The sequence below is a fragment of the Pongo abelii genome, chromosome 1, assembly GCF_028885655.2.
Source record: "Pongo abelii isolate AG06213 chromosome 1, NHGRI_mPonAbe1-v2.0_pri, whole genome shotgun sequence".
Taxonomy (NCBI): Eukaryota; Metazoa; Chordata; class Mammalia; order Primates; family Hominidae; genus Pongo; species Pongo abelii.
The window spans coordinates 164,644,745-164,788,923 of record NC_071985.2 but is presented as its reverse complement, the minus strand read 5'-3'; the positions used below and the strand labels follow the sequence as shown (position 1 = coordinate 164,788,923).

The following is a 144,179-nucleotide window of genomic DNA, read 5'->3' as shown; positions in this document are numbered from 1 at the left end:
TTTGACTTATAAATAGCTTTCTCCTCATGTCTTCATATCATCTTCCTTCTAGGCATGTCTGCCTCTGTGTCCAAATCTCTCCTTTTTATAAGGACACCAGTCATATTGGATTAGGGCCCTCTTTATGACATTTTAAGAAAATGGCTTACCTCTGCAAATACCTTATTTGCAAATAAAGTCACATTCTGAGGTACTGGGGGTTAGCCATCCAATATATCTATTTTTGGGGGGATACAAGTCAACTCATGGCAGATGAGTATTACTGAAGAGAGAGCTTTGCTTTTGGTTCAGTTTAGATTTGTCTTCTTCTGAGTTCTGTGGAATTTCCTCTGATGTCCTACATTCCTCCCAAGTGATGCTGTGCATATTTGTTAGGGTGCTGCTATCAGCAGAATGTTTATTTCCTCCCCCAAATTCATATGTTGAAATCCTAACCCCCAAGGTGATGGTATTAGGAAGTGGGGGCCTTAGGGAGGCAATTAGGTCATGAGGGACAGAGCTCTCATGAGTCAGATTAGTGTCCTGATAAAAGAAGACCCCAAAGAGCTAGCTCACCCCTTCCACCACATGAGAAGAGCAAGTGGGTGCTATGTATAAGGAAGCAGACAATCACCAGATACAGAATCTGCTGGCACCTTGGTATGGTTTGGCTGTGTCCCCACCCAAATCTCACCTTGAATTGTAATCCCCATAATCTCTATGTGTCAATGGTAGGACCAGGTGGAGGTAATTGGATCATGGGGCGTTTTCCCCCATGCTGTTCTCATGATAGTGAGTGAGTCTTACAAGATCTGATGGTTTTATAAGCGTCTGGCATTTCCCCTGCTTGTACTCACTCCCTCCTGCTGCCCTGTGAAGAAGGTGCCTGCTTCTCCTTTGCCTTCTGCCATGATTGTAAGTTTCCTGAGGCCTCCCCAGCAATGTGGAACTGTGAGTCAATTAAACCTCTTTCCTTTATAAATTACCCAGTCTCTGGTATTTCTCCATAACAGTGTGAGAACAGACTAATACATAGCTTGATCTTGGACTTCCTAGTCTCATTTCTGTTGTTTAAAAGCCACACAGATTATGGTATTTTGTTATAGTATCTCAAACAGGCTTCGAGAGGTACTTACTAGTAATTTCTTACGTTATTTCTCAGAATTCACATTAAGTATTCAAATTGTATCAATATTGCTGAGGAGACTGGATCCCCCCCACCAAACTCCTTGCAAAATGCCAACCACTTGCTTTGCTTTTTACTATCGGAACGGCTGCAGGGTGTTTCATCTTTGATTCCCTCATTTCCTCTCAACACTCTGGATGCTGATACTGTATTTGGCCTCCTCTACTCACCCCTCTTCCCCACAATACTTGCTTTCTTTTTTTCTCTGCCAGCTGCATTGAAAAAAAAATCCTTTTAGTAAAAATATTTATTTTCTGAATGGAATCTAATCTCTGCCTCCCACTAAGCTGTGGCATCTTCTGTGTAACACCATTAAACATGCCCTCTGAGAGCTCAGGGGCAGTTTCCCTTTATCAATACAATGTTCTTATCTGCTCTTATCCTATTTTTGAATAGTTAGTGATGTTTGCTGACATTTACAACATCCCTCTGCCACCTACAACCCCCTGATCAAGAGAATTGTGCTGATGGGGCCACGGTGGGCAGAGGATAGTCCATCCTTGGCTTGTCTGGATGTATCTTGTGCAGAGGATGGTTTCATGGAGGACATGATGTCTTTATCATTCAGGGTGATTCACTTCAGGATTCTGTCTAAATTATTCAGTGAGTACTAAGCAGACAGGTGGAGAGAAACAGAAATGCAATGAGAAAGAGTTCAACAGATCTGTCTAGTCTTCAGGGGGGACTTGGGCTCTGATAGCTTCTTGTTCCTGCTTCAGTCTAAATCCTGAGAATCAACTTTCCTCTCCCCAACACTTTTTAACTGGTTCTCGCAACCAAAAACACCCTAACTTATTTCTAACTCTTTCTTTCTTTCTTTCTTTCTTTCTTTCTTTCTTTCTTTCTTTCTTTCTTTCTTTCTTTCTTTTTCTTTCTTTCTTTCTTTCTTCCTTCCTTCCTTCCTTTCTTCTTTCTTTCCTTTTCTTTCTTTCTTTCTTTCTTTCTTTCTTTCTTTCTTTCTTTCTTTCTGTCTGTCTGTCTCTCTCTCTCTCTCTCTTTCTTTCTTAATTTGCTCATCCCAACAATCTCTTGAGGCTCAGAGACCTTTAAAAGATATTCCACATTTGATATTCCACATTACATTGTGGAGCTGAGACTGAAACGTGATTCTTCTGATAACAAATGTCATATGCTTGACTTTAATGTGTTATAAGGCTATTAGTGAAAATATGCTCAGAAACAAAGCACAAGGATGGTATTATCTGCTAAAGAGCTGTAGTGGTGCTGGGCAAGGAATATTTCACAGAGGTTTCCTTCATCTTTCTAATTTCATTGGATCTTCAAAGCAAACCTGTGGGATAGAGACATGAGAAACACCTTTATCTTCAGTTTTATTTGTTATTTATTTAGGAGACAGGGTCTCACTTCATTCATCCAGGCCTGGAGTGCAGTGATGTGATCTCAGCTCACTGCAGCCTCAACATCCCAGGCTCAAGTGATCCTCCTACCTCAGATCCCTGAATAGCTAGGAATATATCTGCAGTTTTAAATGCAGAAACTGTACTTCTAGGCTTGGTCAAGGCCACAGAACCAGGAAATGCTTATGACAGTGATTAGATTATATATTTTTAAAGACCCTGACCCATGGGCGACATATATTTTACTTCAATAAACGTTTTTAGGCAGGAAGACAGGAGAGAGTGAATGAAAGATGGAAAGGAGGAAGGAAGAGAAAGGAAGAAGGAAGAATGTCTTTTCACAACCTCAAGCCATGGCCAACACTCAGTGATCAATGATTCAGTGCTGGTCACTACCCCTTCAACCAAGGGTTCCACCCACTCCGTGCTCAGCAGTCCCCAAGCTTATTTCTTAGAAGTTTTGTGTTTGGGATACCTAGGGCTTGATTATTCTGGTACTCAGTGAGTCATCCTCTCCTCCATCTGTTTATATAACAAGTCTAACCACAGCCATTGTTGCTGATTATATGGTGGAAATGACCTAACAATGTTTTATTTAATGATCTCCAACCATTTCCATCTGGTCTGTGGGTGGCTGCACAGTCATTATTCACCAGTGGAACTTTGCAAACACAAACACATATGTATGTATGTAATAAAACCTCAATAATTTACACTAATTGGAGGGAAGGCCTATTTGAGTTAACAAAAAGTAAGAAACACTGTTTTATTACTTTCAAGCCCATGATGTAATTAACCACTTAATGAGCATGTGGCTTGGTGGAAAGCACTGGAATAGGAGTCTTCTGAGCTGGACCTTGATAAGGAGAGAAATGAGATAAATGTGGATATGCAGCCTGGGTCACACAAGATGCAACACCGGAGCCTGGTGACCACATCTCAGGGTCTGACTTATAGGTCCAGAAATGTAAAATTCTTGATATTGCAAGAAGTAATCTACTCTGTGAGGTTAAAAGGCATGTCCAAGTGCATGCAACAAATAAACGAATCATGTGAAACAAAATTATATGTGACTGAAACAAAATTTAATGCTAATTTGTTAGTTTTATCTGAAGTCATTTTTCATGTGGACAAATATATATGTTAGCTAACTAGTACATTATCATCTTTCATTTAGGAAAGTTCTCAGCATAAATCGATTTTGATCAATTAGGTTGCATTCTGTCACAAGTTACAGCAACTACAATTCAAAATAGGTGACACAAATGGGGGTTTCTAGAAAAGGAAATTCGGAGTGAGACCTGGAGTTGGATTGATCAGGCATTTAACATTATCAAAGTCTGATTTTGTTTGTATGTTTGTTGTATTTGTGCTGTGTGTGCATGTGTGCACACAGAAGTGCCTTGTCTCTGCCTTCCGCAGTGTCTTGTTTCCTTTAAGGCTGGTTTCCCTTATGGTGGCAAAATGGCTGCATTGCTTTACATCTGTGTACCACATGGCCCAGAATGGAGTGAGACTCAGAGAGAGGGAGGGAGAAAGGGCAAGAAGGGGAGGAAAGGAGAGGAGAGTGGGGGAAAAAGGAACTGGGGATGGTCCTAACATACATTATTCTTAGAAAAGTGCATGGGAAGCAGCATACAATCAGAGAGGAAAAAAATTCCTGGATGAAGATAGTCACTGTTATCCAGCTCATGGCATCACCTCTCTTGGACAGGGATGGAGGCAACATGGCCAATTCATGTTCTCTCATTGCCTATTTCTAGTCCCAATGCAAGCTAAGCCTCCTTTTCCATTACCATCTCGGGAAGATTACAGGGAAATTCATTAGACCACGGCTCTTCACTTCACCATAAATTGTATTCTAGTTACACTTTCCTGAAAATGTATCTCAATTACTTTTACTAGACTTGGAAAGATCCATGTTTATTGGCTCTTAGGTGATAGATCTTTTCCCATTTTGTATAGATCCCTACTGGTTTCCTTCTCAGAGAGAGATTCCTAGTCAACAAGTTCTGGGGGACATTACGTTAACTTAGTAAGTCTTTTCTGTATGGAAGCCACTGAAATAAACTTAAGGTAACACACATACATTATTTCATCAAATCTACAGAAGGCATTATTCTCATTTATAAAGGTTTAAGGATCCAGCCCAAATTCCCACAGCCTCTGAAAGGTAGATCTATGGCTTCCCACATGTATTACAGTCTTCTGAGAAGTAAAGTATAGACATTAGTTCCAGCTCTGCCATTATCCATGTGTGTGGTCCTGCTTTCTTCATCTGTAAAATGATGCGGGTGGATTAGATGATTTTTGAGATTGTGTCTGATTCTAAGATGCTATGCATTTATGTTTGCATGCATGGATGCTTTGCATTTATGTAACATCTTACTTAGTTTGCTTTTCCTGAGTAGATAAACTCAGGTATAGTTAGTAATGTGTAATAGGCAAATAAATGTGGCAGAGACTGGAAAACTCTTTATTTCTTTTAGCTGTTTAAATATTGCTCTTGAGAATATCTTGAAAAGCCCAAAAGAGAGACTCCAACTCCACCGTGGTGAAATGTGGGAGCCACAAATCAGAGACTGACTTACCTTGGGGATATCCAGGATCTTTTCCCATTAAAAATAGTGTCCTCGTCTTCTCTGACGCCTCTTATGGCTTTGATGGATCAAGAAAGAGCTTCTTCATGAATCTCAATAGTGACTGAGCTGAACTTTTATCACATGGGTTTATCTTTTTAAAAATGAGATGTGAATATTCTCAACAGGGAAGAAAATTAAATAAATTCACCCAGGCATGGTTAAAGTTAACACTTGTGTAGTAATGGCTGTTCTTTTTTTTCCTTGTACCCTCTACTTTGATTGTCAGAGACAATGCAGGGCAGTGGCTACTGAGCCTCGATCCCTACTGTGTGGTGTAAGAAGGAGAAAGTTTAAACATATCCAGGCAATTTAAAAAAATAATATGGACTTTTTTATGTTTTATTTTTTCGAGACAGGGCCTCGCTCTGTTGCCCAGGCTGGAGTGCAGTGGCATAATCTCAGCTCACTGCAGCCTCAACCTCCTGGGCTCAAGTGATCCTCCTGCCTCAGCCTCCAGAGTAGCTGGGACTACACGGGCACACCACCAGGCCTCACCAATTTCTTTTCTTTTCTGCATATTTTGTAGAGATGGGGTTTTGCCATGTTTTCCAGGCTGATCTCAACCTCCTGGGCTCAAGAAATCTATCCACCTTGGCCTCCAAAAAGGCTGGGATTTTAGGCCTGAGCCACTGTACCCAGCCTAGGACTTTATTTTTTTAGAGCAGTTTTAGGTTCACAGCAAAATTGAGAGAAAGGAAGATTTCTCATATATGCCTGCCCCCGTGTGTGCATATCTTCCCCCATCATCAACATCCCCCACCAGAGAAGTACATTCGTTACCGTTGAGGAACCTGGTTTAGCACATCATTGTTACCAAAAGTCCATGTCACCCAGGTAGTGAGCGTAGTACCCATAGGTAGTTTTTCAGCCCCTGCCCCCAACTTTTTCTTTCCTATCTAGTAGTCCCCAATGTCTCTTGTTCCCATCTTTATGTTCATGTGTACCCAATGTTTGGCCCCCACTTACAAGTGAGAACATGTGGTATTTGGTTTTCCGTTTGTGTGTTAATTTGCTTAGGATAATGCCTTCCAGCTGCATCTATATTGCTGCAAAGGACATGATTTTTTTAATGGCTGTGTAGTATTCCATGGTGCATATGTATAACATTTTCTTTCTTTTCCTTTTCCCTTTTTTTTTTTTTGACAGGGTCTCACTCTGTCACTCAGGTTGGAGTTCAGTGGCATGATCAGAGATCACTGCAACCTCAAACTCCTGGGCTCAAGCAATCCTCCTGCCTGAACCTCCCAAATAGCTGGGACTACAGGCATGCACCACCACACCCAGCTAATTTTTAAATTTTTTGTAAGGATGGGGTTCTCACTGTGTTGCCCAGTTGGAGCCCAGGTCTTGAATTCTGGGCTCAAGCAATCCTCTCACCTCAGCTTCCCAAAGTGCTGGGATTACAGGTGTGAGCCACCATGTCAGGCTGACCACATTTTCTTTATCCAATCCACTGTTGATGGGCATCTAGGTTGATTCCATGTCTTTGCTATTGTGGATAGTGCTGCAATGAACGTACAAATACATGTGTCTTTTTTTCTAGAATAATTTATCTTTCTTTGGGTACGTACCCAGTAATGGGATTGCTGGGTCAAATGGTAATTCTGTTTTAAGTTATTTGAGAAATCTCTAGACTGCTATCTACAGTGGCTGAACTAATTTACATTCCCACTAACAATGTGTAAGTGTTCTCTTTTCTCCACAGCCTTACCAGCATCTGTTATTTTTGGTCTTTTTAATAGCCATTCTGACTGGTGTAAGTTAATATCTCATAGCGGTTTCGATTTGCATTTCTCTGATGATTAGTGATGTTGAGCATTTTTTCATATGTTTGTTGGCTGCTTTTATGTCTTCTTTTGAGAAGTGTCTCTTCATGTCCTTTGCCCACTCTTTAATGTGCTTATTCATTTTTTGCTTATTGAGTTGTTTATGTTTCTTATAGATTCTGGATATTAAAACTGTGTCAGATGCATGGGTTATGAATATTTTCTCCCATTCTATATATTGTCTAATTACCCTGTTGATAGCTTTTCTTGATATGCAGAAGCTCTTTAGTTTAATTAGGTCCTACTTGTCAATTTTTGTTTTTGTCGTAATTGCTTTTAAGGACTTAGCCATAGATTTTTTTGCCAAAGCTGATGTCGAGAAGTGTATTTCATATTCTTTCTTCTAGGGTTATTATAGTTTGAGGTCTTGCATTTAAATCTTTAATCCATCTTGAGTTAATTTTTGCATATGGTAAAAGATAGGGGTCCGGTTTCCTCCTTCTGCATATGGCTAGTGAGCTAACCCAGCACCATTTATTGAATAGGGAATCCTTTTTTCTTTTTCTTTTCTTTTTTTTTTTTTTTGAGATGGAGTCTTGCTCTTTTGCCCAGGCTGGAGTGCAGTGGCACGATCTTGGCTCACTGCAACCTCCACCTCCTGGGTTCAAGCAATTCTCCTGCCTCAGCCTCCCAAGTAGCTGGGATTAAAAGCACACACCACCATGCCTGGCAAAATTTTGTATTTTTTTTTAGTAGAGATGGGGTTTCACCATGTTGGCCAGGGTGGTCTGGAACTCCTGACCTTGTGATCCACCTGCTTCAGAATCCCAAAGTGCTGAGATTACAGGAGTGAGCCACTGTACCCGGCCGGGAGTCCTTTTCTCATTGTTGGTTTTTGTCAGCTTTGTTGATGGTCAGATGGCTGTAGATGTGAAGCTTAACTTTGGGCTCTCTATTCTGTTGCATTGGTCTCTATATCTGCTCTTGTACCAGTACCATGCTATTTTGGTTACTGTAACCTTATAGTAGTTTGAAGTCAGGTAATGTGATACCTCTGGCTTTGTTCTTTTTGCTTCGAAGTTATTTGGCTATTTGTGCTCTTTTTTGATTCCACATCAATTTAAATTTTTTTTCTAAATCTGAGAAAAAAGATGTTGGTAGTTTTGTAAGGATAGCATTGAATCTGTAGATTGCTTTAAGCAGTATGGCTATTTTAACAATATTGATCCTTTCAGTCCATGGGTGTGGACTGTTTTTCCATTTATTTGTCATCTGTAATTTCTTTCAGCAATGTTTTGTAGCTCTCCTTATAGAGATCTTTTATCTCCTTGGTTAGATGTATTCCTAAATATTTTATTTTTGTGTGTGGCTATTGTAAATGGAATTGTGTTCTTCATTTGGCTCTCAGCTTGAATACTACTGGTGTATAGAAATGTTACTGATTTGTGCTCATTGATTTTGTATCCTGAAACTTTACTGAAGTTATTTATCAGTTCTAGGAGCCTTTTGACAGAGTTTCTTGGGTGTTGTAGGTATAGAATCATATTAACAGAAAAGAGAGATAATTTGACTTCTTCATTTTTTATTTGGATGCCTTTTACTTTTTTTCTCTTGCCTGATTGCTCTTGTTCAGACTTCCAGTACCATGTTGAATAGGAGTGGTGAAAGTGGGCACCCTTGTCTTTTTCCTGTTCTTATGGGAAATGCTTCCAGCTTTTGCTTATTGGGGAAATTTTTAAAATGCTACTAACATTTGTGGGCCAATTGGCTTAATTAAGAAAATGTGAGTTTCAAGTCCAGGCTAAGTGAAAAAAAAAAAAAAAAGAAAAAGAAAATAGTGCTTAATTTGCCTTCTCTCTCACTCTCTCAGTCTCTTCTGCCTGCCATAAAACTAGTTTAGTAGTGCAATGAGCACCAAACCTGGAGTTAGTCCAGAGTTAAAACCTCAAGTTCTGCCACTTCCTAGTCATGTGACCTTTCAGCTCAGACATTATACTGTTGTTGCTTGTTTTCCATCACCGTAAGTTTGATATGGGTCTTTTTCCTGCTTCTTTTCTTTCTTTTTTTTTTTTGAGACGGAGGCTTCCTCTGTTGCCAGGCTGGAGTTCAGTGGTGCAATCTCCACTCACTGCAATCTCTGCCTCTTGGGTTCCAGCAATTCTCCTGCCTCAGCCTCCTGAGTAGCTGGGATTACAGAAGCCTGCCACCATGCCTGGCTAATTTTTGTATTTTTAGTAGAGACGGAGTTTCACCAAGTTGGCCAGGATGGTCTCGATCTCTTGACCTCGTGATCCACCTGCCTCGGCCTCCCAAAGTGCTGGGATTACAGGCGTGAGCCACCACGCCCGGCCCTGCTTTTCATGCCTACAAATTTTTGATTGAATAGCAGACATTGTTAATGTTATGTTTTGGGGTGTAGATTTTTTCCAATCCTTCAAATACTTATTAGGCTTTATTTTGGGATGTAACTAAGTTACTTGGAAACAAATTGATCCTTTTGACTTGCTTTTAATCTTTGTTAGGAAAGACCAGATCAGTTTTTAGCATAGGATTAATTTAGCCTGATTGCTAAGGTGATAACTTTTGAGTACTCTATTTTGTACCCCATATCTTAGGAGGTCTTTTACTCTTGCTAGTAGAAACAGAATATTCCCTGACCCTCAGTGAATTCTGGAGATTGCTTTTTTCTGATGGTTCTCTCCCGGTTCGGTAGTTTCTCTACACGTGTGCTGATTAGTGTATACTAAAGATGCAAGGGGTCCCTCTGCATCTCTTTGTAGCTTTCATTCTGTGTAGCTGTCTCCTTTACAGTACTCTGCCCAGAAATTTTAGCTGCCTGGCCTCCCAGTGCTCCAAACATTGTGTCCTTAAATTGCTAGGCTCTGTTTGTTTCCTTCCTCCTTTGATAGAGCCTGGAAACATCCCCAGACAATGAGCTAGGGCATCGTAGGACTCATCTTTTTGTTTCCCTTCTCTTAAGGATCACTGTCCTTCTTTGCCTGTTTCTCAATGTCTGAAAACCAATGTTTCGTATGTTTTATTTAGAGTTTTAGTTTTTTAAGGTGGGAGGGTAAATCCAGTCCCTGTTAGTCTATTGTGGCAAGAAGCAGAAGTTCACATCCCTATTTTAGGAACCACAGCCCCACTTCTCACCAGCTGTGTGGGCCTAGGCAAGTTACATAACCTCCTGACACTCAGTTCCTTCAGCGGTAAAGTGTAAAATTATAGTAATATCTATTTATAGTAGGGTCATTAGAATTGAGTAAAATAATCTATATGATGTACTTAGTCTGTTGCTTGGCACACAGCAAGAAGTTATAAAATTCTAGCAATTATGATGATATTGATGCTTAGAAAATATCTGTTTATGGTGAACTCAAAGCCACAAGTTTCTCAATGCTGTAAGTTTCATGTCTATAAAATATCCAGGGCTGGCTGGGCATGGTGGCTCACGCCTGTAATCCCAGCACTTTGGGAGGCTGAGGCAGGCAGATCACCTGAGGTTGCGAGTTTGAGACCAGCCTGCCCAACATGGAGAAACCCTGTCTCTACTAAAAATACAAAAATTAGCCGGGCATGGTGGCACATGCCTGTAATCCCAGCTACTCGGGAGGCTGAGGCAGGAGAATCACTAGAACCCAGGAGGCGGAGGTTGTGGTGAGCCGGGATTGCACCATTGCACTCCAGCCTGGGCAACAAGAGTGAAACTCCGTCTCAAAAAAAAAAAAAAAAAAAAAATGTCCAGGGCTGGATGTGGAGCTGTGCTCCTATTATCCTAGTGCTTTGGGAGGCTGAAGCAGGAGGATTACTTGAGCCCAGGAGGTTGAGGCTACAGTGAGCCATGATCACACCACTACACTCCAGCCTGGGTGACAGACTGAGACCCTGTCTTAAAAAAAAAAAAAAAAAAAAAAAAGGAAGCTGGGCACAGTGGGTCATGCCTCTAATCCCAGCACTCTGGGAGGCCAAGGCAGGCAGATCACCATGGGTCAGGAGTTCAAGATTAGCGTGGCTAACATGGTGAAACCCCATCTCTACTAAATATATAAAATTACCTGGGTGTGGTGGCAGGCTCCTGTAACCCCAATTACTCAGGAGGCTGAGGCAGGAGAATCACTTGAACCTGGGAGGCGGAGGTTGCCGTGAGCCGGGATCGCGCCATTGCACTCCAGCCTGAGCAACAGAGAGCGACTCAGTCTCAAAAAAAAAAAAAAGGAATATTTTTCATTTTATAAAAGGAGAATTTAATTCCCAGTGATAGTTCCAACATGGAGTAAATTTAACCTGGTGAAAATCTCATGAGACTGTCCTTATTTTCCCCTTTCTCTGCCGATTAGTTACCACTTGGCACACAGACTGATGTTTAGGAATCACCACTCCATGTGCTCCTTTTAGCTGCTTGCCCATCTCCTCCTGGAGTTCCTGCCACTCTAGTGTCTGGCTCAGGGTTTGCCATACTCCTTAGTTTGAATCCTCCTGTTATACCCTCCCAGGGGCCTCTACTGCTATGCTGGCAATACTCATTGCAACAGTAACAATTGCTCAATGCCTGTTTTACTCAATACTGGGTGAGGAGTAACTTGATCACTGTCACATGCAGAGTAGCTTCCAGGTACCTTTAAGTATTTATCAAACCAAATGGGCTGACTTTCCTTTGGAAGTGTTCTCTTATTAAATGCTAGCTGGGTCAGGTGACTGTGTCCTTCTTAGCCTATCACATCCTTTCTCCCTCCTCTGAATTCAGAGACCAGAAGGCTTTTCAAATTGTTTCCTGATGCATTCCCATGGCAAAGGAAAACGACAGAGGACTCCTGGAGGTCCAGGAATATAGATCTACTCTGTCCACCTCATACAGGAAATTTATTTGAAGTCTCATGATTTAGCTGAAAATTGGTATGATTGTTTTATTCTGCTCCACAAATTATCCTCTGAGAAAAACCTCTCTTTTAGTTACTCACCATAGAGTAAAATGAAGGGTCTAAATGTCCTGCTTGCATATGTTGACTTCTAATTCTCCTTGACACCAGTGCTCTATGCCACACAGACTTAAGTTTGAGAAAATCTATGTTCTGCTTCTTTGGCCTTATGACCCTTGAGACAGAAGATAAACCAGGCCTGGAAAGTTTTGTTGCAAAGATAAAGATGGGTGGCCAGGTGCAAATAAATATGATATTCAAGCCTGGCTGGGTCCCTCTTCCAGCCTAGAGGCTTGCTAATCAAAGTGTGACCTGAAGATCACTTGGGAGACTGTTAGGCATGCAGAATCTAATGCCCATCCCAATTTGCTGAATCAGAATCTGCATTTTAATAAGACCCGGAGGATATTAAGAAGCACATTAAAGTTTGAGAAGCACTGTCTCAGAGAAATAGATCTTTACAAAATAGAAGCTTTTAAAAAAGTAACAACAATATGAAAGGATGCTCAACGTCACTAATCATTAGGGAAATGCAAGTCAACACATCAGGGAAATGCAGCAACTGCAATGATCAGTTATACTTCACACCCATTAGGATGGCTATTAGAAACAAAACAATGAAAAATAACAAGTGTTGACAAGGATGTGAGGAAATCAGAAGCTTTGCGAGCATGGCTTGTAGGAACGTAAAATGGCAGAGCCACTGTGGAAAACAGTACAGTTCCTCAAAAAATTAAACACAGAATTATGATATAATCAAGCAATTCCACTTCTGGGTATCGACCCAAAAGAATTGAAAGCAGAGATTCAAATAGATGTTTGCATTCCTATGTCACAATAGATAAAAAATGGAAACAATCAAAATATTCACAGATGGATGAATGGTTAAACAAAATGTGGTATATACACACGGACCATTATTCAGCCTTAGAAAGGAATGAACTGATACATGCCACGACATGGATGAACATTAAAGACATTATGCTAAGTGAAGTGAGAAATAATCCAGACAGAAAAGGCCAAGCGTTTTATGATTCTGTGTGTGTGAGGTACCCAAAATAGCCAAATTCACAGAGACAGAAAGTAAAATAGTAGTTACTAGGGGCAGCGGGGAGGGGAGAATAGAGATTTATGATTTAATGCATACAGAGTAACTGTTTGTGATAAGAAGGTTCCAGACATGAATGGTGATGATGGTTGCACAAGGGGATGAATGTACTTAATGCCACTGAGATGTACACTTAAAAATGTTTTAAATGGCCAGCTTTATGTTATGTGTAATTTACCACAAGAAAAAGTGGTAACAGTCATAAAGGTTTATTTTAGAAAATTTGGAAACTACAGGGGGGCATAATGAAGAAAATGTTAATCACTTCAATGTTAATCTCTAGAAATTAAAACTTTAACAGTTTAATATATATTTATCTTGTCCTTTTTATGTGTGTGTACAAGTTTCTAATGACTATGGAATACGTAGTTTTGTATTTTTGTAATCAAGGATGGGAATTAGCATCTTCACTGAGCACTCTATGTGCCTCTTTCACTAACTCGATTTCTTTTCACCCTCAGAAAACATTGTGAAATAAATTTCATAGCTCCATTTTCCTGAAGAAAAATCTTAGAAAACATGATCAGGTTTGTAGGGGAGAAGAAATCTTTTCTTGCCCCTCCAGAGTTTATAGCTGAGGTATCTATAATAAAAGGTTAATCAGTGAAAAGTGTACAAATTTATGTAATACAAGTTTTATGTGACACAGGAACTTTCAGAAATGAAAACCCAAAGACACAAGGAAACAGATTTTTATACTAAAGTTTGATGAAGAAATGGACAGTTGTGGTGAAGTATCGGACAAAGGGGGTATGATGTAATGGTAACAAACTGGGGAAACTTAACAAGGTCTGTTTGTTCAGATTATTCTCCATCTCTTCAGAGATAGAGTAGTTCCTTTTCTCTGGACATTAGGAGGATACCTCTGGAATGAGGATCTTATCACCTGCTTTGGAGAAAGGTGAGAGGAAAATGAGAGACTTTCCTGCTTCTGCTGTTTTCGCAAATACCAAGCTGCTATACTTTTGGGTACTGTGTCCTGAACCCATCAGAATCATATAAATGGCAAGAATAGGATTTAAAGCGCACCGGCAGGGTGCGGTGGTTCACGCCTGTAATCCCAGCACTTTGGGAGGCCGAGGCGGACAGATCACGAGGTCGGGAGATCGAGACCATCCTGGCCAACATGGTGAAACCCCGTCTCTACTAAAAATACAAAAATTAACTGGGCGTGGTGGTGCATACCTGTAATCCCAGCTACTCAGGAAGCTGAGGCAGGAGAATCGCTTGAACTAGGGAGTCGGGGGTTGCAGTGAGCAGAGATCATGCCACTGCACTCCAGCCTGGTGACAGAGCGAGACTTTGTCAAAAAAAAAAAAAAAAAAAAAAGGAAAAAAGCACATCTGTGTTCAAAAACACCATATTCTTCCCAGGATCCTACACTGCCTGTGGCATTGGGAGACAGAGTTCAGAAACCCAGCTCACACTCATTTTACAAAGCAATAAATTTTGAAGATCAGAGAAATTACTGTGACTTGCCACATATTACAAGCCTGTATCCCACATTTCCATTAGTATCTGATGAGGTATGAGGTGTGGTTTCTGAGGCAGCATCAGATCCTCCAGAGGGTGGCTTGGTGTTGACCTGGGTCACCTGAAGGTCTCTACTGGAGCATGGTAGATGGGCTGGAGTCAGCTGTCCCCTGGAATCCTAGTTTATTCTCTGGCCTTGAGGCAAATCAAAGAGTCTCCTTGGCACAATAGTGCTGGGGACTTGGCTGCTGCCAGGTGGAATGTTCTGTTTGTTTTGGTCCAGAATCAGCCCGAAGGCGAATCCTTCTTGGAGAAGATGAAGGTGCAGAAGGGGAGTGGCCAAGCACACCATGTGGCAATCCTGCCAGCTAGTGGCCACATACGGAATGGGCCTAAACCCACCCAAGATGCGACAGGCCGGGGACTTAAAATACTCAGGTTGGCTTGGAGTCAGAGGGCACGAGCTTCCTCACCTAGCTCTATGCAGGAACGGGGCGGGGAGACCTGGAGAGATGAAATGATGTGTTCAGGGTATTGACAAAATCAGGATTAGAATCTGGTCTGTTACATCGCAACTCTTTTTGGTCATTTATTAAGAATGTTAAGGAACAATCACAAACAGGCTATCATGAGCAAAGTTATTTCTACTTCTCACAGTAATTCTCCAGTGAAGATACTTTTTTTTTTTTTTTTGAGACGGAGTCTTGCTCTGTCACCCAGGCTGGAGTGCAGTGGCGCGATCTCGGCTCACTGCAAGCTCCGCCTCCCGGGTTCACGCCATTCTCCTGCCTCAGCCTCCTGAGTAGCTGGGACTACAGGCGCCCGCCAACATGCCTGGCTAATTTTGTTGTATTTTTTTTTAGTGGAGACGGGGTTTCACCGCGTTAGCCAGGATGGTCTTGATCTCCTGACCTCGTGATCCGCCCACCTCGACTTCCCAAAGTGCTGGGATTACAGGTGTGAGCCGCCGCGCCCGGCCAAAGATACTTTCTTATGACTACTTTAGATTACTTTTTCCAGGTGACATGCCTCTTTGGTAATGATACTGGGATCCGCCAACAATAAGTAGGGTTCCCTGAAGCCGAAGTATCAAGTTCTCAGAATATACTGGTAGATATAAAGGATTTTAGTCCCTGTCAAACGTTTTCCAAACACTAAATAGACAATATATGTTTTTTGATAAATACACAATGAAAGACAAGATCGTTTCGACCATAGCTAAAATTAGCTTAAGTTAAAAAATTAAGACCAGGTTCAGTGACTCACACTTGTAATTCCAGCACTTCGAGAGGCTGAGGTGGGCAGATCACCTGAGGTCAGGAGTTCGAGACCAGCCTGGCCAAAATTGTGATACCCTGTCTCTACTAAAAATACGAAAATTAGCCGGGCGTGATGGCAGGCACCTGTAATCCCAGCTATAAGGGAGGCTGAGACAGAAGAATCGCTTGAACCCGGGAAGCGGAGGTTGCAGTGAGCTGAGATCATGCTGCTGCACTCCAGCCTGACTGACAGAGCGAGATTCCATCTAAAAAAAAAAAAAAGTTAAAAGCCAACATGGAAGAAGTGGCATTGACAGACAATGAAGGACTGTTAGGATTTCAAAAGGTGAGTGATCTTATAATAAAAGGCACCCAGGAAGAGTAAACTGCATGAGGAAAAGTGTGAGAGTGATTGGGGAAACGGAATAATCCATTTTGGCCAGATATTGTAATACTGGGAGCAAGGCAAAGAGAGTAAGACCTCTAGAAAGCCTACTGCATTTAGCAATAAGGAATGACTGGTAGTCTAAAAAGACCTGATTCAAATGAGTGACGAGTAATGTTCCCAGGAGTACTTCCTCATTCCATGGGATGTTAACAGGCATTTGGCAGAAAAATGATTCCATGATTAAATATGCTGGGGAAATATTTAATTAAATTAACACAGTCTATTATTGTACTTCTCTGGACTTTTAGTTTGCAGACATGCATTGCGTTGTGGAAAAAAATTTTGAACCGCTGTTGATGTTTTAGGGAACCAGTGTTTTATAAAATGGAATTTTGAAAATATTCCACTAAATATTTTGCCCTTACTTGATTTTTAGGTTTTCCTGATGAAAGAGATCTGAATATACTTAAAGGTAGAAAAGAAGGATTCAGAAAAAAGAGTGTGACGATTCAGAAGAAAGGAAATACAGTAATTCTTATAAGGATCAAATCTCATTATGTAAAGGGTTGTTTTTCTAAAAGATAAAATATATAGGAATATGCTTATTAGGAATTTTCTAAAAGCTGCATTTAGAGTATGTTACTTTCCACGTAAGGCAGAAGGGAAAATGAAATATACATATATTTGCCTATATTTACAAGAAGAAACAGAATGTATAAATCATAAAACAATAAACCTGGTTATCTACAAGGGATTATTGGGGGTGGAGATGAATGAGGTAGAGAGAATATAGAAGGATGTGACACTTTTGTGTCTACTTTTTTTGTATTGTTTTGACTTTTGAAAGCACTTAATTTAATTAATTTATTTTAAAATATTTATTTATTTGTTCATTTATTTTTGAGACAGAGTCTCACTCTGTTGCCCAGGCTGGAGTTCAGTGGCGTCATCTTGGCTCACTGCAACTTCTGCCTCCTGGGTTTAAGCAATTCTCCTGACTCAGCCTCCTGAGTAGCTGGGATTACAGGCACCCACAACCAAACCTGGCTAATTTTTTTATTTTTAGTAGAGACGGGGTTTCACCATGTTGGCCAGGTTGGTCTTGAACTTCCTGACCTCAAGTGATCCACCCGCCTTGGCCTCCCAAAGTGCTGAGATTACAGGCGTGAATCACCACATCTGGCCCTGTTTCTAATATTACAGGAAAAGTTATAAGTATTTCAAAATGAATCAGCTTGAAAAACAAAAATCCTAATTCTTTAAAACGAACAACACTGTTTATTCAGCCAATTATGTCGTTGATTTGGCAAAAGTAAACAAGATTAATTTAGAAATAAAGAAGAAATCTAATTTCTAAGATGACTAGCAAGTCTGAAGGAATCTATTTTCAACTAAGAAATACATAAGAAACCTACAACTAGTTGTCTTGTTAAATGAAAAGTGATAATTAATGTTTAGAGTCAAAGCACAAACATCCTCCAACTGCTGTTTCCATGGCATGATATCTTTGGCAAGGCTTTTGTTTCCCTCTTAATTGTGCATTATATATTTGGAGCATTTCTTATTGTATTAAACACCTTTTGGGTGCTTCTCACCTATCTTTGAGGTCTTTGGCCTCTTGTTCCAGCCCCAGCTGTGGAGCAACCTGCTGTGCATGAAGTGGGATCAGTTCCGCCGGAGAACAACCTGACATCTCTTTGCCTTATGTCCTCTCTGCATACATTTCACCTTCTGTTCTGTAGAGACCGAGGTGTGAGACCTCAAGGACATGCTTAGTGTCAACATATGTGCAACTTAATCATATGAGAGGAATTTATATCTTCCTGGGTGAAGACTGAGCCAGTCTGGATGGACTGTTCTATGAAGCAGTTTTTTACATGGCCACTTGGTGAAAGGCACTATAAGATCAAGGAATCAGTAGTTTTTAATACCAAGAGATGACCAGCTCAGTAATATGTATTCTTGTATCAGCTCTTACATTTTCCCTGCCTCACTCTCCTTTTCCCTCACTCTTGCTTCCTGGGATTGCATCCTATAAAAAAGTAGCAGCACGTAAACTTTGTCTCAGGCACTGCTTTCTGGAGAATCCAGATTAAGACAGTTGTTCAATGATTGTTGAAAGGTATGGGAAAATCAAAGATATTGGTTTTGTATTTTTATTTTGAGGCTTAGCACCCCCTAGTGGAATTTATTTTTCACTTTCATTCTTACCGAGAGCCCCCAAAAGGTTTCTTATGTACCATTAAGTCTTCTCAGGCAGAAATAGGTCTGGCTAAAACACCAGGAAATAAAGAAGGCTGCACATAGATGCCAGAGTCATTACATATCTCTATTAATACCTGGAGGAGTCCGTAACACAATGAAAAAACTAAGACTAACTCAATCCACATCACGTAATGTGAACGAAATGTAAGTTAAATAAAAAAATCAACTCTGATTGTTTTACAGCAATTCATCTGTTGGATTTTCCAGAGAACCTTCATGAGAAAACAGATTTTCTTGAATGTGTCTGATGTTACTTTTGCCCCATGCAGTCTGTGTTTTTGTATCAAGCAAGTTGTTACTGGTAGCCCATAGTCTTGACCTCTGTCAGTGCTCGGAGCTGATTTCAAGTACCCCATCTTTATCAATGAGGATTTCATTTTCTTAAATGTCCACCACATTGAGCCTGTTGTTAATCTCAGAAATCGTGTTCAGCTGTAAGAGATAATTATATTTTGTTTTGCTGCCCAATATCCATTTATCCTTTTTGTGGCAATGGTATCTGATTCTTTGCTGGGATATGTAATCCTCCTCCACTTTCATCCATAAACTAATTTTTTCTTTTTTTTTGAGGCAGGGTCTCACTCTGTCACCCAGGCTGGAGTGCAATGGTGTGGTCTCGGCTCACTGCAACCTCCTCCTCTCGGGCTCAAGCACTTCTCCTGCCTCAGCCTCTCGAGTAACTGGGATTACAGGTGCCTGCCACCGCGCCCAGCTAATTTTTGTATATATATATATTTTTAGTAGAGACAGGATTTCACCATGTTGGCCAGGCTGGTCTCGAACTCCTGACCTCGTGATCTGCCTGCCTCGACCTCCTAAAGTGCCGGGATTACAGGTGTGAGCCACTGCGCCTGGCCCTCATCCATAAACTTCTTTTTGAAAATGCCTTAAGTTCAGGGTCCGGGGTGTAATTAGCATATTTCATCACCACAGCAAATAGTTTGGGATTAAGCATATACCCAAACTGAGACCATAAATGCTGAGGAGATTTGGTTTTGCATTTTTTTGTTTGACATTTTGAGAAGAGACTTTCCTCTTTCACTGAACTAGTTCTTGTGATGATATGAGCCTGGTGCCACCAGGAGCCACCTTGCAAAGTCTGAGAATGCAACCAACACAGAGGAAGTAGAACTGAGAGGTGAAGCCAGCTGGACTTCCTGGGCCGAATAGGGACTTGGAGAACTTTAAAAAAAATTATTATTATTATTATTATACTTTAAGTTCTAGAGTACATGTGCACAACGTGCAGGTTTGTTACATATGTATACATGTGCCATGTTGGTGTGCTGCACCTATTAAGTCGTCATTTACATTAGGTATATCCCCTAATGCTATCCCTTCCCCCTGCCCCCACCCCACAACAGGCCCCAGTGTGTGATGTTCCCCACCCTGTGTCCAAGCGTTCTCATTGTTCAATTCCCACCTATGAGTGAGAACATGCGGTGTTTAGTTTTCTGTCCTTGTGATAGTTTGCTCAGAATGATGATTTCCAGCTTCATCCATGTCCCTACAAAGGACATGAACTCATCCTTTTTTATGTCTGCATAGTATTCCATGGTGTATATGTGCTACATTTTGTTAATCCGGCTTATCATTGATGGACATTTGGGTTGGTAACTTGGAGAACTTTCCTGTCTTACAAGAGGGTTGTAAAACGCACCAATCAGCACTCTGTAGCTAGAATTGTAAAATGCACCAATCAGCACTCTGTAGCTAGCAAGGAGATTGTAAAATGCATCAATCAGTGCTCTGTAAAAACATACCAATCAGTGCTCTGTAGCTAGCAAGAGGATTGTAAAATGCACCAATCAGCGCTCTGTAAAAACGCACCAATCAGCGCTCTGTGGCTACCAAGGGAATTGTAAAACGTATCAATCAGTGCTCTGTAGCTAGCAAGAGGATTGTAAAATGCACCAATCAGCACTCTGTAAAATGCACCAATCAGCACTCTGTAAAATGCACCAATCAGCAAGATCCTAAAAGTAGCCAATCGCAGGGAGTATTGAAAAAAGGGCACTCTGATAGGACAGAAATGGAACATGGGTGGGGCCAATAAGGGAATAAAAGCTGGCCACCCCAGCCAACAGCAACAACCTGTTCGGGTCCCCTTCCATGCTGTGGAAGCTTTGTTCTTTTGCTCTTCACAATAAATCTGTGCTGCTTACTCTTTGGGTCTGTGTCATCTTTAAGAGCTGTAACACTCACCGTGAAGGTCTGCAGCTTCATTCTTGAAGTCAGTGAGACCATGAACCCACCGACAGGAACCAACTCTGGACACAGAACTAAGGAATGGCTCCTGGAGGCATCATTTTATTCCAGAATGAGGCCACTGCTGAAGTCAGCCCTTCTTGTATATTTTACAATTACGTTAGCCAATAACTTCCCTTCTTTGTTTAAGCTAGATTAAATTGGGCTTTTTAATCACTTGCAACTAAAAGATTCCTAACTGGTAAACTGTTTAATTCTGAACTTATAGCCTTGTTCCAACTTGATTCTCTCTTGGTATTTATTATTTTAGTGATTGCGATTATCATCCATCCAGTTGTGCCAACTAGAAATTCAGGAGTTATCTTGACATCTTAATTTTTCAGTTTCCATCTCTAACTCACCACTGAATTTTGGATATTTTGTCACTTAATCATATTTTGAAATGATCTAATTTTTATTCCATATCCACACTCTAGTTCAAGATAGCCACATCTCTCACCTGAACTGCTACTACTACTAATATTACACCTAACCTTCTCTGAGCTCCTCATCCATTCTCCCATCTGTTCTCCATTCTTCATCCAGAGGGATGTTTTTCAAAGTACAAATCTAACCACATAATGTCCCTTTATTCCAGTCCTCCTATTAAAACCCCGAAGTTACTCTTAGAATAATGAAAACTCCTAAGAAAGTTTGACTGTCACCCATCTCCTTCATCTCAGTGACACTAAAGTCTACACTCTGAAGTCACTGAGGGCCACTGCATAAGTTGATTCTTCTGCCTGGAATGGTCTTTCTTCCCCTTTTCAGATCTCAACTCTGGTCCATTTTTTCAAATAAACCTTGTCTGGCCTCCATGATTAAGTCAAATAATAGTATTCCAGACTTCATATCACTGTGTGCTTGGTTTGGGATGTATCACAAACTAGGGATGTTATCTGTTTCTTGACTACATTTTTATTCTTTTAACGTGAATGAGATGGTAAGACAGAAACCAGTCAAAAGAATTCACAAAGCATTTTTTCAACTATGAAAAGCAATGTCCAAATGATAATTTATCTGCATTGCTGTCTGTCTGAAGGAGGTCTTGATTCCCAGAGTAAGTGTTGATGGGACAAACGTGGTTGAATGGTAGGGAGTGGGAAAGAGGCAGGAGGAAGTGAATGTGAAAATCGATTGATGTAGAACAGATGAACAAGGCATTCTTTTATTTTCTGTAACTTGCTGAATGGGAATAGGTTGTGACTGATCTTATTGTTAACCCTGGTTTGGAGAAAAATCCTTATAATTTCACTCTAATGTCAAAGTTTGAAGCCTATACCACCATCCCAGGATAAACTGAACAGATCCTGTGGCAGCTATTGGTGTATGCTGCTGTTATTTTCCTTGAAGTGGGAACACACTGCAAAGAGAAGAGTCAGTTGACAGCCTCCAGATGCTGCAGCTTTGGGGTCCATTGAAGCGAGCGTGATGAGGCTATATGGTCTCTGGGCTGCTCTCAGACAGTAACTGAGCATGGCAGGGGTACTAGAGCTTAGCCATTCCTGTCCAACATGGGATTCCTCTAATGGGATAACTTTGCTCTGGGGTGCCTTGTTGACCTGGTCAAGACTCTCAGATCTGCATCACAGTCTGGAGCTTTGCCTTACCACTTTTCTTACCTTCCTCTTTCCTTTCATAGGTGGCAGATGAGCATCATGGTCTGAAGGCTCTTCCCTCCTACTCCTGTTCCTTTTCCTTTATTATTCATAGTCATTTACCCCAATTCATCATTTGCATGTCTAATTCTGCCTTGGCATCTGCTTCCAGGAGGATCTGAACTGACACACGCATTCACTTGGGAGCTACTTATGGAAGAAAAGTGTGTAGAATGTTTTCCTCTCTCCTTTCACTGTATCTGGAGGGAGGAAAGTAGATTTGGTGTTAGGGAAGCAGGTTTCTTTTGGCTACCTGTATGTTGGTGATGGCTAGTTTGCTGCACATTCCAAAGCTGATCATCACCATCCATCAATTTCTTCAATATCTCCTGATGAGGGGGACCTATAGATTCGGATGGTGATGAACATGGCCCTGAGCCACTGTCTAGGCATCTGTGGTTTCTGTGAAGTTTTATGATGCATCTTCCATCTGAAGCCATCTTACTTACAACTCCCATGCATGTGCCTCTGATGCATGTGGTCGATTTGGCACAAGCCTTCCCTTCCATCCCTACCCATCTTTTGATGTCCCTATTGTGATCCAATTGTTCATACCTCTCAGGAGACATGGCGTGTATGTGGCAAGAGTAGCTTTGCGGCTAAGCCTTGCCATCTTCTGCCAATACCCATCCCTTCCTTCTGAAATGCCTTTCCCTAAGTTTTGTTAGGAAACCCTGAGGCTAAGCAGACCAGAAGCTGGTAAGCAAGATGCCAGTCTCCTTTTCCTGTGGTGCCACTGTACAACTGTAGTATGGCTGTCTAATGGATTCCCCCAAACTAGGAATCAGGGTTCATGCAACAAGCTCTTCACATCTAGGAACTTGAATCTGACCCCAAAAGATCTCTTCCTGTTCTTTAGCTCATCTTAATTTGGCCTTTCTCCTAGCAAGAGAATGGAGGTAGGAAAGACGAACTGTTCTTAGTTTACTCTGATTTTTTCCTTTGGTCCCACTCTGGTAAGTTCTTCAGTTAACTTGATCTAGGACATTTTGGAGTATTGGGGGTAGTGAGGAAAGCAAATTAACATTTTCAGTGGCTGTCACTGGTCAAATGTATACCTTGCAAATCTGTCTAGTGCCCACCTTGTTAAGTTACAAGGCTTTAGTAAGATAACACATGTAGAGTGTTCAGAAGAGTGCCTGGACATGGTAAACAATCAGTAATATTAACTATTATTTTACATTGATGAAAAATTTAGCCAAAGCCAGAAACAAATTTTATTATATAAAAATCTTATAAAGTGTATTTCCTAATTCTCCCAGCAAAAGTGAGAATTTATCAAGTACTTATTTTGTTCAAAATGGCAAAAGAAAGTAATATATTGTATTTATAATTTTTAAAATGATGGAATTCTAACTTACTGGGGAATCCACAGGCACAGAATTAAAAGGGAAGGGTCCTTTGGTAAACTTCCTTCAATGCCATCTGCTTTCTAATGCTACGCTTCCTTCTTGAATTTCTCCTCAGCCTCTGCTTTGGGGCATCTCTAGTTCAGGAGTAAATGACTTTCACTATGTGAAAGTAATGATGTTTTCATCCCGTGTAGTGCCCCCGAACAGAGTCATTTCACTCTGTCTGTTATGATCTGCATCACCATGTGGATGTTGTATGAATTGGGCGGCTATGGCTTCAGTGGGTCAGATTTCCCAGAACTTTACACTATCACTATGTTTGAATACTATAGCACATTTTCTCTCAATTATTATAACAGTGTGTTTTAAAATGAGTAATTATTAAAACATTATTTTAGAACAGTTCCTTTTCTCGAATGCTGCCGGCATTTGTACTCCTAGGTAATCTTTTACAGCAGGGGTTAGCAAACTGCAGCCTACCACCTATTTTCATAAGTAAAGTTTTGTTGGGACTTAGCTATGCTTATTTATTTTTTCTTTGTCTGTGGCTGCTTTTGCACTACAATGGCAGAGTTCAGTAGTTGCAATACAGATCATAGGGCCCACAAGTCTAAAACCTTTGCTATCTGATCCTTTATGGAAAAGGCTTGCTGACTTCTGTTCTGTACCGTGATTATTTCTGCAGTGGAATGTCCACACCCAGAAGATACAGGGTGGGGTTCTCTGACTTTTTTTAGAGGCAGATATTTGGCCACTTCTGAAGAGGAGGGAAGGGGATTTATTAGTTTTCTAGATTACTCCAGCTGGGTTATACGAGCAGGGAGAATGAACCAAAATCGGTGCTGTTGAACACAAATGACCTACCATTCCCTGTCCATGGCCCTGTTTCAAGTTCATCCTTAGGCTTGTGGCCTTTAGGACCCAGCTCCCTTTTTTTGGAGTTATATTAATATGGCACTATCAGTTTGAATGGGAAGGAGAGAAGGATGGTCAGATTTTCCCTTTCATCTATATTTTGCCTGAAGTTGGCAGCCTTTCCTCTCAGCTTTGGGACTCAACGATTATCCATGCTCTTTTAATATTAATATTCTGCCTAGCAGGGGGCAGCTTTTGAAGTCTACCTACATTTTGCAGTTGATATAGTTCATGTTTCCTTCAGATTTTTTTTTTAAACCAATTGATTGAGAATGGCAGACTTTCTCACTGTCTCCTTCATGTGTCTTAACCTCTATTTCATATTTTCCTTTTGTCTATCTGGCAGTGCTTTGTAATTCTTTTTTTTTAAATCTCCATTTTCCAGTTCACTAAATCTCTTCACTGCTGAGTCTAATTTGCTGTTTTTTAATTGTGATTTTTTCAATTTCTAGAATCTCTATTTGGCTCAGTTTTATATCTAGCTGGTGGATTCTAATAGTCTTTTATGCTAGTGTCTTATTTTTCACTACTCTTCAATTTAAAACAATATATGAGGCATACTCATCTATTATTTTGGGTCTACTTATTCCCAAATCTAGTCTCTACAGTCATATTCTGATGTTTGTTCTGACTGCCAGCTCTCACTTATTGTAGTTTGTTTCCTTCTCTGATAATTTATGTTATTGTGATCTTAGAACTTTGTCTCTGAGAATTCTTTAAGCCTGTGCTTAAAGTGACTTTCTCTAGAGCATATTTGATTTTTTCTGCCCCATTTCTTGGAATACTGCCAAGTAGGAATCAGTCAAATTACATTTGAGTTGGGGTTTTCAATTAAAAGGGCAGTTTGGATTTTGACCCTCACACTATGAGAATGTAGGTTTGTGTGAAGAATTTTCAGGGGAGCCATTTATTTTTCTTTTTTATTTATGTTTTCTTTTTTCACACAAAGCTGAGAAGCGAGTGTCTCTATGCCTGTGTCTATAGAGAGAGGTTGTTTCCAGCTTACCACTGGGGCTACGACCCTTTGGTGGTCCTGACACTGAGCTGACTTCCCACTCTGCTTTGATTTTGGCCTTTGTCTCCTGTTTGTTGTCAGTGGCCCCTTAATACCCAAACTTCAGGCCACCAGGGAGCAAGAATCAGCAAGTACCTTCAAGGAAAAGATTGGCTTTGGTACTAACTTATTTTTGTGTATCCTTGGACTCCCCTGAATAATTATATCCTTTCCCAACAGCTCAGTCATACATAAAACATTTTGTTGCTTTAAAAAACTTTTCATAAGCATTTTTTGGTGTGTTAAACCAGAAGGGGTTTCACTTAATGTTTATATAGGCATATCAAGAAAGAAAAAAAGGAATTTAAAAAAAGAAAAAAAAGAATTTAAAAAAAGAAAAAAAAATCAGTTTCTTCCAGTTCTAAGGAAGAAAAAAAAGACATATGTAGTCATATTATCAGAAATGTCCCTTCATCTAAAAACTCATTTTGTCTACTCCTCTGTATATGTCTCTCACTCTTCTTTCTCCACAATATCTCTTGCATCTTTCCTTTATTCCTCTTTTTTCCATTCTCATTCTTATTCAAGTCCTCTACACCTTAGATGTGTACTATTGCAAGGGCCTCCAGTGCAAATCCTTCTCTCCCCTGTGGCCCATCTTCTAGTTCATCCTGTACCTGATAGCCACATCTAGCTTCCTGTGAATTTACTTAGACAAATGAAATGCAAACAGTCAGCAATGTCATATTTGTATCGGTATTTTAGAAAAGGTCTAAAAGAAAAATGATCAGCAATACAGAGAAGAGAAATTGTATCATTAGAGAAAATAAGTAAATGAATATATATTTTTATATGTCATATATATTTTACACATATGACAATGAGGTACATATATCAGACATATATATTTATATGTCATATATATGCTATATATATATGACAATTAGATGAGTACTGTTCCAAAGCAGGTCCATGATGCTGTGTCTGGAATCAGAGAGAAAGGAGAGATCAAAGCTGCTTAGACAGAGAGTGAGATTCTGCATGGCTTTACAGAGAAGTTGGTCCCTTAGTCTTGAAGTAGCAGTTATGCAGTTGGAAATAGGTCAAGAAAAGGCATTCATGGAGTAGAAACACTGTACAAAGACACCATTTCTTATGGTTTGTTTGGAGACAAGAAAGTACTGGAGTAAGGCTACATCTCAGAATTTAGAATGGTAGAAGATATACTTGCAATTTGGATATCTGTCCTGCAGAAATTTATAAAAATAACACCTCGACAATGCTTTTCTATATTTTATCATACTTCCCCAACCCAACAGACTGAACAAGAGTCTTATGTTCAAGACATTGGAAGTTGTTTTTTTATATTAATCACCTAATCTAAGGTTTAAATCTTCTCCACTACATCTTTCCTAATAGTTTTTGAGTCTCTTCTTGAATACTTTCACTGGCAGATAGCGTGGGGCAACTGTTAAGACCAGGATCCAGATTGCCTAGGTTCAAATTCCAGCTTTCCCTAGGTGCTGTGGCACGCCCTGTAGTTCCAGCTACTTGAGAGGCTGAGGTGAGAGTATCACTTGAGGTCAGGAGTTCAAGGCCATAGTGTGCTATGATCACACCGGTGAAGAGCCACTGTACTCCAGCTTAGGCAACATAGCCAGACCCCATCATCTTTATAAGTAAATGAGAAAAAAATATCTCAGCTCTGCCTACTATGGTAGACCATGCCAGACCTGCTGCATTGAAGCTTCAAATAGGCATACTAGCTAAGCAAGAACCAAAATATGAAAATAATGAGATTAGGTAGCAATGGCTCACCCAGAAATTATGAATCTGGAGCCTTGATATTAGGGTATAAATGATGTGGTTCCCTCCCAGCCTAAAAAGAAATAAAAGGTAAGTCCAGTGTTGAAAATTCTTCCACCTAGAAGATAAGTATATCACGTGAGCTGCTCAAACTAATCCACTTTAGGTATATTTCCTTGAGAAGAAAAGTTGTCACTAGAGAAACTTCTTTCCATCTTGTTCTCATGCATATTTTTTTCATTGTTTACTAGTTGAAACAATTGTAAGACAAGAGGGAAACTTCAAGTTATTAGCCTTACCAATCTGAACCTTGATCAGGCTTTAAATAGCTTAACCACTTACATTTGTAAAATACGATTGGTTTGAGGATTAAATGAGATGATTACAAAGCCTTAGACAATGGCCAGTTCATAGAAAGTCTGAACTAAGGTTGGTATTATTATTTACTGTCTCATATAGTGACTCATTCCATTTGTGCCGCTTCTTTCTTATGCAGAATAAGATCATCACACCCACTACAACCTCTACTTTTTGGTTTTGGTTCTTAAGTTTTGTAGAATAGGCAAAATGTCTTCTTCATGGATATTCTTCTCTTTTCATGTTTCCTTTTTATCATTCAATTTACCTGTCCAAAATTCTTTTCCTTTATCTGTCCATCTTGGTTTGTGGCTTTCCATCTTTCCATTTGATTAGACTAAAAGTCGTAGAGTCAGAATTTCTTGCTTTTTCTCACATCCCAAATTCTATCTATCTATCTATCTAAGCCACTGTAACATCTCTCTTAGCTTATTGCAATAGCCACCTAATTGTTCTCCCTATTCATGTTCTTACCCCCATTTAGTTTACACTTAACACAGCAATCAAAACAATCTGGTGAAATAAAAATTTCATTCAATCTTTCACTCCTTTGTTCAACCCATCAAATGACTTTCCATCTCACTCAGAGTAAATGACAAATTTCTTTTAATAGGAGTTGTGAGGCTGGATGCTGTGGCTCATGCCTGTAATCCCAGCACTTGGGAGGCCGAGGCGGGCGGATCACTTGAGGTCAGGGGTTCGAGACCAGCCTGGCCAACACGGTGAAACCCCGTCTCTACTAAAAATACAAAAATTAGCCACTCATGGTGGCACACGCCTGTAATCCCAGCTACTTGGGAGGCTGAGGCATGAGAATAGCTTGAACCTGGGAGGTGGAGGTTGCAGTGAACTGAAGTGGCACCACTGCACCCTAGCCTGGGCAAAAGAGTGAAACTGTGTCTGAAAAAAAAAAAAAAGGGAGTTGTGAAGCCCTGTATGATGGTTTGAACTCTTAATATTTCTGATTTTATCTTCTACTACTCTTTTCCTTGCTCACTTTTATACACACTGATCTCCTCACTATTCCTGGAAGGCATCAGGCAAGCTCCTAATTTGTGTCCTTGCACTTGGTATTATGTCTTTTGTTTTGTTTGCTTACTCACTGTCTTCCTTCAGGTCTTTGTTTAAATGCTACCTTCTACTTGAGTCTTTTTTTTTTTCAAATACATTTAATAAACATTCTCATTCATTTTTAAAATTCAAATTACTATATAATACACTCTATATTTTACTAGTAATTCTTGACTATTTTCTGTCTCCTTTCACAGAACATAAGCTCCATGAGGGCAGAGATTTTGCCTGATTATATTACTGTTACATTTGCAGAGATTAAAATGGGGCCTGTCTCATAGTAGGCATTCAATGAACGTTTGTTAAAGTAATGAAGAGATTCTGTGAAGTATACAACCTACTTTCATTGTTCTCGGATGACTTCTGATGAATTATATGTCACTCTTAGATAATTATTATTCAAACTGAATATTGTATTCCTGTTTGGTTTTGAAAAACACAGCAAAGATAGGGAATATTATTTTCATTGTTTTAGACATTTCTTCTTTTATATAAGTTTGGCAATTAAGACTAAGGATCTTAATTGACTTATTAAGATTCTTAATATACTTAGATTTTTTTTTTTTTTAATTTAAAAGTCCAGGCTGTTCTTGAAGTCATGGCCTCAAGCAATTCTCCCACCTCCGCCTCCCAAAGCGCTGGGATTACAGGCATAAGCCATTACACTTGGCCCAATAGAGACCTTTAAATGAGACTATTAATACTACTCATCCCACTGCAAATATATATATCTGTTTGTCTTACATTTCTCAAACTTGTTCCTTAACCAGTTAAGGAAACTCTCAGAAAGGGTAAATGAATTGCCCAAGTATGCGTGATTAGTAAACAGCAGGTATGAATCTTGAGACTGGTCCAAGGTCCCACTACTGCATAATACTTTTAGCATTCTCATATTTTCTATAACACCAAGCACAGTGTTTTGCAAGTCCTCAGTAAACACATGTTTATTGTTGATTAATGTTCCTTGCCTTGAGCTTCCTGTAATGTAAGGCTCTCATTTAGACTTGCAATCCTCAACTGGGGGGCAACTTTGCCTCCAAAGAACATTTGCCAATGTTTGAAAATATTTTTGATTGTCAGGAATGGGAAATGCTACTGGTATCTAGTGGGCAGAAGTCAGGGATACTGCTAAATATCCTACAATGCACAGGATTGCCCTTCCACAATAAAGAATTATCTGGCCCAAATGTGCTGAGACTGAGAAACCCTGATTTAGATCTTAGCTTATTGATTTGCAAGCAGTATAGAGAAAGTCTAAAAGTGAACCAAAGCAAGCTGATTATTTTTTCTCTCTGGTTTTCTTGTTAATGGACCCAGCTTTTAAGTAAAATAAAAGAGCACTTGAGCTATAAAAACAGATACACAAATAAAACCCTGTCAGCCTGGCTCCTTTTGGTACCTGAGGTCCTTGTGCTTGTACTGAGAGGTGAGAGCCAAGTAAAAGCCATACTCCTCAGCCAGGATAAAGAAAGTTGTACTCATTACACATTCATGTTTGCAATGGCATTCTTCACTTAAAAGATTCAGGGCACATCATTAATTAAAGCAATGAATTCCTGAGAAACAACACTAATTAAACCTCAAAATCAAAACAGCATAAAAAGGCAGACCTCATTTTTCTATTCCTTCTGAGCAGCTGGGAAAAATCATACAGCTTTATCATGCCAAGTGGGGAAACGTAGAATTCATCACGAAGGCAGACCAGCCACCTTCACTTAGGCTTTCTTCATCTTTCTTGCTGCTGGTTCTAAAAATGAACCATGGCAGGGCTGCCAAAAAGCAAATCACTGGTTGGTAGTGGCAATGCCCTCATTTGCATGGCATGTGCTTTATCTTTCATAAACAAGCAGCTAAATTCTGGAACAGCAGGAGGATTCGAGCTTAAGGGGTCAGAGATCCACTCTGTTAAGCTAGACAACCGTGGCCTGCTGTTTTACTCCATATTTGATGCCTGGGCAACCTCATAGCTTAACTCCCTTATATTTATTGATTACTTCCATATCTCTATTTTTCATTCCAAGAACTACGCTAAATGCTTTGCATGCCTGATCTTTTAAAAAATCCTTCAACAACCCTGTGCACTATTACTCACATTTCCTAGATTATAAAATTAAGGTTTAGAGAAGTAATTTGTTCAAGATCACATGTGTAGTAAATACAAAAGCTAAGACTCAAACCCAAGTCCTTTATCCCCCTTTCATTCTCAATTCTATTGTTTGGTTCAGGTTCCCATCATTTCTTATATGGATTATTGTCCAGCTTTCTAACTAGACTCCTAAATTGTGCTTCTAGAGGGCTTGTCCCAGGTCTTTCCTACTATTGCATAATACTTTTAGCATTTTTGTTTTCTCTAACATCAAGCACACTGTTTTGCAAGTCTTCAATAAACATATGTTTAATGTTGATTAATGTGTCTTGCCTCGACCTTCCGGCAAAGTAAGGCTTTTATTTAGATTTATGGCTTTCAAGTGGGGGTGACTTTGCCTCCAGGGAACATTTTCAAATGTTTGGAAACATTTTTGATGGTCAGCAATGGGAAGTGCTTCTGGCATCTAGTGGGTAGAAGCCAGGGATACAGCTAAACATCCTACAATGCACAGAACAGCCCTCCCACAACTCCATCTTCCACTCTGCAACCAGCATAATGTTTCTAAAATGCAAATCTAAATCCTACTTAGCCTAACTAAATGACTTATGGTTCCTTGAATTCATCAGAGTCCACTTCCTCACACATGTTGTTTTCTTAATTGACATTTGTTTATCCTTAGAAATTCAGTTGAAAGGTTAGCAATATTGAGTAGAAAGGTGGCCATAGTTTGCTTAAAATATAGACTTCATTACTTGCGTTCACATCTGCTAAAGAGAAAGTAAATTTTTGAGTAATCTTAACATGTTTGTGAAATGATTTCATATCTATAATACCGGAATACTCTCTACTTTTGTCAATTATGTTATTTAAATGGATTTCATTAGGCTTGACCATATTACCATGACCATCTCACCATGGAACTATGATGAAGCTCTCCATTTTTTCCTTTCCCTAGTCTCTAAAACGTCAACATTTTCATTTTTTAGTGTTTTAAAGGCATCTCAAATCATATTTCATTCATCTGCTTTTCCCTGAAGATTAAACACATATTCAGAGTGGAGATATTTGTGAGTGTACCAATGAGTCTCTGTCTCTGTTTTCCCATTTGTTGTTCTAAGTCCACTGACAATTCGACCTATTTGGTTCAATCCTTCAGGAGGTTCTACATTCAGAGTTTAGTCCTTCTGAAACTCCCTGTTTTATTTGCCCATCTTGAAGGATATAGATGAAACTAGAGGTTACACCCTGTGGCAACTCGTTAAAATCCCTGGCTATCACCATAGTGTCCAATACTTTTTTCCTTAATTTATGTCATTTCATCCCTATCCTCTCTCTCTCACACTCTCTTCTCTCAACTCTGCTTCTTGCTCCTTCTCTTCTTGTCCACCCCCGTGCCCTGTCAGCTGATGGCTCTCTTTGCTCTCCTTTAGATAATCACCCAGTCAGCTTTTGTTCTTTCTATACCTCCTACATTCTAGGGACTCCATTACATGAAATCAAAATATTACTCAGGCCATGTTGCAAGGGCCAGGAAAGAAAGGGGACAAAGCAGACAAAGCAGGCAAAGCAAAGGGATTATATTTAATAGTTTAGTCCCATCACAATTACACTTCTTTGCAGGGTAGGGGTCAGGCTTCTCCTTGTAATTGTGACTTTGGTCATTATAAGGAAAATTATGAGGATGCTTAGAGATCAGGTAGTTCACCTCTTTAATTAAATAGATGTCCAGATAGGTGTGACTTGCCCATGGTCACACCATGGGTCAATGCCACGGTTAAGCTGGACCTTCTGACCCAGAAGTCAGGATATCTTCTAGTACTCTACACTGTTTAAATGCATCAGTGTAGTGCCTTCTGCAATATATATATGAGGTAAATGTGGAGCTAAAAAACAAAGATATGGTTTAATGATTTAAATTAAAGTAGGGAATCCTTCTCCCCACCACATTATGACAAAAGGACCAGATGGAGTAGTAAATAAGATTGGTCTGCAGGTCTGCTTATGCTATATAGTTATAACGTTTGGTCATGAATTACCTGGGAGTCTAAAATGGTATTCTATTTTAAAGATATAAGAAGTCTTTAAAATGAAGATGTGTCTTTTTAGTTTTTACTGGCTGTGCTTTAATAGTAATAAAAGTATTAACAATAACACTGATAGCTACCATTACTGATTGCACTATGTTTGCCAGGCCTCCCATTAAACACTTTATTCTCTTATTCAATCTAATTTTCAAAAGAACTATAAAATATGAGTTTATGTAGCTACTTTACAGACTAGGGAACTGAGGTTCAGAGCAATGAGACAATTTATTGTTACTCAGTAAGTAGCAGTTAAAATTCAAACCCAAGTTTGCCTATCTTCAAGAGGCTATGCTTTCACTCTCATACAAAGCAGAAGGTAACAGTGCCTACCTCATTCTGCCTTGTCATATATATAAGTATACCTCAAAGATATCGGGAGTTTGATTTCAGACCACTGCAATAAAGTAAATATCACAATAAAACTCATCTGTAAGAAGCAACTCCTCATCCATTCAAGTTTTATCATAAGATTGCAGAAATTCAATCACATCATCAAGTTCCACTTCTAATTCTAGTTCTCTTGCTACTTCTGCGATATCGTCAGTGACTTCCTCCACTGAAGTCTTAAACCCCTCAAAGTCATCAGCGAGGGTTGGAATCAACTTCTTCCAAACTCCTGTTAATCTTGCTATTTTAACCTCCCATGAATCATGAGTGTTCTTAATGGCATCCAGAATACTGAACTCTTTCCAGAGGCTTTTGATGTACTTCACCTAGACCCATCAAATGAATCACTGTCAATGATGGCTATAGCCTTAAGAAATGTGTTTCTGAAATAATAAGACTTGAAACTCAAAATTACTCCTTGATCTCCTGGGTTACAGAATAGATGTTGTGTTAGCAGGCATGAAAACAACATTCATCTCTTTGTACATCTGCCTTAGAGCTCTTAGGTGATTAGGTACATTGCCAATGAGCACTAATATTTTGAAAGCAATCTTTTTTTTCGGGAGCAATAGGTTTCAACAGTAGACTTAAAATATTCAGTAAACCATGCTGTAAACAGATATGCAATCATCCAGGCTTTGTTGTTCCATTTGTTGAGCACAGGCAGAATAGGCTGAGCATAATTCTTAAGGGCATTAGAGTTTTTGGAATGGTCAATGACCATTGGCTTCAACTTAAAATACCCAGCTGCATTAGTCCCTAACAAGAGAGTCAGCCAGCCTGTCCTTCAAAGCTCTGAAGACAGGCATTGACTTCTTTCTGGCTATGAAAATCCTAAGTGGCATCTTCTTCCAAAAGGAGGCTATTTTATCTATATTGAAAATCTGTTGTTGAGTGTAGCTACCTTCATCAATGATCTTAGCCAGATCTTCTGGATAACTTGCTACAGCTTCTACATCAGCACTTGCTGCTTCACCTTGCACTTTTATGTTATAGAGATGGCTTCTTTCCTTAAATGTCATGAAGCAACCTCTGCTCGTTGTGCATCTTGCGCAGCTTCCTAACCTCTCTCAGCCTTCATAAAATTGAAGAAAGCTAGGGTCTTGCTCTGAATTAGGCTTGGCTTAAAGGAATGTTGTGTCTGGTTTGATCTTCTATCCAGATCACTCAAACTTTCTTCATATCAGCAATAAGACTACTTTGCTTTCTTATCACTTGTGATTTCACTGAGTAGCACTTTTAATTTTACTTTTTTCTTCAAGAGCTTTTCCTTTGCTTTCACAATTGGCTGTCAGAAGAGGTCTAGCTTTTGGCCTGTCTCAGCTTTCTACGTGCCTCCCTCGCTAAGTTTAATCATTTTTAGCTTTTGAGTTAAACTAAGAGATGTGTGACTTTCCCTTTCGCTTGACACTTAAAGACCATTGTAGGGTTATTAATTGGCCTAACTTTAACATTGTTGTGTTTCAGGAAACAGGGAGACCCAGGGAAAGGAACAGAGACAGAGAACCACCAGTTAGTGGGGTAGTCAGAATATACACAACATTGATTAAGTTTACTGTCTTAAATGGGTGTGATTTGTGGTGCCCCAAAACAATTACAATAATAACATCAAAGATTACTGATCTCAGGTCATCATAATGGATACAATAATAAGAAAGTTTGAAAGATTGTGAAAATTACCAAAATGTGACACAGAGATACAAGGTAAGCACTATTGCTTACCTTGGAAAAAATGGCACCAATAAACTTGCTTTTGGAAAAAATGGCACCAATAAACTTGCTTGGTGCAGGGTTGCCACAAACCTTCAATTTGTAAAAAGTTTAATTGCTGCAAAGGACAATAAAGGGCAGCATAATAAAACTATACAGGTATATCTGTATAGTTTATCCTTCCATTCAAGGAGCTTTTATTGCTATGCACTGGGACAGGTGATAGGAACACAAAGTAATGGGAAAAACAAATAAGCAAATGCATAATTGTAGTTTAGTGTAAGAAACTGTTTTCATAGAGGGGGACATCAAAACCAGCCTGGGTGGGGATGGTCAGGGAATGCTTGCAGGACATGCAGGCCTTTGAGTTGCGTGTTTAAGGAGCAGTAGATGTCCATTAGGGAAATAGCATGTGTGAACATGGAACATAATGAACTCAAGAAACCATGAATAATTGTTTGGAATGAGTAATGGACTGGAAACAGTAGGCCATGTGGGACATGTCAGAGGAAGCTGGAGAGTCAGTCTCATCTTAGATCCTGCATGGCTATTTGAACCATGTTGAGTGGCTTAGAATTTATCCTAAGTGGAATGAGGAACCACCATGGATTTTTATTAGAGAAATGACATAGTCAGATATGGTTTGGGGAGTGTGCCTATGGGTGGGGGTGGTAGAGGATAGAAAGGCAGGGTGGGGCATTGAGAAGGGACATGGGAGACTACAGGCAGGGACCCCGGCGGGGATGCTGCTGTAATCCAGGTAAAGAGAGAAGAGAGCTGAAACTGAGGCCCCTGAAAGGGAAAAGAGAAAATAGGAGGAGAGAAATGGGTTTATAAGATTTGAAGCAGGTTCCCTTGCCTGCCATATTGTTTGCTCCATTGACATTTGGCTCAGCCCCTTGCTCAGGGAGATATTATAGCATGTGCAGTGTATTGAAAAAGAAAAAGAAGAAAAGCCCAAACATGAAATGAATCACATACAACTATGAGCAAGAAAGAATAAACCAAGGGATCTGAGTAAGGCCAAGAAGGAAGAGACAGTCTTCTCTTTTTCTTTTTACCTTAAGCCTTGTGTCCCTTTCTTCTCTAATCTCTCACTCTTCCTTCTCACCTACTCCTTTCTCTGCCTCTGTGACTTTAACAGTTCATCATGACTAAAGGTCTCAGGAAGACAGGGTAGGGAGCTAAACCTGAAACCATGTTGAAATTACAGTGCTGCTCAACTTTAGGATGTGATCATTGCTAAGCTGGGCCTTTAGCAAAAGAATGGCTTCTTGACACACTGCATGCAGGGGAAGGGTGGGCTCAGAGAAGCTCAGTGTTTGCTTCCACAATATTCCTTGAAAAAATCTAAAAACTGCTTTAGAATATTAAGAAGAAAAAAAACCCACCATTTTTTTTCTCCTATTATTTTCTTACAACACAGAACACTTCATTGACTAATGTGTAGGAGTTTTGACCCACACACTAATCAAGAAATCAGTTCTGCAGTGGACACCAGTGGGGTGTCCTCTCAATTCAATTTGGAAACGACCTACCTGAAGGTAGAATCAGATCCCACACATTGAGTAGTCAGTTCCATGACTGCCCCCTACATTAGATGCGAGTTGCCAGTTCAGGCCTTTGGCATTTCTGACTCGCCAGCTATAAATTGGGATTTCTACAACCCCTCTACCTTCGGGTTTGATTAATTTGCTAAAGGTGCTCACAAACTCAGGAAAACCCTTTAGTTTTGTTTACCCATTTATTAAAAAGGATACATGAAAGGATACAAATGAACAGCCAAAGAAAGAAGCTCTGGAAAGGTCCCAAGCCCAGGAGCCTCTGTCCCTGTGGAGGTGGAGGGTGCCACCCTCCCAGCAGGTTAATGTATTCTTGTTCACTAATTTGGAAGCTCCCTGAACTCAGCTCTTCTGGTACTTTAAGGAGGCTTCATTATGTAGGCATGATTGATTAAATTGTTGGCCACTGGTGATCAACTTAAACTTCAGCCCCTCTCCTTCTCTGGATGTGAGGTGGGGTGTGGGGCTGTGAGTCTCAACCCTCTAAGCACACAGTAAGTCCCCTTGGCAACCAACCCTTCATCCTGTAGTTATCTAGGGATTTTCCAAAAATCACCTCATTAACATAGTCTCAGGTGTGGTTGAAAGGGGCTTGTTATAAATAACAGATATACTGTTTCACCTTCATCACTCTGGAGCTATTCTGGAGCTGTTTCTGGAACCGAAGACAAAAGACCAAATAGTTTAATAAAAAATATCCTTATCATTCTAGTTACTTAGGAAATTATAAAGGCTATAGGAGCTGTGAGCTAGAAACCATGGACAAAGCCCAAAATAAATATTTTATAATATCACAAATACCGTCTATGTTTTTCCATTGATATGTCACTATTTGTTTGAACCCAGGCCTGTTAAGTTGCTGTGATGCTAATGGCCTTTTGTTTATAATAGACCTAAAAGATTTTCAAATTATGCAACCCCCATTGCCAAAAGCTTTCCGGTGGCCTTTTAAGCAAAATTAAGAAAAATTGCATATAGGTTCACATTCATTTTCCAATGTAAATTGCCGTTTTATTAAAAATGGAGTTTATAGCAGGGAAATCATAATTTAAATTAATGAATCCTCAAATGATACTTGTTATTGCCAATTATTTTTTAATATAATATAAAATTTCTGGGTTCATAAATAGCATTCTTTTCTTACTCAGGAAAAGCCATGCTCAGCAATGTGTTATTCATGACTTAATTATTCTATAGATGCTTCATTCATATGCATGCAGATATATCTGGCAGCACTGCATTTTAATGAAGATGCTGAAAGGCAGCAGGCTGTAATTTCTGACAGAGGATTCTGTCAGGACTGAACAATAGGAGATCCTGAAGAGGACTAGGAAATAACACAGCCCAGAAAGAAAATTAAAAACCCATTTAAATATTTTAATTATAATCTTCATTAGGGACATTTTGAAATCCTTGTGCACATCAGAGCTTCTATAGTTTAGAAGCTATTTTTGCTGGAAGAGAATAATTTTTAGGAAGGGGGAAATATTTTCAAGATCTCATGAGTTGAGGCACAGCCGCTCCCTAGGGGAGCACAGGACCTGGTTTCTGTGCCCATTCCCTGCCCCTCTTTAGGCTGACTTCTCTTTATTGAAGTTGTAATGGGGTTAAAATGACCAATCTGTTCAATCTTGCAAGAGACAAGGAAAGGAGGAAGGGAAAGAGAGCCTTTCGCATTTGTGTGTGTGTGTGTGTGTGTGTGTGTGCACGAGTGTGCCACATACACACAGAGTGTGAGGTTTAGGATTTTAGCACTGGTTGGCTGCACCTCAAGCTTTCATCCTTGGACCCTCCAGAAAGCTCAGGTTAATGAGAAACAATAAAGACCTGTTTCAACGATAGGGACTGCCGCAATTTTATTATGGTTTCTCTTTTTCATCTTCTCAGAGAGGGAGAGATGTCAGAAAAATGATAGAATTGTCAAAAGCTTGTGCAATCAGCTAAGTAAATAAACAGGTAATAATTCCACTTTTTCTGTTACAGAATATTAGCAAAAGAAACCTACCGCTACATTCAAATATTTTAGCGTAGCTGTGAATATCCAAGTGATGGGGCATCCAGGGCACTGTGGGAGGGGTGGCATTTTCTGGAAGGGTGAGGAGCAAGAAGAGCAGCTGTCCAGGCACTGCCCTGGGTTTCCTCCTACTCTGTTGAAGCTGCTTTTGTTATGCTTGCCTGTGTGCCTTGCATCTCCACATCCACTGCACACTTTGCTGTCTTCTTACTCCACCTCTCAGCCACGTCGAACACAGATGGCAACCTCCTCTTTCTTCAAGTATGCTGCTCTTGTGACGCTTGTGATGATATAGACTACTGCTTCTCAGCATTCTAGCATTTTCCTGCCTTTCTATTTCTTTTTAAAATGTTGACAATTGATAAGTAGAATTTAATTTTTTGTGTGTGTAAATTTTTAATCTTTTACTGTATTGTATACATCTTTAGTTAATAAATTCTTCCTCGGGCCAAGCATGGTGGCTCACACCTGTAATCCCAGCACTTTAGGAGTCTAAGGACAGCAGATCACTTGAGGTCAGGAGCTCAAGATCAGCCTGCCCAACATGGCAAAACCCCATCTCTACTAAAAATACAAAAATTAGCCTGGTATGGTGGCTCACACCTGCAGTCCCAGCTACTCAGGAGGCTGAGGCAGGAGAATTGCTTGAACCCAGGAGGTGGAGGTTGAAGTGAACTGAGATTGTGCCACTGCATTCCAGCCAGGGCCACAGAGTGAGACTCTGAAAAAAAAAAGAAGAAAGAAAGAAAGAGAGAGAAAGAAAGAAAGAAATTCTTCCTTACTTCAAGCTCATGAAGTTCTTCTAAAATTTCTTGTAACATTTAAAGTTTCTAGTTTCTTGTCATGTTTTGAGGCAGAGATCTGAAAGTCATGTTGAAACTTAATCCCCAGCATGGCAGTATTAAGAGATGGTGCCTTTAAGAGGTGACTGGGGGCAGGCGTGGTGGCTCATACCTGTAATCCCAGCACTTTAGCAGGAGGAATCAGGCAGATCACTTGAGCCCAGGAGTTTCAGACCAGCCTTGGCAACATGGTGAAACTCCATCTCTACAAAAAATAAAAAATCAGCCAGGCACGGTGGTTGCACCCTCATAGTCCCAGCAACTTGGAGGCTGAGGTGGGAGGATCACTTAAGCTTGGGAGGTTGAAGCTGCAGTGATTGTGCCACAGCACTCCAGCCTGAGTGCTGTGGGTGAAAGAGTGAGACCCTGTCTCAAAAAACAAAGTAAATAAAAACAAGTACAAAAACAAAAAACTAAAAAAGAAGTGATTGGGTCAGGTGGGTTCTGGTTTAATCCATTCACGGATTAATTAATGGATTAATGGGTTAATGGATTAATAAGTTATCATGAGGGTAGAACTGGTGGCTTTAAAAGAAGAGGAGAGACCTGATTTAACATGCTCAGACCCTCTTGCCAGGTGATGCCCTGTACCACCTCTGGACTCTGCAGAGAATTACCACCAGCAAAAAAAACCCTCACAAGACACAGGTCTTTATCATTGGACTTCTCAGCCTCCATAACCGTAAGAAATAAATTTCTTTTCTTTGGGAATTACCCACTTTCAGGAATTCTGTTATAAGCAACAGAAAACAGACTAAGATAAAATCCGAGCTTTTTATTCTATATATATCACGATTTGTCCCAGAATTACTCATTGGATAGTCCTTCCTTTCACTAATGGTCTGCAAAGCCAACTGTGTCATATATCAGATATCTAGTATACATAAGTATAGGTCTCTGTGTTAGTCTTCTTAATTACTGAATAAAACAGTACCACAAATTTAGGAGTTTAAAACAATAGCTACTTGTTACCTCACAGTTCTATAGACAAGAAGTCCAGGCAGGCTTAGCTGGATTGTGAGTGTTTAATAAGGCCAAAATAAAGGTATTGGCCAGGCTGGGCTCTTATCTGGGGGCTCTAGGGAATAATCTGCTTTCGAGCTCCTTCAGGTTGTTGATAGAATCCACTTCCTTGAAGCTATAGGACTGAGGTCTCTGTTTCCTTGTCTCCTGTGAGCTGGAGCCACTCTACACAGCTCAAAGCCACACACATTTCTCGGCATATGGACTCTTGTATCTCCAAAGCCAGCAAGGGCATGTGAAATGCCCTCATACTACAAATCTCCAACTTCTGCTGCTTCTGCCAGCCAGAAAAAAAAATGATCTGCTCTTGAAGGGCTCAGATGATTAAGATTACCCAGATAATCTTTATTTTTCCATAAAATGTAACATAGTCATGGAAAGAATCTTTACATGTTCCACCCCCACTCAAATAGGAAGGTATTACAGAAGAGCCAGGGTCACTGGGGGTCATTCCTAGAATTTCATGTGCTACAATCTGTCTATGGGTTTTCTAACCTGCACCATTATCCCTGTGCCAATATCCACCCTGTTTAACCAAGTTGTATCAAAAATTCCACTGGTATTTGAATTGTAATTGCCTTGGATCTAAGGTTCTATCTTTTTGATATTGAATCTTTTTACTAAAACTTTGGAATGCCTCCCAATTCATAATTTTGTCCATATATCTTACATATCTTTTCCTTTTTCATATGTCATAATGAAAAGTTACAATGAACTCTGGCCCAAAGCAAAAATTTTGACTTTAGGTGGGACTTCTAGAGTGAATGAGAAGATGGGAAAATCCTGTCCCCCAAAGGTAAATATAAAACCGGAAAAAACTGTCAAAAACAACCACTTCAGGATTTTGGAAATTGATGAAAGGCATCCATCTCGTTGAGAAGCATGTATTGAAGAAAAACTGAGCATCAGTAAGAATGGTGGGAATCTGTGGCACTCTGTCCTGGGGTTTCTGCCATTCCCCACCCTAGTTCTGCTGTTCAGTAATTTTACCAGGGCAGAACAAGCTATGAGGACAGGTGGCCTCCTTACTACAGGAGGCAGATTGACTTTGGAGTGGAGTGTAGATTTGACTCAGGGCCTTTGGCAAAAATGATGGTGGAAAAATCCTGGAATAATACCAAACAATTTAAGAAGGGCAACATTGCAGCTACCTGAGGTTATGATGTTGCTCAGGAAACCAAGAAACTTACAGACCAGCCAGAAAATTAAAAGGGAAATCCAGAGATGGAGATAGTGCCAGTGGCCTTCACAAGTGTTCACTTCTCCACGGTGGCTTGGAAGGCTGTATGCATGCTCAAGGACATGTGTACACATAGGATGATCAGATAGGGCCTGGCTGTCTACTTGTCCTTTATGAATGTGAAGCCTTGAGTACGCACAAAGTATAAACCAGGGCAGACTAATAAGTTGTCTGAACTTTGATTACATTCCTTTTTTATTTTGTTGTTTTTGAGCTAGGGTCTTGCCCTGTTACCCAGGCTGGAGTGCAGTGGCACCAACACGGCTCAGGGTCCCCGCTACCTCCTGGGCTCAGGCTATCCTCCCACCTCTGCCTCCTGAGTAGCTGTAATAGTGCACATCACCATGCCTGGCTAATTTTCAATTTTATTTTTTGTAGAGACAAGGAATCACTGCTGGCAGTGGTGGCTCAAGCCTGTAATCCCAGCACTTCGGGAAGCAGAGGTGGGAGGATAGCTTGAACCCAGGAGTTTGAGACCTGCCTGGGTGACAGCAAGACCCCATTCTCAAATATAGAAAAATAAATAAATAAATAAAGAGATAGGGTCTCACTATGTTGCCCAGGGTGGTCTTAAACTGCTAGTATCAAGTGATCCTCTTGCTTTGGCCTCCTAAAGTGCTGGGATTACAGGGTGTGAGCCACCATGCCCAGCCTTGATTACATTCCTTAAACACACAGATCTGTTGGCAAAGAGCAGAAAGCTTACTGGCTCAATACGTTTATGTGCAACCTCTGATCAATTTTTGGCTGATCATTAAGCTATGTTAATCCAGGAGTGACTCATGGGAAGCCAGATTTAAAAATTAAACAAAAATAAATTTTAAAAAGGAACCTGAACAGAAACAACAGGGGCTGCACACTGTTGTGAGATAGATTCTACAGAATTAATCCAGGCAAGTCATTCAGCAAATCAAAAAAGTAGCAACAGCAACTAACCCTGGAGAGGAGACGAATCCAGAGTTACTACAATATGTTATCTAAAATGTCCAATTAAAGAAATTACAGGCAAAAAACCAGGAAAGTGTGACCACACACAGAAAGAAAAATAATGGAAATTGTTTCTGATGGGACAGATGTTAGATTTGGTGGAGCAAAGACTTCAAAATAACTAGTATAGATATGTTTAAATAAAGAAAGAAAACATTTAAGAACTAAAGGAAAGCATAACAATAATAAATAATCAAGTAGGGAATACAAATCAAGAGATGAAGATTATTTTAAAAATGGAATAGAAATTCTGAAGTTGAAAAGTACAGTAATTAAAATAAAAAAATCATTACAGGGTTTCAATAGCAGAGTTCAGCTGGCAGAATAAAACAAATGAGTGAAATCAATGATGGATCAAGAATTCTAAGGAATTACAGAAAAAGCAATGAAGAAAAATGAAGAGTCTCAGAGATTGAGGAACATCATCAAGTGACCCAGCATCAGTGTCTCAGAAGTAGAGAAAAGAAAAAAAGTGAAGAAAATATATTTAAGAAATAATGGCGAAAGGAACTAAAATATATATAGTAAAAGGCATCTGTATCAGTCTGCTCAGGTGACCATAATAAAATACCATAGACTAGGTGGTCTCAACAATAGATATTTATTTCTCACAGTTCTGGAGGCTGGGAATTATAAGATTAACATGTTGGCTGACTTGGTTTCTGGCAAGGGCCCTCTTCCTGGTCGATAGACAGCAACTTATGGACAGAGTCCTTACATGCCAGCAAGAATGCTCTGGTCTCTCTTCCTCTTTTTATAAGAACACTAATCCCATCATTGGGGTTCCACCCTCATGATCTAATCTAAACCTAATTACCTTTCAAAGGTCCCACCTCCAAATGCTATCACATCCAGGGCTAGAGCTTCAACATATGAATTTTGGGGGGACACAAACATTTAGTCCATAATAGCATCCAACAAATGAATATAAATGGTGCAGTAGAAAATATTTACGTGGTACAACAAAGGCAGTGAAAGAGAAACATAGAAACAAAAAATGCATGATGTATATAGACACAAATAGCAAAATAGCAGAAATCAATACAAATAAGATTTCAACAAATAAGATGAAAGTAAAATCATGGAAAAATATATATATTAGGATGGCCAAAATCTGAAAAGCTGACAATACCAATTGCTGGTAAGAAATTCTCATTCAACAGAAGTTCTCATTCATTGCTGGTGGGAATGCAAAATGGTACAAACCCTTTGGTAGTTTCTTGCAAAACTAAGGCTACCATAGAATCCAGCAATTGTGCACCTAGGTATTTACCCAACTGATTTGAAAATTGCTGTTCATACAAAACACCACACATAAATATTTATAATTATTTTAGTTATAATCACCAAAACTGGGAGTAATCAAGACGATGAAGCCTGTGACTAGCCAGCCACTGCACTCCAGCCTGGACACAATAGCAAGACCCTTGTCTAAAACAAAACTAAACAAAACAAAACCCTTAAACAAACCACAGCTAGCAAACAAATATCCTGATTAATGATTAAAAGAAAATACACATCTCCATGACTAAATCGACTAATATAAATATTTCATAGAAAAGTCACCAAATTCCAGATAAAACTTGAGTGCATTCAATCTAAACAAGTGAAGTAAGTTTATTTCCTTACTTCTCATTTGGATTATTTGCTTCTCAAAGACAGAATTGTTCCTTGCAAGAAACAAATTTATACATACAATAGTTCTTTATTTAATTATTGTTTTATTGATTCCAAAGATATAGCCAACATTGATGAGGACAAAATGCTATAGTTTATTGAGGCTAAATCAGTGTAGCCCAGGTTGGAAGTGCAGTCTCAGATGTCTTCTAATTGGAAATGCTGCAAGTTATATTATTGTTCAAAAATATTTACTCCCTTTCTTTAACTTCATGGGAAGAATGTTCTTCCCCCTACTCGTTGATCTTGGCTTTGGCCTTCTGTGACTTCCTTTGACCTCAGGCCGAATGTGCTTGCATTCTATACCCTCGCATTAGTATAATGCAGCATAGCCTATGGTTAAACAGGCTTTCAGGCAGGCTTCTGTGCTACCAGCTTTCATTTATATTACGGTGAACCATAGAAATGGCGGATATGGCCAGATGCGGTGGCTCATGCCTGTAATCCCAGCACTTTGGAAGGCCAAGGCGGGCAGATCACGAGGTCAGGAGTTTGAGACCAGCCTGGCCAATATGGTGAAACCCTGTCTCTACTAAAAATACAAAATTTAGCCAGGCGTGGTGGCGCGCTCCTGTAGTCCCACCTACTTGGGCGGCTGAGGCAGAAGAATCGCTTAAACTCGGGAGGCGGAGGTTGCAGTGAGCTGAGATTGCGCCACTGCATTCCAGTCTGGGCGACAGGGTGAGACTCCGTCTCAAGAAAAAGAAAAAAAGAAAGAAATTGCGGGATATTTGACTTTTTACTCTCCAAAACCCCTGCATTTTATATGGTTCATTCAATCCTTATCTTACCTCGCTGCCGCCCCAACCCAAGGCCCCGCGCAGAGGGGAGCGATGGCACCAGCGGCAGCCACACGCTCGCCCCTACTGCTAGCATCCCTGCAGCGCAGCCCCCGCCCGCACCGCCTGCGGGAAGCTGGGGATCTTGGAGCCTCGGTCTCCAGCCTTCTCCTGACTTTGGCTCCATGCCACCCGCCAGGCTCACCCCCCACCACTACTCTTCCCACCCACCATTCCCAGTCCCTCCTCCCTGCCAGCTTCTCCCGGACATCCCTGGTCTGCTCCAGCAGCACAGCCAGCTTCAACCTCACGCCCTTAGTTTTCACTTCTTATTTAACAGCAGAAGCACCGAACAAAATTTCCGAATAAAATTCCTCATTGGCCTCTGGCACTAGACTACAAACATCAGGTGACTCAATATTGTGGGGGGAATTGGGCCAACTTGGCTTAAATTAATCCAAGCTTTGCTATAATATGACCTAAATCCCTTCATTTATAAAATGTAGATAAGGAAGAATTGGTATTGAATAAACACCTGGCACATCATTCTCAATATTACTACTGTATTACTATTCTAATAGAAATTATAAATTGTCACTTATTCAACAAAGATTTATCCACCCTCTCTTTTGTGCCTCACTGAGTTTAATTTTCTCTTTCTGGAAAAGGAGACCCCTGGAATTCAGGGAATATGGAAGGTTACACCTACAGGTCTGTGATTGGCATATTGAAAGGGCCCACGAGACTTTGCCAATTGTAGAGTCTACCTCACCAGGGGTTAAGAAGACTTGATTAGAATACATTTCTATACATTTATGGCATCTGTGCTATATCTAGCTTCTCCCTCTTTTTATCATTTCTATTATAGGTTCTAACATGCAATTTTAAAAATGGTCTCTCAAGCTCATGGCCTTCAAGCTTGGAATTAGGTTGGTAGGGCAGTATGTGTCTTTGCTTGCTAGCAGTAAAAAATGTTTGAATGGCAGATCTTTCCATGGAAAGGGTTTTTATAACACCGTTACAAAGAGCAGTCTAACAATGCAGGGGAATATCAAGTTTTTTCAAATGTTTTACAAGGATGTTGGGGAAGCGGATGGTCTCTCCAGCTCTGTCTGCATGTTCTATGTATTGACTTGCAAAGAGACCACACTGTGTTATTTTTAGTCAAGATAAGCAATGAAAAAATGCATTGGTGCATACCTTGCCTTCCATATTTTTGAACTTAAATTCATTTCATACTTCCTTCTCTTTGAACAAAGAATTTACCAAGATAACCAGTATGTCGCGAGTCTTCCTGCAGTGCACCTCTTTCACAATCTTGGCTCCCATTTCTCCTGGCACACAGACTTTTTTCTCGAAGCATACTTGTTCCACTTGTGATTCTTCCCTGACAAACAGTCCTGCCTCAAATTCAACCTATCTCTTGGATATCTTTGTGAAATTCTTGCTGTCTTATACCTGATTGGATTGAACTGGTTAGTGTTTGATAGTTTATTTGTTTTAGCATATCAAATTTTTTTAAGGGGACAGAGTTAAAAATTGGCCTCCCTTAGTACACCATCAAGATGAATCCACTCTTCCTCCATTTTATTGCATAAAAATGTAATGCAATACTATTATAGACCCCTGTGTGTATGAGTGCTTCCTCCATCTCTTGAGGGTAGAGACCCGGTCTAGTTCCCCTCCTTATCCTCAGCAGCTAGCCCTGGGCCTGACACCTAGGAGGCACTTGGTAAATGTCTTTTGAATAAATGAATGAACAGTGATCAGTAAATTAATGGAAAGCTTTTAACCAAGGGACGCCCATGGAGGCTCAGCATGACTGTGTTTACTATCTGTAGGGCTAGCGGAGGTAGAAGATAAAAAGCTGGAGATAATTGGGCAGCCTTTGGGAACTGGTGGTGCTACATAAGGAAGATCTCTTGGAAGGGAAGGAAGATAGTGAAAGACGGTTAAACAGGGAAAGAGGTTAAAGGGGAAGGGGAATAGAAAGGGTGAGTGCAAAAAGAAACACCATCTGTCAGACTGGGCTCTTTTCCTTTCCCTCTCCTCAGCTCACACAGACTTCCTTCGGGCCCCTTTTTTTCAAAATGTAATTTATTTTACTTAACAATCTAGGAAGTTCACAGCCATCAGTAGTTCTAGTGCAATTTCAGGTGTGATTGGGAATTCGGGAATCTCAGTGGAGCTGTCAGTGTAGCGAACCTTGTAAGTAAAATACATGCATACTTTTGATAGCACATACGAAGGTATCTCTCTAAAATTGACCTCATTGGTTTCGTTCTCAGCAAATTGACCAGGGCTGTTCAACATGGCTTTTATCATGCCTGATATTAATGCATGTTCTCTTTTTACAATAAATTCATGGCCATCAGATGATATCAATTTGACATACATGGCATCTCACGGCCTTCACAGCCACCATAGGTTTTCTCCTCTCCATTCATGTTGTTCTTATAAAATGCTACTTTGCTTCCCCAGGAACTTTAGTAGTTTCCTGGAGCTCTGTTTCTACCTCAGTCAGAGTCTCACTCATCAGCCCTGCAGCCACTGCAGCCTGGTCCCCATGCACCACCATAGCCCCTGTTTCAGGGCCATTGCCCCCCGTTGGGTCCCTGTTGTAGTCCTTCTCCACTTGCTCCAATTCCGATCAGAAGAGTTGCTATGCAGGATCAAGAATTGTAAGCAGGTGGAAAACAGCAACTGAATATAAAGTTTAGGAATTCACTAAGCCAAGAAGTTTGAAGATAGGTTGAAATACCAGGCTGTGGTATAATGTCTCACTCTTCAAGAGGTGGGCCTTTCAAGTGACTACTCGTATTTCCCCTATGAAATGTGATGTGCTCCATGGAAACAGCCCATGAACAGCCCAGTGTTCCATTTTTCCAAGGTCTGCCAGCATTGCTGCTGGGCTGACTTGGAGGGTTGGCTGGGTGAGGCTAAGGTTAAGCCAAGATCTTTTCAAAGTAATTGGCATTTGGAAGTAACTACTGTGCATTGCCAAAAGAAGAGATGATGATGACAAAGAGCTGTGACCTTAAAGGAATGTGACCCAGGCTTTGACTGATTCTTTTTTGTCAAAGTAGCCAAAAGAATGTCTGATCAAGGGTCATGTTGAAAGGAAAATTTCAATTTGCCTCATTCTTTTTTTTAAACGTAAGTTTTTTTAAGACGCAGGGAATAAACATTGTTTGGAATACAGGTTTTCTTCTTGTTTAATTAGCAAAATATTTTTAGGATCTCTCAAATGCCCTCTGAAATCTGACAGTTAATATTTAAAGTATAATTTTGACTCACTTAAATGAAATAAGAAACTTGTCTGCTGAGCAAAATGAGAAATTTTGACCTCTTCACTTGGGTTCAGGGTGGTGCCATCTGTATCTCTGTACCCGAGTGCTCTGTGTATAGTGGGAGCTCAGTAAACATTTGGTGCCTGAGTGAAAAAGCTGAAATTCAATAGCATTACACAATCCTGATCTGCTGTTTCAGTTGGAAGCAGCTAGTTGGTTATATAGCTCATGGGCCGTCAGCATTTTGACTTCTTTTGCTGTAGAAGCAGACAGAGTAAGAAGCTAGGCATACCTTTATATCACCTATTTTCAAACCTCGTCATTAACAATAAATTTATTTTATTAGAAACGTGTGTGCTTGCAGAAAAAGCTTGCAATGTAACAAAACTAGCTTTCTAAAAATGAATGATTCTATCTTTTGTAATCAGTACTTCATGCAGTTGTAGTCACTGCAAATGGGCAAGCAGATAGCTCCAAGATTCTGTAAAGCCACTATGATTTGAACTATACTCATAATAATATAGCTCTGCATTTTTCCTCATTGCAGTTATATGACTTTAAAAATTATACAAAATAAAAATGCAGAAAGAAATGAAAACTCATAGTTGCCACTATTAGTATATTCCTAGAGTATTTTTGGCGTAAGAATGTGTGATAGTCATAATTCTAAGTTAGCCCTCCATGATCTCCACCCTCTAGTTATTCCTGTGATTATGTTGTTTCTTGGCAAAAAGAATTTTACAGAGATAATCAAGTTACTGATCAGTTGACCCTAAGATAAGGAGATTATCCGGGTAAGCCTAATCTAATCACATGAATTCTTTAAAAGCGGAGAGGTTTCTTTGGCTAGTTGAAGAAGCAGAAGTCAGAGATTCAAAGCATGAGAAGCACTCAAAATGCCATTGCTTGCTGGAAGATGGGAGGAGCCGTAAGTTAAGAAATGTGAGTGACCTCTAGGAGTGGAGAGTGACCCCTAGCCAATAGTCAGCAAGCCAATGGAAATCTCAGTCCTACAAACAAAAGAACTGTATTCTGCCCAATAGCCTGACTCAACTTGGAAGCAAATCCTATACAGTACCTCCAGCTTGGCCAACATCTGGATTTCAGCCTTTGAGACCCTAAGCAGAGGACCCAGTTAAAATGTGCCAGACTCCTGACCCATGAAAAATGTAAGATAATAAATACATATTGTTTACAGCTGCTAAGCTTATGACAGTTACACAGCAATAGAGACTAATGCAGATTTTGATACTGAAAGTTGATACTGCTGTAATTAATACCTAAAAAGCGGAAATGCTTTTGGGATTAGGCAGTAGCTGGAGGCTAGAAGAATTTTGAGGAACATGATAGAGAAAGGCTAAATTGTCTCAAACAGACTGTTAGCAGAAATATGGATATTAAAGATACAACCGGTGAGAGCTCAGAAGGAGGTGAAGAGCATTATAGAGCAAACCTAAATTTCCTTGGAGAAAGCCTAAATCATCATGAACAGACTTTAATTAGAAATCTGGGCTTTTAGAATACTGTTGGGGAAGACTCAGAACGAAGTGAGAATCATGTTATTGGAACTGGAGGAAGGAGAATCCGTGCTATGTGGTGATAGAAAGCTTAGAAAAATTGTGTCCTGCAGTTATGTGGAAGCAGAATTTGTAAATGACAAACTTAGATATATAGCTGAGGAGATCTGCAAGCAAAGTGTTAAAGGTGCTGGCTTATTTCTGTCTTACTACTTATACTAAAATGTGAGAAAAAAAAATAACTGGAGGGAAAAACTGGTAAACATAAAGGGATTAGGACTGGAGAATTTTGAGACTGCTCAGCCTTTCCAGGTGGCAAGAAATGCTAAGAGTCAGAAATGGCTTCCAAAAGTATGGCACAGAGAAAAGAAAGACTGTGCAACTGTCCAGCTTTCACTGAAGCCTCAGGAAGACTAAAAGGTTAAAGTGTTCAGTCATAGAAAAGGCTCTTCTAAGATATTAAGGTTGTGACTCACCGATCCCATCAGTGAAACTAGAGGGCCTCTCAGAAGCTTAGGAGTGTTGTCCCTCAGTAATCTCAGTAGAAACCAAAAACAGAGCAGGGAACATCTCAAAAATGTTTGTGCTCATGGCTTTTGTCTAATGGAGTGAAACTGAAAAATTTAGGCAAGGACCATTCAGTGAGTTGAATAGTTTCTTCCTGTAATTCATGTCTTCCTTGGACCTATGAATGTGACCTTATTTGAAAATAGGGTCTTTGCACATGTAATCATGTTAAGGTGAGATCATACTGGATTAGAGTGGGCCTTAATCTAATTAGTGGTGTCCTTATAAGAAGAGGGAAATTTGGACACATCCATGCAGCATGCAGAGAGGAAAACATGTGAAGACAGGCAGAGATTAGAGTGATGCACCTACAAGTCAAGGATTGCTTGCAATTACTAAAAGCTAGAAGAGACAAGGAAGGACTCTCCTCTAGAGCCCTCAGAGAGAGTATGCCTCTGCTGATACCTCGATTTAAGTTTTGTAGCTTCCAAAACTATGAAAGAATAAATTTTACTTGTTACAGGCCATCTAGTTTGTGTAACTTGTTACAGGAGCCCTAGGAAACTAGTAAGGATTATAATGTTTTTGAGAACATTACATCAACAGAAATGCTACTAGAGTGGACTGAAAGAACTGAGGAAGTGCAAAATGAAAGAAAACTATTGGGGCTCTCCCATATGCCAATTTTATTGTCAGGAAGCAAGCTAATAAAACCACTTAGCTGAAAACATGTTCCTTTCTTGATAATGGAAGGATGACTCAGAGGGCAGAATCAAGAACCCAGAAGGCTGAACCAAGAACCCAGGGTGCAGATTTGAAAACCATAGCAGGTTATTCCAAGGCCTGGAATAATAAACCTAATTAAAGAACCCCAGCTGGAGTTTGTGTGGCTGTATTTCAAAGTTGCTTTGGATTTGTGTCTCCTTTTTGCCTTCCATCTCTCTCCCTTTTTTAGTGATTAATATATTTTATTTAAAAATTTATTTTTAGAGCTTATAAATGGGTAAATTTCAAAATAGTGTCAATGCAGACTATTTAACAATATTTTAGTGTTTCTTTTTACTCAACAGTCACCTTTATGTTTTGCTTTCCATCAACAAATGCATTGGATTAAAGCAACAGTAATCTTACCTCCAAGTTCAATGCCTGAGTTTCTTGACCACTTTATTTCCATTCAGAGTTTAGTAATTACTTAACTTCACATTTTTCTGTCACCAATGATAATCAAATGGTCTACCTAACTAGCCAAAATCATAAAACTATTATAAGCCAAGTCAATGGAATTTATAACGTTTATATGAAACAACTATACTGACACACATGTGCATTGGGGACTATTCGAAATATGTCAAAAATAACAAGCTTTAAAGAATGAGGTCTTCAGGCAAAGAGGGAAAAGGGTCTTCATCATAAAAAATTATTAGGAAGATTTAGATAAGAAATCAGCTTACAATTTTAACTAAATAAAGGAGGAAAGGGGAGTACATAATCACAGTTTATGACAGTTGAAGAAAAGTCAGTTGCCATTCTATCACAAACTGGCTCACTATCTCAAGAGCTTAGAATCAGGCTCTTCAGGCATTTATGAAAACAACAGAATATTATAATGCTACTTAATCTGACAGCAAATAATAGAAGAAAAATTGGTGGCACCACACCTTCTCAACACCCTTGAAAACAGGAACTAAAATGAATAATTAAGAAACAGTATTCAGAGATCACTACAAGCTGGGCACAGTGGCTCACACCTGTAGTCCCAGCACTTTGGCAGGCCAAGCTGGGTGGATTGCTTGAGTGTAGGAGTTCAAGACCAGGTTGGGCAATACACATGGTAAAACCTTGTGTATTGGTCTGTTCTCACACTTCTATAAAGATACTACCTGAGACTGGGTAATTTATAAACAAAGGAGGTTTAATTGACTCACAGTTCTGCATGGCTGGAGAGGCCTCAGGAAACTTACAATCAAAGCAGAAGGGAAAAGAGGCACCTTCTTCACAAGGTAGCAGGAGACAGAAGTGTGTGTAAAGCGGGAAGAGCCCCTTATAAAACCATCATATCTTGTGAGAACTCACTATCACAAGAACAGCATGGGGGAATCCGCTCCCATGATCCACTCACGTCCCACCAGGCCTCTCCCTCAACACCTGAGGATTACAATTCAAGATGAGATTTGAGTGGGGACACAAAGCCTAACCACATCACCCTGTCTCTACAAAAAATATAAAGAATTACTGGGTACAGTGGCTTATGCCTGTAATCCCAGTACTTTGGGAGGCCGAGGCAGGCGGATCACTTGAGGTCAGGAGTTTGTGACCAGCCTGGCCAACATGGTGAAACCTTGTCTCTACCAAAAATACAAAAAAAATTGGCCAGGTGTGGTGGCGCATGCCTGTAACCTCAGCTACTTGGGAGGCTGAGGCAGAAGAATTACTTGAAACTGGAAGGCAGAGGTTGCAGTGAGCCAAGATCGTGCCACTGCACTCCAGCCTGGGCAAAAGAGCGAAACTCCATCTCAAAAAAAAAAAAAAAAAAAGAATGACTGGGCTTGGTGGCGTACACACGCCTGTAGTCTCAGCTACTTAGAGAGCTGAGGTGGGAGGATAACCTAAGCCCAGGAGGTCAAGGCTGCAGTGAGCCATGATAGCACCACTGCACTCCAGCTGGGGTGACTGAGTGACACTGTGTCTCAAAAATAAACAAGTAAAATAAAACTAAAACAACGAGCACTGAATTATCTGATGCAATTTATAAAATAAGCAAAATTCAGCAATCTTCAATGGAAAAGGTCATAGTATTTGAAAATTAAGCATGTTTTGATGCTGATTTTTATCAAAATGGTACTTCAAGCCATTAATTGGAACAAATTCCAAACTCACAGTTACTTGCATCACCTCACTTTAGAATCAAATCATGAGTCCATTTCAGCTAATAATTTATTTTGATTTTTAGCTTCATGGTCCACTTCAATGGAAAGAGATTTTGCAGCAGTGACTTTGCTTCTCAGACTTTCAGTGAGTCTCTCATTTTCTTCCTCACAGGCACTATACTCACTGTTAGCATAGCCATAGTTCCCATAGTTGGGAACTCCTGGGTACTCCTACACCCAGACCTGCCCGCCTCATCCTGCCAGAGAAGAGAAGGAAAAGGCAGGCATGGGGGGAGAAGTGGTGAGTGGATAGGAAATAGATAGGGGTGACCCAGACCACATCTTCAGTATCAGGGCCCAGTGGAATACCAATTTCTTCCTAAAAGTGCCATGACATCAGTGAAATATAAACATTATGCCTTTTTTGAATTGCAATGTGTATAACTATTATCCTATGTTTGCCCCACTATTGTATGTTTGGAGTATTGGAGGATCATAACATGTCTCTTTAGTTTTACAGGTCCACAGATAGAGAGGAATTGTGCCTGGGAACCGTTATTATGGGTTACCATAGAGCCCCATCCTCTCCTGATTTCTACATGATTTACATGATGGGATTAGGGGCATATGAGCTATTGAGATTTAGATGAGAATTTTTGATTTTGAGTTGATACTCTAATGGGAATTTGGGGAATTTATGGACATGAAGAATCAGGGGACTACAGGGTAGATTGTGGTAGACAGTATTCTAAATAACCCCTTAATCTCTGCCCTCTATTGTCGCCCCCTTATTATGTTAAAAATGATTTTACAGATGCTATTAAGGTGACTAATCAGTTGACCTTAAAATAAGATGTCAACCACGTGGGTCTATCCTAATTACATAGAGCCTTTAAAACAAGAGAATTTTCTCTGGCTTACTGGGGAAGCAGAAGTCAGAGATTCAAAGCATGAGAGAAATTCAGTGTGTCACTGATGGCTTGAAGAAGGAGGAACCTACAAATTGATGAATTTGAGTGACCTCTAGGAGCTGAGACTGATTCCTGGGCAACAGTTGCTAGCAGAGAATGGAGACTTTAGTCCTATAACCACAAGAACTGAATTCTGCCAACAACCTGAATGAGCTCAGGAGAATATTCCTCCCCAGAGTCTCCTAATGAGAACATGGCTCAGCTGACATCTTGATTTTATTCAACCTTTGAGATCCTGAACAGAGGGCCCAGCTAAAATATGCTGGATACCTGACCCATGGAAACTATAGATAAGAATCTGTATTATTTACTGTTGTAAGTTTGTGGTAATTTGTTATGCAACAATAGAAAACTAGTGTGTGTGTCTATGTAACACTATGTGTATAATTCTATGCATTTGTATTCTTTAAATAGAAGAGATGACATTTTTACAAAACCATATAAATCGGTCTAGCCAGAGGTTTATAGAACAATCTTGTTGTAAGTCAGTAATAAAATGAAATTTATAGTACAGATAGAATTCCAGTTTTTAAAAAGCCCTTAATAAAGAGGGATAGCTCTAGGTTCAAGCTTCTTATTGCTTTATCCTTCTGGGAGAATCTGTGAGAAGGATACCTCATTAGTATATACTGTCAAAGGGCTGAAATCTCAATAAAACAATCAGTTCAACAAGTAATCATTTAGCACCTTGTAAGTGCCGCTGGACACTAAATTTAGCACTGGGGGTTGGGTGATTTTTTTTGTCATCCAGGACTATGAGAAATAAATTTATGTTGTTTATGAGCTGGTATAAGCTTATAAGAGCAAAGGATATTGTAAGAGCAAAGGATACATTCTTAGCATTGGATGCCCATATACCTCATCTAAGGGAGATGAGGTGAGTGTGGCTTCTTGACTTTCTCCTGTTCTTTACAGAACACTGCCCCAGCTGGTGGAGATGGCATTTTGCCTGTCCAGGCTGAGGTCCTTTCAGGTTGCAGGTTGCAGGAAGCCATAAGCAGGAGCTTACCAAGTCTCTAATACCTCAAATTATGTCACTCCCAACCTCCCGTATAATTACTTTATAAGGCTGCAAAAACTGTCTTTAGTTAAGCTCCATTTCCTTTGTCTAACTAGTGTAGATTCCAGGTACAATTTCTTACTATGCCAGTGGTGCCACCCTTACCACATTGGTCTAGGTTTTAGAATAATGACTAAGCATTTCATATGAGTAGTTACATTAGAATGATGAGGAGTGTAAAATTGTTCAAGATGTAGCAACGCTTAACATGAAGGCTTGGCTAAGGTCCTCAAAACCTAGTTCATAGAGCAGTCCTGGGAATTAAATGATGTAAGGCATTAATTAAATGATATAAGTGCTTAATTCAATGCCTGGCATAAACGAACAACTCAATAAATGTTAGTTGCTATTGTTGTTAATTGCTATGACTTACTTGTTAGTGCCCCTATGGTAACAACTATTATTGCAAAAGAATTACAGAAAAGAAGGGCTGATATTGGGAGAAAGAAGAGAGGATCTGGAAGTCCTGAAGAGGCTGAAGAAATAATAGACTGGGAGTAACTGAATGAGAATGTTGGAAGAAAGGTTGCAGTTAGTGAATGGAGTGTTTGAATTTAATATTTAGGAGACAGAATAATTCTAAGTAATGATAGAAGTATAGCAAACTGGGATGGGCGTGGAGTATGTGTGATGTGAAATGGGAGATAGGAGAGGAAGGTCATTAGCACTAAGGCAGACAAAGGAGTCTGGAGAATCAGGTAGGGTATCCATGTGGCTTCGGAACACTCTCAAGATGACAGCACAACTTAGATTACAGGAGGCAATGGAAAACGCTAACGTCTTTAATAAAAGAAGGAAATACCTGAATCTTTGTTGGTAGGATTTCCAAGACTGAGAGTGTCTCTGGATCCTGTCGTTTTAGCAGAACTACTCTGTGCACTATTTATACCCTTGTTGGAGTTCTCTCTACCTTCTAACTTCAGGAAGTAACTTTATTGTGCCAGTTACCAGAAAGCTGATGGGGCAGTGTATTCAGGCCCAAGCTGGCTGTTTGGAATACATCTAATGTACCCATTCTTCCAGCCCAGGAAAACTGCCCTTAAGAGCTACTTGATCCAACATCACGAAATCTGTTCTCATTCTAATTTAGAATGCAGGAACTTGTGTGGTGACTCATACGTTTGAAAAGCTCAAATTAAGTAGTGGTGATCTCAACCGTGATTCACTGATGAGAACTGGAAAGTGATTCATCTCCTTTATGTGCTTGTCCTTGGGAGTCTCCAGGCTTAAAGGTCTTCCAGAAACACACTGCACTCAAGGAAAGACACTGGGCCCTCGTGTGGCGGTATTTCAGCAATTACACAGAGGCATTCACTACATTTTTTTACAAGGTCATTTCCTTTAGTTCATTTTATTCCCATCTACAATCCACAAGACGCTCTTGTGCTGTAATGATTCACAGCTGATAAATGAAAAGTCAATGATACTTTTAGGTCAAAGGTGGGTGTACATTTAGTAAACCATTGGTGCAGATTCACAATTATCTAATATGTAGGGATAACAGTATTTTCCTTAGTATCTACTTGTTATCAAGGAGTAACTTTTTTCTTACCACAATAACAGGATTTGAACGTATTTTATATGATATTGTCAGAGGCGTTTAAACCAGAGCAACTCCATCTTGCATAGAGGCTGGGTAAAATAAGACTGAGACCTACTGGGCTGCATTCCCAGGAAGTTAAGGCATTCTTAGTCACAGGATGAGATAGCAGGTTGGCACAAGATATAGGTCACAAAGACCTTGCTGATAAAACATCATGTGGTTAAGAAGCCTGCCAAAACCCACCAAAACCAAGATGGCGATGAAAGTGACCTCTGCTCTCCTCACTGCTCGTTATATGCCAATTATAATGCATTAGCATGCTAACAGTTACTCCCACCAGCGCAGTGACAGTTTACGAATGCCATGACAATGTCAAGAAGTTACCCTATATGGCTTCAAAAGGGGAGAATCCCTCAGTTCCCGGGAATGGCCCACCCCTTTCCTGGAAAACTCATGAACAATCAACCTCTTGTTTAGCATATAATCAAGAAATAACTATAAGTATCCTTAGTCCAGCAGCCCAAGCTGCTGCTCTGCCTATAGGGTAGCCATTCTTTATTGCTTTACTTTCTTAAAACTTGCTTTCACTTTCCTCTATGAGCTCACCCCAAATTCTTTCTTGTGCAAGATCCAAGAACCCTGTCTTAGGGTCTGGATCAGGACCCCTTTCTGGTAACAATATTAGGAGGGAATACTAATTAAAAAACTAGTTTAAAGTTAAGATAACTTATACTAAAACGAACCAAAGATTCTTGTATATTGGTAATAGCACTGTGCGGAATTACAAATTGATACCCAAACAATCTACCTGACAAAGTAAGATCATATAATTTAACCAGATTAAGTATTTTTGCATCTACTATGCTGAGCATCCAGAACTAGGTAGGCACTATTGCTATGAATTTTCCTAGTATTTGTTTAAAAAACATTCACTATAGACCTGCTAAACAATCAATTACAATCCCATCTGATATAGTTGTGACCCTGTCCTCAGTTTGTAATGCTTCTAGCTAACATTTACGTGAACCCGTTTTGTGATAGGAACTGATCTAAGTACTAAACATGAATTAATTCATTTTATCTTTACGACAACCCTAGGAAGTAAACAGTTACTACCCTTATTCCTGTTTTTATATACAAAGAAACTGAAGCATATGTTACCGGGGGATCCTTGTTCTTAGAGCTTCCAAGATGGCGGCAAGCCTCTTGTTCTCTGACGTGGGGTTCTTGGCCTCACGGGGTTCTTGGCCTCACGGATTTCAAGGAATGGAATCTTGGGCCATGCGGTGAGTGTTATACCCCTATTCAGCTCGATTAGGACGAACCCGGGGCACTTAGCCAGTGCAGGAACAATGGCGAGCCTCTAGCCCGATTGGGAGTGGCAGTGGGCGCTGCCTCACCAGATCGGATGTACAGCAGACACCCTGCCGGATCTGGAGGGGTGAAGTCTGCCACGGGTCTGTCATAGCGGCAAACAGCAGTGGTGGACAGCGAGCAAAAGCTCAGCTCGAGCGGTAAGAAACACGGACCAGAAGAATGCAGTTGCAAGATTTAATAGAGTGAAAACAGGGCTCCCATAATGTGGGAGGGGACCCAAAGGGGGTTGCTGCTCCCTGCTCCAATGCCTGCGTTTATATCCCGATCATTGTCCCTCCCCCTGTGCTCTCAGGCTATATATGATTTGACTATTTCTTTACCTCCTGCTTTAGCCTAATTTGTATTTTAGTGAGCCCTCTTTACTACCTGAGTGGTTGGGTATGAGCTGAGTTACAAGCCCCATTTAAAAGTGGGTGTGGTCACCTTCCATAGCTAGGTTTAGGAATTGTTAGTCGGCCTAGGAATCCAACTAGTCCTGTCTCTCACATAGAGACTTTTTTCTAGTACATAAAAATGAAATTAATTTATTTCCATAATCATGAGGTACATACATGATATGTACTTCTTTATGTACTTCTTTATTTTTTAAATTTTATTTTTATTTCAATAGTTTTTTGGGTACAGGTGGTTTTTGATTACATGGATAAGTTCTTTAGCGGTGATTTCTGAGATTTTAGTGCACCCGTCACCTGAGCTATGTACACTCCACCCAATGTGGAGAACTAGGTAGGCACTATTGCTATGAATTTTCCTAGTATTTGTTTAAAAAACATTCACTATAGACCTGGTAAACAATCAATTACAATCCCATCTGATATAGTTGTGACCCTGTCCTCAGTTTGTAATGCTTCTAGCTACCATTTACAGTGAACCCGTTTTGTGATAGGAACTGATCTAAGTACTAAACATGAATTAATTCATTTTATCTTTAAGACAACCCTAGGAAGTAAACAGTTACTATCCTTATTCCTGTTTTTATATACAAAGAAACTGATCTTATTGCTATCAGCATTTTGGGCAAAGCCATTCAACAAGTCTCTAGGAAGTTCCAAACTTTCCCACATTTTCCTGTCTTCCTCTGAGCTCTCCAAACTGTTCTAACATCTGCCTGTTACCCAGTTCCAAAGTCACTTCCACATTTTTCGATATCTTTTCAGCAGCACCCCACTCTACTGGTACTAATTTACTGTATTAATCTATTTTCATGCTGCTGATAAAGACATGCCCGAGACTGGGAAGAAAAAGAGGTTTAATTGGACTTACAGTTCCACATGGCTGAGGAGGCCTCAGAATCATGGTGAGAGGAGAAAGACACTTCTTACATGGTGGTAGCAAGAGAAAATGAGAAGGATCCAAAAGCAGAAACCTCCAATAAAACTATCAGAACTCATGAGACTTATTCACTACCACGAGAACAGTATGGGGGAAACCGGCCCCATGATTCAAATTACCTCCCACCGGGTCCCTCCCACAACAGGTGGGAGTTATGAGAGTACAATATAAGATGAAATTTGGATGGGGACACAGAGCCAAACCATATCACTGCATAAGTGACTCAGGTTACTTCTGGATGATGAGGACTTTCTGAAGCTGTCGCCCTTACAGGCCATGGCTTTCTCTAGCACTGGCCAGATTGCAAGTGTCTTTCCTGATGCAATATAGGGCTATCCCTTACCCCAATTCTTATTTCACGGAGAAAATAAAAGCAATTTTTTTTTTTTTTGAGACAGAGTCTCACTCTGTCACCAGGCTAAAGTGCAGTGGCACGATCTCGGCTCACTGCAACCTCTGCCCTCTGGGGTTCAAGAAATTCTCCTGCCTCAGCCTCCTGAGTAGCTGGGACTACAGGCGCACGACCACACCCAGCTAATTTTTGTATTTTTAGTAGAGACAGGGTTTCACCATGTTGGCCAGGATGGTCTCGATCTCTTGACCTTGTAATCCACCAGCCTCGGCCTCCCAAAGTGCTGGAATTACAGGAGTGATCCGCTGCGCCCGGCCGAAAAGCAATTTTTAATTTTCTTGTTTGTTGTTGATTTCTCTACCAAAATATAAACTTCTTAAGAGCATCTTTGATAATCTTTATTCCTGGCAGGAGTTCCCAATCTTTGGTCTCTGAAGCACTGATGATATTCTCTGTCAGCTGTGCTGATTCCTAGCTATGACACCAATTAATCTCTTTCTTTTTTTTTCTTTAAGGATGTCACTAAACTCATATGTGGTAACTAATAATAATGCAGTAATATTTTACCTACTCGTAATTCTGCAATCAGGTTATTTCAGCTCAACAAATATTTTCTGAGGACATGATTTGTGATAGGCATTTTGCTGGAGCCTGGATATAATGGTGGATAAAGTAGTCATATTTAGGACCCCGATGGAATTTATATTCTGGCAGGGAAGACATATATTAAATAACTAATTGTAAATATGCCAAGTGTTTCAGCTAAATCAGCTATGGGAGCATGTACTAGGGTGTTTACCTTGGTCTAGGAGTCAGGGATATTCTAGCTGAAGAAGTGATACTTCAGCTATAACTTGAGGTTTGAATAGGAATTAGCTAGGTGGAGGGAAAGGTGTAGGTGTGGGGATGAGCTTTCCAGGTAGATGGAAATAGAGCTGGACAGGCCTGTAGGCACAAAAGTGAACATATGTTTGACAAACTGAGAGTAGTTCAATGTAACTGTATCAGAGGGTGCAAGGGGAAATGTGGGACAGTAAGACTGGAAGGTCAAAAAGTGGCAAGATTGTGAACCATGCAATGAATTTGAGACATTATCCTGTGGATGGATAGAAATAACTAGAGAGTTTTAAGCAGAAAGATGACAATCAGATTTCTTTTGTGAAATATTATTCTATAATCATCTCTTTAGAAACTCAATAGTTAAAAACCAGCAATAAATAGCAAATGCTTCTAAGCAGCCTAAATTTATTATATCTATGATAAAGCCACATCCTCAAATTTATGCATTTATTTTACTCATAAAAGAATTCCCATGTGTGTAATTTAGTTTACATTTTGTTTACTCACTTTCAAAAGCTTTGTTATCTCCTTTTCATAGGTTTTTTTTGGGGGTTGTCATTTCCCTTTCACTTTTTTTGTTTTTGTTTATTTTTTGTTTTTATTTTGTCGGTGGTAAAAGATAAATATACTTAACAAATGAATGTATTTTAACTGAATCTTGAAAGATCATAGAAAAGGCAAAGCATAAAGAGAAAGCTGACTGGTCAGTATTAGCTACTTAAGAAGACATTTAGTGTACTTTAGAAATATTTTCATAAAATATTAAAAAATCTTTAAAGGTTTGTTATTATAACAATAACAACCAATTACATCTGCAAGAATTTGGGACAAACCTAGTCCCACAATATGGGAGCTTTTCCTTTATCTGTCATCAAGGAAAAGTGAAGACTGTTTCACAGTTTTCCTATTTCAAAGGCTAGTCCCTTTATTACACTAATATCGGTAATTTAATATTTTCCCCAAAAAAAATCACACTTAAAGTTAGTTGTATACATGCTTATTTTGCTAATCAGATTTTTTGATGCTTAACCAAAGGACATGAAGGGTAATAAGGCAGATACAAGTTTGGTAGCTATTTAAATAACACTTTTACCCAAACTTTAAATATCTCTTACAGTTGTGCTTTCCTGATTCTGTTGTTTGGTTTTACAAGTTTATTGCAGCAGAGACTATCTATCTGCCCTGTGTCTTTTCTAATTTGTTTCCTTTTAGTATGTAGACTGTGGAAAACAAGAGTACCAAACTTTGATACAAAGTTTGTGTAAAAAAAAAAAGTCAGGATTTCAGTGCATGGACTTTGAAGGCAGATTGCCTTGATTTGACTTTTAGCTCCTTTTTTATATCAGCTGTGTGAATGAGGCACTTTACTCCCTCAGACACGATTTTTTCCTATTTCAGGTTACTATGTCTGGATTTTAACCCTGGATCTACCTTTGAGTAACTATTTGGCCTTGGGAAACTTTTTAAACCTGGCTTCCTATATTAAGGATGATTATAATAAATAAACATAAATAGAACTACTACCACTATTACTTCTACCACTGCTAGTCCTACTAGTTGTTACTAGTCATGGTAGTGGTGATAGTAATATTACCACCACCACCACGAGTAACAAAAACAACGGCATCTGTCTTTTTTCTACTCAACAGTTATTACAATAGAAAATATGTTAATATATAACCTAAATCAGAAAGCACTGTGCAATTATGAGAAGTTATTATTACATCTTTAAATTTTCTACTAAATTCTTTTTTTTTTTTTTTTTTTTGAGATGGAGTCTCGCTCTGTCGCCCAGGCTGGAGTGCAGTGGCGCGATCTCGGCTCACTGCAAGTTCCGCCTCCTAGGTTCACGCCATTCTCCTGCCTCAGCCTCCCAAGTAGCTGGGGCTACAGGCGCCCGCCAGCACGCCTGGCTAATTTTTTTGTATTTTTAGTAGAGACGGGGTTTCACCGTGTTAGGGAGGATGGTATTGAACTCCTGACCTTGTGATCCGCCCACCTCGGCCTCCCAAAGTGCTGCAATTACAGGCGTGAGCCACCGCGCCTGGCCCCCTAAATTCTTAACAGTTAAAATTTTCACAGATTTATTGAATATTTGGAGAATTAAGAAAAACATTCGTATAGTACACCATATCATTCTAAAAATATATTCACATAGTTCATCTCATTTTATTCTGTTTAAAAATCAGTGCTATTGATAGGAAAGATACTATTATCTATTTTGGAGACTGTCATATATGCAGAAAGTGGCAGCTCTCTAAAAAGGTATAAAAAGTCTTCTATCTGGTAGGACATTTCCTCTCTGGTTCTGCACTGTATATCCCTAAGGGCAAAAAAGGTGTTCGAACTGTTTTCATGAATTTGCATCATTAAAGATAACTACCTAGTTTCTCATAATGTTTCCCTAAACAAAACATGTGGGTTCTTTCCAGTGTTTTGGTTTTATAAGCAATGCTTCGATATACATATTTCTTACATAAATAGGGTGAATATTTTTGTGGAATAGATTCCCAGAAGTGTGTTGGGTTAAGGTATATGTGTATTTCAAGTTTTATTAGAAACAGTTCACAAAAGGAGATATTCAAATGGCAATAAACATATGAAAAAGTACTTGACATCGTTACTCATTTGGAAAATGCAAATTACAGTCACAAGGAGATACTACCCAGAATGGCTAAAATTAAAAAGACTGGCAAAACCAAATGTTGAGAAGGATATAGGATGTAGAGCACCTGGAACTCTCATATACTGCTTGTGAAAATGTAAATTGATAAAACACTTCGGCAAATTGTAAATAATTATTGAAGCTAAAGATATTCTAGCCCCATGACTTAGCCATCCCAAGAGCAATGAACATCTCTGCCACCAAAAGACAAATGCAAAAATGCTCACAAGGAAAAAAAATAAAAGCAGAAAATACTGAAATGAAAACAAGTATTCAATAAAAAACAACAGAATCAAAAATTGTCTCTTTGAAAAGATTAATAAAATTGATAACTCTCAGGTGAAAATTAATAAGAGAAAAAGTGAGAAGTTACAAAAAGTGAGAAGGAATGAAAATGGAGACATTAAAAAGACCATAAAAATATATTGTGAACAAATTTTTGTCAATAGATTTAAAAGTTTAAATACAATAGACTAATTTCTAGGAAAATAAAATCTTCCCAAAAGTGACAGAAGAAAAAATACAAAATCTGAGAAATGTTATGACTTCTAGAGAAACTTAATGTGTAATTAAACATTTTCCATACAGAAAACTTTAAGTGCAGCTAGCATTACCAATGAGTTTTTTAAAATACAGTCATGCATCACTTAATATTGAGAATAGATTCTGAGAAATGTATTGGGTGATTTTATCATTGTGTGAATGTCATAGAGTGTACTTACACAAACCTGGATGGTATAGCCTACTGTGTGTGTAGGCTGTAGGCTACAAACCTGTATAGCAAGTTTCTGTAGTGACCTACTGTAGGCGATTGTCACACAATGGCAAGTATTTGTGTATGTAAACATATATATATACATAGAAACGGTACAGTAAAATACGATATAATCTTATGAGGCCACCATCGTGTATGCCGTGTGTTGTTGACTGAAACGTTGTTATGTGGCACATGACTATATATAAAGGAAAAAGTAATGCATCTTACATGAGCTTTTCTCGAAAATAGAAAAATAGAGAGTGCTTCCTAACTTTTTTGTGAGATCTACGTAACCTTGATAATGAAATCTGACAGGAGCTTTAAAAAAAAGGAGGGGGGAATCTCAGGTCAATCTTTTTTTCACATACCTAGATAACAAATCTTATATAAAATATTGGCACACCAAATCCAGGAATTTTCTAAAAAGAATAATAGAACAAAATCAACCTGGTTTATTTCTAGTAATGCAAATTTGGGCTTTCAGTGGAAAATTAATGGAATACATCACATCAACAGACTCTAGAAAACTCATCATATCTCCTTAGACACAGAAAAATCATTTGATAACAATCAATATCCATTCATAATGAAAACTCTTAGAAAATCTGAAATAGAAAAGAACATCCCGAATTTAGTAAAAAGTATTTACCAAGAGAAAAAACAAGCAAACAAAACCTGCTGAAAGCCATTCATCTGAGGTTATGAACAAATTAAGTATGCTCATTGTCATCATGTCAGCCTTATACTGGTGGTCCAAGCCAGTGTAATAAGGTTATAAAAAATAGGAATGGCAAATGAATAAATAAATTACCATTTTAAGGATTTCAAAGCAGTTTATTAAGTTACCTGAAGTACAAAAAAGTAATTAAAATTAAATGTACATAAAAAACAAGATAACAGAGTTAGAGTAGAGACATAAAATAGAATCAGGGATGAGACTCTAAAAGATAGGTACCACAACATCTTACATGTGTCCAATCAGTGGGACACAAATCTGATTCTAACCTTTCTAATAGCTATCAGCAAAATGAATTCCAATCAATTTTACAAATCACATGAGATTAAAATATTCCAGTTGCCTAAGAGAAATATAACCCTTTCTAATGCCAAGATCAGGTAAGATTATTTCTTGATAGAAAATATAGACAAAATATGCACTGGGCTTGTGAGAACATAATTATTTTCTGTCATCTGGGCTTAAATTTTTATCTATAACTTTATATTTTGAATGGAAAATTTTCATGTTTATACCCTAATTTGTTTCCATTTAGAGTCAGTGGTGGTGTTGACTATCTTGCATATTCTGGAAAAAAAGCCTACAACCAGGTTAGAAATATTTTTCTCACAATAAATTATAGATTTCTACCTGAAGAGCCTGTGAAATATGATGATCCTTTATACAGCCTAGAAGAGCTAAATGAACTGGCCCCTCAAGAATTTGAGTCTCATCTAGATGTTAAAGGGGTAAAGAAAAAAAATGCATTTGCTTCTAAATGGATTGCCTGGACAAATAACTAATCATTTCTACTAAAAATTTTGGTACACTTAGGCAAAATATTTACATTAATTATAAAATGTGACAACAAAAGTTAAAGCTTAGTGATAAAGAATACTTATCTCTTTTATGAAGACATGATATAAATAAATTTTAAACATGATCAACTAGAGACTAATGAGTTATATTCTAAGTGTGATGCTTTTTCAGGCTGATGCCAATTTAATGGGGCTTGATGACTCCTGTTGAAATTTGATTTTTTTCCCTTCAAACTCTGTTAGTGTGTTTTAAATACCCAAGCAAAGGAAAATGCTAGAAATGTCTGAGAATGTGTGAGTGCCCAATCCCAGGATCCTATGGAATTAGGAAAAGTATATTTCAATTAAGGAAGTTTTCCAAAAAGTGTCAAGAGTGAGCTCTTATAAAACAGAGTAACAGTGGTAGTCACAAAATAGCCTTTGGAATTTGATCATCCCGATTTTGAGTTCCCTTTCGACCACTTCTAAAAATGTGATTTTGAGTAAGTTATTTACTCTGTATGTCTCATTTTCTTTATCTAAAATGAGTACATTCATAACATCTTTTTTCATAATATTATTATACAAATTTAACCAGGTAATCATGTAAATTGTCTGGCTCATGTTAAAAAATGATAGCTATTATTATTGGCTGTTACGTACGTGCCAAAACTTGTAGCAGAAATTGCTATTATTTGACAACACAAAGAAGGAAAGGGTCTGGCCATTATTTTAATGCTTTACCAGGATTTGTATTCCTTGGAATGACTGACACATACATATACATTGAGTGAACAAATAAATTAATGTCTGCATATAATCAGTTTTTAAACTGTTTGTTCATTTGGTCATTCATTTGTTCAGCAAATAATCACTGAGTACCTCCTATGTGCCAGATGAACTTACATGGAAGTGGAAGAGACAGATATTAATTAAATAAACTCAAATGCAAATTTAAAACTCTAACTGATAAGTTTCTGCAAAGTACATCATGAGGACATTTTAATCAGTTGAGTCGTGCATGCATACGTCACATGCCTTTTGTAGATTTTGAGCCAGTGGACAGATGGGAAGTTGAGTCCATGAGTTCAAAGCAGAATGTGAAACAATGCTTGTAAAGGGTTTGGCTCACCTGGAGGGGTTTATTTTGCATGAACACATCTTTCTTGTAAAGCTAAGCTACAAGAGCCTCCCTGCCAAGGTGAATCTTTTCACTTACAACTTAGATCTGCTCTCTAGCCTTCACTTCTGACAATAACATGAGAGAACTAAGCACCTTTATGGGTGAAGTAAAGCTTCAAGTTAAATTCCATCAGAGAGAATGACATGATATGAATATAGGTTCCATTCCCAGGGACTGAGAGGGTTCTGCAGTGGGAAACTTGTTTCAGCACTGAAACCTTCAACAGCTCAAAGTAAAAATGAATACTATTCCAGTTGTTTTAACACACTTTCACTTTGCTTATGTCAGGCAAATTCATTTTCTCCAGGGAAAGCTCATCTTTTAGTGCTTGAGTTAAAATCTTTCAAGATAATTAAGAGGCAAATTATACTGTACCATGAATCATCATCACAGATAGTTAATGAATATCCACTGGGTGTGTTTAAATGTGCTGGACACAGTCATGAATTTTGAATTTCTGGAGAGATGTGAGAACAACTGGCTTAATAAATTCAGTATTATTGTCTATATGTTTCATTATTTTCATTATTTTAGAATGACACCAAAAGCCTGTTGGACCAAGAATGAATGGTGTTCCTTGACCAGATGTTCTAGGAAATAATTTAAACAGACGTAATTATAGTAAACAACAAACAAACCTTCCAATAACTATGTGAATTGTTCCAACTAAGCTGAAATGGTAATAAAATACCCTACTTTGAGCTTTCACTATGTGCCAGGACCTGTTCTAATTGCTTGACATATATTACTTTATTTGATCATCAGAATAATTCTATGAAATAGGTACTGTAATCATCCTTGTTTTATGGGTGAGACTAAGTCACAGAATAGTTAAGAAACTTGCCAAGTCACTAACTGAATGGTGAAGCTAAATTTTAAACCTCAACAATCTGGTTTCAGAAACTCTGCTCTTAACCAGTATGATGTACTAGTAATAGTAGTAGTGATAGTAGTAGTAGTAGCAGCAGCAGCAGCAGCAGCAATATGGGAATGAGTAAAAGGAAGGAGAGAGGAAGAGGAGAGGAAAGGAGAAGCAGGAAGAGAAGAAGAAAAATTCGGAAGTGATTAGAAGGATTAGTAGTAGAATGATAGCAGCAGCTTAATACTGAGGAGAAGCAGAGCTGGTGGTGAAGAGTGGAAACTCTGGAACCAGATAGTCTTGGTCCAAATCCTAACTATAATCCTAATAAGAAGTGAGATTTTGGGCAAGTCACATAACCTCTTTGTACCTCAGCTTTCTTATCAGTAAAATAGGGATTGGGAAGGATGAAATGCTATAACACACGTGAATACTTAAACTGAACCCTGGCAGATAGTAAGTGTTCAATATATATTAGCTGTCAGTATTGATATTATTGCTATCTGTTCTGTACCCTTAAAATGAATAGCAAAGACATGAATGAGAAATCCTTTTCTTTTTACTTAACTCATCTTTAACATTCCCATCACATGATCCTTGCTTAGCTTAGTGTCTTTCTTTTTCTCTGCATCCTAGGATGCATTTTTCAGGAAAATCTTTTTTGCTGGTTCCTGGAGATATATCTTACCTGTTTAGATATATTATAAACTTCTCCAGAGCAGAGGCAGCAACACCTTAGAAATATTGAGCTTGGTAGGTGATGAGACAATCCAGGCGACCAGAATAAGAAAACTAAGGCATGCACCTGGGGCTGTGGCCAAGCCCATCCTGGAGGTCTGTGGGAGGTGTCTTCTCAGATAGAGCAGGCTGGCCATCCACATGGGCACTTACGAGAGTCAGGGGCAAGGCCCAAGCAAAGAGAGCAGCTTTAGCGCTGGGCCTTTATCCTTGAGAAGGAAGAGTGTGGGTGGGGAAGGAACATCATGGTGACAGCAGTAATACGCTTGTTGAGAGTGGCTTTCCTTGTTTATGAAAATACCAATTAAAACTTCTAGCTGGGCTCAGGGGCTCATGCTTATAATCCCAGCACTGTGGGAGGCTGAGTGGGAGGATCACTTGAGCCCAGGAGTTTGAGACCAGCCTGGGTAACATAGGGAGAACCTGTCTCTACAAAAAATTGAAAAAACAAATTAGTTGGACATGTTGGTGCTCATCTGTGGTCCCAGCTCCTCAGGAGGCTGAGGCAGGAGGATCGCTTCAGCCAGGAGGTTGAGACTGCAGTGAGCTATGATTGCACCACTGCACTCCAGCCTGAGTGACAGGAGTAAGACCTTGTTTCAGACAAACCAACAATCAATCAAACAAAAAACTTCAGTTCCTCAGTCACACTAGCCACATTTAAAGTGCACAGTAACCATGTGGCTCTCATTTATGGCACTAGACAGCACAAAATAGAACGTTTCCATCATCACAGAAAGTTCTACTGGTCTAGACAGTACTTGGTACACAGTGGTTGTTCAATAAATACTATCTGAGTGAAATACTTGAAAGAACAAAGAATACTTGCCTTGCATACTTCATAGCATTTTTTTTTTGAGAATCAAAAGCTCTTTTCAAATGGTGAATGACCTGAACATGTTGAAGAGCTTTTATTTCCCTTATGGCTTCCAAATAGTTACATGGGGGAACTTGTGTTCTACGAATGCACAGTGAATTTTTAATGCTGGTCATATGCTGAGGATGGTGTTTCCTTGTGGCTTCTGTTCTTGCAGATACACAGACCTTCCCTTCTGATTGCAGGAAACAGGGGGAACTTGACATAACTTATGACCCCGTTTGTTTTTCCTCCTTTTCCCAAGAAGCCCGCTCTGATTTTTTGATTCTCCATTCCCAAACCCCACTGGGACTACTCCTAAGGCATTTTGTGAAGTGAGTCTGTATTAAGAGAACAATGTGAAGTGTGTGTGTGTGTGTGTGTGTGTGTGTGTGTGTGTTGGAGAGCAGAGCTGGTAGTCAAGGGATTTGTAATCCACTGGCAATGGTTTCCTGAGCAACCTGTGTAGAAGACAAAACGCTGCTTTCAATAATAGAAGTGAAAGTGACTTTACCTTTTCTTTGGCATCTGCCTCTAATTTGTTTCTTTAGTTTTTGATTTTTAAACATTACTGATAATTGGTTCATTTATTATTGTCATAACTAACTGTTACATTATTTGAATTAGTGTCTTGCATTTGAATCCTTCCTCTCAATTTACCAAAGATGTTTATATATGTCATCTTACATCTTTTACAACAATCTTGGAAGGCTGATAGGGCAGAGATAATTATCCCAACTATGTGGACAAGCTTCCAATCAGAGCATTTGTGTAGGTGGCTCACATCAGATTGCATACCTTGTGAAGTGCAAAATAGGGCTAGAACCCAGGATTTATATTATTCCTTTTCACTCTGCTGAGATCTATCAAATTTACTTTGAAGGGGGATGCAATCATTGATAGGTAGCAACAGATATAGACATTAATATGAGCCTGCTTCAGCTTTTTCTACACCTCCAACTGGGCTGCGGTTTTGCCTTTTAAAGTGTTTGCTTGATTTAGAGGCAGTGAACAACTGTAAAAAAGGATGAGCCAGACGCAGTGTCTCATGCCTGTAATCCCAGCACTTTGGGAGGCCTAGGCAGGCAGATCATCTGAGGTCGGGAGTTCGAGACTAGCCTGACCAACATGGAGAAACCCCGTCTCTACTAAAAATACAAAATTAGTCGGGCGTCGTGGCACATGCCTGTAATACCAGCTGCTCAGGAAGGCTGAGACAGGAGAATAGCTTGAAACCAGGAGGCGGAGGTTGCAGTGAGCCAAGATCGCGCCATTGCACTCTAGCCTGGGCAACAAGAGTGAAACTCAGTCTCAAAAAAAAAAAAAGGATGGAATTTGAATTTACATAGGGTTTGGTCTCTTGTCCACTACTTACAACATGAGGATATTTGAGAAAGTTATTTACATTTTCTGAACTTTAGTTTACTCTTTAAAAAAAGAGCTGAAAAGCAAATAAGCAAATCAGGAATACTACCTACCTTACCAATGTATATTGTGACAATCAATTATATTTTGAAATCTAGCTAGCTATAAAACAGTAATTGTTTTACCCTCTTAGAGCTAAACAGTGAATGACATATTTCAGAGAGTATTTAGGCAATCATATGCTCTGGAAAGATCTTACAGAGTGAACATTTAGAGTGAGTAAAACTCCACTAAAATTAATAAGTATTTATTAAACATCTACCATGTGCCTGAAAATGGGTTATGCAAGGCTGCTTCGAATGCAGCCCCTGTACTCCTGTTCTTCAATGTTTTGAGTATAGTCTGTCAATTAGTGATAAAATACACCTTATTGAGAACCCAAAAGTCTGGCAGCATGTCAAGAATTATATAAAGAAGGATAAGTTTTGGCCTTTTTTTCTAGAGAAGGAAATAAGGTATTTGCCATTATTATTCCCATTTTATAAAATGTTATTACCATATTAAATGAACTATCCTAAAGTTCACAAAAATAGTAAGTGGAGGAACGTGGATTCTCATCCAGGTCCCCATCTGACTCTAAAGTCCTTTCTCCTGCTTGAGAGAAAATCTGATATGATCCCAAAACAACTACCACCACCATGAACTGCCATCACCACAATCAACACTTTATTCAGATTCACTTAGTGCCAGATACTGTGCTTAACATTTTATGAGCTTTCTTTCCTTTCATCCTCACAGTAACGTTGAGAAGCAGGTACTCTCATCAATCCCTTTCTTCCAGTGGGGCACTAGAATTAGCTCAGGAATGGAAGAGCCAGGATTCAAACTCAAATCCATCTCCAAATGCTGTCTACCACTTGCAGGCAGAAAAACTGCCCTGGTCTTCCCACCACTGTCTGCCTGTGGAGAAACAGCTCCCTCACATTCTAGTTCACTAAGACTTTGTGTGAATAATGACTTTTCTCATTTACATTTGAGTCTTACTCCTTTAGATAACCAATAAAAGCTATTTGTAGCAACTACCCAAGAGATTTAAATGATGCAGCTGATCAAGGCATTCAACACAAAGCCAGTATTTTTATACATGATAAAAATCCATATCACCAGCAAATGAAGCAATGTTTATTTCCAAACCATGCTTCAATTATGTATATATGTTCTTTATTTATAGAAATGAGAATTTTCAATGATTTATAGCATAGGACAGATTCTACTAAGAAATGTTATCTACACTTTTTTTTCTGTTAAAAATAAACTATTTGGTAATCATTCCAACCATAATGAAAGAGAGAATAGGCTGAACTTGGCCAGATACTATACAAATAATTTGACTCATGTGTTTAAAGATCAACAATGGTTTCTCATATCCTAGCAGATCAAACCCAGAACCCTCACCCAGGCCTCTCTGAATTGGTCCAAACATAGCCATACTTTTCTCTGTCACAAACCTCATTTATCCTTCTCAGTATCAAGAGGCTCATACCATGCCCAAGTTGGATTTGTCTGTATTCCTTTGTTTGGTGTGCTTGTCCTTATTCCTCATAAACTCTGTATTCCCTGTTCTTCAAAAGCTTTTCAAAATGATGCTACTCTATAATGCCTTCTCCAAGAGCTTCAGTCCCTACTGACTTCTCCTTTCTCTGGACAACTGTTGCCTTTTACATTCAAGTACAATTATTTTGGCACTAGATAGACATGGGTTTGAATCCACATTTTGCTACTTACTAGCTTTGTGACCTTTGCAGACATATTTGTCTGCAAAATGGGAATGATGCCACTGATCTTGTGGTGTTTATCAAGTCTTAAATAAGAAAATATAGTTAAATGCAATGTAAAGTGCTAATGTTATAGTGAATTGATTTTAAAATGAAGGTAGTATTTTGCAGACTTATATGTGGAGTGTATGACATTATGACATGGACTGTGTCTCCTCAGTTAACATCTGAATGTCTCTGAATCTAGTGTTAGTTCAAATTACCTGTTTCAACCATAGGACCAGACGTGTGCAGAGACTCTAAAGCTATGTGATCCATATGGAAGTCACTAGCCATATGTGCATAGTAATTTAAATTTCTGTAAGTTAAAAATTAAATTAAATATTCAGTTCTTCAGTTACACTAGGCACGTTTCTAGTGATCAGTAGCTACACTGGCTGGTGTGTGTCATATAGGACAGTGCAAATGTAGAACACTTACATCATTGCAAGACGTTCTATAGGACAGTTGTGCCTTAGAGAAGAATTTCTTACCTTAGCAGTCTCAAAGCTTGCTTTTTATAACATGGACAATGGCTTCGCCTTTTTAACATGAAGTAAAATATGCAGATGATATAATCTAACTGTACATATAATTTTAAAAAACAAGATAATATTCTATTACAGTGTAAGGGAGAAAAAATGAAAACCAAATTTTACTGAAATAATATGAATTTTAATAGTAAATACAGGGGCACAACTTCATTAGAATACAGAATGAAGGCCAGGCACGGTGGATCATGCCTGTAATCCCAGCACTTTGGGAGGCTGAGGAGGGTGGATCGCCTGAGATCAGGAGTTGGCGACCAGCCTGACCAACATGGTGAAACCCTGTCTCTACTAAAAATACAAAAATTAGCGGGGTGTGGTGGCGGGTGCCTATAATCTCAGCTACTTGGTAGGCAGAGGAAGGAGAATCGCTTGAACCGGGGAGGCAGAGGTTGCAGTTAGCTGAGATTACGCCATTGCACTCCAGCCTGGGCAACAACAGTGAAACTTCATCTCAAAAAATAAAAATAATAATAAAAAAAGCAAAAACAGAATACAGAATGAATACTCAGATACCTGCAGCTTCATGGGAAATCACCATGACTGTAACAGCTGAAAATATAGATTAATCTGGTTCTGCTGTATTGGCAGCTCAAAGTTGTTTTGCCATCAGTAACACAATCATATGAAATGGTAATAAACCAAAATTTCAAACCAATAAAGTATAATCTTAAAATACTTTTTTATTTTATAAAATTGAGTTATACTCTAGGCTTTAAAAATTGTGAACAGATTTTTTCATCTACCTGTGTCTGGCAGGATATTTGAAGCCTTAAAGAATACAGGGTTATTTGTATAAATTGTCCCCTGAATTGCAGGAAAACTGGCAAAATTCTTTTTTTCTAGTTATTTTGAAATACATACTACAATATTTTTAACCATAGTCATCCTACTAAGCAATGGAACAATGGAACATCAGAACTTACTCCTCCTATCTGCAATTTTGTACCTTTTGACCAGTCTCTCCCCATCCCTCCCTCTCCACTACCCTCCCCAGCTTCTAGTAATTACTATTGTACTCTGTACTTCCAGAAGATCAGCTTTTTAAAATTCTGCAAATGAGTGAGATCATGCAGTATTTTTCTTTCTGTGTGTGGCTTATTTCACTTAACATAATGTCCTCCAGGTTCATTATGTTGTTGCAAATGATAGAATTTCATTCTTTTTATGGCTGAATCATAATCCATTGTACATATATATATATACACATATATATATGTGAATATATATATTCACCATTGTGAATAGTGCTGCAAAAAACATGAGAGTACGGATACCTCTTTGACATCCTGATTTTCTTTCCTTTGGATATATATGCCCAGTGGTGGGATTGCTGGATCACATGGTAGCTGTATTTTTAATTTTTTGAAGAGCCTCAATACTGTTTTCCATAGTGGCTCTACTAATATCTTATTGTGGTTTTGATTTACATTTCTCTAATGATTAGTGATGTTGAGGATTTTTTTCATATGCCTATTGGCGATTTGTGTGTCTTCTTTTGAGGAATGTCTGTTCAGATCTTTTGCCCATTTTAAATTGGATTATTTATTTATTTTTTGCTATTGAGTTGTTTGAGTTCCTTATACATTTTGGATATTAACTACTTGTCAAATGCATAGTTTGCAAAAATTTTCTCCCATTCTGCATGTTGTCTCTTCACTCTGTTGATTGTTTCCTTTTTAATAATAATAATCTCATTTGTCTATTTCTCTCTGATTCTGACCTTTTCGCCTCCCTTATAAAGACTCTGGGATTACACTGGGTGCATCCAGATAATCCACCATAATCTCCCCATTTTAAAGTTCTTACTTGAATAACATCTGCAAAAATCCCTTTTGCTATATAATGTACCGTATTTACAAGGGTTTAAGCAATTAGGATGTGAGCACCTTTGGGGAGCCACTAGTTTGTCTACCACACAGAGGAATAGTTTAAAGATAATGCAGCTATTTCTCGTATATTTCTTTTGGCTTTGGTCATATATTTCTTTGAATTTTATATGTGAAATCATTATTTAGCTTTTGTAATTGATGTAAAATATTTCATTTTTAATTTTAAATGAATAATATTTACTTTATTTGAAAGACAAAACTAAAAAATACATGAAGTTACAAGTGAAAAATATCCTTTCTATTCAATTTCCATCTGTCTTATCCCCACTTAATAATGGTAATTTCTAGTCTATCCTTCCAGTTTCTTTAACGATAAACACACACATATAAATACATTCCTTATTGTTTTTTTTAACTCAAAACACCTCTCTCTCCCTCCCTTTCTTCCTCTCTCTACATATATATGTTCTTCTGCAACCTATTTTTTCGTTTAATATTGCATATTTTTTATTTATTTATTTTTTTCTTTTTATTTTATTTTATTTTATTTATTATTATTATTATTATTATTATTATTATACTTTAGGTTTTATGTTACATGTGAGCAATGTGCAGGTAAGTTACATATGTATACATGTGCCATGCTGGTGCGCTGCACCCATTAACTCGTTATCTAGCATTAGGTATATCTCCCAATGCTATCCCTCCCCCGTCCCCCCACCCCACAACAGTCCCCGAAGTGTGATGTTCCCCTTCCTGTGTCCACGTGTTCTCATTGTTCAATTCCCACCTATGAGTGAGAATATACGGTGTTTGGTTTTTTGTTCTTGCGATAGTTTACTGAGAATGATGATTTCCAATTTCATCCATGTCCCTACAAAGGACATGAACTCATCATTTTTTATGGCTGCATAGTATTCCATGGTGTATATGTGCCACATTTTCTTAATCCAGTCTATCATTGTTGGACATTTGGGTTGGTTCCAAGTCTTTGCTATTGTGAATAATGCTGCAATAAACATACGTATGCATGTGTCTTTATAGCAGCAGGATTTATAGGCCTTTGGGTATATACCCAGTAATGGGATGGCTGGGTCGAATGGAATTTCTAGTTCTAGATCCCTGAGGAATCGCCACACTGACTTCCACAAGGGTTGAACTAGTTTACAGTCCCACCAACAGTGTAAAAGTGTTCCTATTTCTCCACATCCTCTCCAGCACCTGTTGTTTCCTGACTTTTTAATGATTGCCCTTCTAACTGGTGTGAGATGGTATCTCATTGTGGTTTTGATTTGCATTTCTCTGATGGCCAGTGATGGAGAGCATTTTTTCATGTGTTTTTTGGCTGCATAAATGTCTTCTTTTGATAAGTGTCTGTTCATGTCCTTCGCCCAGTTTTTGATGGGGTTGTTTGTTTTTTTCTTGTAAATTTGTTGGAGTTCATTGTAGATTCTGGATATTAGCCCTTTGTCAGATGAGTAGGTTGCGAAAATTTTCTCCCATTTTGTAGGTTGCCTGTTCACTCTGATGGTAGTTTCCTTTGCTGTGCAGAAGCTCTTTAGTTTAATGAGATCCCATTTGTCAATTTTGGCTTTTGTTGCCATTGCTTTTGGTGTTTTAGACATGAAGTCCTTGCCCATGCCTATGTCCTGAATGGTAATGCCTAGGTTTTCTTCTAGGGTTTTTATGGTTTTAAGTCTAACATTTAAGTCTTTAATCCATCTTGAATTGATTTTTGTATAAGGTGTAAGGAAGGGATCCAGTTTCAGCTTTCTACATATGGCTAGCCAGTTTTCCCAGCACCATTTATTAAATAGGGAATCCTTTCCCCATTTCTTGTTCTTGTCAGGTTTGTCAAAGATCAGATAGTTGTAGATATGTGGCATTATTTCTGACGGCTCTGTTCTGTTCCATTGATCTATATCTCTGTTTTGGTACCAGTACCATGCTGTTTTGGTTACTGTAGCCTTGTAGTATAGTTTGAAGTCAGGTAGCGTGATGCCTCCAGCTTTGTTCTTTTGGCTTAGGATTGACTTGGCGATGCGGGCTCTTTTTTGGTTCCATATGAACTTTAAAGTAGTTTTTTCCAATTCTGTGAAGAAAGTCATTGGTAGCTTGATGGGGATGGCATTGAATCTGTAAATTACCTTGGGAAGGATGGCCATTTTCATGATATTGATTCTTCCTACCCATGAGCATGGAATGTTCTTCCATTTGTTTGTATCCTCTTTTATTTCCTTGAGCAGTGCTTTGTAGTTCTCCTTGAAGAGGTCCTTCACATCCCTTGTAAGTTGGATTCCTAGGTATTTTATTCTCTTTGAAGCAATTGTGAATGGGAGTTCACTCATGATTTGGCTCTCTGTTTGTCTGTTATTGATGTATAAGAATGCCTGTGATTTTTGTACATTGATTTTGTATCCTGAGACTTTGCTGAAGTTGCTTATCAGCTTAAGGAGATTTTGGGCTGAGACAATGGGGTTTTCTAGATATACTATCATGTCATCTGCAAACAGGGACAATTTGACTTCCTCTTTCCCTAATTGAATACCCTTGATTTCCTTCTCCTGCCTAATTGCCCTGGCCAGAACTTCCAACACTATGTTGAATAGAAGTGGTGAGAGAGGGCATCCCTGTCTTGTGCCAGTTTTCAAAGGGAATGCTTCCAGTTTTTGCCCATTCAGTATGATATTGGCTGTGGGTTTGTCATAAATAGCTCTTATTATTTTGAGATATGTCCCATCAATACCTAATTTATTGAGAGTTTTTAGCATGAAGGGTTGTTGAATTTTGTCAAAGGCCTTTTCTGCATCTATTGAGATAATCATGTGGTTTTTGTCTTTGGTTCTGTTTATATGCTGGATTACATTTATTGATTTGCGTATATTGAACCAGCCTTGCATCCCAGGGATGAAGCCCACTTGATCATGGTGGATAAGCTTTTTAATGTGCTGCTGGATTCTGTTTGCCAGTATTTTATTGAGGATTTTTGCATCAATGTTCATCAACGATATTGGTCTAAAATTCTCTTTTTTTGTTGTGTCTCTGCCAGGCTTTGGTATCAGGATGATGCTGGCCTCATAAAATGAGTTAGGGAGGATTCCCTCTTTTTCTATTGATTGGAATAGTTTCAGAAGGAATGGTACCAGCTCCTCCTTGTACCTCTGGTAGAATTCGGCTGTGAACCCATCTGGTCCTCGACTTTTTTTGGTTGGTAAGCTATCGATTATTGCCACAATTTCAGCTCCTGTTATTGGTCTATTCAGAGATTCAACTTCTTCCTGGTTTAGTCTTGGGAGGGTGTATGTGTTGAGGAATTTATCCATTTCTTCTAGATTTTCTAGTTTATTTGCGTAGAGGTGTTTGTAATATTCTCTGATGGTAGTTTGTATTTCTGTGGGATCGGTGGTGATATCCCCTTTATCATTTTTTATTGCATCTATTTGATTCTTCTCTCTTTTTTTCTTTATTAATCTTGCTAGCGGTCTATCAATTTTGTTGATCCTTTCAAAAAACCAGCTCCTGGATTCATTTATTTTTTGAAGGGTTTTTTGTGTCTCTATTTCCTTCAGTTCTGCTCTGATTTTAGTTATTTCTTGCCTTCTGCTAGCTTTTGAATGTGTTTGCTCTTGCTTTTCTAGTTCTTTTAATTGTGATGTTAGGGTGTCAATTTTGGATCTTTCCTGCTTTCTCTTGTGGGCATTTAGTGCTATAAATTTCCCTCTACACACTGCTTTGAATGCATCCCAGAGATTCTGGTATGTTGTGTCTTGGTTCTCGTTGGTTTCAAAGAACATCTTTATTTCTGCCTTCATTTCGTTATGTACCCAGTAGTCATTCAGGAGCAGGTTGTTCAGTTTCCATGTAGTTGAGCGGTTTTGAGTGAGATTCTTAATCCTGAGTTCTAGCTTGATTGCACTGTGATCTGAGAGATAGTTTGTTATAATTTCTGTTCTTTTACATTTATTGAGGAGAGCTTTACTTCCAAGTATGTGGTCAATTTTGGAATAGGTGTGGTGTGGTGCTGAAAAATATGTATATTCTGTTGATTTGGGGTGGAGAGTTCTGTAGATGTCTATTAGGTCCGCTTGGTGCAGAGCTGAGTTCAATTCCTGGGTATCCTTGTTGACTTTCTGTTTCGTTGATCTGTCTAATGTTGACAGTGGGGTGTTAAAGTCTCCCATTATTAATGTGTGGGAGTCTAAGTCTCTTTGTAGGTCACTCAGGACTTGCTTTATGAATCTGGGTGCTCCTGTATTGGGTGCATATATATTTAGGATAGTTAGCTCTTCTTGTTGAATTAATCCCTTTACCATTATGTAATGGCCTTCTTTGTCTCTTTTGATCTTTGTTGGTTTAAAGTCTGTTTTATCAGAGACTAGGATTGCAACCCCTGCCTTTTTTTGTTTTCCATTTGCTTGGTAGATCTTTCTCCATCCTTTTATTTTGAGCCTATGTGTGTCTCTGCACGTGAGATGGGTTTCCTGAATACAGCACACTGATGGGTCTTGACTCTATCCAATTTGCCAGTCTGTGTCTTTTAATTGGAGCATTTAGTCCATTTACATTTAAAGTTAATATTGTTATGTGTGAATTTGATCCTGTCATTATGATGTTAGCTGGTTATTTTGCTCGTTAGTTGATGCAGTCTCTTCCTAGTCTCGATGGTCTTTACATTTCGGTATGATTTTGCAGTGGCTGGTACCGGTTGTGCCTTTCCATGTTTAGCGCTTCCTTCAGGAGCTCTTTTAGGGCAGGCCTGGTGGTGGCAAAATCTCTCAGCATTTGCTTGTCTGTAAAGTATTTTATTTCTCCTTCACTTATGAAGCTTAGTTTGGCAGGATATGAAATTCTGTGTTGAAAATTCTTTTCTTTAAGAATGTTGAATATTGGCCCCCACTCTCTTCTGGCTTGTAGGGTTTCTGCCGAGAGATCCGCTGTTAGTCTGATGAGCTTCCCTTTGATGGTAACCCGACCTTTCTCTCTGGCTGCCCTTAACATTTTTTCCTTCATTTCAACTTTGGTGAATCTGACAATTATGTGTCTTGGAGTTGCTCTTCTCGAGGAGTATCTTTGTGGCGTTCTCTGTATTTCCTGAATCTGAATGTTGGCCTGCCTTGCTAGATTGGAGAAGTTCTCCTGGCTAATATCCTGCAGAGTGTTTTCCAACTTGTTTCCATTTTCCCCGTCACTTTCAGGTACACCAATCAGACATAGATTTGGTCTTTTCACCTAGTCCCACATTTCTTGGAGGCTTTGCTCGTTTCTTTTTATTCTTTTTTCTCTAAACTTCCCTTCTCGCTTCATTTCATTCATTTCATCTTCCAGGGCCGATACCCTTTCTTCCATTTGATCGCATCGGCTCCTGAGGCTTCTGCATTCTTCACTTAGTTCTCGAGCCTTGGTTTTCAGCTCCATCCGCTCCTTTTAAGCACTTCTCTGTATTTGTTATTCTAGTTATACATTCTTCTAAATTTTTTTCAAAGTTTTCAACTTCTTTGCCTTTGGTTTGAATATCCTCTTGTAGCTCGGAGTAATTTGATCGTCTGAAGCCTTCTTCTCTCAGCTCGTCAAAGTCATTCTCCGTCCAGCTTTGTTCCGTTGCTGGAGAGGAACTGCGTTCCTTTGGAGGAGGAGAGGTACTCTGCTTTTTAGAGTTTCCAGTTTTTCTGCTCTGTTTTTTCCCCATCTTTGTGGTTTTATCTACTTTTGGTCTTTGATGATGGTGATGTACAGATGGGTTTTTGGTGTGGATGTCCTTTCTTTTTGTTAGTTTTCCTTCTAACAGACAGGACCCTCAGCTGCAGGTCTGTTGGAGTACCTGGCCGGCCGTGTGAGGTGTCAGTCTGCCCCTGCTGGGGGGTGCCTCCCAGTTAGGCTGCTCGGGGGTCAGGGGTCAGGGACCCACTTGAGGAGGCAGTCTGCCCGTTCTCAGATCTCCAGCTGCGTGCTGGGAGAACCACTGCTCTCCTCAAAGCTGTCAGACAGGGACATTTAAGTCTGCAGAGGTTACTGCTGTCTTTTTGTTTGTCTGTGCCCTGCCCCCAGAGGTGGAGCCTACAGAGGCAGGCAGGCCTCCTGGAGCTGTGGTGGGCTCCACCCAGTTCAAGCTTCCAGGCTGCTTTGTTTACCTAAGGGAGCCTGGGCAATTGTGGGCGCCCCTCCCCCAGCCTCGCTGCCGACTTGCTGTTTGATCTCAGACTGCTGTGCTAGCAATCAGCGAGACTCCGTGGGCGTAGGACCCTCTGAGCCAGGTGCGGGCTATACTCTCCTGGGGCACCGTTTCCTAAGCCCGTCGGAAAAGCACAGTATTCGGGTGGGAGTGGCCCGATTTTCCAGGTGCCGTCTGTCACCCCTGGAAAGGGAACTCCCTGACCCCTTGAGCTTCCCGAGTGAGGCAATGCCTCGCCCCTGCTTAGGCTGGTGCACGGTGCACTCACCCACTGGCCTGCGCCCACTGTCTGGCACTCCCTAGTGAGATGAACACGGTACCTCAGATGGAAATGCAGAAATCACCCGTCTTCTGCGTCGCTCGCGCTGGGAGCTGTAGACCGGAGCTGTTCCTATTCGGCCATCTTGGCTCCTCCCGGATCAATATTGCATATTTTTTATAGCTACATAGTATTCCAATGTGTGGATACACCACAATTTATTCAACCAGTTCCATATTGATGAATATTTATGCTATGTTCAATATTTTGTTCTTACAAATAGTATTGCAGTGTCTATCCATGTATGTGTCATTTTACATATATGTAGATATATCTGTAGGATAAATTTCTGGAAGTGGAGATGACCAGTTAATAGGTAAATGCATTTACAATTTTGATACTGTATTTCATTAAATCTAAGATGACTTTATTTCCAGAAGCATAATTATTTTATGTTCCATTAATAAACAAACTCAATTATAACTGCACAATGTTATTGATTGTAAGATGCATCTTGATTTCACATGGTAAAAAGTGAAAAGTGTCTTACAAAGTGCCTTTTAAAAAGATAAAGTGCAATAGTTATTGCTAAATTGCCCTCCATGAGGCTTCTGTTGATTTGTATTCTCATTAGTACTGTCTGAGAGTTTCTGCTTCCCCGCAGTATTGACAATAGGATGTGTGTATCAAACTTGGATTTTCCTCCCAATCTTATATGTGAGAAATGGTGTTTTTTAATGCTTATAATTTTCATTTCACTTAGTATGGATGAGGTTGAGCATTTAAAAATATCTTTGAGGACCATTTATATATTATTAACTGTAAATTGTCTATTCATATTCCTTACCTGTTATTCTATTGAATTGTTGGTCATTTGCTAATTAAGTCCCAGGAGCATTTATATTTTATCTCTTTAAGATCTCTGATATGAGTGACAAATATTTTCCTGTGATTTTCTTAATGGTGATTTTTTTAGACATGCAGAGTACTTTTTAAGAGCCAAATTTTTCATATTTTTTCTTTTATGAGTTATAGTTAGAAATGCCTTCCCCACTGCAAGTTATAAAGGACTTCCTATTTTTTCTTTAACTACTTTTATGGGTTTTTTTACACAACAAATAATTGATAAATCCAAAATCTATCCTGGTGGATATGATGTGATATGAAACCAGCTTTTTTTTCTGAGAAATGATATCTGTTTGCTATGATATTGTTTTTGAAGTTCAAATTTTCTTTACTGAATTAAGATTTTTTAAGAGTACTGTATATATTTATGCTAATTCTGCAATTTTGTTCTGCTGCATTGGATTATCTACTGAGTCATGTGCCAGTAGCACACTGTTTAATTATTGAAGCCTATACTTGTTTTAATATCTGGAACAGCAAGTCCTCTCTAATTGCTCTGCTTTTTCAAAGTTTTCCTGGCATACTCATTTGTTTATTTTTTCATTTGAACTTTGGAATCAATTTGTCTGATTAAAAAAATGTTCAGCATATTAATTTGAAGGGTGTTAAACATTTAAAGTGATTTAGGGATAATAAACTTATTGATGGGTCTTCCTGCCACAGAGCTTGGTATGTACATTTTTTTCTTTAATGGTGTGTATTTGTGTAATGTTTGTCTAAATCTACTTGTCCTTCAGTAGTGTTTTATTAATTTACATTTTAATGATATAATTGAAGATTCACATTCAGTGTAAGAAATAACACAGAGAGGCCAGGCAAGGTGGCTCACGCCTGTAATCCCAGCACTTTGGGAGGCCAAGACGGTGGATCACCTGAAGTCAGGAGTTTGAGACCAGCCTGACCAATATGGCAAAACCCTGTCTCTACTAAAAAAAAAATATATATATATATATATATGTATATATATGTGTGTGTATATATATGTGTATATATGTGTGTGTGTATATATGTGTGTGTGTGTGTGTGTGTATGTGTGTATAATTAGCCAGGCTGGTGTCCAGCGCCTGTAATCCCAGCTACTCAGGATGCTGAGGCAGGGAGAATCACTTGAACCCGGGCGGTGGAGGTTGCAGTGAGCCAAGATCCGTTGCATTCCAGACTGGGCAACAGAGTGAGGAGACTCCATCTTAAATAACAACAACGACAAAAATACAGAGAGATAGATGTAAACGTTGTGTAGTTTCCCCCAATGGTAACATTTTGTAAATCTGTAACATTTCTATAGTATACCTGCACAACCAAGATATTCACGTTGATATAATCCGCTTATTTTATTCAGATTTATCCAAATTTACTTGCACTCGTGTGTGTGTAATTACATATGGTTTTATCGTATGTGTAGGTTTGTGTATCCATTACTACATCACTACAGTCAAGATAATAGCAGTCATGTTTTAAAGTAGTTTTCATATAAATTTCACACATTTCTTAAGTTTGCCCCTACACATTTCATCTTTGTTCTTATTATAAAGGACTTTTTTCTCTACTACATTCTAACTGGCTATTAGTGGTAACAAATGTGTTAATACTTTTTATGTTTTAAGCTTGTATCCACCATATTTTTTGATTCTTAAATTGTTTCTAGTGTTTTTAAAAATTGATTATTTTGAGTATTTAGTCATATCATCCATAAATAGTGTTAGTTTTACCTTTTCTTTTCCAATACTTTAAAGGTTTTGTCTCATCTAATTGATGTGGTTGGGGTATTTACAAAAAATATTAACATTGGAAATATTGGGTATCCTGATGTTTTACACAATAGAAGGAATATATTGTTTTTCTCCATTAAGCATGATGTTGGCATTTGGACTAAAGTAGACATGTTTAATTATGTTGTGGAAATATTCACATATGCATAGTTCATTGAGTATTTCCACTAAGAATGATTGTTGAAATTTTCCAAATGCTTTTTGGCATTTTTGGAGATGATTATACAATTTTTATTAGATACACTAGTATAATTATTTAATATAATAAATTTTCTAATATTGAGCCATCTTTGCAACCCTGAATAAACCCCACATGGGTCAAGATACATCATTCTTTTAATGTGTTGCTGGGTTTCATTTGTTAGTATTTTATTTAAAAATTTCATAGCGATATGCTAGTCAGATTGGACTGTAGTTTTTTGTCTACAATTTTTGGGTTTCAGCATTATTCTCACTCTTTTTCCATCTGATTGGTCCTCCAGGACTGGTCTTTTGCCTTCATCTACAGGGCCCAAAGTGACTCCCTAGCACATCCTCACTCCAGCTAGCACGAAGGGGAAAAGAAGTAGTGGAAGATATCAGCCCCTATTGTTAAGGAGAAGTCCCAATTTCATAATTGTACTTACATCTTAGTGTTCAGAAGTTACACCAAGATGCAGTGGAAGCTGATAATTGCTGTCATTATCACACACCTCTAACATGAAGTCTCTGATACTCTGATTTATTAATGTGATTCTGTCCATTAGTCTGTCCTCCAGCTTTCCTTTGATTTCTTCTTATGTTTCAGTAGTGTTTTAAAGTCAACTTCATAAATATCTCACACATTTCTTCTTAATTGTCATTTATTCCTGTGCACCTTTTGTGGTGAGTTTTTTATTTCTCGGCAAAGTTTTGCGGCACTTTCCACTTTTTTTGTCTTTTATCAATGTCATGCTAGTTTCTTCTTACTACTCATCGTTATGGGTAGTTCCTAAAAAGACAGTGAAGCCCTAACCCGCAGTAGTTCAGCAAGCTATGTTCTTTGAAAACAGGGTATTTATAAAGTAATCAAGTTAAAGCAAGGTCATTAGGGTGGACGCTGATCCAATATGACTGATGTCTTTACTAAAAGGGGGAATTTATCCCATTACTGAGTAAATATCCAGAGGAATATAAGTCATTCTACCATAAAGACACATACATGTGAGTGTTCACTGCAGCACTATTCACAATAGCAAAGACATGAAATCAACCTAAAAACCCATCAGTGACAGAATGGATACAGAAAATGTGGTACATATACACCATGAAATACTATGCAACCAGAAAAACAATGAGATCATGTATTTTGCAGGAACATGGATGGAGCTGGAAGCCATTATCCTTAGCAAACTAATGCAGAAACAGAAAACCAAATATCACTTGTTTTCACTTGTAAGTGGGAGCTAAATGGTGAGGACTCATGTACAGAAAGAAGGGAACAAGAGACACTAGGGCCTACTTAACAGTGAAAGGTGGGAGGAGGGAGAGGAGCAGAAAAAGTAGCTATTGGGTACTAGGATTAGTACCTGGGTGATGAAATAGTCAGTAAAACAAGCCCCGTGCCATTAGTTTACCTATATAACAAACCTGCACATGTCACATGTACCCCTGAACCTAAAATAAAAGTTAAAAAATGGAGAAATTTGGGCACAGAGACAAAAATGCATAGGGAAGATGATGGGATGATACGCAGGGGAATTGCCATGTAAAGATTGAGAATTGGAAGTATGCTGCCATAAACCAAAGCATGCTGGGGCCACCAGAAAGTAAGAAAGGTCAGAAAGGATTCCTTCATAGGTTTAAGAGGGAACACAGCCCTGCCAACATCTTGATTTCAGACTTCCAGGCTCCAGAACTGTGAGACAATTAATTTTTGTTATTTTAAGCCACTCTATTTGTGGTATTTGTTATGGCAGTGGTAGGAAACTTATTTATCTATCAATTATTGAGTTGGATTTTTCTGGATCAGCAATTTTCAGGGGATTTATTTTTGTGTGTTTGGGGAGGGTTAATGGGGAACCAGGGCTGTATTCCAACTTCACACCCTAACGACTCTCGTCTGTGTCGCTCCTTTAGGCACAGATTGCTTCCTGCAAATATGGTTCAGCTGTGTGGATCTCTGTGCAGCCCTATCATTTCACCTTGTTTTTACCAAATAAATCCAGGAAGACTTAGTCCACCAGCTCTTCTTGCCTCTTGCACCCATTTTTGTAAGCTTTGTGCTTGCCATGTAAACCATGGTAATGAAAGTTCATTATTTTTAACCTCAGGATCTCTCTCTACTCTCTTTGCTTTTTTTTTTTTTTAACCTCTTCCCTTATTTTTTAAACCTCTTCCCTTATTCCTTCTGTCCTTTCTCAGTTACTTTCGTAGCCCTATGCTTATTTTGAAGTGTTTAGATTATATATGTTATTGCAAATGGAGTATGCAGGGTTTTTGTTATTGGTGTTCTCTTTGTTGCTTTTCTGTCATTTACAGAAAAGCAAGATGCAGATTTCCACAGTCATGTTCTTGAGTGAAGACTCATCAAGAACTTTAAAAAACTTTGGAATGGTTAGGCTGGGCGCGGTGGCTCTCGCCTGTAATCCCAGCACTTCGGGAGGCCGAGGCGGGCGGATCATGAGGGCAGGAGATCGGGACCATCCTGGCTAACACTGTGAAACCCCGTCTCTACTAAAAACACAAAAAATTAGCTGGGCGTGGTGGGGGGCGCCTGTAGTCCCAGCTACTCGGGAGGCCGAGGCAGGAGAATGGCGTGAACCCGGGAGGCGGAACTTGCAGTGAGCCGAGGTCACACCACTGCACTCCAGCCTGGGCGACAGAGACTCCGTCTCAAAACAAAAACAAAAAAACCTCTGTAATGGTTAGAACAAAATTAGAGAACGCATAAGACTACGTGGTGACTTTGTATTTTTCTTTTAGCAGATATCTGATTGGAAGAGTGGGAAATAATGGTGAATTAACATACCAAACCACTTAAAGAGAGCCACTTTGTCAATTTGTGTAGTTACAGAAACATCCCAATCCTGTTTCTCCTGAACACCACCCTACAGTGTCAGCACAGAACAAACCTCTCACAGATATGTCACTTTGGAGGGAGATTTTTAAATGCTGTCAAAAAAGGCTTGAGTCTTGTAAATAAATGGGCTTTCTGTAATTTTTTTGTTGAAAAGTTCAGCAGAATAAGTGCTTCTGATACTTTTTGACCTGGCATCAATGAATCTTTTAGCAATCATTCCGTCAACAAATATTATATTTCTTGAGTGGGTTTAATGTGCTCAGCTCCTGTCTGAAGTGGGAGATAAACAATAAGCAAAACAGACATTTCTATTCCCTTTGAAAGCACAGTTTAATTTTGTTTGACAAGTTCTTACAGAAAAAGTCCCTGGTGGGTTTGTTTTCAAAAGCAGAGCTAAGACTTTTATTTCATGTTTCTTTTTATTAACTCCAGCAATAAAATAGTGAAGTCACTTTGTTGCTTAGTCTCTGGAAGAATTAAATATGTTCCTATCTAATAGTTTTAAAAAATCATGATAGCACTGTTATATTAAAGCTTTAGTTTTTTCCCCTCTGAAAAATGAAGCCCCTACAGGATCTGGAACCAGGATTTAGAACTAGACAGACCCAGTTTCAAATCCTGATCTCATCACTGGGAAGCTATCTGGCCTCTTTTGAGCTTCGATTCTCTTGGCTGTAAAATAAAAAAAATAATAAAACCAACCTTTCTAGATTGGTAGGAAAATTCAGCATGCAAAACCATGTAAAACTCCTATCATGGCATATAGGAAGAGGTCAGTAAATAGTGTCTATTTCAGATTTTATAATTGTCATAGTTATTTATGACACTGTACATTAAGTTAATCATATATTGTATACTCCAGGAATGGCCCCTAAGTGGCCTCCCTTCTACAGTCCTCTATTGTTATAGAGACTTTTTGAAATCATTATTTCTAACCCATACCCTTGTTTATTGCATTCTTCAGTTTTGTTGTTGTTGCTGTTAATGATGATTTTTTAAATTTAATTTTGTGCTCTTGACTTTCTCTATTTAGTTAGCCTTTGGCCAATCGGTGATACCTATGATGACTTCCTAGATGAGTAGACCTTGTAGCATAATTCTTTTTCTTTTCTTTTCTTTTCTTTCTTTCTTTTTTTTTTTTTTTTTTTTTAAGATGGAGTACACTCTGTCATGCAGGCTGGAGTGCATTGGCATGATCTCAGCTTACTGCAGCCTCCCCTTCCTGGTTCAAGTGATTGTCCTGCCTCAGCCTTCTGAGTAGCTGGAACTACAGTTGTGCACCACCATGCCTAATTTTTTTTTTTTTTTTGTACTTTTGTAGAGACAGGGTTTTGCCATGTTGGCCAGGCTGGTCTCAAACTCCTGACCTCAAGTGATCCTCCTGCCTTGGCCTCCCAAAGTGCTAGGATTACAGGCGTGGGTCACTGAGCCCAGCTGGATAATTCCTTTTTAATATGTCCTCCTTGCAGGCAGAAGATCTTGCCAGAAGACTGAGAACCCAAGCTTCCAAGATGGCCACAGCTGCACCAAAGATCACAAGGTAATTGGTGGTTGCTTTGGCATCAAAAGCTATGCTGTGGTAATACATGTGAGGTATTTTGAATAGTAGGTTGCATAAGATGATTTTTCACTTTTTCCTGTAAGGACTAAAGAGTATAGAAGCAATTCCAAATGGTGTCTTGATTCCAGGAACAGTCCAAGAAGGTGACAGGAATATTAATGCCAACTATGGTCCTGTACTTAGAAATACTTTTGATAGTCAAAGGTAAAAGTAGATGCAGTTTGTTTTAATGTTATAATCATGGTGATGAAAGACATAGTGATGTCAAAGAAAATAAGAAATTTTGGGAGTCTTGGATTGTGACCTAGTTCTGCTCTGTAAGTAAATAGATGAACTTTAGGGAACTCATTACATTTTTCTACATCTGTTTAATCAACAGAAATATCGACTATAGTATAGTTAGAATCACAGACAGTCGAACCAGACTGCCTTGATGCAAATTGTTTTCCTATTTACCAGCTATTGAGCAAGTTCATTAACCTCTTTGTGTCTCAGTTTCCTTATTTGTAAACAGAGATAAGTAGTATCAACTTCAGAAAGTTATTATGAGGATTAAATGAGTTAATGAATGGAAAATGCTTGGAAGAGTGCCGAGTACATAGAAAGTGAGTGAGAGAATGAGTAAGTAACTACGATGACCCCCTCTTCAGGCTGCCATTTGGTAGAGGGCAAGGGAGTGTCTAGCCATCGAGTAAGACCATGCTCTGCACCCACCATCAGCAAGGCTCAAGACAGTGCCTGCATCCTCAGAATAAGCCTTCCCTTCTGCAGGTATCTCATCTCCATCTGTGGGAACCAGGTATGAGGCTCTGAACAGTTCCTGCTCTGGCAAGACACCCCCACATCTTTCTCCCTCAAACATTCATAGCCTCTCTGCCATTTTATGCTTCTGGTACACCAGAAATAATATCACGATGCCCTGCATCACTGTTCATATATTTCCTGGTCTGACTCATACTCTGGACTTGAATTCTGTAAGACACTAGACATGGTCTTTTCTGTCCCAATCTCCTCCTCCGCCATTTGCTGAAGCCCTAGAATTCTCTGAATCAGCAATAAAACCTTATCTTAAATTTCATTTGTCAACTTTCTCTTCTTCTTTTTGTTGTAACCAAAATCTGGCTCTATATAATACTATATTTCTACTGCCTTTTCTAATGTTGAGTGTTTTATTTCCCAGACCCCTCCTATCCTGGGATTTCTAGGCCCTTCTCCCTTTCTCCTCCATGAAAAACACCCAGCTTGAATCTCATGTTCTCAGACTGTACTCTTTATCCATCATCTCACCTAATGTAATTAGTTTAATACCTCCCATATTGCTAACTTTCATTCCTTGAACATTTTACCTCTTGGGTCACTCATTCCATCCAACTTCATTCTCATCATAATTCTGGAGAATTTCAACGTTCATTTAGGTAATTTTTCATGCTTTGCTGTGATAAATTGCTTGACCTCCTCTAATGCCTCTTTAGCCACTCAATCCCATGTTCTATCCTTGATCTTATCATACTCCTTACTGCAAACTCTCAATTGCAGACATTCTACTTTGCAACCACCACCTCTTGTTTCCCTGATTTCAAAAACAATTTGGTCTGACACGACCAATAATCCACTCACTGTAACCACTATAATGTTCTATTTTACAATCTTACTCTGCTTAAATTCCATGACTGTCATTATAACTTTGTTGCATAGATTCTAAACTTTATTAAGCTATCCAATGTATATGTGCTCTAGATTCCATCCTTTGTCTATTGATATTATCCCAGAAATTTTCCTTTTCAATTCCATCCTTTGTCTACTGATATTATCCTAGAATTTCCGTATTAAATCATCATTTTTTCTTTACAAGATCATTCTTCTTAGCATACAAATATTCTGTAATTTATTCAATTAAAAAACCCCACCTTTTTGGATCCCAGTCTGTCTCAATCATCCCATGTTATCTTCTCATTATTCTCCCTTCTTTTATAGAAAAACTTGTTTAAGGCATTTTTTGTGCTTTATTCTGTACTTCCTATTTCCTCCTCTCATTTTTTCTTGAATCCATGCCAATCAAGTATTTTTTACCACCATTCCACAGAAACTTCTCTTAAAGTTAAACCAATGACTTCCACATTGCTAAGTAAGAGGTCAGTTCCAATCCTTTTCTAAATTGATTGATCGCAGCATTTAGCATGTTTGATCATTCACTTGTTTTTGAAACACTGCATCCATAACACCCACCCTGTCTGTTTTCTTTTTCTCCTATATATTTTTTGCTCTTTCTTTGCTAATTCATTCTTATCTGTCTGACTGGTAAATGTTAGAGTGACTTAGAGTTCAGTCTTTGAACCCCCTTCTTCCTCTGTCTCTACCTCTTCCTTAGGTGATCTCATTTAGTTTTATGGCTTTAACTACTAAAGCCATACTATGTGGTGATGACTCCCAAATATATATCTGCAGCTCTGACCCCTCCTCACCTCCAGAAACCTGTATCCAGCAACTTACTTGATATGTCATGTGGATAGTTAGAGACATCTCAAACTTAACATGTTCAAAACAATTCCTAATATTCATCTATAAACAATTATTAAACTATCCTCATGCCGACTTTCCCATAAATGGTAATTCCATCCTTCAAGATGCTGGGTAGAAAGATTTTGGAGTTATCTTTGACTCCTTACATTCTCCTCCCACCCTAGTCTGTTAGCAAATTGTGTTGGCTCTCTCCTCAAAATATATTCAGAATTCTATTTCTTATCACTTTTCATTCCATTTTTGTAGTCCAAATCTTCATCCTCTTTCACCTGGATCACTGCAATTGTTTCCTAACAGGCTCCCCTACTTCTGCAATATAGTCTGAGAATGGTACCCAAAAGATGTTATTAAAATGTAAACCGGGTCATCTTACATCTCTGCTCACAACTGTTTTATGTTTTGCAGTTTTCAAGTCAGCATGTCATCACTTATCCTCCCAGTTCCTAAGAGCTCTCTACCTCTCTGCCCTCAGTCTCCGTACTCCTTCTTTACTACACTGTGGATTCTTCCCTCATACATAACTAACTCTCACCTTCTCAGAAAGACCTTCCCTGGCCATCCTATCTAAAATTTCACCCTTCTCCCAACATTTCATGTCCCCCTTTCCTACTTTATTTTCTCTCCTTAACACTAACTAATATCTAACATACTTATTTTTACTTACTTATATTGCTTATTACCTGCTTCACCCACTAGAAGGTAAGCTTCATGAGGATAGGGATATTTGTGTGTTTCTTTCACCACGGTGCTTGGAATAGAGCCTGGCACACAGTAGATAATCAGTCAATACTGAGGATATTATCTAATTCTAAGTGCATGTAGAACTCATAATCCTTGTGCCTTACTGTCTTATACATAATTTTCAAAGCTAGAAAGAACAATAAAGATTATATCATCTAATATGGTTTGACTCTCTGTCCCCACCCAAATCTCATCTTGAATTGTAATCCCCACGTGTTGAGGGAGGGTTCTGGTAGGAGGTGATTGGATCATAGGGGCAGTTTCCCTCCTGCTGTTCTCATGATAGTTATTGAGTTCTCACGAGGTCTGATGTTTTTAAAAGTGGCACTTTCTCCTTTGCTCTCTCTCTCCTGCTGCCATGAGAAGACATGACTTGCTTTCCCTTCACCTTCCACCATGATTGTTAAGTTTCCTGAGGCCTCCTCACCTCAGGAACCGTGAGTCAATTAAACCTCTTTTCTTCAAAAATCCCCCTTCTCAGGTAGTATCTTTGTAAGAGTGTGAAAATGGACTAATACATCATTCAATTACTCTGATGTTGAGGATACTGAAGAACAGAGGTGAAGAGACTTGTCCATACCCCTATGGATGGCAACAGAGTCTTGCCAAATTCCTTTATTACATGTCTTGTAGTAACCTCTATGTTCGACGTTTACCTTAAGACTTACATAACTTCATCTAAAATTCTAGGTATTCACACCATAATTTTAATTTATGAATATTTTTCTTAAATGCAAAGTCTGCTGGTTACAAATGAACTCCCTCGAAGTCAGAAAAAAATTAAGTGTGCTCATTTGACACATCTCACTTACATGACACTAAGTACATTTATAGTGTGTGAGATTATGATTCTTCCATTCAATTTTTAAGATTATGAATTTTAGTATCTTAGTTATTCTTTATTACTGGGCTGTTTTTGATATTGTGGTTTACATATTTTGAATATACCTGTTATCTAAGGCTAATATAAAAAATTCCCGTTGAATTTTCTTAGCACTTCTGTTGAAAATCAACTGATTAAAAATGTGAAGATTAATTTCTGGAGTCTTAGTTTTATTCACTTAATGTATATGTTTATCCTTACGCCAGTACTACAGTTTCTTGATTACTGTTGCCTTGTAGTCGACTTTGAAATGAGAACATGTGAGTTCTTCAACTTTGCTCTTCCTTTTCAAAATTGTTCTGGCTACTGTTGGTGTCTTGTATTTTCATATGGATTTTAGAGTTGGCTTGTCAATTTCTGCTTAAAAGAAGATAGTGTTTTGGTCAAGATTCGGCTGAATCTGTAGGTAAATTTGAGTTGTATTGCCATCTTAATAATTTTAAATCTTCCAATTCATGAGCATGGAATGTTTTTTCCTTTATTTAGGAATTCTTTATTTTTTTCCAACTGTGTTTTGTAGTTTTTGTATGCAGGTCTTGAACTTCTTTTAAGGTTATTTCTACTTATTTCATTCTTTTAAATTGAATTATAAACAGAATTGCTTTCTCAATTTTGTTTTTTAGGTTGTTCATTTCTGGTGCAGATAAATACAACTGATTTTTGTATACTGATCTTGTAGCAGCAACTTGGCTGAACTTGTTTATTGGTTCATATATATATATATATATATATATACGCACACACACACACACATATATACATTTAAAAGTGAATTCTTTAGAAGCTTCTATATGCAAATTATATAATCTGTGAATAGATACAATCTTACTCTTTCTTCCCAATCATATACACATTATATCTTTTCTTTTTGGCTTAATAGTTACGACTAGAACCTCTTTTCCAATGCTAAAGAGTTGTGGTGAGAGCAAACATCCTTGTATTGTTCCTGATTTGGGCGAAAACTTCAGCCTTTCATTGTAAAGTATAATGTTAACTGTGGATTTTAAAATAGATACTCTTTATCAGAATTAGGAAATTCCCTTTTATTTCTAATGTTTATCTTTTATCGTGAATGATTTTTGAATGTTTTTCAAATGTTATATTTTCACCTACTGAGATGATTGTATGGGCTTTGTCCTTTATTCTATTAATGTTGATTATTACATTATATTATATTATTGTATTAATATTGATTTTTGGATGTTAGACCAACCTTAAATTCCTAGGAGAAATCCCATTTTGTCATGGTGTAGAAGCCTTTTTATATATTTATATATTTTTGAATTTGAGAATCCTTTTCTTTTGTTTATGACCTCATAAGTGATGTTTTCTGTAGTTTTCTTTCTTTTCTTATTATGTCATTGTCTGTTTTTGTTATTAGGATAAAATGCCTCATAGAATCAGTTGGAAAGTATTTTATTCATGTCTACTTCTTGGAGAAGTTTGTCAAGGATTGGTATTAACTCTTTAAATGTTTGGTACCATTTACCAGTGAAGCCACTGGGCCTGAGCTTTTATTTTGAGATGTTTTGTCATGACTAATTCAATCTCTTTACTCTAATTGGTCTATTCTGATTTTCTATTTATTTTTGAGTCACTTTTTGCTGGTCATATCTTCCCAGGAATTTGTCTATTCCATGTCGGTTATCTAATTTATTGGCATACTGTTGTTCATAGTATTCCCATATATATCTCTATCTTTAAGGTTATTAGTGATATCCCTTCTTTTATTTCTGATTTTAGTAATTTAAGTTTTTTATCTTTTTCCTTGATCACTCTAGCTAAACATTTTGTCAATTTTGTTGATATTTTCTTTTCTTTTCTTTTTCATTTTTAAGACGGAGTCTCACTCTGTTGCCAAGACTGGAGTGCAGCGGCATGATCTCGGGACACTGCAACCTCCGCCTCCCGGGTTCAAGCGATTCTTCTGCCTCAGCCTCCCGAGTTGCTGGGATTATTACAGGCACCCACCACCATGCCTGGCTAATTTTTGTATTTTTAGTAGAGACAGGGTTTCACCATGTTGGCCAGGCGGGTCTCGAACTCCTGACCTCAAGTGATCCACCTGCATCAGCCTCCCAAAGTGCTGGGATTATAGGCATGAGCCACCGCGCCCACCCTGATATTTAAAAAAAAAAATTTTTTTTATTTTATTAATCTTCTCTCATATTTTCTGTTTCATTTGTTTGCACGCTAATCTTTATTATTTCTTTCTGCTTATTTGAGGTTTGTTCTTTTTTAGTTCTTAAGGTGGATATTTAAATTATTGATTTGAGATGCTTTTGTTTTTAATAAAGGTATATATTTTTAATATATGTGTCTTACAGCTATAAATTTTACTGTAAGCCCTGCATTAGCTGCATTCCATAAGTTTTGGTACGTTGTGTTTGTTTTCATTTATATAAAGGATTTTGTAATTTCTCTTGTAATTTCTTGTTTGACCCCTTGGATATTCAAGAGTGTGCGGTTTAATTTCCACATATTTGTGAATTTGCCAAAATTTCTTGCATTACTGATTTCTAATTTATCCCAATTGTGGACAGATAACATTTTAAGTATGATCTAAATAATTTTAAATTTATTTAGACTTGTTTTATGGCCTAACATATGGTCTAGCCTGGAGAATGTTTCCATGTGTGCTTGAGAAGAATGACTATTCTGCTATCGTTAGGTAGGTTCTTCTACAGATGTCTGTTAGACCTGTTTGGTTCACAGTGTTGTTAAAGTTTCTGTTTCCTTTTTGATATTTAGCCTAGTTCTTCTGTCCAATATTGAAAATGAGGCATTAAGTAGTCTCCAACTATGATTGTTGAATTACCTCTTTCTCCCTTGCAGTCTCTCAGTTTTTGCTTCATGTATTTTAGGGATCTATTAGGTGCATATATATTAACAATTATTATCTGTTCCTAATATGAAATTCACAGAATTCTACAAAATTGTAGGTTTTATTGCTCATTAGGAATGTAACTTGGCCTCCCTTTCCTCATCTTTAAAATGGTGAAAATAGTACCATGATGGGTGTAGTATGAGGAATAAAAATGCTTAGTAAATAGTAGGCACTCGATAAATAAGGTTTTTTTTTTTTTCTTTTGTCTTTCAGAGATTGTTTTCTCATTGAGATTGCATTGTAGCAGATTTGGTATTCCTTAGGGAATGTGTTTACAATCTCTAATCAGTGATACTCTTCCTATTAGGCTGAACAGAAGAAAATACTGCATTTAGCTCCTCAGCCAGACTGTGGGATGATGGAGTAATACTGCCATAGAATCCTTGGAAGACGGACTCCCTTTGATGTCTGTTGGTCTTTTCTGCTTTAGAATATAGGACAGGGACTGTCTAGATTATCTGCCATGAGGCAGTTATCAGTTACTGATTACCCCTTGATGATATGTCAAAGATTTTATTATCTTTTTGTCTTGGCTGTGGCAAATATAAGGCACCAAAAATGGAAGAAAAAATAGGCTTCAAACAGCTTGTTATTTTAAAAATAACTACTTATTAACAGGTTAATTTATATTAATTCAATTGAGTTATTTTTCTTAAAACAGATTTTCTTTTTTATAGATGGGACATGATTCTCTAGATCCCTCAGAGGAGTAGGTGTTTCCTAGAAAGTCCGAATTTACAAGTTAATTTCTCCTGCATAACTTAAATATCTCTTATTCTAATTTAAGTTTTTAAAGCTTATATTCTATCTTGCACTTGAAAAGTAGCTCCTAAGTCTCCTTGCTCTAATTTTAGTGATAATTGTAATTGAGAATGCCAATGATGGTGAAATGGTATTAGCCGAATGTTATCGTAGATTTGCCTCTTTCCTTTCTTCACACATTGGTGATCTCTAAAGGGGGTCGTACAGCAGGAGGAGATATGGTCACCTTGAATTGTGAGACTTGCTTCATGAAAAATGAATGGGAAAAAGCCAGGGAATCACTGATTGGCAAGGGTAGGAAGTAGAATTGTAGGATTTTTTTTTAATTTGAAGATATTGTCTAAAACTTAGTAATTTTTCAGTAATTAATTTTCTACATTTTTTAAAAAATAGAAAAATAGTTTTCTTTGTGGAATTCTGTTCCTATATCATGTCTAGAGACAGGAACCAATGGATTGATATTTATCTACAGTGACATATTCCATGCAGTTCCCTGGCATTCTCTTTCTTTTTTGAGATTTTTAGTTCTATCTAGTAATTACTGATGGAAAAATAATGATTGCATAAAAAATCTACAGGAATAGAAAAGAAGAAAAAGACCAGTACCCAAATCTTAAGAGCAGTTGAACTTAGATGAGCTCTGTATGATTTTACTTTACAATTTCTACTTTTTTGTATTTTTAGTTATTCTTTGAAAAGTATGCTTTACTGAGTATTTGTAATTTAAAAAATGAGTTTGCATCTTATCTAAATAAAGATCAAATGGATACATCAGGTACCCTGGTCAGTCTGTTCCTTCAACCTATTTTTACCTAGTCAAACACCATGCTGATCATCTTAGGTATCATGATATGTAATGCTTTCGAGCATAAAACAGATACTAGAATTAAGATATAGAACATTATTTTTGTCAATATTTATTTTTAAACAATCTCTAGAACAAAAGAAATTTAAAAACAAAAGGCTTAAAATGTATTAATACCTGAATGTTAATAATTTAATATTTTTCCCAAGTGATTGCACAATGCTTAAATATAATTAAACAAAAAAGATGCAATAAAGTATAATCCTGCAACATTATCCCATAATCTGATTTTAAGTAAATATTACACTTTTAAGCATTTTATGCTCTGTTTTTTTAATATAGTCACTACTATATGTACTTGCTTTTATGTTACATAAGCTTTTAATATATAACTTAATCTCTGAGATGTTATTTGGTTGAGAGGCCTCAGTTTATTAAACATAGATTTTCTTATTATAAAATCAGAAATAATAGTACTTGCTTGTAATAAGCGGAAAGGTTAACATTCATAAGATTCATAATCTTTGAGCAGTTACGTATACGCAAAATAATTACTGTAATTAATCTTAGATGATAGTCCCTGGTTTGAGAAAAAGTTTGGTTTGACATTTAGTAATTAAGCCTTATTGCATGATACTTCCTTGACTCAGCAAAGCCACATATCATATAAATCAAGTGTAGAGGACTTTGGTTTTTAAATGTTAAAAATATAATTGGAGCAGATAGGTACCTAAAATATGCTCTTATAACAGGAATTAAAAGCCGTTTAGTAAGTCCACATTCATTTCCTATTTGATTGCTAAATATTTAAGAGTTTTTCAGTTATGGCCTGTCTCACAGAGGAAGTATGATTATCTAAATATGTACTTTTTTTTTTAAATAAAGGAATTGCTTGCTCAACTCAGTGCTTTCTGTAAAACATTGCAAAATTGTGCGCATCTGCAAGTTAAAACCATGACATATAGCAGGCTAAAATTGAACAGAATTTGATTGCAGACCTGAAGCTGATTTTCTCGATTTTGCTACCAAAAACATATCTTGCTAGAGTATGTTCAAGATTTTTTGAACAGTCCATGAAAGGTGACAGGGATGTTAATCTCCACTTCAGCCCGGGCAACTTCACTTAAGTCCTTGGCATTCAGAATCAGGAGATAAGCAGGCTTTTGTCCTGCTCCTGGGCTCACCACCACACTCAGAACTACACCTGTTTATCAGAAGTAAATAAGGCAATATTGAGTTTTTTAAAGCCCAAGCTATAGATTAAATGTCATTGAAATAATATAGGAGGTATTACATTGACAAATATAGAAAACCATATGACCTGACTTCTTTTTCTGACTCTTGTACCACCTGGCATGAGACCTCCTAAAGAGGTCTTTTAAACTCTTTATGTACCCCACCTACACTGTAAGCTCTAAGAAGGGAGAGTCTTGTCTGTCTTGCTCACTGCTGTATCTCAATATTCTATAACAATGACTACAGCATAGTAGGTACTCATTAAATACTTACTGAATAAATGGATCTGTTCTTATCTGTAACACAAAAATATAGCACCTGCTGTACATACTGTAAAAACTGTGATGCTCAAATGAAAAGTGTGTATTAAAAGACTTTGAAAGCAGTAAGATATATCATATGTATGGTTTCTAAGATCAATCTGGAATCTGACTTCCTTCAAACAAGAAGAGAACAAATCTTTTACAGCCTTGACTGGATATATAAAATCATTTTGTGTGAAATGGCTCCACAATTCTTTATCTCATTTCTCTTAGTTTCCCATATTTGAATCCCATAGAGTGTAATCTATCTCCTTGTCCCAGCTGAGAAGTAGTTAACTAACACTGCTGATTTGTAATTTGAGTTGCTGTATCTGAGTTGCTGGTATGGCTCTGGGTCTTTTTCAAGCCCTAGCTTACCGAAAGAACAAATGAAAACTATTCACAGACCTGCCTTCTCATTCTCTAGTATCTGCTATAATACTTGCTTCCCTTCTTAGAATTGCTATTTTTTTTAGAAATATGTCTTTGTCAGGAAAGGCAAAAACCTAGAATTCATGTTGCCATTTTTTCTTCCTTCTCTCCCTCATCTAGAGCAGACATTGATGCTCCATCCTGACACCAAATGGGGCTTTGACATTTTTTTCTACTGGTAATCAACAAGACCTGATCAAAAGATGAAAATTCTTTTCAAATAGGTTTAATTCTTCAGTACTGCTCTATTTATAGTATTAAGGATCATTTTTGAGTATTACGGAATAATCAACCTTACTCCTTTCCTAATGAACTGACATACAGAACTGCAGTAAGAAGAGTATTCAGACACAACAATTGCTTTCATTACCATCATCTTCTTCCAAGGCATCTGGGTGAGAAACAAAGATGGGTTCTGATGGGTATGAATCAGGCTCTTGCCAAACCCAAGTTTCTTTAGTTTTGACATTCAGCTTACAGAGCTGTTTGTGAGAAAGAAAAATCAATCAAGCAATCAGTCAATATGCTTTACTTGACTAGCATATACTCAAAGCACTGTTCAAATATTTAGTAAGAAGGATTAATTACCCTATCTGGAACAAAGTGATTCAAGCCAAGTCCATATGCATATGTGTAAGGTTTCCCACAATACTTCTGGTAATTGATTTGAGGAAACTCAAATGCTACAAAATAGAGCACATGCTTAGGAAAACTCTTAATCACTTTGAAAGAAACATTTGTTCACTCCCGTGTGAAGTTTTCTCTAGATCATCTCACCTTGGCGAGGTCCTGAAAAGAGAACCTCAGGCTCCAGCCAGATAGTCTCGTCACTGCACAGAATTGCAGTGGCAGTTGTATTGGGGAGCGTGACTAAATTCTTGCCTGTGTCAGCCTAGGAGAGAAGATAACAGAAACCTCAGTGAGCAGGAAAGAATTCAAACAGCCAGAAATGCAGACTTCCTAAGTCTTGCCTCCTAAGTTATTTTTTAGGTCAACATGCAGGGAGGAACTGCAGGAAGCTATAGATGAGGGACCCTGGGATGCGACTGGGCAAGCTATCTGTGCCTGTGTCAGTCACTGGCTATGCATCACTGGGAAAGTCACATAACCTCTTAGGCCATCAATTTTCTCTTCTGTAAAATGAGACCATCCTTGAAGAAAATTTAGGGCTCCAAAGAAAGGCCTCTGCAAAACAAAAAAACAAAAACCAAACAAAAATCTCAAAACCAATAATAATAATAATTAATGTTTTTCTGCAGAACAACAAAGACTTCAACTGCCTGAGGGATGAAAGAATGTATATCTCTTTTACACTTAGAATATGTTTTGATTTTGCCTGAAAAAAAAATCCTCACAGTTATGTTGACAAGAAGAAAAAAACCACTGGACCATATGTTTCCTAAGATCTCTTGTCACACACACATGATTTTTCTGATTATTTTATGAAAACAATGGATACCATGAGATTTTTCTAACATATCTACTTATTAATAATTTCATCAAATACTTGATTACATATTTTGTTCTAGACTCTATTCTTGGCATTCAGGATATTTTGGAGAGTGAAGTCCCTGTCCTCATGAAGCCTACATTCTAGTTCAAGGAGATATACAATAAATATAATTAATAAATTTTATAATATACCACAAATGTGGGGGTAAAATAGAGGAAAGAAGATCAGAAATGTGAAGGGTAAGCGGTTAAAATTTGAATAGATGGTTAGGGTAGGTCTCTTTGAACAGGTGGCAGAGGACACAAAACTCTTAGAAGATGAGAGAATTAGCAATGCAGATATCTGGGGAAGAGTGTTCAAGCTGAGAGAACAAATTGTGCAAAGGCCTGAGGGAGAAGGATGCTGAGTGTGTTTGAGGCGCATCAAAGAGTCCAGTGTGGATCCTATCAACTGAGCTAGGGGAGAGAATAAGAAAGGAAGGTGGGGGGTCACGAGCCAGGCTGTACAAAGCCTCGTAGGTCATTATGAGGACTTGATCTTTCTCTGTGAGTGAGTGATGGGAAGCCATTGGAGGGTTTTCAGCACAGGAGTGAGATGCTATGATTTATTTTTAGGGTAGCCTTGTTAGTAGGGAGGATCCAAGAGTGGAATCAGGGAAACCAGTTTGTCTCGTAGTAGTCTAGTTGAAAGAAAACAATGGTTCACACTAGGCCAGTAGCATTGCAGTCAGTGAGAAGTGGAAGAAGTGGAGGACAGAGTCAAGAAGATTTCCTGTTAAATAGGATATGGGATGAGGAAGAGGCATGAAAGTAAGAGAGGCATCAAACATAACACCAAGGTGTTTGACCTGAACAATGTTGATGTCACAACAAAGATAGGAACTACAGGTGGAGTAAATTTTTGGTGGGGGAAGATGAGAAGTTCAGGTCTTGTCTTATTAGACTTGAGATGTCTATTGGGCATCCAAATACAGATGTGGAGCTGGCGCTAGCAGGTAAGAACCTTGAGTTTAAGAGAAAGCTAAAAATGTGAATGAATAAGGCATGAATATTTAACAACGAGTGAGTGTATAAATGGAAGATGGGGAACAAAGGCCCTCCAACAAGACGAGGAATGAGAAGGTAGCTGGTTGGGGCAAAAATGTCAAGAGAAGGGTTTTGTAAGAGCCTGATAAAAATGATCCATTGAAAAGGGTAGGAGAGTGGTGATCTAGGAAAGACGGGGAGAATTGGGAGAGTGATTTCCCTGAGAATGTGAAGGAGGATGAAAGAGATCAGCTCTGGATAAGAAGATGGATAATTCAGTATATGAGTACAGATGCTGGTGGGTGGGTAGATGTGCTGGCAAGTCTATAGTTCCTTTCTGATTTCTTTCATTTGTTTCAGAGAAAAAGGAAACATAGCCATCAGCTGCATCTGAGTGTGGAGGCGGGAAGTGGGAGGTGGTAAAAGTTTAAAGAGAAGAGGGTGTGGAATATTTAACTAGCAAAGTGAGAGAGTAAGTGAAGCTGGGAAATGTAGCAGAAAGATTTGTGGTCATGCATCTAAAATGGGACCAATTAACATGATTGTGCGTTGTCTGCACTTAGTTCAGCCTCAGAGGTATAAGCATGGAGGGGGTGGAGAGCTGAATTTAACTAGGGTTGTGATTTTGACAAATGACTTTGATAAAGTAAGAAAGAGGCAAGGGAAAGGAAGGTCTACATGAGAAAGTGATTGTAATTATTGACTGTAAAGCTTAAACTGAGTGAGGAGAGAAGGTAAATCCTGAACAGAGTGAGAGACAGTGAGAAAGTACTGTGTTCAATGGATTGGAAGTTCCTGGTGGAAATTGCAGTAGGGCAAGTGATGTTGAAAGATAAAAGGTCAGAGTGTGTCATGCATGAAACAGATTATGGAAGGAATATAGTCTTAAGTACTGGAAAAGTCGAGGGCATGAGGGATATATATATATACACACATACACATACATCACTTGGCTATATGATTAGATAAAATGAGATGAAAACTTGGGGAATTTTAAGGGTGAATAGAGGGAACAATGATCCAAAAGCAGCAAAGAAGGACATCTACCCCAACCCAGGCCAAGTGGTAAAAGGGCTGTACCCTGTACAGAGGAGAAACTGATTCCCCTGGAAATTGCTGTTGGGGAGACCAGTGTCCTTAGGGGAGAGAGCCAGATTTTGGTTAAAAAAAGAAGGTGAAGGGAACATTCTAAGAAGAGAAGACAGAAGATTTTTTCTGGTGGTGGACCAAGAATTAAAAGTAAATAGTGAAAGATTTTCAGAATAGGGAAAGGATGGGAGGTGGGAGCCAATAGAGGAGAAGATTCTGCAAGATTTTGTGAAATAATGGACTCGAGGTACTTAGTGATGATGCTGGGAAGAAGCAAGGGGTGTGCACATGTATGCATATTTATGTACATGCATACAATAAATACAAATGTCTATGTTTAACATATTATTTATGTGGTTTCAAGTTGAATTTTTTACTTTGTTCTACTTTGCTTATTTTCCTTGTTAAATTAGATTTCTTGTTTGTTTGTTTGTTTCTCGAGATGGAGTCTTGTTCTGTTTTGTTTGTTTGTTTGTTTGTTGAGATGGGGTCTTGTTCTGTTCCCCAGGCTGGACTGCAATGGCATGTAGCTCACTGTAACTTTGAACTCCTGGACTCAAGCAATCCTCCTGCCTCAGCCTTCCAAGTAGCTGGGACCTAAGCCCTTTCTATTTTTCTCTTCATTGCCAAACTTTTAAGAGTGTACATGCAGTAACTGCTTTCCAGATAATCAACTGCTTACCTTAAGAGCCCTGAAGCCTGACTTCTGCCTCTCTCACTCTATTCCCTTAGAGATTACCAAACCTAGTGCTTCGTTCTTAGTCTTCACCCTTTTCAACTTTTCTATAGCAATGGGCACCGTATAACCCTCACCTGCCCTCATCTTTGTGACATTACTCTCTCTTAGTGGGAACTAGGGCTTTCTGATGGCTCTTGTTTCTTTTTCTGGCTTCTCTTGTTTCTACCATTTTCTACACGTGTTTATTTTCTGGAGCTATTGTGCTTGGCTATCTTCTCTCTCTGTATTCTCTGGCTCTCAAATTCTTTATTTTTTAAATAAGCAAATTTTAAATGTTTCTTTTGGAAAACTTATTCTAAAATATGATTTCCCCCCCGCCTGCAGTCTCATCTCTCTATTCTTACATATTTCATTATTATTTCAATACCATTAATTATGGGCTTTTCTTTTGTGTAAAAACCTTCACTGTCTCCCCATTACCAGTTCAATAAAGTGCAAATTTCTTAGCCTGGCCTTAAAGCCTTCTAAGAGTACAACGTACTTTTATAACCTTTTATCCCATTTACTTTACTACTTTTGCCTATGTTTCAACCAATTATAATAGCCAATTCTCTCTGTGTATCTCCCTCTCCACCTATCTGTCTTTCCTCAAACTGTTCTTTCCGTCTTCAGTTGTTCTGCCTCAATCCCATCTCCACCTGCCATATTACTGCCATTGCAAATAACTATGTTCCATGAATCTCCCCCACATTATCATCTGACTAGCTATTAACAAATCAATTTATCCCTCCTGAGAGTACTACTCCTGTGCTGACATGCATGGCTATTCCTGATTTGCCTTCTTTCTCTCTGATACACTAGGTAATGGGCTCCATGAGAACTAGAAGTGTATTTTATGTATCCACTGAAACAAATAGTATGATGCCTGTTGTAGTGGCTACTCAATAACTATTAGAAGAAAGAGGAGACGGATTTGATGATGTTAGACATTTTTAATGCTTATTACAGTTCCCTATTCTATAATTGGGTAATATTTCTTTAGGCAATGATAACCATACAGTTAGAAAAATCCTTCTTTTTTCTTTATTTTGCAATGTGAATATTTAAGTTAAGTGATCCTGTTTTATTTCCTTAAAGATGATTGTGATTTTTACCATTATTAGCAAAATAAGAGTTTACTGAAATTAACTGACTCATCCATTTGGCGAGTATTTTGGGAACGCTCAACTACATGTCAGTGATATGCTTCCTAAGGGGAAAGCAAAAATCCTTAAGGTACCCAGATTGATCTCTCTCCATGATCTTTCTTCGGAGCTCCAGATCCATGTATAGCAGCTGCCTATGGAATGCTTTGCTAAGATTGCTAGTGGGTACTTTCAAATTACATCTATAAAGTAAAATTTACTCTTTTTTCTACAAGCTAGCTCCTCTTACTTCTATTTATTTATTTATTTATTTATGATGGAGTTTCACTCTTGTTGCCCAGGCTGGAGTGCAATGGCATGATCTTGGCTCACTGCAACCTCCGCCTCCTGGGTTCAAGCGATTCTCTTGCTTCAGCCTCCTGAGTAGCTGGGATTACAGGCATGCACCGTGCCCAGCTAATTTTGTATTTGTAGTAAAAAATGAGGTTTCTCCGTGTTGGTAAGGCTGGTCTTGAACTCCCAACCTCAGGTGATCCACCCGCCTCAGCCTCCCAAACTGCTGGGATTACAGGCATCAGCCACTGTGGCTGGCCCAGCTCCTCTTCTATGTTTTTAGTTCAGTGAATTTTACCATCATTCACTCAACTGCTCAGGGTGGAAATCTTGAAGGCATCCTGAACTCCTTCCTCTCCCTTACCCCTCACATGTAATTAGATACCAACTGCTGTTGATTTTGCTGCCTAAATATTTCTCAGCTTTGCATCTTCATCTCTCAGTCACCATTTTCTTAACTCAGATACTTATTCCCTTTTATTTGCCTCATTGCATTAATCCTGTAATAGGGCTTCTAGCCTCTACTCTAGACTCTCCACTTTCCAGTCTGTCTTCCATGATGCTGCCAGAGTAAACTTTCTGGATCACAGATCTAAGCATGTCCTAGAATACACTTAAAATACACACTTAAAATACTTAAATGGCTCCCTATATTTATATAACACTCAAAGGCTTACATAGCCCATTACAATATTGCTCCAACCTATCTTTCCAGTCTCTCTGCCCAAAACCCATCTCCCCTACACCCCTAAATAAACCAACCTCAGCAACTACTTCATATTTGTAGATGAAATCTTGCATTTTTAACTCCTCCTTGCCTTTATAGAAGCCCTTTTGCCTGTCTGTAACACTCAACCTCAACCTCCTCCCTCTTTCTCATTCTTCATAGGGCTTACAAACTTGCTTAAGAGCAGTGGTGTTTGGTTCTAAATTGAGTTTATTTTCTACCACACCACATCTAAACCTCTGGTACAAAGTTTTACATTCCATGTAGCTGTTTAATAACCCCTTTTGTGCAACCAGGGAGCAAATAGATATAAAAGAAAGCATATATTCACATATCTATATGTGAGAATTATATTTTATTGATTTTGACCGGTATTTCCACCACACTACAAATTCTAGATGTTACTCTGGTTATTCTAAAAAGACAGTCTCTAAATACAGGGAAGAAAAAGTGGAAATAAAGAGATGACTGTCTATTGTTAGTAATGATTTTTAACCTCTAGTGATATTTTTCAGAAGATTTATAGAAAACCAAAATAATGAACTGGTTTCCCTACAAGAGTACTTTTTGATGCTTCGTCTCTCCAGAACTTCAAATTATTTAAAGTATTTATATTATTGATAAAGTATCATAGGAATCAATGGATCTGCACTATTCACCGAGGAATTATATTTTAAAGACAATTTTGTAAATACAAGAACGGCAGATTTAGAATGTAAAAACCTGGTTCTTATCCTGGCTCTGCTGAAGTTGCTTTTGCTAAGTCACAGTACCCTTCTGAGCTTTAGTTTCATTTGTAAAATGAAGGAAGTTTAATTAGTTTATTTTTAAAGCTCCTTCTAGCTCTCAAATTTCAAGATTTTATGTATAAACATGAGGCAGGAGGACAATTCCTGAGAGAGATGAAACATTCTGGTTAAATCTGAAATCTACGGAGAAGCAGGTTACCTTGTCAATATTCAAAGGAAGTACATATCTCCTAACTTCAGGTTGGGGAGCCTTTCTGGCATTTTTTTTCACCTCTTCCCAGTTCTCACGTAAATTGGCTAAATATAAGTAATTATAAACAAACTCAAATCTGCAAAAATAAAGAGTCAAACATGAGCACAGGCAATTACAAATAATTTTAGAGAGATGACTCATGCCTTTTTAAGCACAAGTGCCTGCCTGTTCTTTATTCCGTAACCCAGAAACTGCTATTGAGCCAGGTGTATTAGAGCCATTTCCTCCTGCCCACACAGGATGAAAATAAAGAAACCTGCTTAATGGATTTGTTTAAGTAACAGCAGCCTTGAGATACTTTCTGTTCTGCCTCCCTGTCACCATTCTGTTTGTGTCTTTGGGGGCTGTTGTCTTTTTAGTGATTTGGCTAGTCTGAAAAACGCATGCCTTTTTCTCCCTTCCCAGAGAGGATGGGGCTCAAGTTTCCCCAGTGATTTTGTCAAGTTTAAGTTCACCTCTCAGGTCACAGAATCTTTTGTTTTTAGGTGGGGTTCGTGGACCCGATTAGTTTTCAATCATTAACCATAGTTTTGATGTTCAGATTACCTAAACTCCCTACTGCTTTTCCAATTACATTTTTGACTCTCACATAACTCTTGCTGTTTTAGATGTGATTCAGATTGAGTGCAGCATCTCTGTAAAAACCCCCTAATTTCCAGGAACAATGGCAGATGTCGCATTTATCCAGTGTCCTTTCTTACCCTTTCCAGCAGCAGAGATCCACAATCAGAAACCCATTGTCTTCATAGGTGTTGATGTGATGGAAGAGGTTGAAAGGAGAAGTCCTGTATTTATTATTGAGGTACTTTTTCCTTTTTTTGTCAGCAATATGAAGCCAAACCTTGAAAAATGAGGAAAATATTTTGATGCATTTAAAAAGGAAAAAAGTATACATTATTCAACACACCTTCTTCAGAATCACAAACTTGACAAATATATCTAAGACTTACCCCCATGGTTTCATTGGACTCAAAACAATCCATGTAGTTGGCTCCCCAAAGACTCCATGAAGAAAGGAACTTGAACAGGTTAATTTTGACAGGTGTCTCCACAAAAACGATATAGTTGGGAGTCAGACCAAAACTGTTCAGAAACACAAACGGGCTTGTGAATGAAAGGGCTGATTCTGAAGCCACAAACAAATTTGTATACATGTGGTATGCTCAGTTACAAGAATCAACAGTGCCTACATGAAATTAATTATGTTTAAATTTAGTTTTCTGCAAAAAAATATTGTGATCAGGATTGGTATCAAAGGTAGGCAAAGCAAATCTTTAAACTTGAGTTTTCCTGAAGATTCATAGCAGGCCTTCAAGTTACCTATGAACGTAAGATGGCTTGAATCGGTCACTGCAGGGGAATTGTACAACGATCTCTGACTTGCTTATTGGATCTTCCTTGTCTGAAATAAAGTGGTTTTAAAAGGCTTTGGAACAGCCTCTTATTTTTTTTTTTAATACAAAGCATTTAGAACAGCTTATACAGGCAAAGAAACACATTTTGATTGTGTTAGAGGGGTTATTTTCATTTTCTCCATCATTTGCACTTCTTAGTGAAATTTCATGTGAAGCCGCAAAATCACCCAGGAAAATCCAAATAGCAGCAGATTTGGAAACGTGCACTCAAATAGGGTTGTGGCGAGCGGAGTATAGTGGAGTCACATCTTGCAATAGTTGGAGGTGGCTTTTAAGTCAGGGGAGTAGGGAAAAAACCTCAGAATGGTCAAAATGCCTTTTGCAATGTCTTAAGATGCCCAAAGGATATAGTTTAGATGGGTTTGTGTCAATAGCCCTGTACAGTAATTCTTATGCACATTAAAATTCACTCACTAGTAAGTGAATGGTCCTCAAACTTTAGTGTGCATCAGAATCACATAAAGAGCTTCTTAAAATACTGATTGCAGGCTCCACTCCCCAAATTTCTCATTCAGTCTGCCCAGGACAAGGCTCAAGATTTGTATTTCTAACAGTTTCCTAGGTGATGGTCTTGGTCCAAGGACTACACTTTGAGAACTGTACTAAATAATACTAAACAAAAATCTGTATACGTTCAAATAATTCCATCATCAAGGTGGTGAACAATGAACCTGGCAATAAATGAAGAATGAATGGAGAATTCTAGGGTACACTCCTTTCTGCTGTAGTTCTTTTTCTGTAGTACTTCTATGAGATAACAGATTTGTTTGTAGTTTTGGGAATTAAGCACAACATATTTAGTACACTCTCATATATGTGTGTATGCTACTATGCACACATACATGCTTATTTAATTTAATTTTGCCTAGCACATGAATAAGTGCTCAATAAATGTTTGCTAAGTTTGAATCCAAATTGTGTATGATCAAATCCATATATATATATATGTACTACATTTTTAATATTCTAGAAGAGAACTTGGACACTTGCTTTCTATATTTTCAAGTTGTCATCCTTTGATATGATGCCCTTGGGCATTAGGCCCCTTATAGGGTAGAGATGAGGGCAGTGCTTCTGAAGTCTGAGAGTAATTTAACTATGCACAAAATGCTATTCTGATATTCTGATCTTTCTCACAATACAGTAACTTTCTCACAATATAGACACTTGTTTTCAGAAGAGGACAGATTGGTAAACTCACCTGCTTGCAGTGGTGGGATCTTTACAATGTTGTAGGCAATTGAAAAATTTTTTCCAAAGCAATTACCAATATTGTAAACGGTTCCATCATTTTCAATGTGGGGGTGAGCAGTGGCCCCATTGACAGAGACATAGTTGCAAAGATCAACCTACGGAAGTAAAGTGAATGTCCTCCAGTTGAGAGAAGGAAGATACATTATACCTTTGTCCCTAGGTCTGAGGTCACCACTACCCCTTGAACTCTCATCCTAAGTGCACTTTCTCTTTCTTCCCATCTCTCTGGATTGTACCCTCTTTCACCTTGAGTTCCCACCTTCATGCAGAACATAATGCCTCCTCATGTGTCTGAATCTGGAGTTACCTGTGACATCTCTTTATTTGATGTATACCATGCAGGGCTCTGGTTAGTTACTTTTCTTTTAGCATATGCAGATTGACCTCAAACCATAAGTTTGAGTCCTCAGACTTCTTTATACTCTTATTATTGTATTAGATTTAATTGTATAAAATTGCTAATATTCAATAATTGTTGATTTCCAAAAATGGCAATTTTGTATGGTACTATGTAAATACCAACTATGTGTCTTGCACGTGGTACTGTATGAGTTTGGAACTGAAAGGGACTTCAAGCTTCATCTAGTATAGAAAGTCTTAATTTAAATAGACTTTAGGAGAACCATGGATCTCTTTTAATTAAATATAAACATTTCTGGCAAAAGCATACAGCATTTAATTCAATTTTGTGTCTCATAAGAAGTTTAGAACTACAAATGTAACACAAATCTCTCAGTTTGCAGAAGGATAAATTGGGGTTCCAGAGAGATCAAGTGTCTTGTTTAAGGATAAAGAGCTAGATAAATCAGCACTAGATTTCCACCTGGGACCTACTTGGTAAAGATTTATTGAATGAATAATTACTGGAATATATATTTATCTAAGCAAAATTATTTCTGATTAATTAGGGTTTTTTTTTTAAAGCATAGGACATTTTAGCACCCTTATTTAAATAATAGGCAAGATATTCATTTATTTAGTCAATCATTTATCAAATACTCTGAGCTTTCACTATGTGCCAGGCACTATACCAGGGCCCAGGAGAGAGAAGATCTTTGCTTCCAAGAACTTCATTCTAGACCCGTACTCTTCTATTAATATAGTGACCACTAATTTTTAGATAGAACTTCAAATTCAGCTCCTCAGTCACATTAGCCACATTTCAAGTGCTTAATAACACCCGGATATCACAGTTATAGAGCATTTCCATCATTGCAGAAAGTTCTATTGGACAGCACTGCATTAGACCAATAAGCCGGCATAAAGCACTGTGAGTGTGCAATGGCATCGTAGAGAAGCGCCATCTAGCCCAGACTGAGGGATAAGGCAGTTTTCCTGAGAAACGTGACTCCAGCTAATGTTTGAAAGGTGAGTGGAGTTAGCCAAGTGGAGCAGGATGACAGTGTGTTCCAGGGAGTGGGAATCCTAATGTAAATGCATAGACTTGTGAAATAATGTGTGCTGTTTGGCCATTACTAGTCATTTAACCTGGCTGCCATGAAGGGCATGCATAGAGGAGGCGAAATAAGAGTGGGCCAGCCACAAAGACCTTCACTTGGACTGTATTTGGAAAGTTATGGATTCCCTAGGTGGAGTAATACTTTCATATTTATATTTTAAAAAATTGCTACTGCTGCCTTAAATAAATTGTATTTAAGGGAATCAGGCTGGAGGCAAAGGCACTGGTTAATAATAGTGAACAATCAAAAATTTCACATTTTTAAAATTACATTTTACAGTGCTAGTAACAGTGGAACCTGACTCCTAATAAAGTCTATTCTGGAGCTATACCATAGCTTCTATATTTCTAATTAAAATATCATGTAATTGTAATACAGATTCCCTATCAAAGTCAAATGAATGATTTAGAAACTCAGCTTTTGTTCTTCTCTAAAGGAGCTATGCACACACTTGTACATGGTTACACACATACAGTATAAACAAGAAAGAGCTATGGGGATTGTATGTTAAGATGTAGTAAATAGTCTGTTGAGAATTATAGATCAGCTTGTGCTATTGAGACCTAATGTTGAGACTATTTTTTTTCTTCTTATTTTTACCAGTACTGCATTTGTGGTTCTGGCCTTTAGTTTCACCTCTTGGTCTACCAGCTATACTGTATTTCTTTTGCCTTCCCATACAGCTCATACATGGCTCCCCAAATAAACATCTTAAAGTATAGCCCTACTCATACTACTTCTTTGAGCAAAAACTTTCAGTAGCTTCCCATTAGCTAAACAACATATTCCAAATGTTTAGCCAATTATTCAAGCTTTTAGTTTCATCCTACCCTGTGTCTCAATATTCCCCTTGACATTAACTACTCTAGGCAACTAGTTCTCAACTGGGAGTGTTATTGCCCCCTAGGGGAAGATATGGAAATGTCAGGAGCATTTTGGGTTTGTATAATGATTGAAAACATGACTGGTGTTTAGTGGATGAGGCCACGGATGCCAAACCTCTCCCATGTGTGGGACGTCTCCATGATGATGAGTCACCGCCTGCCTAATGTCATACTAGTACCTCCACTGAGAAATGCTGCAAGTCTAGTCCAAGGAGATTATTCTCCAGTTTTCATGAACACCTTCTACCTCCATGATTTTTATCACCTTACCCCCTCCATCTAGCATATCCTTTCTCTAAATTCACTGAAGTCATACCTCTCTTTCAACTTCCAGCCCAAAGCCTTTGCCTTTAAACCTTCTTTCACCTGTCCCACCTTGCATTGCCAGCTACTTCCAGAAGTAATTCCTTTCGTATTTATGCTTTCTTAAAAGATTTTCCTTCTTAAAAGAGTCATCATATTCTTTGTCCTATTAGAGTTACATATTTGATTTCTCCACCTAGACATTAAGTCACCTGAAGACAAGAACAATGCCTTGTAAATAGGTGTATCTTAGTAAATATTGGTTCAAAATGTGTATCTAAGGACTGCTGCATTGAGATTCCCTAAGTTCTCAGTAAAATTTGTCACTTCCAAATATTGCTGAAATTTTGTTCTATGCTATTTCATTCAAGATATAGCTTTATTTCTAATAAGAAGTATCTATAAGAAGGGGCAAATTAGTGCAACATACTTGCCTAGAACCATAAATAGCATGATTTTCAGTATCAGTAGCTATAATTTTTTGAGCACCCAGTATTTACCAGGTTCATGCTAGCTTATAAAAGCAATGAAAGGCAGGGACCATGTTATCCTACTCATTGATCTATCCCTTGCATCTAGCATAAATTCTGAATATGGAAAGCACTCGATAAATATTTGTGTCATGAATGAATGAATGAATATGTTAGGCATTTTATATGGGTTTTCTCCAATCCATGTAAGTGTTTAAAATTTTAGAGATGAAGAAACAATGTTTGTCCTATGTCAAATAGCTAGTCATTGTTGACAACGCTAGGATTTGAAACTTAATCTGGCTCTCATGTTCTTTTCACCAAATTACACCAATTGCAGGAAAGCATCCTAGACAGAGGCAATCAGTTCAGTCCATTTGGAGCTTGGAATGGTCATTCTGTGTGTCCTCATCAAGTCAGAATCATACATTCGCAGCATGAATAATTTATGTTGAATTAATTTTAAGTTCCAAATTCTAAATTCCTGAACATCACCTAGCACTGTGTCCCACCTGCTTAATTGTCTCCAAGGTCTCTGGATTAATCTTTGTAATAAAGTTGGTCTCTGTGCAAGCGTAGTAATCTTCCCCCACTGGGTAGACATTAACAAGGGCATTGTCAGTAACCTCCACTCCTCGAAAGTAAGAAAAAAACCTGTAGAAACAAATGAATTTTTCAGTCCAGTAATTTTCAAGCCATGAGAGAAAAAGGGCTAATATAAAATGTCTTGAGTAACATTCAGTTTGGGTTCAGTAACCTGGAAAATATATTCTTGCAGGGATCTGGGAAAGCACAGGTGCCAAATTCTGTTATGACGATCCTTTTCTCAGTCATTGCCCGTACGTAAGCATCAGTGCGGATGAACCTGAAGGACATTGAAACATAAGGAAGGGTATAGACAGGAGCAATCTGTACAGCCCATGTGGAGCTTAGAATGGCCATTCTATGTGTCCTTGTCAAGTCACAATCATAAATGCATAACATGAAGAATAAAGGATTTTATTAGCTCACTTTCTTGGGGTGACCAAGCAGGGCAGACACAGTGTCCCTTGAGTTTACATTTTTATCTTTTAAACCTCACAGATGAGGAAATTGAGGTTCAGAGGAGTTAAGTGGTTGGCATATGTGGCCAAGCTGGGTTAGAATCCTAGTTGGCCAGAGCAGGGCAACATGAACTTTCTATATCACACCATGCAGCCCTGGGGGAAGTTCACATAGGACCCCCACGCCCATCACCCATAACCTATCAACCTAAACTTACTGGGAAAATTCCGGACATGGTGTGCTGAATTATATTCTTCTCAATCTCCCTCTGTTCCTTTTATGTTTTTCTTCAATTTTAACACTTATTTTGTTTTAAAAATTAAGTATTCTTGAATTCCATCTCTTGCCTAGACAGGTCTGCTAAACCATATCTTAGAGTAGAGAGCATACTTTGCCCAGGATTTCTGATATGGAGAGCCAGTTAAAATCTGATTTTGTACTTTTATTTTATTTATTTATTTATTTATTTATTTATTTATTTATTTATTTATTTGAGATGGAGTCTTGCTCTGTTGCCCAGGCTGGAGTGCAGTGGCGCAATCTCGGCTCACTGCAACCTCCGCCTCCTGGGTTCAAGCTATACTCTTGCCTCAGCCTCCCAGGTAGCTGGGACTACAGGCATGTACCACCACACCCGGCTAATTTTTCTGTATTTTTAGTAGAGACAGGGTTTCACCATGCTAGCCAGGCTGGTCTCAAACTCCTGACCTCAAGTGATCTGGCCGCCTTGGCCTGCCAAAGTGCTGGGATTACAGACGTGAGCCACCCACGCCCGGTCACACTTTTATGAAGAAGAAAGAGTACCCTGCTCTGTCGAAGGTATAGGAAACTTTATCTGAACTCCACAGTAAGCTGTCATGGCTACATTTCTGCTTGACATCATCTGTTTCTCTTCTATTATCGTGCAAGTTGTCCTGCTTCAAGTCCCCTTTCACTGTTTCTTTACAGGTCTTTTCAAAATGCCTGAAATCTGTGGTGATCAACAAAGCCACTAATAGGCTTGAACATGAAAGCAGAAGACAAAGTATTTGTTAATACTTCATTAACGGGGGTTTCCTGGAATGGTGATTTAGGGCTTCAAGGCTTTTAGCAATAATCTCTTGTTTTCAGAAAACTTCTCTTTCTGGTATCATTATGACATGTTTCGTCCTTCATTACTTTGTGGCAGCCCCCGACCCCTTTCCCAGTGGCCTTTCCAATTTTATAAAAAGAAAAAGGAATCAAGATGGCCAATGGTTTAATAATAATAACAACAAGCATCACAATATCTATTATTATGAAGTGCTTTGTGTGCGCTAGACACTGCGCTCTCATTTAATGCTTGTAATGAATGTATAAGGTAGATTCTATTATTTCTCCCATTTTACTAATTATAAAACCAAGAATTGGAGGTCAACATCTTGCCAAGGTTACTCTCCTAGGCAAGTCATGTCTGTTGAATACAGGGTTTAAAGCCACTCATGTTGGACCCCAAAGCCCTAGGCTTTAGCTTCTCCTTTATTCCATGATAATATTCCCTCGTATCCATGCAGACACACTGGCCCAGGTACATTGTGAGAAGAAAGTGGGTATATAGGTTGCCTCCTGGGTTCAGAGGTTAAAACTCACATGGGAGGAGGAGCTCAGCTAGGCCCTACTTGCGGGGGGAGGAGTGGCATGGAGTGCTGCTTTACCTTCTGTGGTATGTGACATGTCCTTCTTTAAAGTCAAACTTGTGCAGGAGGGCTTGCCCATCAAACAGGTGGTAAAATGGCTCAGATCCAACTTCAAAGAGTCCTGGCCCACATCGAAGGAGACTGCCGGTGAGCCAGAGGGGGATCCTGCCTGTGACGAAGGGGAGACAGAATATTGCTTCTTGTCCTTGGTAAGGCACAGTATATCAGCAGCCTGATTGGGCAGCTTCTTCCTCATAGAGCTGGCAGTGATTTTCATTTCCAGCCCTCGCGCTGGACAGCACTTAGAAAATGTCTGCTGACTTGACTCACCTTCACTAGGAGATCACACCTTGGGAAATGTGGAGATGCCCCAGAGTGTGGATAAAGGGCTGGAAGGAGTGAGGGAGAAGCATCTTGAGAGGACTGGGACTCTCCATCTAATAGATTTCCCCAAACACCAATCCATTTGCCTTTTGCCATCTCATTTTTAAGAAGATTTTCAAATTTCTTGATATATTTTAGTGGAGTGAGGAGTAGAAGGATGGATTAAGAGCAAGAATAAATGTATTTTAAAAAGATGTGTCTATAGAAAAAAGAAACTATTTAAATGAAAAAACAGGAATCCTGGCTCTTTAAAATCTAGAGCTATATCCCTCTGTGAGTGTGAGCTACTGCTTGGATGAAAGTCAACCTGCTGTAGCAGAAAGTCCACAGGGTTGGATGTCAGGGACCTGACTTCTGGTTTAGGATCAGCTCACATGTCATCTCTGGACCTCAGTGTCCTCATCTGCAAAATGTAGGGTACCCAAGATAGTCCTTAAGGCCTCTCAGCTTTCACAGTTAGGTTTTTCCCTAAAAACCCAGGTAGGGCCTGGCGCGGTGGCTCACGCTTGTAATCCCAGCACTTTGGGAGGCCGAGGCGGGCAGATCACGAGGTCAGGAAATCAAGACCACGGTGAAACCCCGCCTCTACTAAAAACACAAAAAATTAGCCGGGCGTGGGGGCGGGTGCCTGTAGTCCCAGCTACTAGGGAGGCTGAGGCAGGAGAATGGCGTGAACCCGCGAGGCGGAGCTTGCAGTGAGCCTAGATCGCGCCACTGCACTCCAGCCTGGGTGACAGAGCGAGACTCCGTCTCAAAACAAAAACAAAAACAAAAACAAAACAAAACAAAAAACCCAGGTAGGTTTATCCTTTGAGAAGGGCAGGGATTGACAGTGTTTCCTTGATTCCTACTGGTGAAGTTTTTCAAGCAAATGGATTATTTCCTATAACTAATAATGATACTGATAGTAATAATTACTGTCTATTGATTACTTTCTGTTGGATAGTAGGTGAATCATTCTATTTACATTACTCCACTTAATTTTCACAACATCCTCATGAGGTAAATTTTGGGTTTTTGTAGGTAAGGGAATTGAGGCTCAGAACGTTTAAGTAACTTAGAGGATTCACAGTGAAATGATAAAGCTAGGTTAGCATCTACATCTGCCTCCCAGCAGAACCAACGTTCCTCTAATAAAATGGGCATGAAACCCACCACCCTTTAATACTCCCAGGTGCTTGTCACTGGGCCTTCATTTATTCAGACACCAATGGAACAGACATTCATAGGACATTTACTATGTGCCAGGCACTGAGCTAGGCACTGACAGTTTGAAGATGACAAAGGTGTAATCCTGATCCTTAGGGAATTCCAATTAGGTAGCGTTTTTCTACATTAGAGAAATAAAGTAAAGGTGCATGAAAGAAAATGGGTTCTTGCTATAAAAAGCCCAAACCACCTGATCCCTCTCCCTGTGACCCACAGGGGGAGTCTGCATTGAGAGACACCAAGGAATAGGTAGCCAGAGAAGAGAAACTTTGACATAAAAGAGGATGGCTTCAAGATGGGCGAGACCAACCTGTTACATGAGCTGTGAGTGGCGAGGACAGTTCCTCCACAGTTTCAAACAGTTTCTTGTAACCACCAGCAGGATGCTCAACCCTGAAATGGTGGAAGAATAAGGAAGAAGCCCATGTTGATGCTCAAAGTCCGCAGAGATAGAGGCAGAGCTGCAGGAGAAAAGGCACTCTAGGGCTGGCTCAAAGCCTGTTCACTCCTGCCAGTCTAGTCTCAGCTGGGTGGGGGTGGGTGTGGGGAGAGAAGAAGGGGTGAGGGTGGGAGGAGCACGTGAGGCTCGGGGTGGGGAAGACTACTCAGGTATGGAAGGGGGTCCCAGATCACTGCTCTGATGTCAAGAGACATGACCTCCCTTTTAATGTCAATGGTCACAGTGAACTTAATCCTGTCCTCTGCAGTTTTTCCTTACTTCAGAAGACAAATCAATCAATCCTACTGCCGTCAGTTCACTTCCTGAAATTTGTTCCTAAACAGGGTGCTTCCCACAGTATTCTCCCACCCTATCAACATGCTCAGCTCACTGCATCATTGATTTTCTTGCCTCAAGGAGAGACTCATTTATCTCCTTCCTAGGGGTTGGGAGATGACAGCTTTTTGGGTCAGGTACCTCATCCTTCATTATTCACTCATATTATACCATAATTTTTTCCCCATCATCTCATTTCTCTACCAATCCCCAAGACCTACAGTACTTTTTCATCATAGTCAGACCAGAAGATTCAGGTTCTATATTTTTGTTTACTTTCTACCGCCTGTGTTCAGTTTCATGTTATAACTTCAAAGAGTGGAATCTCTGACCAGACTCAATTATAATAATTACCTTTTACTAAACAATTACTATGTCCTACATACCATAAAAAGAACTTTGCATGGTATTAGCTCTTTTAAATCTCACAGTAACATAATGGAGTAAAAGCTATTGTGACATCTTTCTATATACGAGAAAAGCTAGACTTAAAAAGTTAGGTAATTTGTCCAAAGTCACACGCTAGGAAATGACTGGGCAAGAAGTGGAGCCCGAGTCTGTCTGAAATCCCCATGCTCAAGACTGCTTCCAAACCCCGGGCTAAGTCACACAAACCCCCCATAATTTGGACCTGAATTCTAGCTAGTTTCTTTAATACATAAGCAGGAAAAAATTTCCCCACCAAAATTTAAGGGTCTTTCCTAAACAGGCCATTAATCAATGCCTTCTCTTCAGGAGCCCTTGAAATAGCACATTTATCATGAATCCATGAAGGTGTTTTAAAAAAGTCTCACAGAGATACTTACTGGATAGACATTTTCTTCCAGTTCAGGATCCAGAGTTCTGGCACCAACAGCAGAATGAAGAAGCAAGTTCTCAGCCAGGGGCCTTTTTATGCCTTCTAAATCCCCTAAAAGGAGTTATGGCTTTGGGAGCCCTTCCCCACCCCTTCAGCTGAGGGAGGGGGAACAGAAGTTGCTTTCAGCTCTCAGATCCTCCTGATGCTTGAGCTTTATTTGGGCTTGCTGTTCCCATAACAGTTGTTTGGCTGTTTTCCAGAGACCTCAATCCTTCCCAAGGAGAATGAGAACAGATTGGAAAGAAAGGAGCTAGGTGGAAGTGGCCAGCATCAGGCCTGAGCTGATCTCAGTCACCCCACTGGACCTTGGCACCATTCTCTGGGGCTCACCTCCCCCTAACGCCTCTGTGCCTTCATTCTTACCCTCATTCATTAACTCACTTATTTTTAAAAATATCTATTACATACCACCTATGAACCAGACAGAGATAGGTATTGTCCCTGTCCCTGTCTTCACAGATCTTATAACTCTGTAAGAGTTATAGTAAACAAACTATTCAACAATGTTTGATTAGTGCTAAGATTGGAGAAGTATAGAATGTTATGGAAGCACACTGTGCACCTCTAACCCTCTCTAGCAACCTTATTGATACCATTCAGTGTCAATATTCTTCCAACCAGGTTGAGGACTTTTGATTTGCTGAGAATGGAATTCTGCATATCTTTGGTTGTCACTAATGCCTGTGTGCTCTCTGCCTCACTTTCTTGTCCATTGGTATATGTTTGGCACTCTGAGAGTATACAGCATTAATTCATTCATATCTCCATACTCTTTCATTAAGTCTCAGTTTTTTGCCAGCAAAGACAAGGTACTGCCCAAAGAAGTCCTTGGAAAACAGGCAAGATATATACTATACCAGCTAACAACCTTGACACTTTTTTGAGAAACTCATTAACGATTTTAAATTTAGTGCGTAGTTACGGCTACTTACCCTGGGGTCTTCTTCAACAAAACTGTATAACAATTAATCCAAGTGCTTCCCAAGATATACAACAGTAGCTTCATTTCCTTACAGTGAGGGCATAGGCATGTGATGGGCTCCACTCATTAGGGACAGTGGTAGAAGTCCTAGTGGTAGCACCTGGCGCTCAGCATCCATAATATCTCTGCCCATCCAAGGTAGTCATAGTGTCTCCATTCGACAGTGGAGCCCGGAACATTGTTACTGGCTGGGTAGCCTCCAAGCTCCATCCTTTAGCCATCCCAGAGGTTCTGTTAGCTCCCTAATATTTAAAATATTTGCATTCTGCTTTATTAGAGTTAGTTCCATTATTTGCAGCTAAGAGCCTTATGCCTATAAAATGATGGTAGTATAAGATACTACCATCGTATTTTGGGGGGTATAATCACTTTTATTGGATCTTGGAGAGTAACAGAAGGGGAAATTAATAGCTATCTTTCCACGTTAAAAGACCTGACTGTTTCCAAAATACTTCAAATAAGAAACTTCTCCTCAAAGTACAAGGATAATCCAAATCTTCTTAAACCAGTAATAAAAGAACATAAATTTTTATTTAGAATTAAAGCAAATACTTCTGTATCACAAACACAATATTAAACTTCAATAAATATACTGCTAATTTGGAGTGAGCACTTATTTGCACAATACCATACTTTTTTTTTTTTTTGCTATGAGAATGCCTTATTAGGCAAAACCACCTACTATGAAAGTGCTTTAAAATGCAACAGGAGGAGATGTGAAGACACAAAGAACAAGTGCATAGTGACACATGGATATCAGAACACACCAAGGAAAGAATCCACACTGCTGCCACCCTTTACCCAGAAAAGGAAGGATCTAGGCCACCTCCTCCTGTCACCGTAGTATGCTGTGGTACCACCCAGGAAGAACATTGATACTGGCATTAGGAAGCTCCAGGAGAAAAAGGAAGTATCTAAGCTGAGACAGGATAAATATATAAAAGTTAGCCAGTCAAAGGGCAGGTAGAAGAGTGTTCAGGCACAGCTTGTATAATTTATAAAAGTCTAGAGGCTAACATAAGGTGGGAAAATAGCTAGAGATGAAACTGGACTAGAGATAATCATAGGCCAGATTGTGTAGAACATCATAAACTAGGCCGGGCACAGTGTCTTACGCCTGTAATCCCAGCACTTTGGGAGGCAGAGGTGGGCGGATGATGAGATCAGGAGATCGAAACCATCCTGGCTAACACGGTGAAACCCCATCTCTACTAAAAATACAAAAAATTAGCCAAGCGTGGTGGTGGGCACCCGTAGCCCCAGCTACTCGGGAGGCTGAGGCAGGAGAATGGTGTGAACCCAGGAGGTGGAGATTGCAGTGAGCCAAGATCATACCACTGCACTTTAGCATGGGTGACAGAGCGAGACTCCATTTCAAAAAAAAAAAAAAAGAACATCATAAACCATGTACAGAAATCCAGACCCTTGTCATGAGAAGAGGGGAATCACTGAAATATTTTATTCAGAGGAGTAACATGATCTGATTTGCATTTTAGTAAGACGACTTAGATTGCATTGTGGATAATATACTGGAATAGGAGATTTGGGCAAGACAAATTAAAGGGAGGCACAGATCAAACAAGTGGAGATAGCTGTTGTAAGCAGGTACACTGAGGGATGGATACGAATAGTCAAACTCAAGAGATACTTCAGAGGAGGCCTAATCTAACTCTGGGACTGGTAAATGTGTTGGGGAAATAAAAGGCATAAAAAAGGATTACCAGTAGGTTTCTGGTTTCCGGTACAATTCATTCAGATAATGCACACTGTGTGTGTGTGTGTGTGTGTGTGTGTATGTGTGTGTGATGTTTCAGGGATACAGAGAAAATGAATTCTGATTGTGATTTGAACTTATTGATTAAAGGAGAAGATCCCTGGGGCCTGTAATCATTTGAGAGCCTAATAGGGAGGCTGAATGAGTTAGCATCTGAAGGATAAGCTCAATATTGACATAGAATAAAGATGGAGGTGGCATTCCTAGGGAAAGATGCAGAGTGAGAGAAGGCAGAGGAATAAGCATGTTAGAAAGACTTTCTCCTGCAGCATTTTTGTTGGATTTTATTTTCTTAGCAGAGTCTCTTCTCTTTGAGAAGAGCTACAGGCCATGCTGTCATACCTGTACACTGTCAGTTCATTGGAGAGAAATTCCACTAATATCAAGACCCAGCAGCATTTTAAAATTTTCACCTCTCCCCTCCCATTACAAGAGGCTGAAAGAGAAGTCTCTGTCGGAAAGAAAGCGTATATTAGTTGAGAGAGAGAGCATTAACAAACTGCATTTAAGATCACTTCCTGGGAGATGAGAATCCGGTCTTACTTGTGCCCACGTCTGCACCAAGTGCCTTTCTTAGATATCCCTGTGCTGCCTTTGGTGTTCTGGGGCTATAACCACATTGTTTAAGAACAGCAACTGGTTTTAGCACTTTTTGCACTGTTTTGCATCTGTGGTATCCTTTATGCTTCAACGTATAGATCCTAGAAGTCAGCTTCTTGAAGGATATTTCTTTTAAAAGTACAAATCATGGCAATTAATTCTAGGAACGCTCACAAACTCATAGGCCATATGAATCATCAAATTAGTATGCTTGGAGAAATTCAGGATGAAAACTAATTTCTGTGTATTAAATTTCATTGAACACTGAGTTCCTCAGGTATAAGACAGGAAAAATATGCAAAAGCATTCTTTAACCGGAAGTATTCCATACGAATATTAAGTAATTAATGTCAATTCTCAGGAAGCTTGAGAGTGTCTAATCTTCTAGCTAATACTTCCTACCTCAGAAGTAATCCATTTTTTTCCTATTCTGCCATTGGTGTGAAGTTAAAGATCAGATGTGCACATCCTTTCAAAGCATGATTTTGACCTCTTTGCTCCTATAGCCTCAAATGTAGACCTCTTTTCTAGGTCTAACTTTATCTTTCTGTGGTTTCAGTGTGATACACCGGATCCCCAACATATTGTTACTTTTCTTCTCATCCTCTCCTTTTATTCCTTCCCCACCTTAATTTTTTGTCTTTTGGTAACATCAGATTTTTATGTCCAATTTCTGTGTCTGCCTAAGAAACTGTTATTTTGATATACTTTGGTATATTTACCAAAATAATATTCCATGAATTAAAATAGCAAAACACCTTTCTACAGAGATTTCTAAATAGAAACTGATTCCACATTTCTTTGAAGAAACTGGTTTAGAGGGTATTATAAAAGCTGCTTTTTCATCCTGATATTAGGCAGATCAGCTGGGGCCTGCAGGTCATGGTGAGGAGTTTGGATTGAGTTCTGAGAGCTATGGGAAGATATTCAGGGCTTTAAACAGGGGAATGACTGAGATATCTGATTTATGTTTTGGAAAAAAATCACTCCCACTGATATTTGAAGAATGGATTATAAGTATCTAGAAAGGAAGTAGGGAAACTGGCAGTTCATTTCAGGTGAGGTGATGATGGTGCTTAGATTACAGTAGAGCAATGCATATGGAAAAAAGATGGAAAGATTTGAGATATGTTTTGTAGGTAGAAATTATAGGGCACGTGATAGGTTGATATATATGGGATATAAGAAAATGAGTTAAAGATCATCATGTATCTATTGCTAACATTGTAGCATAAAAGCCAGACAGCAAACCTCAGTGTCACACAAGAGTAAGTTTCTGGGGTTGTTGGCTAGGTGTATCTGCAATATGTCTTGATTTGCTTTCATAACTGGAGTTTACCTTGCTGTCTAGATACTGGCTGAGATAAGTGAGGTTATTTGGCTCTGCTATACCTCTCCTCTCCAGCAGGCCAGCCAGGGCTTATTCTCCTGGCAATGACAGATGAAAGAGCAAGTGAAAACAGGAGAAGCCGCTTAAGGCCTAGGCTCAGAACTGATCTACTGTCACTTCCACCGCTTTCTACTAACCAAAACAAGTCATGTGGCCAGCTTAGACTTCAAGGGGGGTGAAAATAGCTTTTACCTTGGTAGTCTTTAGTGAGGAGGACTACAGCGTCACACTGCAGAAGTCGTGAAAACAGGGAAGGATGTAGAATTGAAAGCATTTTTTCAGCTTAGCACATGGGAGACCCAAATTCAATTTCTAGGTTTTAGAATGAGCAATTGAATGAGTGTCAAACTATTCTCCAGGACTAGGGGAGAAATGGCTGAGTGGAAATGGGTATATTACGAATTCTCAGTTAAACGTGAGATGTGAGAAGCCTGTAAGACATTCATCTTCTCCAAGACACTTACGTGTCCCCCTTGCTCCTTCCCTGATAGCAGCCCTCATGCTCCCTACCCTGAAGGAATTTTCTCAGTAGAGGTAGGATTTGACCCAAAGTAGCCTGAGCCTACATTTTATAAGTATTTCTTCCATCCACATATAGAAGTTTTAGCAAATATAATTTTCTCAGTTTCATTACATGCTCAATGATACTTTAGTACTCCTTATAGACAGATGGTCCTGGAGGCTTCCCAGCTGTCTTGCTGGAAAGTTAGCTGGGAAGGGTTGAAATCTCTCTTCAACTCATTCCCAACCATACTGACAGAGGCGTTCTTTTAAAGGAAAATCTGACCATCTTCCTTCCTTGAGGTTTTTAAGAGGTCTACAGAACTTACTCAATAAAGTCCAATCACTTTAGCACAGCTATAAGATCCTGCCCATCTTGTCCCCTACTGGCTTGTTAGTGCCGTCATCTGCCGTTTTCCCCTTTCCTTTGTGCTCTGGCAGGACCAAGCTGGCCACTGTCTCTCATGGATTGCATATTGTTTCAGGCCTCCCTTCACTTTGTCGAGCCCTTTGCTTGGGCCTCCCTTCCTTCTCTTGTCCCTCTGTCAAATTCCCAGTGTCTGTCATAACCCTGATAGAGTACAACCTTCCTGGAATGCCTCAGACAGGACGGTATCCTTTGTTCTTTTTCTGAAACTCATATATGTCTAGATCACATTATATTATTTCACTTGTTAGCATGTCCATCTTGCTCTTCTTGCTTATTGTAGAGAAATAGAATTGTCACGCCTAGCACATTGATATTTGGCTAAAGTGTTCAATATCTGTCAGGGTGGAAACTGGAGACAACCACCTGTTCCCTCAGGGGAAAATGGACAGACTGGCAAAGCTTTGCACTCACTTCTGCTTTACACCCATAAATCACATGCAAGGCAACCTTCCCTGCTCCTCTTGTCTCCCCACCACTGCCAGAACTTAGTCTGCCTTGGCATCATTCAAAAATGTCATGGGGAAGAGGGAGCTAGGGATAGCCCTGGCCACATATCTTTCTATTTCCCCTCCTCTAGTGGACGTCAGAGTGCCCTCTTGCTGGTGGGTTTCATCCCTCATTTAGAGAATCCTTCTTGCCTTCCACTGCCTGTGTGAGTAATAAACATCAAAATTACTTGTGGTCTCTGGCTTGGGTGTGATATGTTTTGACATTTGATATCTTGAAAAGGTAGAGCCTGGCAGCAGGCTTCCTGCAACACTTCTGCCTCATTATGCTCAGGGCATCAGTACAAGAGCTTAAAACTTGTTGATGGTTGACTAAGTTAGTAGAGGCCCACTAGAAGAGCTGCCTGAATGAACTGAGCAGGCAAGAGTAAAAGTTTTGTTTATAAATGAGTGCTTAATGATTTTTTTTAAAAGAATTTGAAATATTTTACTTAAAATCTTGATTGTACTCTGATTTTAGTTAATCAGCTCTTGATTCATACCCACCAAAAAAAAGCACAAAAGAGGATTCTGGGTCAGCCGTATTGGATTAATGGTGGCTCAGCTATCGAAGGCCTATGGTACACTTGGAAGTTCTCAGGTCATGACAGTCAGTGCAAATGCTGAGAAGAATGGGCGGCTGAAATCTTCTAGGAAAGGAGACCCTTCTCCGTGATTCTTTGGACCAGAAAACTGGTTTATTTGATCAAAGAACCTCAAGTGTAGATTAAAACCACTTAACCTCTTACTGTAGGTATCAGACAAAGAGCTATTCTAATAGCATTAGGAATTCTGGCTGTGCTGAGCCAGTTTATGGAATTTTTTGGAATTACTAGATTGCTTGGGGGGGGCCTTCTCAGACAATAAAGAATAGGCTTCCTAATAGGAGAGAGTTATTAATAAATGGACTGAATGTCCACACTTATATTTATTTTTCTTTTTACCAGTGTGTATTTATTATCTGTTTTTATGTTTGATTCCCTACCTAGAGAGTTTCTTGAGAGTAGTGCCCCTGTTAATTTGTCACTGTATTGTAGAACTCATTACTTAATAAGTAAATCCTAGTCATCTCATTCTTTCTAGATTCTCAGCTTCATCTCCCCAACTTCGAAAGTGTGTTGCCTGGCTTTATCTATGCTCACTTCTTGCATATCACAGCCTGGAAACTTTTTATAACACTAAGATGTTGCAATTGGATGGCTTTCACCTTGTTTAGTGATTATTGTTCTTTATTCGCTGATGTCTTGTATCTTAAACACTGTTGTTTTATTTTTAAATTATTTTAGGCAGAGACCAACTATGGTCCCTAGTGCTCAATCTTAGTTGGAAGCTGAAGTTCATAAATTGATAAAGACTTGTTTTGAAATAATTTCAGAGAACTGTCTGACCTTCATATAGAACAGTGTGTTGGGGTGGGAAGAATGTGAATCTTTAGATATGAGAAAATGAGATGATAAAGTTTCATGACTAAAACCATTAGGTATGATACGGTGGTAGTGGAAGTCAAATAATATAGGAGGTAAGAAACCTAAGAAAGACTACTGTTAGACTTATAAACTATAAATGTTTCCTGTCACATACTATGTATGTGGCAGTGAATTAGAAGACAAAGTCCTTTTTTTAAATCAAACTTCATCCTAGTGAAGCAACAGACAATATAACCAAAAAATACACAACATATGACTTGTGTTACATTATAGACATATGCTGTCCCCGTTATAGCACTTGTTACATTAATTTGTAACTGGCAATGTATTCATCTCTTTCTCCAACCAGTTTGTAAACTTCTCTAGAGTCAGGACCAGGGTATCTTATTTAGTCTTTTATTCCCATTGTCTAGCACATTACAGAGCATATAGTAGGTATCAGTGAATGAATAGGTAAACGGACAGTATGAATTTTTTGTATCAAAATTGATGGTCAAGGAAGTTATTTTGGATAAATGAGTCTTTTGGTTACTTTTAGCTAATTGCCCTGACATCTCTCAATTGAATGGCCAGTGCATTCATTCTCAACCCCCACTGAGGGTGGTGTGTTATAATATGTTAAGTCTCCGTATATGTTTTCTAAAGTTCTAATAATAATATTCTAGTGATGACTTTCTTTCTCCAGTTCTTTTGCCTTCACATTTAAACAAGTGAACAGTTATTCACTTATTTGAATCCACTAAATTCAAAGAAGACAGAAGCTAATTATGTGTCTACTTGTGTATTATTCAGTACTTACTTCACTATATGGTCAATACAGCTATGTGGCAAAAAATGCTGAGGCAAAAAAGGACAGCAACTAATTGTATACCATGTCCATGGCAGCAGGATCCTTGTATCTGTCCCTAGGATCTCGAATAATGTTTAGAAATGAATGAATAAATAGATGAATGAACAGTACCTCATGTATCCTTCTCAAGGCTAATTCACCATCAGTAAAATGAGTCTGAAAGGCAAGCTGGAAAAGAAAAGGTAAGCCATTCTCCATAGAAATATCTATATCTGATGAGGATGTTATTATTATGGTTTATAAAGAGAATTCCCATTTCCCAAGAGGTGTCCTCTAAAACTGCCTGTTCAGCAAAGTGGGTATTTTATAACCAAATGGATGGACTTGGGCTATTATAGAGAATGGGCAAGCAGGTTATTTTTAAAAAATATCTGTGGAATAAAATGTTTTAGCTCAGGCCAAGCTATTCAAGTCATGTTCAATACCTTAAATTCCAATCAAGTCTATAAAAGAGAATTCAATTTGAAAACCTCTGCCAGAATTAGTTGTATTTTGAAGGTCCTTGTATGCAAACGATAAAATAGGACAAGAACACACAGAGGAAGAGAAGGAAAAAAGCCACGTATAAGAGAAAAATGTGGTAAGGTTATGAGTAAGTTATTAGGCTTTAATCTTATTTTATAATTAAATATTTGGTCAAACATTTGATAAGACATCAAATGTAATTATGAAAAGGTAAAATAGCAGACAACAATCCATTAAGGATGCCTAAATCAGACTTGTTAAATTAGTAATTTCCAGAATCTGCTTATCTCGCACATGAAGATTTAAAAAAGCTGGGTGGTGGGCAGATTAGTAGATTCCAATAGTTTACCATGCAGGCTGTGATGATTAGTTTGCAGCTGCTGCTAACAGCACAAAAATGTGCATTAAAGCTGTGAAATATTTCATGAAACTGCTACAATGTCATTCTCTGACATCAATCTGTAAATGCAGAAATTCACACTCAATCAGATCTGCTAGCAATTTTTTTTCCACTGTAAATCCCTCATAATCTTTCTTTAGCTAAGTTAATCATATCTGCACAGGCTGTGTGCAGTTAAGGTAATTACCCAAAGAATCTTGGCCTTAAAAAACACTTTGATCACTGATGTTCATACTTCTAAATGAACACTTTATTTTTTGTCTGAATAATCTACTATTAAGTTCCTATTTCATTTCTTTTTGTGAGGACAAGTTTTTGAACACCAAAATTATTATTTTTTGCATTCATTAATTAGAGATATTTTGTTTAACTAGGAATTCTTTTAACAACTGGATTTAGAAAGCTTCCAATTACACTTAAATTACATTTCAACTATTACATTCAAAAGATCTACCTTAGATTATTATGGCTGCAAAATTCATAATTAGCAGATGATAACAGATTTGAAATAATCAGTAAACTTAAAATTTGAAATGGGGTAGAAGAAGCAGGATGGCTCCTTCCTTCCTTCCCTCCCTCCCTCCCTTTCTTTCTTTTCCTTCCTCCCTTCTTCCCTTCCTCCCTTCCTCTCTTCCTCTCTTCCTCTCTTCCTCTCTTCCTCTCTTCCTCTCTTCCTCTCTTCCTCTCTTCCTCTCTTCCTTTCTTCTGACAGAATTTTGCCCTTTTGCCCATGCTGGAATACAGTGGTGATCATAACTCATGGCAGCTTCAAACTATTAGAATGAAGCAATCCCTCTGACTCACCCTCCCCAGTAACTAGGATTAAAGGCACATGCCATCATGCCTAGCTTATTTGTTTATTTTTATTTTTGTAGAGATGGGGATCTCTCTATGTTGCCTAGGCGGATCTGGAACTCCTGGCTTCAAATGATCCCCCCACTTCAGCGTCCCAAAGTCCTGGTATTACAGTCATGAGCCAACATGCCCAGCCCATTTTCTGAAGGACATTAAAGGAATTCCTGCACTTTGAAATAGGTGAGCACTATTTCAACAATTGTTGGAGCACGGGACCGTTTCAGGTCTGGAACAAGAAGTAAAGGAATGACAAGGAATTCCTTCTTCCTTCCTCTTCCATATCCAAACTTGGATTAAATGAAAAATATTAGCTGGGCTTGTAGAAACAGATGGATTTATTGGTCTTTATCATATTAATTAATCAGTATAGTAAAACTGCAATCAATTCAATAAACTTTTCAGTCATATCCATGACTTGTTATATTTTGTTTGACTAAACTGACTCTTGGAATCCAAGATTCTTGTCTTTAAAGGAGTTTAGAGATAATCTCTTCCAAACCTCCCATTTTACCTATTCGGATATTAAATTTCAAAAAGATTAGTAATCTAACCTATAGTAAAAACCTGAGGAGTCTCATTACTTTTATTTTCAATTCAGTCAAAATTGAAATGGCATTGTTATAGCATATAGCAACTAGATTTTAGGCATATTAGAGCATATTTGTTTTTATATTTATCAGTCTTATTCTTTTCTGCCACCAGAGAATGTTTATTTCCAACAGCCCATGTGTAGCCTATATGGATATCAGATAGCAATTTTCCACATCACATCTAATTATTAGGAATGGGAACCCTAGGTTTTGCCTCCTGGTTGGGCTATACCCAACACGTTGAAACAGAATGCCCAGGCTGAGTTCCCAGGCAACGTTTACTTCTCACCAGGGAAACCAATTTTCATGAACCCAGCTTTTAGGACTCAGTTAAGCCCATCAAAATTAGACTGTATTTAAAGTCAATCTAGTTAGTAGGTATGGCAGGATTTACCAAATCTACATTATTATAGGACTCACCAGGGGCACTTGTTAGAGATACAGGTTCTCTCCTGAAGATTGTGACTCGTTAGGTGTGTTTTAATATATTAAACAAAGTTGAAAAACACTAGAGTAGGATATGTGAGCTAACTGAAACAAGGCAGACACAGTAGAGTGTATTGATGGCTGTTTCAAAGAAGGAAAAGTTTAAAAGGCAAGCTCTAAACAGAAGCAGATCAGACATAAAGGCAGAGGATCTTGGACTTACTGGACAGAGAGGACTACAAAGTTGAGGTTGTTGAGTGATGTTAGTGGCTCTGAGGACAGGCTCACTGCTCTAGACTTTCCTATTTGGTGCTTCCTCTAGAATTGTCTAATCAGTTGAGTTTAATATGTCAAATGCAAAGCCCCTGTGGATCTTAGTATGCCCAGTACCCAGCACCATTGTCACTTGATACATCATGCTGAAATTAAAATAAAACGGATTCCATAAAGATGGTGAGGAAATCTTATGCAGAGGAATTCTTCCCATTACAAATGATTGAAAAGGGTTTTTTTTTGTTGTTGTTGTTATTTTGTTTTTGTTTTCTGGCTGAGATGGTAAATGTACAAATATCTCTTTAACAATGATACGACAACTTCACTTCCTCAAGCGGTTTAGCCTCTGAATCTTGTGGAAAAGAAATGCCTTTTGGTGTGACAGGAGCTCTGTAAAGGTGTTCATGTTCTCAGATGATCCAGAGATTGCTATTAAATTATCATCACCATCACATAGTTTATCCTCTGAGCCTTTTGTTTCCTGGTGCAAAGGTAAATTGTTTCACCTTCCTGTGCCTCAGTTTCTTCATTGTAATATAGCAAGAATAATTGTACCTACCTCAAAGAATTCTTGTAAAAAATAAATTATTAATGTAAAGTGCTAAAAATAGTGTCTGGCAACAAGTTCTCAGTAAATTGTTGTCTATTATTATTATTATTGCCAGTTAAGAATGAGAGTAGCTAAGATAATAGAGGGAAGAAAGAAAAAAATCATTGGACAATGGGGAAGATTGACAGCAATGGTGGCCCAAATTTATATTTTCCGTGTTTCCATGCTCTCTGCAATGTGTCTGGGCAACTCCTCTTATCAAGAGATGAGTCTGTTTCTCCAACTCTTAAATCTGGGCTGGCCATGTGACTTCCTTAGGCCAGTAAAATGCAGTGGAAGGGACAGTGCACCAGTTCCAGGCCTAATCTTCTGCAGGCCTTGAACAATTCCACTCTGTCTTTTGAGATTTTGCCTCTGTCTTGAGAAAAAGCCCAGGGTAACCTGCTAGAGAATAAGAGACCACATGAAGCAGAAATGAGACATTTCAGCTGAGGCCATTCTACAGCAGCCAAGACCAGAAAACTTGCCCTTCAGATTCCAGGTGAAATTGATCACCTACAGAATTGTGAGCTAAATAAGTGTTCATTATTTTTAAGTCTCTAAATTTTGGGGTGGCTGTTTAATGCAAAAATAGTTACCTGATATAAACTATAATTAAAAATAAGGGACAGGCATTAAGAAATAAATATTTGCTTTGCTCTGAGCCACCTATTATTAGCAGTTAACTAATCCTATAGAACATATTATCATATAATTTAAAATTTGAGGTAGACCTTAAAGATCTCTTGGTGGAAAATACTCAGTTTACAGGTGAAGAAACTAAGACCCAAAGAGGTTAAATGATTTGTAAAAGATCATATAGATCATTGTAAACCTTGATTTACAAGGCGGTAGCAGAGTAATAAAAAAGGCAAACCATAGCAAATGAATATCAATTTTGGAAACATAGTAAAGAAAAATGCTCAGAAACTCTCATAAGACAGAAGAGAATGACACGTGGAGAGCTTAAGGGAGTAGCTCTGCCTGAGTGGGGATTTTCCCATCATTAACAGTATTCATGCGCTTCTCAACTCTCTTCACCAAAATGTGCTCCATGTTTAAGACCATAGCCAGAGGCTACTGGCTGGAGGGACCACATTTCTTCGAAATTTCTTAAAAATTCATATAGCCTGCCACATAAAATACTATGTTTATATGAGTACATCCTTTTTCTTCTCCAAAATGTTATGAGAAATTGATTCTGCCGAAAGATGGGTCCTATCTGTCCTGCATGTTCACTTATTCCCTGGCATATGACCTTGAATGCTAATGGAAAAGCACATTAGGTCCAGATGGTGGGGCAAAACAGTCACATGCTATGCACTGAGGACTCAGTAGTTAGGCCTCAGGTTTTCTCTGTGGGTTCCTCATTGTGAGTCCTCCCTCCCTTACTCACTTCACAAATGTTTATTGAGTGTCTTCTATGTGCCGGACACTGTTTAGGCACTAGAGATACAGCAGCAAGCAAAACAAAAACTCCTGCTCTCAAAGAATGTATTAGTTTCCAATTGCTGCTGTAACAAATTACCACACATTTAAGTGGCTCAAAACAACACAAATTTATTATCTTATAGTTCTGGAGTTCAGAAGTCTAAAATAGTTTCAGGCTTCCCTTTCTTCAACCCATCTAGCCCTTTGCTTGGACCTCCCTTCCTTCCCTTGTCCATCTGGCAAATTCCTAGCATCTGTCACAACAAACTCTTTCTGAAGCCCCTGGGGGATAAGATGTTCCCTTGCTGGTTCCAGTTTCTAGAGGCTGCTTATAGTCCTTGGCTTGTGGCACCCTCCTCCCTCTGTTAAATTAGTAGCACAGCATCTTCTCTCCTCTCTGATTTCTACTTCCATCTCCACACCTTCTCTCTTTGACTGATCCTCCTGCTTTCCTCTTATAAGGACTCTTGTGATTATATTGAGTACGTCCAGATAATCCTGGATAATTTCCTCATGTCAGAATTCTCACTTTAATCACTTATGCAAAGTTTTATTTTATCACATAAGGTAACATAATCTCAGGTTTTGGACATTAGGGTGTGGACTGATTTGGGGCCCCATTATTCTACCTACCAAAGGAGGTTATATTTTAGTAAAGCTCATTTTTCTTTTTCTTTTTTTTGAGATGGAGTCTCTCTCTGTCACCCAGGCTGGAGTACAGTGGCATGTCCTCGGCTCACTGCAACCTCACCCTCCCAGATTCAAGTGTTTCTCCTGCCTCAGCCTCCCCAGTAGCTGAGACTATAGGCACACGCCACTGCACTGGGCTAATTTTTTGTATTTTTAGTAAAGACGAGGTTTTGTCATGTTGGCCAGGCTAGTCTTGAATACCTGACCTCAGGTGAGCCACCTGCCTTGGCCTCCTGAAGTGCTGGGAATACAGGCGTGAGCCATCGCACCTGGCCATAAAGCTTATCTGTACAGGATAAAGTTGAAGTTCTTGAATATGACTCAAATGAATTTCTGTGATGTTCTTTCTTCCCAGCCCTATCTCTAGTAATTCCCTACTACAAATACATAGTTCAGCAATCCTGACCTTCTTCTATTACCCTCCCCACCTCAGAACACCTCTGCTATTCTCACCCTTGTGATTTCCAGCTGTCTGCCAGGCCATACACCCCCATTCCCCTTCCCTACATCTCTACACACTTTGTCTGGCAAAATATTCAGCTAGGGCATCACCTTGTCTAAGAAATGGGGCCTCTCCCATTTACTCTCAAAAGATCTGTGCCTGCCTCTACCACCAACTTCATCACACTATATAGATCTGTTTAGGTGTTGCCTGTTTTGCTCCATTAGTTAAAAAGCTATTTGAGAGCAGGGAAGGTGTTGTTCATTTTTCTAGCCCCATCACTTAGCATAGTACCTGGCACAAAGTAAGGGTTTAAGAAATGTTAAGTGAACATGTGAGTATCACTGAAATTGTTTATCAGTTAATTAGGAGAGGAAGAAGGGGAAGAGAAGGGGAAAGAATTTTTATCTTGAGTTGTTAAGAAAGTTTAGTAAAGAGTGGATCTCTGCTGGGTGTGGAGAAGGAACAGCAGACAAGGGAAAGATGAGATGAGATATACATGACTTTCAGGCAGTGAGGATAATGAGCCTGAAGCGCTGAAGCCTCAGGGCCGCATTTCTCAGCAGGGTTGCTTTTGATGTGTGCCTGCTTTGATCCCTGCTGTGTAGCTATGGCCCAGGATGTTCTGGAATGAAGAAAAACTACTTATTGTATCCTGTTCTCGGGATCCATGGTGTGTGAGAGAAGAAACACTAGGGGAAAGGAGTGGTTTCCTGGTGGCAAAATAAAATAATTTCCCAAAGGTAAATAGTCTTTCCAACATGGTGGAGCACTGAAGCAGAAGAGAACATGCAGAGAGAGGACATGATAATGTAAGGTAGAGAGACACAGAACACAACATAAAAGCTGAGATAAGATCAAATAGACAAATGCAGAAGGGCTGCATCCCATGGGAGAGGGGAGCAAATTGTTCTGTTCATGGGAACAACAGGACACTGGGCCGTAGGTGGAGAGAATTTTTCTGACTCTTGGACAAAATATGAGAACACAGGAAGTGACACTTCAAATGCCCCTACACCAAGGAACAGGGCAACACAGGTGGGCAGATCATGACTGGCAGAGAAACACAGAAGTAAGGAGAAACACAGAAACACACTGCTACCCCTCCCTGTATGGGAGGCCAAGGGGAACTTCCAATTGTGTAGTTCAGTTTTAGAAGCATGAATTCTGTCACTAATTCTGTTCAAGTTAAATCAACCTTATTAAATGTAACTGGGATATGAATTCAGTTATTCTCAAAAACTCCTTTTAGAAATAGTTTTCATTTTAGAAATGTTTAATGTGTACACTAGTCAGGTCCTGTTGACCATCGCAGACTAACCTAGCGTAAGTGTATTGCTATGTTAATCTGCCCAGGTTGTCAGAAAGAGAGAGGAGAATGTCATGAACTCTCAAAGGAAGGGAACATGTGGAACACGCTTTGGAGAATTATTGTTTGAAAGAAAATCAAACACTCCGAAGCCACACATATTAAGCAGTTTAAAGAACAAACAACTGGGGTGGTCCCTGAGCAAATACTTGATGGGACTTGATTTGAAAAAGAAGCACTTTTTAGAATATGCTATATTTTATGGTTAATTGTCTTAACCCTATATCCCAGTATTCAAAGGGGTATATAAGTGGAAGTCAAAATCACTATAGTTCTCCTACAAAGGTCTAAATTACATGTTTTAACCCATGGCAAGAACCAAGGCAAGACCCTTGTCTATTTTAATCAACATTAGTATAGTTCCTGCCCATCTTCAACACTCAAAAACAGTTGATAAGCTGGGTGTGATGGCTCATGTTTGTAATCCCATCACTTTGAGAAGCTGAAGCAGCAGGATCACTTGAGGCCAGGAGTGGACGATATAGCAAGACCCCATCTCTATGAAAAATAAGACAACAATTAATCAGGCTTGGTGGTGTGCACCTGTGGTCCCAGTGACTACAGAGGCTGAGGCAGGAGGGTCACTTAAGCCTAGGAGTTGGAGGCTGTAATGAGCTATAATTGTACCATTGCACTGCAGCCTAGGCAACAGTGTGAGATCCTGTCTCTCTTAAAAAAAAAAAGATAGAATGAACATAAGGGATGAGAAGCTGAGGCATTGAGTCTGTAAAATTTGTGCTTATGAATGGGGATAATAACTAGGATAAAAGTCATGATTTCCCAAAGATGTGTGAGCCATTGAGGCTAGATTTTCTGTAGTTTAATCCTAGGAGAAAGTTAATAATATTCATACCTGCATTTTTATTGCATGTCCATTGTATGCTAAATATTGAGCTCGATAACTTAGCTATATTGTTTCTAATCCTCAGAATAAGGTCCCATAGTGTTATCCTGGTTTTACAAATGGGGAAATAGGTTATGAAAAGTTAAACAACTTTTCCAAAGTTGCATAGGTAGTAACACTTACTACATAGGTAGTAAGTGGCAGAATGGTGACTCAAACCTCGATCTGACTGCTACATAATTATTTTTTACTCATACTACAGTATCACAAACAGTGTCTCTATTTTTAAAAGCTTTATTCCTTGTCATAAAATTAGTACATATTCATGATTATAAATTTGGAAAATATAGAAATATTTAGGAAAAACAAATCAACCATGATACCTCCACTGTTTTGTAAACATATGGTAATACAATTGATTCTCATTATTTGTAGAAGTTATGTTCTATAAAGTCACTGCAAATACTGAATTAGTGAATACTGAACTTTTGCTCCTAGCAGATACACAAGATTAGGGTACTGTAAGCCCAACATTTTTATCAATCAATCAATACATTACCTTATTTTATATTTATTTCTATTATAAAGACACATTATTTTACATATATTGCTGATTCATTAACATCGAACTCACAGCCAACAGCACTATAACTCAGACCTAAATTAAGTTTATCTAACATATACGTTTTCTCTGTAAGTAAGGCACATTGGCCTTGTTGTCCTCAGGGACTCTAGACAGTACCTCAGAACCAGACTTCGTGGCCATTTCAGACAGTGAAATCGGCAACAAAAAGCAGAAAAATGTGGCACTAAACACACCTCAAAAAGGACACTTGTTTACAGTAGAAGAGCTGAAACAAGATAGTAGAATATCACCTTGTTTGACTTTGATGAGAAATGTGTATGTTGGGTGACTCAAATATTACACCACTCTGGGTATGTCTTTGAATAGCCACGAAATTGCGCAAGTACTGATTTGGGGATTACAAATACATTTTAGCAAGTAGGTGAATTTGCAAATATAGAATTATGAATAATGAGGATTGACTGTTTCCTTCTGAGGAGTCAAAAATCTGATTGATTTTATCAAAATCAAGAAACTATAGAAGAGGACTTTTCAGAAACATTTTCAAAGCTTTCTTATGTACAGACTTTGGCGCCACAGGCCTTACACAAACCCATTCTTCCATTTATTTCATTTAACATCTTTTGAGTAACTTCTAAGTATATGTTAATGTAGGAGCTAAGGGAAAATATCTACCTTGTGAAGGTTCACTGAAAAATCACATGACAAAAGCCAGCTTGGAGAAAAGTCATATAAATCTATTAGCATGTACATGGGGAGAGTCACGGAGTGATGAAATTCAGAAGCTCATATACTATCTGGAGGATACAGAAAAAATAGGGGCTCAGAGCATGGCCCAAAATAGATGATGGTGGTTAAATCAGGTTATATTGGCAAGACATGTTATGGGAGAGAGAAGAGAAGAGGAGGCCTGGCTAGCAAAGATGGTCTTGTTATATAAATGAAACCTCACAGGTAGTAACCCTCAAAGAGAATAGATGGTAAATGTTTCTTTCAGACCTTTAAAGGGTTCTGACTCTCAGTTAATCTTTCCTAGATCTAGACAAGGGAAGGCCTGCCTGCATCATTGCAGATTCTCTACAGATGTAAATCTCCACAAAAGACAGCTTGGTAGAGCTACTTCTGTTTATGGGATTTCTAAACAGCTATCTCAAAATATGTCAAGGAAATATATTTTGGAGTGAAATAGTTTGATTTACTTCACTAGGTACTGTGATAGGTATTGGAGTTAATAAAAATGAACAAGAAGGTTCTTACTCTCCAGAAACTCATGGTTTGATGGAAGAAGCCAGGCATATAAACAAAATATTTTAACAAAATGTGGTAAGTTCAGTAATGGACACAGATACAGGGTCTTTTGGGAGCACACACAGGAGGAGATCCACTTAGTAGGGTAGGTGGTGCCTCAGCTGAGTACTAAGAAATTAGTCTGATTTAGTCAGGTGAAGGGTGGGGTGGCAGAGATTGGTGACTATTACTGTGGATACTATGCAATAACATAGTAGATGTTAAAGTCTAGTAAATTTGATTCAGAAGTTTTTGGAAACTACAGGTAAGATGATTAATTACCAATTCTTCTAGCCTATATCTTCCAGATAGCACAGATTTTATTGTATCTCCTCTAGCCTAACCTGCAATGTTTGCATCATCATAGTATAAGGAATACATGTAACATGCCTTAAGTGTTTTGTTAGCTAGGTAAAGAATCTTGTCTTCTTGTAGCATGTACCAAGGTAACCGTACTTATGTTAGTTTTCCACATAGGTGGTAGGCTCACTTCAAGGCAGAGTGCTTTGTTAAAAAGTCTGCAAATAGAAACCATTGTCTACTACATGACAAAGAGCTAGCAGTTGAATATATCTAGCTCAGCCTCTGCTTCCTGAAAGAATTGTAGGTAGTTTATTCTAATCAATTTTGAGGAAAATCATATACAGATTCCCTTAAGAGTATATTTTATGATTCCAAAGGAAGTTTATACAAAATCTGAATTGCTCTATTAAACTTTCTTTTTTTTATCTTGTTATACTTAGAAGCAAAGATTAGATGGGGAGAGATAATTATCTTTTTTGTTTTTTGTTTTTGTTTTTGTTTTTTAAGACAGTGTCTTACTCTGTTGCCCAGGCTGGAGTGCAGTGGTGCAATCATGGCTCACTGCAACCTCAAGCTCCCTGGGCTCAGTGATCCTCCCATTTCAGCCTCCCAAGTAGGTGGGACTTCAGGCCTACGCCACTGGGCTAATTTTTGTATGTTTTGTAGAGATGGGGTTTCACCATGTTGCACAGGCTGGTCTTGAACTCCTGGGTTCAAGCAATCTGCTTGTCTCGGCCTCCCAAAGTGCTGGGACTACAGGCATTAGCCACCATGCCTGGCCTTATTGTCCATTTTTAATGTAAGGGTAGTCTCATATATTTTTCTTTTCTAGGTGTTTTTTTTTGTGTGTGTTTTTATTTTCAAAAAGTAATATTGTACATGATTGCAATTAAAATAATACCAAGGATATACACATTAAGAAATAAGACCCTTTTATAGCTCCAAAATTCAGCAACCACTATTTATCAATTTCTTATAACTATCTAACAGTAATATTCTATGCAAGTATTAACATATACATCTATAGCTAAATTTTAAAGGATGTCAGAATGAAAAGAGATGGATAAGTTTTCTAGGAAGACAGTTCCTTCATACTCTATTTTCTCTAAAAGGGTAATGATATGTTCACAACTTTTAAATTTTCTGGGCACAAAAGCAATAAATGGTCTAGAAATATTTCTGTTTTAATTTCAAGGAAAAAGGCACTATTATCAATTGAAGGCATACTATGTGCACATTCTGTACTAGGCACTTTATACATGTCATTTGAACTCTCAAACATTTAATGAAGAAAATATTATCCCCATATTATAAATAAAAAGCCTGCATCTCAGAAAGTTTAAGTAATATTTTAAAGGTTTCACACAGCTGGTAAGTAATAGAGCCCCAAGAACGCAGTTCTGTGAGATCCCCAAAATCCATGCTCATTCCATATATATTCCAGATGCTGTGCATTATGTTTGATATTTTGATTATAAATATAGACAGTCGATATTAGCTTAGTGGTTAAAAAATTTCTATCAGAGATCTGTACCTGCAAATTCATCTTTTTAAAATTTGTGAATAACATCACTTTGTATTTGACATTATAAAGCTATATTTAGTAGAGCCAAATCCCTTTTAAGAGATTTCCATAAACTAAAAAGAGCTGCATCAGAGGAGGCCTGCAGATGGCACTGCTGCCTGAGAGTCACTTAAAAAAATGCATAATTACTTTAGAAATTATCCAATGCTGATTCCAAAAGTTAAATTTCAACCAATATTTGAGTAATTTATAATTTGTGTAATTCCTTCCAGTTTATGGTTGATGTTGAAATTTAATTTTCACTTTAATGAATGAGTAGAGTAATGCTTAGTAGCATTTCTATCCAGTAAAAGGTAGCATATAAGCCTGTGTGGATGGGACACATGAAGGTCCATTAAGTTGGAGAAAAGAAAGAGATTCAGATTCTTTGCTTGGGCATAAGGTGCTGCCTGACAGATCAGATTACTGAGGAATCAGAAGACAGATGGAGACTGCTAAGATCTAAAGATGAATGCAGGAATTTCCGAGATATAAATCAGAAACCTAATGAAAACACATGAATACAAAAGTCTGAGACATTGTATGTAATAAACAAAAATGGCAGGTCTTTTATCACTGTATTTTTAGTGTTATCACGAATTTTTTTTTTTTTTTTTTTTTGAGATGGAGTTTCGCTCTTGTTGCCCAGGCTGGAGTGCAATTGCCTGATGTTGGCTCACCACAACCTCCGCCTCCTGGGTTCAAGTGATTCTCCTGCCTCAGCCTCCTGAGTAGCTGGGATTACAGGCATGTGCCACCACACCCGGCTAATTTTGAATTTTTAGTAGAGACAGGGTTTCTCCGTGTTGGTCAGGCTGGTCTTGAACTCCCTACCTCAGGTGATCTGCCCGCCTCGGCCTCCCAAAGTGCTGGGATTACAGCGTGAGCCACCACGCCTGGCCTCATGAAGTTTTTAAGAAAAGTTATTGCAAATCTTTAACCCGAGCTAATCATATAAGCTTTAGAAGACAAAAAGGTACTTTTTCTTGAGTAGTTAAGAGATATAAAGTTCTGGAGATAGAATACTCCAAGATTTTCATAGGGTCATATCTGGATGATAAGATTATAGGTGATTTAAACTTTCATTTCCAAATCATCTATATATATATATTTAAATATGAAATAATAAATATTAAATTTTAAGAAAACCAAAACCATTGTTCTCATTCCTTCTGTCTCTTACATATTAACACAAACCTTTTTCTTTTTTTTTTTTTTTTTAGTTTTAATGCTAGGGGTCCCTTGTAGTGAATGTGGGGTGTTCTGCACAGATTCTTTCAGAGTTGAGTCATTTATTCCTCCAGCTGTCAGGAATATTGGCTACATTCCTCTTTAGAACTGTGCTTGGCTAAAGGGAACTACGTTACCAAGCTTACATCTCTTCCCCAGGATCAGCTCACATCCATTGACTGGTTTATATGAAGGTAAAAGACCCAGCCCCATTTCTTAATTTGGGACAATTCTGAAAAGTCATCACAGCTCCAGGACCCCCCATGGGATCAGCTGAGGCCTTTATTGCAATTGCATTGTGGTTAAATTTTTTCTTTTGCCCCATCCCACCTCCATCACTTTCTTACAAATGTCATTCTCAAGTAAACCTCATAAACACAAATATTTGTCTCAGTATTGTGGGGAACATGATCTAAGACAAAACTAGGAGTAGGCCTAAGAAGCTGACATCAACTCCCAGCCAAGTTAGCAAATCTACAATCACATATCACTCAATTGTTTTCTGGACTGCATAGTTTTTGACAAGAAATCTACCTTCATTCTTACTTTTTGTTACTCTGTATATGTTTTGTCTCTGGCTACTGTTAAGATTTTTCTTTTTATCACTGGTTTTCAGCAACTTGATTATATGTGCCTTGGTGTGGTTTTATGTTTTGTTTTGTTTTTTTTTTTGCTTGAGGTTACTTTAGCTTCTGTGAGTTTATGTTTTTCATCACATCTAGAAAAAAATTAGTCATTATTTTTGGCCAATAATTTTGTGTTCTTCCCCTTCCTTCTCGGCCTCCAATTGCACATGTTAATGTTTCATGTTTTTACACAGCTCACTGAGGCTCCTTTCATTTTTTTTTCAGTTTTGTTTTCTCTGTATATATTGTTTTAGTTTCTACTTATATTTTTGAATTCACCAACCTCTTTTCTGCTGTATCTAATTTTCTGTTAATCTCATTCCATGTACTTTTTTCAATTTGGATATTTCATTTTTCATTTCTTGAATTTTATTTGGATCCTTTTTATGTCTTCCATTTCTATTACTTTATTTCTGATTTCCTTTTTATCCTAGAATATTATATTTATAATAACTCCTTGGAAGTTTGCCTGTTAATTCCATTACCTCTACCATTTCTGGGTATGTTTTGATTGATTCATTTTTTCTCCTGACTCTGTGTCATATTTTTTGTTTCTTTGCATGTCTAGTAATTTTTGATTGGATGATCAACATTGTGATTTTTACATTGTTGAATGCTGGATTTTGCTCTGTTTCTTGAGTGGGAAACTTTGTTCTGGCACACAGTGCTACTTGAAGACCAATTTGAACATTTTAAGGCTTGCTTTTAAATGTTAGAGTAAATCCATAGCAGCTTTTATTCTAAAACTAATTTGGCCCTGCTACTAAAGCACAACCATCTTGAGGATGTCACCCAATGTCCCCTGTATTACAAGCTTTCTCCATTTTGGCTGATGGGAATGTTAACTATTCTTAGCCCTGTGAGACCCAGGAACTGTTTACTGCTTTCCAATCACTCTTTCCTTGGCTTTGTTACATACTACTCAAGTCATTTCCTTTACCCATGCTAATTAATACTCAACAAAAACCTCTAGGGAAGACTACTCTGCAGATCTCTGGAGCTCTTTTTCTTTGCAGCTCCCTGAGTCATTCTGAACTCAGTCATCTTTGGTTTCTTAATTGCAGTGAGACCACTGGGCTTTATTTTGGTTCCTCTGCTGGCAACTGCCTTCAAGCAATAATTTGGGGAAATCACAAGGCTCATCCCCTGTTTTTCCTCTCTTGGGGATTATAGCCCTGCATTACCTGTAGTCCAATGTTTGAAAAGAGTTGTGTCATATATTTTATCTCATTTCCTAGTTGCTTATGTTAGAAGGGACAATTTGGAAGTCCACTAATATACATGAAGCTAGGCTTTGGTAGAAAAATTGTGAGTTTTTATAATGAGCAAAAGTCGAACAATACTTTCACTTGTCTTATAAATTCTGTTTCCTCACTACACATTCTGAGAGGTTTTCAGAAGACATAAAAACAACTAACATATATGTTTCTCCCAGTTCTGAGAAAACAAAAAATTCTTAATAAAAGTTAATTCTGAGTAAATACCTAAGTCTGAGTTGCTGTACTTACTTTATTTAGAACTGTTAAATTTATTTTGGTGAAACGATTTTCTTTCAATTTAACTTAATATTAAAACTAGCTATCCTTCATTTCTTTCCCAGAAATTCTTCAACAATAACACCACACACACACACACACACACACACACACATACACACGCATGCAGGCACACACATTCTCTCTCTCTCTCTCCACTTTCAAAATAAAAGGGTGGTATATCTCTTGGTGGTACAGATTACCAGGGTATAAAATTCCATAACCATCTTTAATTTCACCAAAAATGAGGTAAAAAATATTACCACTGATAGGGTAGAAAATATATTGTGAGATACAAGAAAAGAAACTTGATAGCAAAAGAGTTTTAATCAGTAGAGATCTTAAACTCAATATAAGGCAAGAGGAAAGGACATAAAAATCGAGCCTGGGCTTGCTAAATTCAAGATTTAAATATATTGCCTTTCTTTCACTACAATCACAACTCAGTTAGGTAGATACTTTAATTCACATTTTATAGATGAGAAGATTCAGAGTTTAAGCTTCCCAAGGACAGAAAGGTAAGTCAGTGGGAAACTCCATGTACGTTCCATTACTAAATGCCACATAACTGTTTGGATGATGTGAGAAGAGTGGGTCATTATATGATACCAATTAGAAGATATTAGGGATGGTGGAGGCAGTAATTTCTGGGATAAAAACTATAATTTACAGAATAACCAGACATCATTTGATCTGGTGAAACCTGTGTATTCCCACAATTAGACTTTTTCACACTTTCTCTCATTAAATGTGCAACACCTTCCCCATCCCCTCTTTACTTGTAGCAGTTGATTTTGCTTTTTATATCCCAAGAAAGCAACTACCACCAAATCTACCAGTCAACTCATCTATATTTGAACTTAAAGATCTTTATGTTAGAATGGGATCTATCCATGTTCCAGCTTAGGCGAAGCCCTTCTGAAGATATCCATTCATTCCTTCCTCATCAAATTTTCCCTCTCAACTAGATTAAAAAATTTCAACCAGTAGGCATAATCACAACCTTTGTCTCATAATGAAAAGATAGTTAATAAGACTCATCAATTGTCCATAATTTTGTTTTCATTCATGTCTGTCCAAAGCAACAGAAAGGACCACATTTTTGCTAAGATCTCTTCTAGTGCTATAATCCTAGGTGATTCTAGTAAAAGCTAATATTTATAGAGTGCTTATTCTATGCGATACACTGTGCTAACACTTTACATGCATTATCTTACTTAATCCTCGCAATCCTAAACAGAGGTACTATTATAATCTTCATTTTATAGATAACAAAACTAGGGCTTAGAGAAGTTAAGTAACTTGTCTGAGTTTACTAGCTAGTTAATAGCACAGTAGGATTCAAACCTGACTGGCAGAGTTTATGTTATTAAAGCATTGTACCATGTATTTTGTAATCTCAATTGCATGTACATTAATGCAAATGAAAGTTTCCTGCCTTTATTATTTATATATTTGTCAATAATACAAAAGCAAAATTATATTGTTACAAAACCCCAAATAATTTTAATCTCAATTTGCAACATAATCCACATTTTACATATCTATAAACAATAAAAGTTTTAGTATTCAAATGCCTTAGAAAGAATTAAATTTGGTCCAATAATTTTATAGCCAGGATAAAGTCATATTTATAATTTATAATTTTCTGTCCAGGTTTTTAATAAAAATCAGTAATGTTAAATGGAATACTATCATTTTATAGAGAAACAGTATGAAATTACATTGAGAAATGAGAATAGTCATTAAACATTAAGATTTTATTACAACCCAGGCATTATATATTTCTTTACACTTAAGGAATAGATATGAAACAATCTTGGAGTAAAAAATAGAAGGCAACTTGCTTCAAGTTTGTACCAAGTCAATGAAGCAGAAA

The 144,179-nt window shown here is 38.6% G+C and overlaps 1 protein-coding gene, 1 long non-coding RNA gene and 1 pseudogene across 3 annotated transcripts; 1 reads left to right on the top strand and 2 right to left on the bottom strand.

Annotated features, from left to right (window-relative positions):
• Positions 1-47,240: 47,240 nt before the first annotated feature.
• Positions 47,241-47,581, bottom strand: LOC100455342 (elongin-C-like; annotated as a pseudogene).
• A 10,569-nt stretch (positions 47,582-58,150) lies between these two features.
• On the top strand, positions 58,151-128,826 carry LOC134759453 (uncharacterized). The gene is made up of 3 exons (XR_010135680.1): positions 58,151-58,403; positions 88,532-88,602; positions 128,536-128,826. It is a non-coding gene; the product is annotated as an uncharacterized LOC134759453 (long non-coding RNA).
• RPE65 (retinoid isomerohydrolase RPE65) lies at positions 97,318-118,363 on the bottom strand. Of its 2 annotated transcripts, XM_002810712.4 has the most exons (11): positions 113,188-113,295; positions 112,943-113,084; positions 109,261-109,408; positions 107,965-108,046; positions 107,595-107,727; positions 107,346-107,485; positions 106,591-106,720; positions 99,969-100,083; positions 99,780-99,874; positions 99,562-99,673; positions 97,318-98,425 (listed from the first exon to the last, which is right to left on the bottom strand). In XM_002810712.4, exons 1-11 carry the CDS (start codon positions 113,262-113,264, stop codon positions 98,274-98,276), a joined length of 1,326 nt encoding a protein of 441 aa, XP_002810758.2. In that variant the 5' UTR covers positions 113,265-113,295; the 3' UTR covers positions 97,318-98,273. The 2 variants fall into 2 exon arrangements, with proteins under 2 accessions (XP_002810758.2, XP_054389178.1); XM_054533203.1 differs by lacking the exons at positions 97,318-98,425; positions 99,562-99,673; positions 99,780-99,874; positions 99,969-100,083 and adding exons at positions 115,148-115,298; positions 117,033-117,115; positions 118,304-118,363 and having other exon boundaries at positions 105,981-106,720.
• Positions 128,827-144,179: the final 15,353 nt, after the last annotated feature.

Bases quoted from the DNA above. Each gene is read 5' to 3' on its own strand.
- RPE65 (XM_002810712.4), bottom strand. From the start codon at position 113,264: ATGACTGAGAAAAGGATCGTCATAACAGAATTTGGCACCTGTGCTTTC. The intron at 113,085-113,187 runs GTTACTGAACCC...TTGTTTCTACAG, and splicing joins TGCAAGAATATATTTTCCAG to GTTTTTTTCTTACTTTCGAG. The intron at 108,047-109,260 runs GTGAGTTTACCA...ACTTTATTTCAG, and splicing joins GATCCCACCACTGCAAGCAG to ACAAGGAAGATCCAATAAGC.